This window comes from Chiloscyllium punctatum, chromosome 3 (genome assembly GCF_047496795.1).
Source record: "Chiloscyllium punctatum isolate Juve2018m chromosome 3, sChiPun1.3, whole genome shotgun sequence".
Classification (NCBI taxonomy): domain Eukaryota; kingdom Metazoa; phylum Chordata; class Chondrichthyes; order Orectolobiformes; family Hemiscylliidae; genus Chiloscyllium; species Chiloscyllium punctatum.
This window is the reverse complement of record NC_092741.1, coordinates 130,401,688-130,545,866: the sequence shown is the minus strand read 5'-3', so window position 1 is coordinate 130,545,866 and position 144,179 is coordinate 130,401,688. Positions and strand designations below refer to the sequence as shown.

The 144,179-nt window shown below is 39.8% G+C and overlaps 2 protein-coding genes across 6 annotated transcripts; both read right to left on the bottom strand.

Annotated features, from left to right (window-relative positions):
• Positions 1 to 106: 106 nt before the first annotated feature.
• tmem14a (transmembrane protein 14A) lies at positions 107 to 14,691 on the bottom strand. Of its 3 annotated transcripts, none has more exons than XM_072560669.1 (6): positions 14,423 to 14,691; positions 12,490 to 12,582; positions 11,127 to 11,210; positions 9,631 to 9,732; positions 4,506 to 4,593; positions 107 to 2,076 (listed from the first exon to the last, which is right to left on the bottom strand). In XM_072560669.1, exons 3-6 carry the CDS (start codon positions 11,200 to 11,202, stop codon positions 2,037 to 2,039), a joined length of 306 nt encoding a protein of 101 aa, XP_072416770.1. In that variant the 5' UTR covers positions 11,203 to 11,210; positions 12,490 to 12,582; positions 14,423 to 14,691; the 3' UTR covers positions 107 to 2,036. The 3 variants fall into 3 exon arrangements, with proteins under 3 accessions (XP_072416770.1, XP_072416780.1, XP_072416759.1); XM_072560679.1 differs by lacking the exon at positions 14,423 to 14,691 and adding an exon at positions 14,303 to 14,377; XM_072560658.1 differs by lacking the exon at positions 12,490 to 12,582 and having other exon boundaries at positions 14,423 to 14,690.
• A 25,178-nt stretch (positions 14,692 to 39,869) lies between these two features.
• agpat5 (1-acylglycerol-3-phosphate O-acyltransferase 5 (lysophosphatidic acid acyltransferase, epsilon)) lies at positions 39,870 to 143,451 on the bottom strand. 3 transcript variants are annotated; one of them, XM_072560635.1, is made up of 9 exons: positions 143,113 to 143,271; positions 128,422 to 128,604; positions 114,297 to 114,366; positions 108,996 to 109,111; positions 101,344 to 101,433; positions 99,694 to 99,784; positions 88,164 to 88,325; positions 45,854 to 45,977; positions 39,870 to 41,950 (listed from the first exon to the last, which is right to left on the bottom strand). In XM_072560635.1, the coding sequence occupies exons 2-9, from the start codon at positions 128,467 to 128,469 to the stop codon at positions 41,725 to 41,727; spliced, it is 927 nt and encodes a 308-aa protein (XP_072416736.1). In that variant the 5' UTR covers positions 128,470 to 128,604; positions 143,113 to 143,271; the 3' UTR covers positions 39,870 to 41,724. The 3 variants fall into 3 exon arrangements, with proteins under 3 accessions (XP_072416736.1, XP_072416746.1, XP_072416728.1); XM_072560645.1 differs by lacking the exon at positions 143,113 to 143,271 and adding an exon at positions 129,453 to 129,470; XM_072560627.1 differs by lacking the exon at positions 128,422 to 128,604 and having other exon boundaries at positions 143,113 to 143,451.
• Positions 143,452 to 144,179: the final 728 nt, after the last annotated feature.

Genomic DNA, 144,179 nt, shown 5'->3' with positions numbered 1-144,179 from the left:
AGAATTAAGGCATTAACTTCGACAGATATCAATCTTGGTTGAGGACAAACTTAGCTATCTGTCTGTTTACTACAACTGGTCCATTAATCAAGTAAGATAGCCCAGATAGGAAAAAGCAAAGTATATTTTTATTGAAGAAATAGTAGACTTACTTCTTACAAAGACAATGGTAATTTTAGCATGCTATAAAGCTTTAATTTTCTAGGAGCTAAAAATTAATTGCATTGGAAGGAAAAGTGTTATCAATTGGACCCAGTAGAGGAGGCTGTAAGTTATGTCACGATAAACACAGAATTTATAGACCACCACCAAATCTCTCCTAGGCTTATGGAATTAGAATTGAATTGAATTCTGACTGCCATAGCTAATATAGCAACACCTAAACTGGAGTCAATCATTAGGTCTTACAATGTAGTAATTAGTTATCATAGGTTTATTGAATGCTCAAATGTCCCTTGTGGTGATTGGATATTGTGTTCAAGCTCTTTTCTAAGTACACGGGTGGTCCTGTACTTTTTAACTCAATAACTGGAGCCCCAAGCTTTCTTCATGAACATGTATACATAGCATCAACCACAATTCTTCTTGTGCACTTGCATTAAGGCACTCTCAAGTGGAAATACAATCTTGCTGGTCAGCTTAAGTGGAATTCTCTTGCAAGCCTTGGAAGTACAGATTTTACAACAACAATGTTAGGTCCCTGCATGTGTGAACTCCTACAGAAAGAGTACTACAGAAGCAGGGTCTGACCAAGTCTCAAAAGATGAAACCTGATGCACTTAGCCAAACCATTAATTTTACCTCATTAACTTTGAAGTAGTTAAGAATTTTGTGGTGTAACTTGAGATTGGGAATGCTTTTAGCATTGACTTCTAAAAAGACTGAACTCATTTTCCATCTTTAAATGAATCTCCTCCTTAATAATCAGTCATGATGTAATTATTGTTCTTGTCAAGATATGTTGCCCTGATAAAAGCTCCACTCTTTATTTCATCAGTTAATCTTTTATTTGCTAAGAGTATCCAAGATACTTCACTTCCCAGTGGACAGAATATTTGATCAGGCACATGGTCTCTTCAATGGAAAAAGATAAATCTGTTCTGTTGCCTACTGATGGATTACTGACCAGATGGTGTATGGTTATAAACCCTCCTAAGATTCACCTTAAACTCTGTCACATTGTGTATAGAACTAACCAGTAGGTGCACAGATGTGTTTTAAAATCAAATGTCTCAGAAGAACCAATAAGTTTAGCAAGGTTTAGTTAGGGAGTGTATTACATTCATTCAAAATTTCTAAAAAGGACAAAACATATCAAAGGCCAATTACAGCTGCATGTAAACAGCTTCAAACTTCAGTCTAAAAAGAGAGTTACTTCATCAATAATACCATCTGAAAGAGAGCGTTTTGATGGAATTCATGCCAATTCAAGTTGCATTCAATAGCACACAAAGTGGACAGACAGGCAGGAAACTAGCCACCAGGATACACGAAGACCAACTAGCCACCAAAAGGCAAGACCAAATATCACTAGTATCCATACACACAGCCGAAGAGGAACATCAGTTTGAATGGGACATCCTGAGCAAAGACACGCACGGGGATTCCTAGAGGCCTGGCATTCAAACCAAAACTCCATTAACAAACATATTGATTTGGACCCTATTTACCAACCTCTCAGAAAAAAAAAAGAACCAGAAGTGATATCACCCACCACAGCAGACCAAGACAGATAAATAGCAAGCAAGACAGAACACCAGCGCTTCATCGGAGGCTCACTGATGATATCTGCTAGCATTGTGACAAAACGTCTGAGAATAAATCTAAAGCTCAGTGAGCAAACTTACAACCTGACACAGAAATATACTGTAAACACAAAGAACAATTATTGTTACAATACAGACCCCTACGATTAGAGTGTTACTTGAGAAAAAGTTTGCCTTCTCTTGAATCATTTTGTGGAATAATTACCATCTAAAAGATTATCTTAGTGTAAAGGCATTTATAAAATACATTGCAGTGAGTTGATTGTAGATTTAAAGTATCACAAATACCAATCGTAGAACCATAAAAAGGCTGCAAAGAAGAAGAAAAAACAAATTTTAGAAAGATTTTACCACACAGGTTTACACAACATGGTAATACAGAATAAATATAAAATGCACATTTTTATTCCCCAAGGTCTCTACCATTCCTCCACTTGCAGGGTGGGAACAGGGTAATGCCACATCAGGATCAATAATTCCCAAGCACTGAATCTCTGCTGACGAATTTGAAGAAATTAACTACTGTATCCTGCAGTGTCACTTCTTTCACAAATTCCAGCATTTCCTCTGTGAATTACACTTCCTCCACCACTTTTTGTTCCTTTAAAGTGCATTACCAAATACTTCTCTACATTGAATTTACATTTCCCAACTGCATGACCATTTTCTAGCCTATGTCATCCTGAAGTTAGTTTTATCTTTTACAAACACTCCTGCTTTTTGCTGTAAAATTGGACAATAACCCAGAGTACTGAAGGAGGTAGTTGAGGAAATTGGAGAGGTAATCATTCAGGAGTCACTGAAAGCAGAGAAGATCCCAGAGGACTGGAAAATGGCTAATGTAACACCCTTGTTTATGAAGGCAGGGAGGTTGAAGGTAAGAAATTATAGACCGGTTCAGTTTAACCTTGGTCATTGGTAAGATTTTAAGAGTCCATTATCAAGAGTGAAACTGTGAAGTACTTGGAAGTGCATGTTAAAATAGGGCTCAGTCAGCACAGCTTCATCCAGGGGAGGTCATGCCTGACAAATCTGTCAAACTCTTTATTGAGGTAATTAGCAAGTTAGACAAAGGAGAGCCAATGGACATGATCAGTTTGGATTTCCAGAAGGCCTTTGGCAAAGTGCTGCATAGGAGGATACTAAATAAGATTAGCGTTCATGGTGTTAGGGACAAGTTAATAGCACAGATAGAGAATTTGCTGACTCGCAGCAGGCAGAGTGTGGATAAGGGGTCCTTTCCTGGATGGTAACCCATGACCAGTGGAGTTCTGCAGGGGTTAGTGTTGGCACCACAACTATCCCCATTATATTCTGATGATCTGAATGAAGACACTGAGGGCATTATTTGTAAGTTTCCAGATGACACAAAGATAGTTGAATGGACATGTACGGCTAAATTACAACAGCAGCGATGTACTGCTGAGGCTGTATCAGGCTCTGCTCAGACCGCATTTGGAATATTTTAAGCAGTTCTGGGTCCTACATCCAAGGTAGGATGTGCTAGTCTTGAAGGGGGCCCAGAAGAGGTTTAAAAGAATGATCCTGCGAATGAAGGGCTTGTTACATGAGGAGTGGTTAAGGAGTCTGGGTCTGTATTCAGTGTTTAGAAGGATAAGGGGAGATCATATTGAAATTTACAGAATACTGAGAGGCCTGAATAGAGTGGACGTAAAGATGTTTCCTCTCATAGAAGAGAGTCTGAGGGTACAGCCTCAGAGTAAAAGGCTGACCATTCAGGACTGACACGAGGAGTAATATCTATAGTCAGAACCTGCGGTTCTCATTGCCTCAGAAGGCTGTGGAGGTAAAGTCACTGTGTCTTTCAGGAAGAAACAGATAGTTTATTAATTAGTAAAGGGATTATAGATCATGGGGAGAAAACAGAAGAATAGGGTTGAGGAACAGATTTGCCACAATCAAATAGCAAACAGACTTGATGGGCCAAATAGCCTAATTCTGCTCTTACATCTTATGGTTCAAAACTATGTCATTTTGTTATTTTTGTTAAAATTGTGGACTGAAACAGAGGAATAACTGCTTTAAATCCTGAGATTGCAAGAATTGCTGCATGGTTTGAAAGTAAATAACTTTATACTCATTGTGTCACTATTTGCCTGTGGGTTACAGCAGTGGTTATGAACAAACTGGAGCAGAAAGGTTTTGTACATAAGGAGCTTTGGATCACAATTAGTAGGTTGGTTTATGGTCCATTGATCACCAATACCAACATTCTTCTGCCTGACAACAACGATGTGATTGGTTCTCATGGAGATGATCATCTTGGGGCTGTGAACAAGATACAGAGAAGCCTTCGGGACACCACCAGTTTAGGAGCTCTCCCTCATTCTACATTCTGAAGATAGCCTGGATTTCTTCAGGCTATCTTTTCTTCAGCAGTTGCTGTAAGCTGTGGCCTAATGAAAGGTCTCTGATTAATCAATAAGTGAAGCAGCACGCTGTGCCTCTTACAAATCAGTGGAAGCATCTAGAGAAAGACAACTGAGAAGCTGCATTCTGACCAGCACAAGAATCATGTCTGCAACCCTTGTGAACAGAAACCAATTGCTTTCTCAGTTTTTCCTCTGTCAATAATGTTTTTATTCCCCCTGTTCATGTGTGCTAGAGGGAGTTTATAAAGGAAAGACAGTTTTAGTTAGTAGAGTTTTATACCAAGAAATTCTTGCTTTAGGTAAACTTTAATCTTTTTTAAAATAAACTCTCCTGCACAAATATTACCTGATACCAGCAATGAGACCAGCAGGTATGATCTTTCCAGACCTTTTATAGCGCACTCCCATAATGGTGGTCAAAATTCCTGCAGTTACTGTTATTAAAAGGAAAAAAAGAATATTTAAGCAGCAAGTAATTTGTGCATCAAAAGCTCTATGTAAAGTTGCTAATAATTATAAGACTATTAGAAATCTTCTTGCCGTAACAGGAATCAGCAAACAGACAGCAACAATCTGGTGGCACCCCTTGTCAGAAACACTGTTTACATATTCACTTCAGAGTGTCAATATTCATTGTTTAATTCCATAATTTTTGAGTAGCGTAATCTTGTAGAAGTGCAATAAAACTTTCCTCTCAATCCACTGAAAGTAGGAGTGTGCAATTGTTTTGTACATCTTTCACTGAGCAATGTTATTTGATTTATTTTTGCCAGTTTTACTTGACTTCAGAACATTGTGATGCATTTCCATTCCACAGCCTCAGTGCAAATTAATTGATTAATCTACCTGGAGAACAATGATATATAACTTGATATTCCCGAGAAAGAGAACCCGGTTGAAGAATTTTGACTTGAACTCATCAGGACTGGTGCAAGAATACTAAATTTGAAAGGGACCCTATCCCTTGATTTCCTTAGAGCCAAACAAAGAAATAAACTTATTCAATGTGACACAGTGTGAAGAACTGAAATCATTATACTGGGAAGGAAAAAAACAACCTGAGACAGTTTAATGGGAATAGACCACATTAACTTGGACAAACTGAATTTTTTGCCCTTCAAAAAGAAATAAAAGTTGATAAACATTAAGCAATTCAATTTTCTATTGGCCAACTTTTTGAAATGAATTGGTTCATTAACAAAACCGAGACAAATTGCTTTACTTGAAGTAAAGTCTCAAAATGTTGATCGCTGCAAATTACTTCGCAGGGCTGATAAATCTAATGGGCTCCAAAGTTGCGCCAGCTACTTAAATGTTGCAGCAATAACTGGATTAATGTTGGCTATAATCATGCTATACTCTCAGTAAATCACTGGCCCTAATTGGCACTGCACGAGAAATAAAAATCAAATTTATAATTTTATTTCCCTTAATTTCAGATAAAAAGCTTTTTAAGAGACAGAAAAGTAGGACAAAAACAATATGGAAAATGCAACAATGCTTAGACCTCACTCACTATTTTTAAATTTGGTTTTGTGGAAATATAAATGACCATTCTATACCAAGAACACACAGGCAATTAAAACAGCAGAAACCAGTTTGCTTTTCTCTGAAAAGCATACAAACATGCAAATTAGATAGAGTAGGCCATTTGGTTCCTCATTTCCTGCTACTGTTCACGAAGGTCATCCTTGATCTGATTGCGGCCCCTTTCCTGACTACCTTATACCCTTTGATTCTATTGTTAACTAAAAATTTGTTTATCTCTACCTCAGAAATATTCAATAACTCTACCTCTACCACTTTCTGGGGAAGAGAGTTCTACAGAGTAAGGTTATCTGAGAGAAAAAAAGATTCTCTTTTTCTCCTCTTTAAATGAAAGGCCTCTTATTATTAAATTGTGACTCTATGATTGCAAATTAAAATGATTAAAAAGAAAAGATTATTTCAAAAGGACAAGTGGAAGATGCATGCCCCAGTTGTGTCATAATACCCCCAAAAACAGGAATGTATTTGTCTTAATCCCAGTTTGGTGCCAACGAAGGTGATTTTTACTTCATCCATCTGGGAGAATTCTATTCTAATTCTTAAATATTAGGAGGTGGATTCTTGCTTCTTCTATACCATTCATTGTGGAAAATGAGGAATGAGAGACTGAGAGAGTCTGTGCAAGTCAAGTGAAGCCAGGGTTTGGCACAATTCCTACTTGGTATGTGAATGGTGGCCCCCCTCAGACAAGGTATTAGGCGACAGTAGATAACTGGTGTCACGTTTTGAGTGTTCTCTGACAAAATTCAGGAAAATGGTGGCAATGAGCAATTTTATTGCTTTTAAGTACTCAGCTATTAAACTTCAACTAGGAGAAAGTGAGTATATCAGATACTGGAGACCAAGTCCACACCCAAGGGTCGGTGCACATTTGTTGGGCCAAATGGTCTGTTTGCACACTAGGGATTCTATCATTACCTCAAAGATACAAAGATTATTCTGAAGAAGGGCTTATGCCAGAAACGTCGATTCTCCTGCTCCTTGGATGCAGCCTGGCCTGCTGTGCTTTTCCAGCACCACACTTTTCAACTATTAAACTTCAATTAAAAATTTGCAGAAAATGAGGGCACTAATTACCATGACTTGTCTTAAGTGAAGAGATTTATTATCTAGTACCTTGAGAAAACTTTTAAAAAAAGGGGACAAACACAGGTAAAAGGAAGTGTCTTGTATGGACAGGGAAAGTAAAGTTTATGCAGTTAAATAATCTTTGTATCTTTGAGGTAATGATAGAATCCCTAGTGTGGAAACAGGCCATTTGGCCCAACAAGTCCACACCAACCCTTGGGTGTGGACTTGGGTGAAGAATATTCCACCCAAGCCAATTTCCCTGATGAATGCACCTAACCTACACATCCCTGAACACTATGGGCAATTTAGCATGGCCAATTAACCTAAACTGCACATCTTTGGATTGTGGGTGGAAACCAGAGCCACCTGGAGAAAACCCAAGCAGGCACAGGGAGAATATGCAAACCCCACACAGTCACCTGAGGCTGGAATCGAACCTGGGTCCCTGGCTCTGTGAGGCAGCAGTGCGAACCACTGAGCCACCCTAACCGTATTAGATTTTTAACCTTTGTTATTTAATGATTGATTTGTATCATCAACAGTAGAGGAATATGCAATTATCTCTGAACTATTGTTTATCCAATTTTCTTTCTCGTTGCATATTGTATTCCAAGATGATGAGGGAAATAGGCAGCAAGAGATACAGAGAGAAAAAAAAAGATGCAACTTTATTTTATTCACTCATGGGATGTGGGAATTGATGGCTGGCCTAGCATTTATTGTCCATCCTTAGTTTCCCTTGAGAAGGTGGCTGTGAGCTGGCTTCTTAAGCAGCTGCTGTCCATTTGGTGTAGATATACTCACAATGCCATTAGGGAGGGTGTTCCAGGATTCTGACCCAATGGCAATAGATTTCCAAGTCAGGATGGTGAGTGGTTTGGAAGGGAAATTACACAGGGTGGTGCTTCAATGTATCAGCTGCCCCTATCCTTCAAGATGGCAGTGGTCCTGGGTTTGGAAAATGGATTTGGTCTGAACTTACTGCTCTGTAAGGACACTGGATAAATTCTTCCAGTGCATCTTGTAGATAGGAGACACTGCTGTTACTGAGCTTCATTGGTGGAGTGGATGCTCTTGGATATGGTGCCAATTATGTGGGCTGCTTTGTCCCAGTGTCAAGCATTTTGAGCGTTGTTGGAGCTGCACCCATCCAGGCAAGTGGACAATATTCTACATCACATTCCTAAAATGCACTAGATGGTGGATAGGTTTTGGAACACCAAGTGGTGAGTTACCCAGGGCAGCATTCCCAGCCTCTAACCTACTCTTGGAGCCAATGTATTTATATGGCTACTCCAGTTCAGTTTCTGGTCAATGGTAATCCCCAGGACATTGGTAGTGGAGAAGTCAGTGATGGTAACATCTTTGAATGTCAAGAGGAAATGGTTAGATTGCTCATCACTTGTGCAGTGTGCATGTCACTCGTAACTTGTCAGCACAAGCCTGGACAGTATCTAGGTCTTATTCCATTTGGGCATGGACAGCTTCAATATCTAAGTCGTCACAAATGGCACTGAATGCTGTTCACTGATGATTGCACATAACCAGTTCTGACCTTGTGATGGAGAGAAATTGATGACTGGCCCAATATTCAGCTGCTTCATCAAAGACACTTCCCTGAGGAACTCCTGCAGAAATGTCATGAAGCAGAGATGACTGACCTCCACCAGCCATAACTATCTTTTATTATATCAGGATGACTTCAACCAGCAGAGAGCTTTTCCTGGATTCCCACTGGTTCCAGTTTTGCTTCTTGATGCCACATTGCTGTTGCAAGTTAAATTTTTCCTTCTTGCTTCTCTGCTTGTCAAACACATCAGTGTATTTGCCCGAGTGTCGCTCCATTAGCTTTCAAACTTGTTAATTGTCAGATGGATCTTTTATCTCTCAATATTAGAACAATCATGTATGAATTACTCAGGATATGCAAATTTCTTTGACACTGGCACTGTTGCCCAGTTTGAGTTAATTTAGATAAAAATGGTAATTTCAGGGAAAATGGACTGATTTATTCAACATGGGTCTCATGAAGCTTGCCTGAATCTGTGGCCAGGTGACCACTGCAGTCACTTTGGGTCCATTTTTCTTGCAGTCTAAAAACCATTTTAGTCCAAGAAAAGTCTCAGATATAATTAATTATAAATTTACACTGACTACTATTGTAACAACCTCCACAAAATTAAGACCATCTAAACAATTGCCTAAAAACAAATGCTGTCACTAAGTCAGTTTGTTTTAGAGATATAATTACATTTTTGTTGCATCTCCTGCTCATGTTCTTGAACATAATGTCAATGTTATTGACCTGACTGTTATGGATCCACACTGCCCTGGAACTAAAATTTGGAATCAGGAGTGATGTATCGATTTTTGCTGCCTGTCCCTCGCCCCTCTATTCTGCTCTTAGCTGGGCATCCCACCTGTTCTTGCTTCTCAACTATCATGGAGAATCTGTGCATTTTGGTTACCATAACACCATGTTAATAATGTTATATTTTGTCTCGCTGGATCTGATTGAAATCAGATCACAAAGCACGCTTTAATAGTATTGTTTTTCAAAAGTAGGGCTTGATTGTTCCTCATGCAATAGTTATAGAGTCATTCAGAGTTGTACAGCACAGAAACAGACTCTTCAGTCCAACTTGTCCATGCTGACCAGATATCCTAAAGTAATCTGGTACCATTTGCCAGCATTTGACTCATCATTCTAAAGCCTTCCTATTCATACACCCATTCAGATGATTCTTAAATTGGTAATTGTATCAGCCTCCACCACTTCTTCTGGCAACTCATTCCATACACTGCAAAACATAACGTTGCTTTTTTTGAGAATAGAAAGCTCAGATACTCACACAATGAGATCTTAACATTTTGCGGGTCATTTGAAACTTGATAAGCACCGTATCCTGCTAGAGATCCAAAAAGCAGCCCAGACATCAAAGACATTACACTTCCTGGTTTGAAAAAAAAACAAATTAGTTATTTCACTTTCTTTTCCTCAAAGCCACTGACTCCAAGTATCTTTTGTAGATCAGCAAATGCTGCTCCATAATACTGCATTGTTACATTTATCAGAAATACAGATCTTACTTTGGTGAACTCAGATTACCCAATGCTCAAACTTACACTGCTAATTTCAGAAACACTGAACACAATCAGAATTAAGGTTATGACAAGACAAAATGGTTCAGTGAGTTAAGCAGAATCTTCAGCCTCTGGCATGTGAATGAGTGTGAAGGCAGCCCAAAAGAGAAAATATTTATTTCTGGTTTTAAAAACTCTGGTTTTAAGTAACAGCATGCCTGAAAAAGTTCAGCTTTTGTCTGGGAGTTGGTGCATCAAAATCAAAGTCACTCTAATACAGCAGTAAATATCAATTGATGATAAATTCTTGAGCTTGTAACAATAGCTGACAATAAGCAATTTCAAGATTCAGACCTATGCTTTTTTCAAGTAGAATAAAAATGCAAATAGCACACTCGCTCAGTCCAAAGTAACATGGAACAAATTAAAAAATACAAAGACTAAAGAAACTGGGACTTTTTATTCTTTAAACATTATTGATTAGAAATCAAGGTATTTGAAGATACAAATGGGATGGATAAAATAACTCCTGAATACTAGTTCAAACAGAGAGTCACAACAGAAGGACAAGACATAGTAAAACCAAACCAATCCAGACCATATTTGGACAAAAGAAAATTCTTTGCAACAAGAGGACTCAAGGTAATAAATGCATTTGACTCATTCCCAAGATGAGGGGTTTATCCTATGAGGCATTGGTTGAACAGATTGGACAAAAACTCATTGGATTTTCAAAGAATGAGAAGTAATCTATTGAAACAATTAAAATCTTGAAGGAATTTGATAGCTTGGGTACTGGGAGTGAAACATGATCTCGTGGACACAGTTTAAGAATAAGAGGTCTTTTAAGACAGAGACAAGGATTTGTTTTTCCTCTGAGGTTTATTAGTCTATGAACTTCTTTCCCCCAGAAGTGGGGGGTTATCTCATTAAACTTATTTAATGCTGAGTAAGACAGATAAAGGAGTCAAAAGCTAGGAGGATCGGTCAGGGAATTAGGGTCAAGACTACAACCAGATCAGCCAGGAACTTATTCAATGGTGAAATGAACTCAAAGGATCGAATTGCTCCCAAGTTGTCAGTGTTTCGATGCATTCGAAGCAAAACCTACAATCCTTCAAAAATCTAGAGATGGTCAGAAAGTAGATATTTTTTCAGGGGAACAGGCTGTTGAACTATGACAAAATGTCCTTGCTTATCTGTACTCACCTTGGGAAGTACCTAACACTATAAATTGTTAACCGCATCCACAAAAGTACATTACCTTTCTGAACATATCCTAGAATGCCACCCACCGTCACAATAGTAGCATAGGAATAGCTTATCCAATCGATGGGCATTCTTGATTCTGGCAGGGGAGAGAGAACAAAAAGAAAAATCTTATATTTGATACCAGCTTTTCTCTTCAAAAAAAAATACAAACACAAGATTAAGTGCAGTTGAGAACAACAGCTCTCTGTTTTTACATCCTTTTCTATTTAGGGCTCCCCAGGAGGGCAGCTGGGTGGCCTGTTCCCAAGCCTCAGGCAGTGTCATTCACTCAGTCAGTCACTGGAAATGCACAAACATGATCTGGGGTAAGTTTGCTTCTTTGCCTGTGGGAAAGTACCAGGAATGTTTAATATTTCACCTTTCAACGATCTAAGGACACGCTGTGTTGGAAATCAAAAGATGATATCAGACCTTTTTCACCCTAAGGAATGGCATATTCCTGCTACTTCAATTAGCAATCCAAAAGTAGCTAACTATCCTGATATTGCACTTCTCTGTAAACATAACTAACCAAAATAACACCAAACAAGTTGTTGAGCAGAATTGGCATATGTGGTTAGTCATATTCCCAGAGATTAATTGCATGACCTTCTGCTGGCAACAATCTTGCCCAATCAAACAACAAATATTCACAACTTCTATACTTTGATACTTAATAAAATGAGACAGAATAAATGAAAATGTAAAACAAACATCTTTTTGCTTGGGTTCCTTGTGACAATATTTAAGGATTAATCTTTAGAACATAACTAGAAGCAGGAGTAGGCAATTCAGTCCCTTGAACTTGCTCTCCAATTTAATACAATCATCTTGACCTCAACTCCACTTTCCTGCTTGCTCCCTATAACCCGTTTACCCATTAAAGTTGAAAATCTGTTTGTCTCTTCCTTAAACTTTTTCAATGTCCTGTTCCCCACCACACTCTGGGATAGTGAATTCCACAGATTCATGACCCTGTGAGAGAAGCAATCATTCCTCCCCTCTGTTTTCAATCTGCCACCCCTTGGCCTAAAACTATGACTGCTCGTTCTATATTGCCAACAAGAGGAAACATCACTTCTTCATTTATTTTGTCAGTCTCCTTTGGTATCGTATATACACCTCAAATTAGATATCTTATCTTTCTAAATTATTGTGAGTGTGGGCTTAAACTGCTCAATCTCTCCTCATAGGACAAGCTTTTCATCTCTGGAATGAACCTAGGGGCCAGTCTGAACTCCCTCCACTGCCATTACATCCTTCTTTAAGTAAAGGAAGGAAAAACTATATGCTGTACTTAAGATGAAAAAAAAAACACTTCCCTGCTTTTATAAAGCATTCCTTTAGCAATAAGTGCCAAAGTTCCATTCACCCACCTTATTATCTGCTATATCTGCATTCTGGCTTTATGCAACTCATGCAGAAGAACACCCAGATCCCTCCGCACCAAGGCATTTTGAAGTTTCTATCTATTTTGTAGATAAAAATTGATATTAAAATTTCTTTTTTTATTCTTCTGACCAATATCAATAATATCACAATTATCCAAATAAAATACCATCTGCCAAATTTTGGCTGATTCACTTCACCTATCCATATTCATTTATAAATTTCTTATTTCTTCATTGCAACTTACTTTCCCAACTATTTTATTGCACTTAATTTCTCAGATGCTTCAAACAAATGCTAGAGTGGAATAGCACTTCATAACTTTTTAAAACAAAGACCTTTTCCCAAACAATACCTTTCTCAAATCATCATGTCTAGGGATGTTATTACACATCTCTGCAGCTGTATAAACGGAGTCTGGTCATGCTAGTTTTACAAAAAAACAAAAATCAACTTGTTCAGACCTATTACGACACACAAGGACCAGATGACTGTGATACAAGCCCCATACAATTGTTTTTTACCCAATTCCATGTCATCAACTGTTTGCTCTGTTTGCCTTGGAAGGAATTCGAGAAATGCAGGTACGAAAATCATATGTCCAGCTCAGAACATTAATTAAAAGGGCAAACATGCATTATGTCCCACAGAACTAGGGAACTCAGACTAATTGGAAAAACAAATGATTCCACGGTCCTAAAAAGCATTTTGTGGCAGCATAATTGGAGCCCTATAAAGGGCTGAATTAGTTCATCCTGCCTTCTGCTAGCATCCTTTGCTTTAGTCTATTGGGACACACCAGCATGAGAGGGCAAGCAGCATTCAGCACAAAATACAAGCACGGTCTATATCCCACAATATTGCAAACCACGATGGGATACTCAGAAGCACAAGAATCAGGCAGTCTCCTGACTGCTTTCAGATATGTCCCAAACAGTCACAACACAATTAAGCAATATGTAATTAACTATTCTCAGTGTATTGTAACTGGGTAACCTTATGAGAGGAGCAAATTCAGAGAAGATTAACCTGAAAAATTCTCTTGAGCATCAAAGTCAAACCAAGAACAAAATCAGTGACCACGAGCTCTCAAACCCACAGCCCACCCACCTTTCTTTACACATACCACAGAACTCAACTGCTCATTTTTGAACAAGTGAGGCAACAGTGAGAAAGCATCCCTCTCACTGCCCAGCCTCAGACACTATCTCCAAATTAGCTACAAGATGTTCAGTTCAAAAATTGTTACAAACGAGCTCTGCAATACAACATACAGATACAACGACCTACTATGTCTGAAAACACAACCATTATTAACTAGGTTTATACAGGGGTATCATGTTTGGGAGAACTCGTATTTAAATAACGCTGACGAAATAAAAGGCACTTCATGGAGGTTAGGATAATCACAGTTTCCATCGGGTTTCTGAGGCTGAGTGCCGAAACAAGGTATTTCTGCAATGAACCATATACAAGCACAGATATCACTAAACGTAAAAGAAGGGAAAACAAAAGGTAATGTGGCATGGAATTGTACTTCTCCCAAAATAAAAGCAATACTATAATTGAAAGGAGGCCGAATCGCTCAGACTTAAAACCAATGCACAGGAAACCGTTTGCGGCCTCTGTTGTAACTTTCCTCTGTTTAAAAGCTGGCGAGTTGCAATCGCTAATGGTTAAAACTCCATTTCCTGTTCAAAAAAAAAATGCAGACTCATCCCGAGTCGGCAATAAATTCCTCAATTCAAATTGTACAGGACTGTGTAAACACGCTACACGCAAAAAAGAATCTGTACTGACTGCACAGTATAACTGGGCCAGGAGTGCAACCCCTCCATTTCTCTCTTGGCTACAAATGTTTCCTCCAAATACGACAAATGATTGAAACTTGAGAACCTTTGCTTCTCCATGAAGACCAACCTTTGTTTGGATTGACAGCTCCCTGTCTTGCTGCACTGTTAGATCCCAGTCCGCTCCAGCCGCTCTCTTACCGACCGACAGACAGACTTGTATTTATTTTGTTAATTACATAAACATTTCCAAATATCAGCGCATGTTCGACGCCATATTGACAAAAAAAATGAATGAGTTCGAAAGGGATACTTTCGCACCCGCTGTTAATTTATTTTGGTTATGCTTTCATTTAGCTTTTTTTTGGAAACACTTGTTTTGTTTTCTCTCGTGTTGAATTTAATTAGTGTTTGAAAATTATACCTCTGCATTCATTCTGCCCTCACCGTCTGCCACCAGAGGGCAGATACAACACGAAAAGCGAGCAAAAGCTAACATTCTCCAATAAGCAGCAGGTCGGAAGGCAACGAGAGTGGGGCTAAGGGCAGAGGGGAAAAATGACCTGGGCTGGGATAACAGAGGACTGAGGGCATGAGCACTGGGCTGGGATTAGCGGTTCCGAGGAAGGGTCACTCGACCCCGAAACTTTCACAGATTTCTCTCCGCAGATGCTGCCAGACCTAGAGTCAGAAAGATGTACAACAAAGAAACAGGCCCTTCGATCCAACTCGTCCATGACGACCAGATTTCGTAAATGAATCTAGTCCCATTTGCTAGCACTTGCCCCATATCTTTCTAAACCCTTCCTATTCATATACCCACCTTTTAAATGTTGTTATTGTACCAGTCTCCACCACTTTCTCTAGCAGCTCATTTTCATACGTGCACCACCCTTTGCATGAAAAAGTTGCCCCTTGGGTCCCTTTTAAATCTTTCCCCTCTCACCCTAAACCTATGCCCTCTAGTTCTATACTCCCCGACCCCAGGGAAAGGACCTTGTCTGTTTATCCTATCCATGCGCCTCATGATTTTATAAACCTCTATAAGGTCATCTCTCAGCCTCTGACACTCCAAGGATCTTCCAGCAATTTCTGCTTTTGTTTGTGTTAGAGTGATGTTGCAACCAGGACCACAATGGAGTGAGTATTGGGCTTGATGATCAGATGGGAATGAGGCTAGAAAAATTCTCCTGAACCCACTGCAGGAATTCTTGTCCATCTCTGCACTATACACCAATACCCAATCTGTATGCAGATAATTTAAATTACTCATGATATATGCTATAATTATAGCATTTCTCTCTAATTTCTTTGCAAACTGGTTTTTCTAGTTGTCTAATAATTAATTACACACATACCACATTAAGCAATGTAATTTCGACACTTTTTTTGTTCCTTAGCTCTTGCCAGAGATTGTATTCTTAATCTCCCTAAGAAATTCTCTCTCACCAGCAAAAGCTGTCCTTAATCAATATTGCACACCGCCCACTTTCCCATCTTTCCTGAACACAAGGGATGTTATCCAAGAGTATTTAATACCTAGCTGAGCCTTTTCTGAGCCATGTCTCTGTTACCACCACAGCATTATAATCCCATCTGGCAATCTGCATTTGCAATTCACCAATCTTATTTCCCACACTATATCCATTCGTATACATGCACTGTCACCCTAATTTAGATATGATACTCACTCCTATTGAGCCATCCTACTACTGTTACGATTCCAGCTGATACCTGACAGGTCAGATCTCTGTATGAGACCGAGCAAGGTAGACTATAAGTTTTACTTTTTGTTTCCATTCACCATGAAGGTCAGTCATTGAATATATTCACAAAGACCATAAGACAGAGGAGCAGAAATTAGGCCATTCGGCCCATCAAGTCTGCTCTGTCATTTAATCATGGCTGATAGGTTTTTCAACCCCATTTTCCTGCTTTCTCCCTGTTACATTTGATCCCCTTAGTAATCAAGAGCTTACCTATCTCTGTTTTAAATGTACTCAATGACCTGGCCTCCACAGCCTTCTGTGGCAATGAATTCCACAGATGCACCACTCTCTGGCTAAACAAGTTCCTCCTTATCTCCATTCAAAATGATCTTCCCTTTACTCTAAGGCTGCCCCCTTGGGTTCTTATCCCTTCTGCTAATGGACATATTTTCCCAATGTCTGCACTGTCTAGGCTGTTCAGTACTCTGAAAATTTCAATCAGATACCGCACCCCCCCCAATCCTTCTAAACTTGCAGGGTCCTCAGACATTCCTCAGAAGGGGCCCAGAATTGTTCACAATTTTCTAACTGTGGTGTGACCAGAGCTTGGCAAAGCGTCAGAAGTACATCCCTGTTTTTATATTTTAGTCCACTCAAGATGAGTGACAACATTACATTCGTCTTCCTAATTATCAACTCAACCTGCAAGTTTACCTTAACAGAAACCTGGACTAGGACTCCCAAGTCCCCTTGCACTTCAGATTTTTAAATTTTCTCCCCATTTCAAAAATAATCCATGTCTCTATTCTTCCTGCCAAAGAGCATGACCTCACACCTTCCCACGTGGTATTTCATCCGACACCTCTTTGCCCATTCTCCTAATCTGTGAGAAAGTGAGGACTGCAGATGCTAGAGATCAAAGTTAAAAAGTGTGATGCTGGAAAAGCACAGCCAGTCTGGCGGCATCCAAGGAGCAGGAGAGTCGACGTTTTGAGCATAAGGTCTTTATCAGGAATCACCCTCCTAACCTGTCTAAATCTGCAGCCTCCCTACCTACTCAATATTACCTGCCCATCCACATATCTTTGTATCATCAGCAAATTTAGCCAGAATGTTCTTAGTTCCTTGATGTATAAAGTGAAAAGTTGTGGTCCCAAGTAGGGGTGGCATGGTGGCTCAGTGGTTAGCACTGCTGCCTCACAGTGCCAGGGACCTGGGTTTGATTCTAGCCTCAGGTGAATGTGGAGTTTGCAAGTTCTCCATGTGTCTGCATTGGTTTCCTCTGGGTGCACCGGTTTCTTCCCACAGTCCATAGGTGTGCAGATTAGGTAAATTGGCCGTGCTAAATTGCCCATAGCGTTCAGGGATGTGTAGGTTAGTTGCATTGGTCAGGATAAATGTAAAGTAACAGGGTAGGGGAATGGGTCTGGGTGGGTTACTCTTCAGAGAGTTGGTGAGGACTTGTTGGGCAGAAGGGTCTGTTACTACACTATCGGGATTCTATGTAATTCAACTTCTATATAATTCAACACTGATCCTTGTGGAACACCATGAGTCACCAGCTTCCATCCTGAGAAGGACCCTTTTATCCCCACTCTGTGCCTTCTGCCAGACAGCAAATTTTCTATCCATGCAAGTATCTTGCTTCTAACACCATGAGCTGTTATCTTACTCAGCAGCCTCCTGTGCGGCACCTTATCAAAGGCCATCCAGAAATCCAGATAGATAACAAATATCATTTACCAAATACCTTGCAAGAACTGTAATAAACACTACATTGGACAAACAGGCAGAAAACAAGGCACTAAGATACATGAACATCAACTAACCACAAAAAGACATAACCCACTCTCACTACTATCCTTACATACAGATGAGGAAGGACACCATTTTGACTGGGACATCACATCCATCCTAGGACAAGCCAAACAGAGACACGCATGAGAATTCCTAGAAGCATGACATTCCAACTGGAACTCTATCATCAAACATATCAATTGGGACCCCATTTACCACCCTCTTAGAAAAAGAACAGGAAGTGACATCACCAACACAAGGAAACCTAAACAGAAATAGAAAGCAAGTCACTAACACCAGTGCGACATCAGAGGCTCACTGATGATGTTACCTAGCGTGGTGATGAAACGTTTGAAAACAAACCTTCCATCTCAGCGAGCAAAATTATATCCAGATAACATTCGTTGGCTGTCCTTGGTCTAAACTGCTTGTTACCTACTCAAAGAATTCTACCAGATTTGTCAGACATGACCTCCCCTTGATGAAACCATGCTGACTATTATATCATGCACTACCAAGTATTCAGAAATCTCAGCCTTCACAACAGACTCCAAATCTTATCAACGACTGAGGTCAGGCTAATTGGCCTAACATTTCCCATTTTTTGCCTTACTCCCTTCTTAAACAAGGGGGTTATATTAGCAATTTTCCAGTCATCTGGGACCCTCCCTGATTTCAGTGATTCCTAAAAGATCACTACTAAAGCCTCCACTATGTCTTTGGTTATTTCCCTTAGAAGTCTGGGGTGCAACCCATCTGGTCTAGATGATTTATCCACTTTTAGGCCATTCAGTTTTTCAAGCACCTTCTCCTTGGTGATAGCCATTATACTTATCTGCACCTCCCCCCCCCCCTCCCCACCACACTGCTTACCCCAACCCCAAAGACTCTCTTGAAATTTTTGGATATTACTTGTGTCTTCCATTTTGAAGACTGACGCAAAGTACTTATTCAGTTCCTCAGCCATTTCTTTGTTCCACATTATTGCTTCTCTAGCATTATTTTCCAGTGGCCCAATGTCCACTTTTTCCTCTCTTTTGCCCTTGATTCATCTAAAGAAACTCTTGCAATCTTTTTTAATATTACTGACTAGCTTACACTCATATTTAATCTTCTTCATCCTTATTCCTTTCTTCATTGTTCTCTGTTGGTCTTTGGAGGCTTCCCAATCCTCTGGCATTCCACTGTCCTTCACCACATTATATGTTTTCTGTTTTTCTTTTATGCTGTCCCTGACTTCCCTGGTCAGCATGGTTGCCTCATCCTCTCTTTAGAATGCTTTGTTTTCCACAGGATGAATGTTTGCTGTGTCTCCCAAATTATTCCAGAAACTCCCGCTATTGCTGTTCCAGTCTTTCCTGCTGGGCTGCTCTCCCAGTAAATTCTAGTCAGTTCCTCCCTCATGCCTCTGTCGTTGCCTTTCTTTAACTGTATTACCATGACATCTGATTCCACCTTCTCCCTCTCAAACTGCTGCCAATGTACTTATAACAAGGAATATATACTTTATTACTCAAATTATTTTAATAGTATATTAGACAAAACAAACACAGCTCAGTGGTTAGTACTACTACCTCACAGCACCAGGGACTCAAATTTGATTCCACTCTTAAGCGACTGTGTGTGTGGAGTTTGCACCAAGTCCTCATTTCCTGCCACTGTCCAAAGATTTGTAAGTTAGGTGGTTGGCTATGCTAAATTGCCCATAGTGTTTTGGAATGTGTAGATTAGGTGCGTTAGCCATGGAAATGCAGAGTTACAGGAATAGGGTAGGGGATGGGTCTGGGTAGGATGCTGTTTAGAAGGTCAGTGTGGACTCAGTGGGCTGAATGGCCTGTTTCAACACTGTAGGGACTTTACAGGGAAAAAACCCTCATTCCAAATAGCAGAAAGCAAGTTTTGATACTTTTATCCCAACAATAACCTTACAGATACTCAAACCTCACAGAGGGGTCACCATTCTCTCAATGCTAAAGCTTCAAGCTCAGCTTGACTGCAGTAATCAGTTTCCTTTATGGAGAGTTCTCTGCATTTATTCGATGCTGCTTTTTTCCATGAATATCACTCCCTGAGATAAAAACTGAAGGATATTATTACTTATGGTCAGTTTGGGATTCTGGATTTTGATTTAGTAACTGATGAATTTTCCATATCTGAAATTAATAATTGATTTGTAAGTAATTTTTTAGCTATTGAAAGAATTTGTAACTTTCTTTTAAAATAATTTTTGACACTTAGCTCTAATGGATGTCAAAAGGATGTTTCCTTTTGTGAGATAACCTAGAACTAGGATTTATAGTTTAAAAATAAGGGGTCAGAGATGACAGGGATTTAAGACAGAGACCAGGACTTTTTCTCTCTCTATGGGTTGAGTCTCTTTGGAATTCCGTTTCTGAAAAGGCAGTAGCTGCAGAATTTTAAAATATTTTTAAGACGGGGTAGAGAGATTCTCGATTACCAAGCGGATGAAAGATTATCAGCGATAAGCAGGGATAAAGAGTTCAGTTGAATTCAGATCAGCCATGATCCTATTGATTGGAGGACCAGGCTGGAAGAACTGGGTGGCCTGCTGTTGTTCCTTGATCACATGTTGAGTTGGCATCTCTCAATCCAACAGGCTTTTTTTTCAATACACAATCTGAGTTGTTCAAATGGCTGTGTTTTGAACTGCTTAGTGGTTCAGTTGCTGTGCACGTATGTTAGAAGAGTTACATTACTGTTAAATAACATAATGGCAGTTGTGTGCAATAAAGATGGTGTCTCCCATGTAATTATGCTACATATTGGTGCTGTTTCAAATTGACACCTAAGCAGTAATCCAGGATAGTTAACCTTCACCCTAATAAATGCTGGTTCAGTCAATGATGCCCACATCCCATCGCCGAACAAAAACAATGCCAGTAAATAAGAAGTAGTACATGAACAATGTTAAAAATCACACAACACCAGCTTATAGTCCAACAGATTTAATTGGAAGCACACTAGCTTTCGGAGTGATGCTCCTTGATCAGGTGGCCACCAGATGAAGGAGCATCACTCCGAAAGTTAGTGTGCTTCCAATTAAACCTGTTGGACTATAACCTGGTGTTGTGTGATTTTTAACTTTGCACACCCCAGTCCAACACCGGCATCTCCAAATACACAAACAGTAGGAACACAACCAGTCAAGCTGTGACTGCGTTTTAGACAGAAATATTAGTGCTGGCTTTAACTGTTTCACAGCTGCCTTTCTCATTTCTTAGCATTAGGTTGACAGTGCTTTGTGACTAAGTCACATCCTCCCTACAAATAAAAAAAATGACATAGACAGTGAATCTCACCCTCCTCAACTATACCTTTTTTTGTAAATATTTTTGTTGAAAAAAGATTTTGAACTTTTTATAAAATTACTACAAAATATTATAACAATCTTACGAAATAACAACGATAACAATGCACAAACTACTACTCTACTCCAAAAACAGTTTAAAAGAAAATAGACATTTAAAAAAGCCTACCCATACTACAATTCAATAAATAATTTAAACAAAAAAAAACTAAATTAGATTGGATTGAACCAAGGCAAATTAAAATAAATTAAGTTACAACACTCAGTGCAATCCCACCAAAGCTCCCCATCACTGGGAGCATCAGTTGTATTTGTACCCGTATTTGTTCAAAATTCCTCCTCCCGGGGCCGTCGGCCTGCCAGACACAGCCCCCGCGGCTACACAAAGGCCCTGACCAATATAGCCGACAACTCTGCGTCTCTATAGTTCAAAAAGGGCCGCCACATCCTATAAAAAACTTCTGTTTTCTGCTGCACCATACTTAAAGAAGTCCAGGGGAATGTGCTCTATAACTAACGTTTGCCACAACAAAATTACTGGGAGATTTTCCGACACACAGCTCATCTGAGTGTTCTTCCATGCACAATATGAAAGAATATTAAAAAGTTTCTTCCCATGCAATCCAAAGAGGGGAGATTCGGCAAACCCAAGAGGAAGGACATCGGATCTACCTTGATTTCGGTTCCCACAACTCCTACCTAAACACTCACTATAGGGCCCTGATACCTATGAAGCTTGTGACATGACCACAAGCAATGAGCAAGTGTATCACTATCTGTTTTACATTTGGGACACGTTGGAGATGCTACTGTCTTAAACTTTGCAAGCCGCTCCAGTGCCAAAGAAGCCCTGTGGAGTACCTTCAGTTGCATAGCCTGTGTCCTATTACAAATCAAAATCTTCCTTACGTTTAATGATCACTTTAAAAAGAAACACTAGCTGGAGCTTGAATCCAAGTAATTATCTCCACCTGCATCTATCGATTGTTGGAAAAAGTCAATGTTAATGGCTTACATTGTGAGACAGATACTAATTTTTAACACATATAAAATGGGAGTGCAGTGTGGAGAGAAACTGAGGGCAAGATACATATAGATAAAGCCCAACAGTTTCCCAATTCTAATGGGTTTATGTTTACTTGAAAAATTGAGTTTTGCAAGAGAGAGAGAATGAGGGGCTGACAAAGTAAGCGCAGCCACGGTGACTGAGAAAGAAATCATGCAACTGCTAGACTTCTAGACAGCAAATAAATGTACCTGTAACTGTGATCACCCTGTAGTATTCTTTGCCGACTTTGGGAGCAGCCATTACTCACCAAGAATTGTTTGAATTTCTCCATAACTGAGGTTGCCATTATGACAGGACCTAAGTGGACTTTATTTTACAATTGTTGAGCCATTATGCAGAAAGATTGTACACTCTGCAACTGTGCTGACAGACATTCTGAAATTTGTACCAGTTAAATGGCTCATTAGGTTTTTGAGAAGCATTAAAGGTTCATTATAACAGGTGGATGATGATTGGCTGCTCATTTGTTATTTCTGCCAACAGCATCACATTTTCCACAAGTGTGCATTTCAAGGCTACAAATTGCTGCATGTTTCAAACTAAGATAAAAAATTACCATTTTTCTCTTTTTTGACAAATTTGAACATCTAATGTTACATGTTGACAGGATTTAATCTTTTTCAGGTGAATAAGTCGTTTTTAAAAGGTTAACCATGACTTTTTAAGTTCCAGATTTTAAGTTCCAATATTACTTTGAGAAATATACTCCTCCCCAGTTTCATTACCCACAAAGATAAACCCTTTATCAGTGATCTGCTTTGTAAAAGAAGTCTGACCAAAGTTCCAAGACTGTTTGTGAACAGGCATCCTTTGCCATGGTGGCATGAAGTTTTCCTGTCTGCAGCACATATTTTAAGTGCTTTCTATAAAGCATGAGCAAATTGTTAGCCTTGCAAAGTTTTGATGCAGTGAACTGAGTTCTGTTTTCCCTGGCAGAGTTGCAGTGGGCTGAGACTTTTGTCCACACTTGCTAGTATTCCTTTCCCCTACCCCTACTTCCTTCTCCAAGATATTTTCCTAGCCTAGGAGACACAACAGGTCACAGCTAAATTTCAACTGCCAAAGTTCAACCACAAAAGCCTGCAGCAGGACAAGAATAGTTGGTCACTTAAAAGTGCCAAAGATCCCTGCAGATTAGGAAATCATTTAGATATACAATATGGAAGCAGAGTAGGCCTTTTCGCCCCCTGGGGCCTGCTCCTGCATTCAGTAAGATCATGGCTTTTCTTTTTATGTTTTGAATTCCATGTTCCCCATCTACCCCCAGTAACCATTGATTCCCTTGCCTAACAATGACATTGCTGACTATGGAGGTAACGAAGTATTACTGAAGGTCTCCTCAAATTCTCCAACATTACGGGCATTTAAATGGTCATTGGATAAACATATAGATGATACTGGAATAGTGCAGGTTAGATGGGCTTCAGATTGGTTTCACAGGTCAGCACAACATTGAGGGCCGAAGGGCCTGTACTGCGCTGTAATGTTCTATGTTCTATCCTCCCATGACTCTGACGAGATCTCCACCCCCAGTTCCTGTGTCCAGATCCCACACACCCCTCAATGTCCTTTGAGACACTACCTCTGAGTAAATGGTAGAGGGTACTGATCGAGAGAGTACCTGTGGACTGATATACTCTCCTCTCCTCATCAGACTTATAGGAACTAACCAATAATGTGGTATTTTTCTGTATAAAGTCCCTAATCTGAAAATAACGAAAGAGGTACCTCCTCGATCGTTTATATTTTTGCCTCAGCTATTGGAAAGAAATCATGACTTCCCCCTCAAATAACTCTCCCCAAACAGGAGACTCCTCTAGACTCCCAGAGCCTAAAGCCAGAATCCATCGATCCCGGCCGAAATCCTGGCATTCCTACTATGGGAGTAAAAAGGGAATTTTAATGTAAATTGCCCTCGTTTTGATGCATTGTTCTCTATGCTTTAATTGTGTTAAAGACAATCGGATTTCTGCAATGCTCCATAACAGTCCTCATCTTGTTCATAAACAATGAATTAATGAGAGGCCTCGATGTCCAGCTAAATTGACCTCGGGTCCTGGCAAGCCCAATCAGCCACATAGGATAATAGGGAATTTAGTTGATATTTCTTAAAACCTGGAAAGTCAACACCTCAGCATCCCCTGTGGGAGCTGCAATTTATTAAGCCTAATAAGAGGTGTCCTGTGACACCAATTGAAAGAACCAAGCCAACTGTTAAGCTTCCGTAGCACAAGGCTAGGTAGTATCAAAGGGAGCGTCCGCATGGGATATAATAAACAAGGAAGAACATTCATTTTAACCAGAGTTATTCTACCCAAGCTGAAGGTCCTGTCTTATCTTCTTTAGCAACTGCACAAAATTAGTTTTGCATAATTGATCAAAGGCTGGAGTAATAAAAATGCCGAAGTACAGAAAACCTCCCTGTGACCACTGAAAGGGAATCGATTCCATCTCCAAGATTGGGTACTCTGACAAGACCCCCCCACAGACATGACCTCCCTGTAAAAAAGAACCAAATAGATTAATCACTTGTATTAAATGGAGCATAGATATTGTTGGGTTAGTTCGAAAAAGAAGTCCGTCATCTGCAAAACGGGTGATGCCCCTCGATCCCACCTCAGGAGCATTATATTGGGGTCCTTCCGGATAGCCTCTGCCAACAGCTCAATCACTAATGTAAACAGCAGCAGTGAAAGGGGGCACCCTTATTGGCTACGTCTACCAATATTAAAATTGTCAGACCATATGCCATTGGGGTCACTATACAGCCACCCACCTGGCGAAGACCCCTCCAAGACCAAATCGTTTCAGGACATAAAAGAGGTACGGCCACTCCACCCAGTCAACACTTTCTCTGCAAACAGGGAGACTACCAAAGCTGAAATTGATTCTTGCTGGCTTACCTGGACCATATTCAGTACTCTTCTAATGTTTTTAGAGGACCTGCGACCCCTAATAAAACCTGTCTGCTCCTCCTTTACGATGGAGGACAAGACCGTCTCCAGCCTCAACGGCAGCATTTTCGACAAAATTTTGAAATCTATGTTTAATAGCGATATGGGCCTATTTGAAATACAATCTCTGGAACTTTCCATCTCTTGAAAATAAGGAAGATATTAGCTTCTTTCAGAGAGGACGGGAGGCAGTCCTGACTATACGAATAATTGTACATGTCCCACATTGACCTGACCAACATGCTTATAAACTCCTTATAAAACATGCTATGAAATCCATCTGGGCTGGGTGCTTTACCACCCTGGAGCTGCCTCACCACCTCCTGTATCTCTTGGAATGTCAGAGGGGCATTCATAAGAGAAACCTGGTCTGAAGTTACACCTGAGAGGTCCAAGGTCTTAAAAAAGGACTCCAGCTTTGCCAACCCATCCTCTCAGCCCTCTAACCAGTACAACTCAAAATAGAATTTTCTGAAGGTCACATTAATCTTTTTGGAATCGCAGGTGACAGTACCAGCACACACTCTACAGGACAGCACTGAATCCAAAAAGGTCAGTGGAGCAAAAAACATGTCAATCCTACTGTGGTACTTGTGTGGATTAGAGAAGTTAAAGTCCCTACAGTCAGGGTGAAGACATCTCCACACATCCACCAGCCCCAACTCCCCCCTCAGGTTCACTGGATTGCAGGGACATGCCCGCAAGACCCCTAGGCATCCTATCTATCTCAGGGTTCATAAGACAATTAAAGTCTCCCCGTATAATCATATGACGTGCTCCAAGAGCCATCAACCTAGAAAGTGCATCCATTAGAAATTTGAGAGGGTATGCCAGGGTACAATATGCATTCAAAATCCCGTACTCCTCTCCATGTCATAAAGCTTTAAGGATCACAAACTACCCATATTCATCCTTATAATCATCTAACAGCTGAAATGGGAGATTCTTCTGAATGAGTATAGCTACTCCTCTGCTTTTAGTATTAAAGGACAAGAAAAACACCTGACCACACCCTCCCTGCTGTAACTTTAAATGCTCCTTATTGTCTAGATGTGTTTCTTGCAGTAGGGCTACATAGACCCTTTCTTTTCTAAGATTTGAAAGTATCTTCTTTTTCTTAATCTGTGAATGACTCCCCTTAATATTCCAGGTGCACTATTTAAATGAACTATTAGCCATGGCTGTCTGAGACAGCTCGCGACCCCCCGAGAGGAAGAACCCCTACTCATAATGTGCCAAGTGAAAACAGTAAAAAAAAATTGTATAACTAGAAAATACAACTACAAAAACTACCAATGCCAAACTTCTGACAACTACTTCTACAATGTACCAACACATAAAACAAATAAGAGGAGACTTTTCCCACCCGTACTTTGACCCCAGTCAGTACTGATAAACCCCCCTCCCCAAATCTTCCCCCATCCCAGACCAAGAAAGAGAAAAGAAAGGGGAATAATAGGAAAAAAAGACAATGGGCGGGGGGGGGGGGTGCAGGGGGAAAGAAGGGAAAAGAAAGAAACGTATCCCTACATATTAAAAGAGCAAAACTAGGTAAACTAGGTAAATCACAGAGATAACAAAGTTACCACTATTGTCCATATTACTCAAATCTGCTGTAAGTATTCTAAAGTGTCCAGGAAGTCCTTTGCCTTTTCTGATGAGTCAAAATTAAACATGGACCCTCCGTGGCTGAAACGTAGCACTGCCGGATATCTTACAGAATATTCAAGTCTCTCAGCCTCTTCTTTGCCTCATCAAAAGTCTTCCTTTTGTGGATCACAGCCGCAGAAAAGTCCTGGAAAAACATAATTTTTGATCCCTTGTAGATTAGGGCCTGTGGATTCTACCTCAGTGCTCTGGAAGCTTCCAGCATTATTTGCTTATCTCTGTAGTGCTGGTGTTGCACTAGGACTGGGCAGGGGTGCTGGTCCAATCCAGGCCTGTGCACTGCGACTTGGTGGGCCTGTTCAACCCACACCTGGCCTACCTCTATTTCCAGCCTCAAAACTGCAGGAGCCATTCCTCCAGAAAGCAAATGTCCTTCCGACGGCCTCAATTTTCGAGGTCGTCAACATACTCCACTAAGGCCCGTACCTGCCTTTCCAGGGTCTGAACCCAACCTGCCGAGGATTCTGCCACAGTTTCCGAACCGGTGTTCAATTCCTCTGCCTCCACCATCCGCTGCCCGAAACCCTGGATCTCCTGCTCATGCTTTTGCAGCACGGCAGAGATTGGTTCCAGCCTGGTCCGGGTCTCTGCCATCACTGAATCAATCTTCTCTCGGAGTTTCACGAACTCCGAGGCCAGGCTCTGCTGCACAGGTAGATCTACAGGAACATTTGTGGAGGCCGATGCTGCAGCTGTGGGCACGTCCATTGCTGTAGGGGGGTGCCCTGCTTGTTGCGATCCTCATGGCCCTTTTCCTTTGGTCATCTTCCCTGATCACCAAAACTAATGCACAGCAACTCTGGGGACCTAAGACTGCCAATTTCTGCCACAATAGCTAAAAAAAAGGAGGGTAAATGCACCACCTTGCCTGGGTTATGGTGCAGAGCTCAGCAGGGCTGACCTATCGAATGACAGCCATCTTGGACCTTCTCAAATATACTTTGATAAATACTTTGTAGCTGAATCAGCTCTGATTAAGTCAGCGTTATGAACATCCCATGGAGAGCTTATTTAAGTATATATCTTTGCGAGTGGCATCACCCATACATGAACAGATTCATCCTGGTATTGTGGTGACACTAGCACCTTTGGTGCAGGTAGCAGCAGGGCATCTATCCTTGATGGTCAGTTTAGCATTGGCATCACACAATCTGAACCTGAATTAGATTCAGAGTAAGAAAGTCAGTACAGACATTCCACCTTTCTGTACCAATTTAAGATGAGTCTTTGAACTTAATTCTTCCTGTTATTTTAAAGAATGATCATCGAATTAGGAAATATGCAAAAAATGGACATTTAAATAGGCAAAAAGACACTAGCTTTGATGATATTTAATTATCTAGCTCACTTAGTTATCAAGATGCTTATTCGAGAAAGCATTGAATGCATTCTGGAGTTTTTCCATTCTGAACCTCAAAGTGTCAGCCTTGGCTCGGTCAGTAGTACTCTTGCCTCTGGAAAGATGTTAATGTTCAAGCCATATATTGTATCATAGACGATAAACAGAGGATATGATTCCAGGGATTGTAGCATACACTGACTCCCTCTGTCTCTCCTAATTATTTAACTACCTTCATCTTTTTATTTTCTTAAGACACTCAAACATTGTGTTCTCACTTAGCTTCTTCCCACCATTCAAATCAGCTGATATTTTGATACTTACTGCCCTGGTTACAGCACATCCTCTGTTGTTGTGAGCCACTCACATTAGTAATAATGACTGTGATCACATTCCTGCATTTTCTTTAGTCTAATCCTGGTTTCTTCTTTTCACGTTGTTACATAGAAATGAAGAAAATAGTAACTGGAATAGGCCATTTAGCCCTTTGAACCTGCTCTGTCATTCAATGTTGTGGAGGTGCCAGTGTTGGACTGGGGTAAAGTCAAAAATCTCACACCAGGTTATGGTCCAACAGGTTTATTTGTAAACGTAAGCTTTCGGAGCTCTCGCTCCTTCCTCAGGCAGCTTGAGAGAGAGAATACATTGGACACAGAATTTATACTAAAAGATCAAAAGGTCATACAACTTATGCGAATGTATTGAACAAACCTAAATGGCTATTAAGTATTGAGATTCATGGCTGATCTTCCTACTCATTACCCTGCTTGCACTTGTGCCTAATAATCTTTGATTGTAATCAAAGAACTATATGTATCTCAGAGTCATAGAGATGTACAGCGTGGAAACAGACCCTTCAGTCCAACCCGTCTATGTTGACCGGATATCCCAACCCAATCTAGTCCCACCTCCCAGCACCCGGCCCATATCCCTCCAAACCCTTCCTATTCATATACCCATCCAAATGCCTCTTAAATGTTGCAATTGTACCAGCCTCCACCACATCCTCTGGCAGCTCATTCCATCCACATCCTCTGTGTGAAAACGTTGCCCCTTAGGTCTCTTTTATATCTTTCTCCCCTCAACCTAAACCTATGCCCTCTAGTTCTGGACTCCCCAACCCCAGGGAAAAGACTTTGTCTATTTATCCTATCCATGCCCCTCATAATTTTGTAAACCTCTATAAGGTCACCCCTCAGCCTCCGACGCTCCAGGGAAAACAGTCCCAGCCTGTTCAGCCTCTCCTATAGCTCAGACCCTGGCAACATCCTTATAAATCTTTTCTGAACCCTTTCAAGTTTCACAACATCTTTCCGATAGGAAGGAGACCAGAATTGCACGCAATATTCCAACAGTGGCCTAACCAATGTCCTGTACAGCTGCAACATGACCTCCCAACTCCTGTACTCAATAGTCTGACCAATAAAGGAAAGCATACCAAACGCCTTCTTCACTATCCTATCTACCTGCGACTCCACTTTCAAGGAGCTATGAACCTATACTCCAAGGTCTCTTTGTTCAGCAACTCTCCCTAGGATCTTATGATTAAGTGTATAAGTCCTGCTAAGATTTGCTTTCCCAAAATGCAGCACCTCACATTTATCTGAATTAAACTCCATCTACCACTTCTCAGCCCATTGGCCCATCTGGTCCAGATCTTGTTGTAATCAGAGGTAACCCTCTTCGCTGTCCACTACACCTCCAATTTTGGTGTCATCTGCAAAGTTACTAACTGTACCTCTTATGCTCGCATCCAAATCATTTATGTAAATGACAAAAAATAGAGGGCCCAGCACTGATCCTTGTGGCACTCCACTAGTCACAGGCCTCCAGTCTGAAAAACAACCCTCCCCCACCATCCTCTGTCTTCTACTTTTGAGCCAGTTCTGTATCCAAATGGCTCGTTCTCCCCGTATTCCATGAGATCTAACCTTGCTAATCAGTCTCCCATGGGGAACCTTGTCAAACGCCTTACTGAAGTCCATATAGATCACATCTACTGCTCTGCCCTCATCAATCTTCTTTGTTACTTCTTCAAAAAACTCAATCAAGTTTGTGAGACATGATTTCCCACACACAAAGCCATGTTGACTATCCCGAATCAGCCCTTGCCTTTCCAAATACATGTACATCTTGTCCCTCAGGATTCACTCCAACAACTTGCCCACCACCGAGCTCAGGCTCACTGGTCTATAGTTCCCTGGCTTGTCTTTACCACCCTTCTTAAACAGTGGCACTACATTTGCCAACCTCCAGTCTTCTGGCACCTCACCTGTGACTATCAATGATACAAATATCTCAGCAAGAGACCCAGCAATCACTTCTCTAGCTTCCCACAGAGGTCTCGGGTACACCTGATCAGGTCCTGGGGATTTATCCACCTTTAACCATTTCAAGACATCCAGCACTTCCTCCTCTGTAATCTGAACATTTTGCAAGATGTCACCATCTATTTCCCTATAGTCTATATCTTCCATATCCTTTTCCACAGTAAATACTGATGCAAAATATTCATTTAGTATTTCCCCCATTTTCTGTGGCTCCATGCAAGGGCCACCTTGCTGATCTTTGAGGGGCCCTATTCTCTCCCTAGTTACCCTTTTGTCCTTAATATATTTGTAAAAACCCTTTGGATTATCCTTAATTCTATTTGCCAAAGCTATCTCATGATCCTGTTTTGCCCTCCTGATTTCCCTCTTAAGTATACTCCTCTAAGGATTCACTTGATCTATCCTGTCTATACCTGACATATGCTTCCTTCTTTATCTTAGCCAAACCCTCAATTTCTTTAGTCATCCAGCATTCCCTATACCTACCATCATTCCCTTTCACCCTGACAGGAATATACTTTCTCTGGATTCTTGTTATCTCATTTCTGAAGTCTTCCCATTTTTCAGCCGTCCCTTTACCTGCAAACATCCATCTCCAATCAGCATTCGAAAGTTCTTGCCTAATACCGTCAAAATTGGCCTTTCTCCAATTTAGAACTTCAAGTTTTAGATCTGGTCTATCCTTTTCCATCACTATTTTAAAACAAATAGAATTATGGTTGCTGACCCCAAAGTGCTCCCTCACTGACACGTCAATCACTTGTCCTGCCTGACTTCCCAAGAGTAGTTCAAGTTTTGCACTCTCTCTAGTAGGTACACCCACATACTGAATCAGAAAATTGTTTTGTACACACTTAATAAATTCCTCTCCATCTAAACCTTTAACCCTTGGCAGTCCCAGATGATGTTTGGAAAGTTAAAATCCCCTACTATAACCACCCTATTATTCTTACAGAGAGCGGAGATCTCCTTACAAGTTTGTTTCTCAATTTCCCTCTAACTATTGGGGGGTCTATAATACAATCCCAATAAGGTGATCATCCCTTCTTGTTTCTCAGTTCCACCCAAATAACTTTCCTGGATGTATTTCCGGGAATATCCTCTCTCAGCACAGCTGTAATGCTATCCCTAATCAAAAATGCCACTCCCCCTCCTCTCTCGCCTCCCTTTCTATCCATCTTGGAGCATTTGTATCCTGGAACATTAAGCTGCCAGTCCTGCCCATCCCTGAGCCATGTTTCCATAATTGCTATCATATCCCAGTCCCATGTTCCTAACCATGCCGTGAGTTCATCTGCCTTCCCTGTTAGGTCCCTTGCATTGAAATAAATGCAGTTTAATTTATTAGTCCTACCTTGTCCCCGCCTGCCCTGTTTGACTCACTTCTGTTCTCAGCTGTACCCGTCTCAGATTGATCTCTTTCCTCACTATCTCCCTGGGTCCCACCCCACACCCCCCACCTTACTAGTTTAAATCCTCCCAAGCAGTTCTAGCAAATTTCCCTGCCAGTACATTAGTCCCCTTCCAATTTCGGTGCAATCCGTCCTTCTTGTACAGGTCACTTCTACCCCAAAAGAGATCCAAAAATGTGAATCCTTCTCCCACACACCAGCTCCTCAACCATGCATTCATCTGCTCTATCCTCCTATTCCTGACCCGACTAGCTCGTAGCACTGGGAGTAATCCAGATATTACTACCCTTGAGGACCTCCTTTTTACATTTCTGCCTAACTCTGTAATCTCCCTTCAGAATCTCAACTTTTTCCCTTCCAATGTTGTTGGTTCCAATGTGGACAATGACCTCTGGCTGGCTCCTCCCCCCTGTGAGAACATTCTGCAACCTCTCTGAGACATCCTTGATCCTGGCACCAGGGAAACAACACACCATTCTGCTTTTTCTCTGCTGGCCACAGAAACGTCTGTCTGTACCTCTGACTAGAGAATCCCCTAACAGAATTGATCTCTTGGAAGCCGACGTACCCCTCGTTGCATTAGAGCCAGTCTCAATACCAGAAACTTGGCTGTTCGTGCTACGTTCCCCTGAGAATCCATCACCCCCCACATTTTCCAAAACAGCATACCTGTTTCAAATGGGTATATCCACAAAAGACTCCTGCACTAGCTGCCTACCTCTCTTACCCTTCCTGGAGTTAACCCATCTATGTGACTGTATCTGAGACTCCCCCCCCCCCCCCCCCCTCTTTCCTATAACTGCCATCCATCACATACTGTTGTTGCTGCAAATTCTTCATCGCTTCTGTCTCTCCAACCGATCCACTTGATCTGATAAGATTCACATCCAACAGCATTTATGGCAGATATAATCCGCAGTAACCCTTAAACTCCCACATCTGTCAAGAAGTATATATCACTGCAAAGGCCATTTTTGCTCCGTCACAATCTGCAGACCCAGAAAATATCATCTTATTCCTCTACAAACATTGCCCCAGGTTAAATATAGCTATGGCTTATATTTTAAGTTTAATCAACAGACTTATCTCCAAAAACATATAATCAAGAAAGAATCCACTATACTCATTACTGCAGCCTTTCTCTTGGACAGACTTAAAACAACAATTAACTTATCTGGTTCTGTGTTGTGAACTTCGCCCAACAGTTCCTCCAAGATTAGTTGTGAATTTCACTGTTTGTTAATTTTCCCAGATGCCCTCCGATGTCCAGCGATACACGAATTCAAACAGCAAAGGCAGTAACTGTGCAGGTTCTCTGTCTCTCTCTCTCCTGCATTGTCCTCACCATGTGCTTCCTTTGTCTGCTCTTTTCCCTTTTAAACTGTTGTTTTGAATTTTTTTTTCTCCTTCTTAAAAACATTCAATATTTTGGCCTTAACCATTTTCTGTTGCAGAGAATTCCATAGGATCGCCACTGCCTTCCTCTGTTTTACCCTGTCCAGTCCTGTAGGAATTTTATACATTATGAGATACTCCCATATTCTGCTATGCAATTGGCCTTCTCTATTGTCCACTGCAGTCTCCCTTCTATGGTTTCTTCCTGTCAATCCCCACACCAGCTCAATATCATAGCTGCAGCATGTGGCAGAAGCCTCAGCAACAGACACACTGTATGTGCATCTAACAAATGGCCATATCCCAGAGGCAAAGGGAAGTAATCCTCAGTCTAGATCAGTGGCGTTACGGCCACACAAGAATTCCTGTACTGTCAGTCGAGGATTTTGTTCAATTTCAACCTGGGGTGTGGACATGATCAATTGGCCACTAGGGGCAGTCACAGTCAGGATCCTTTCCTCATAAAAGGACAAGGAAGGGGTTCGTTAGGGCCAACTGCCTGCCCCTCTTCTGCGGTTATGTCAGAGCCCGGGTGTCCCTGGAGAAGGAGCACAGTGTCCAAAAATACCCTTGAGATTTTCAGGGAAAGGTGGGCACCGCAGGGAGTGGAATGGATTATTTCCCCCTCCAACTCTATTTTGATTTAATCCCTGCACTCCCCTTTACTGTTTGATCACACAGCATTGCCCTTAAGAACAGCACTACTTGTCACTGGCCACTCGAGTGTACCCTTTCTTCTTGATGGTGGTACATAAGTAAAGATTTACACATTTGTTGTTGCTCACTAAAAAAAAATTAAAAACTAAAATGACAAGGAACCAAATGTCAGGCACCCCAATAGTCAACTTGGCTCCCTCTCTCTGCTCTGCTTTCTCCTGGAATGAGACAAAGGGAGTGTTTGAGTTTGATAAAAATGGCTGGCACTGCTGCTAGTGCTAGTGCAGGCAGGTGAAAAGTGGTGAAGTGTTCTAAGTGAGAGGGCAGTGCAAATTCCACACAGGGTTAATAATCCCAAGGGGAATTAAATGAATATAGGAAGATGTTGCATGCAGCAGTGGAAGTGCCAGAGCATGAGCTTTGGTTGGACGTGGATGCAATAGCAGAAATAGAACATGTGAGGGAGCTGAGAATATGGTGCCACTTATCCATGCAGAGTCATGACCTTCCTGCAGCAGTGGTCTGCGTTTGCCGAGACTGCACTAATCTGGATGGGAACCTCAGCCCAACCTAGCTGGGTCTTGTGTCGTAGCCTCCTCTGTCAGTCTTGGGGAAATATGACTGTCCTCCTCTACACCACCCAACCTATCTACCAGCACCTCCTCATTGATTATAAGCGTACTTCCAAGGTTGCCTACCTTGAAGAAGTTCTCCTCCTCCCAAGGATCTTAGTGAGTCTTTCGCTCACTCCAGCCCCCAGGTCATTTCCTCAGCTCTGAAGCTCTTCAGACACGTCCTGAAGCAGGCTCGCTACCACAGCCACATCTCTTTCCTCAACATCTGCCGACAGAACCAACTGATCCTGCAGAGACTCTGGACTACATTCAGACCAATACAATTTGGACCTGAACAGGACAACCAGTACCTACAACAAATCCAAAGCCTCCAGGAATGGTTCTCCTTCCAGATCCTCCGCTCCACAATCGCAGCCATGTGCCACCACCTACTCTCCCTGCAGTCAGCCCTGCCACATCTCAAGGTCACACTCTCCCAGACCTGCAAAGGACTTTTGCTGTTCTTCATCCTGAGAAGGATCCACACACTGAACAAATATTTTTGGGATATCAAAGACCATAAGTACAACAAACTTTAATGTACCTACCTCAATACTTGGGATTCCGGCCATTCCAGAAGCTTATCCTGGCCTCCAGAACTGCTCAGGCACCATTAGCCATGGGCCATCCTAACCAGCACAACTGTGGCAAATGATGATGTCACTTCCGTCCCTGCCACCCCAGAGTCTGCAGCCACTGCCAACCATGTAACCTCTGCAATCACTGCTAAGATAACTGCCTCCGAGACCACTGCAAGAATCACCGCTGCTGTGACCCCCACAAGATCCACCGCTGCTGGAAGTGATGCCAAGTCTACCCTGCATGTCACTCATGCACCCCCCCCAATTTGCCGCTGCCATAGCCACTTCCACCCCAAGTGACGTCACTCACCGGAACACCGATGACGACATCACCAATGTCATATCCGCCCCCGCCCCCCCCCCCCCCGCCGACATCACTCACAGGAAGTCAGCCAACTATATAGTTTCTGTCACATGTTACGTCACTGCCATCCCCACAGGTACCACCAAAGTCCACACTTCCATCCCGCATGTCTCCCCCATGGCCAGTGTCACTTCTCTCAGTGACATCAGTCACGATCCTATAACCACACCCACTCCAATGACAGTCTCCGCCCCACTCCCAGTGTAAATTGCAAACAACTGTGCCCCAGCAGATACTTATAGAACACCTCTTCCCAGCTTCTGTCACTAACACTTTACTCCCATTTGCTGCACTCTATCCTGAAATCAACTCATAATCCATCCTGCCATTTGTTCCCGGATTCCACCTTGTTGTATTTAATAATCTACAGTGGGGAACATTGTGAAAGCCTTTTGAAAATCCAGATAAATTTCAATCACTTCATTGCCATTTTCTACTCTTTTGTTGCCTCCTCAAATATTTCATTTTGAAACCCTTACTATTCATTATTATGCATTTAGGCTCTGAATATTCTACTATTCGCTCCATTGACAGGGATTCCATTATTTCCCCTGCCACCTATCAAGTCAAAGTCATACAGAACGGAAATACACCCTTCAACTCAATTTGTCCATGCCGACCAGGTTTCCTAAACCGAACTTGTCCCGTTTGCCTGTATTCGGCCCATATCCCTCTAAATCTTTCCTATTCACGTACCTGTCCAAATATCTTTTAAATATAATCATACTCACCTCTACCACTTCCTCTGGCAGCTCATTCCATACATGCACCATCCTCTGCGTGAAAAAGTTGCCCCTCAGTTCCCTTTTAAATCTTTCCCCTCTCATGTTAAACATGCCCTCTAGTTTTAGACTCCCTTACACTGAGGAAAAGGCCTTGGCTATTCACCTTGCGTATGCCCCTTGTGATTTTATAAATCCCTCAGCACTCCAGGGAAAATTATCCCAGCTTATCCAGTCTCTCATGATAAATCAAACCTTCATTTTGGTAAGATCCTTTTAAATATTTGTTGCACTTTTTCCAGTCGAATAACATTCCTCCTATAACAGGGCAACCAGAGCTATTTGGAGTTCTCCAAATGTGGCCTTAGCAATGCCTTGTACATCTGTAACATGTTGCCCCAACTCCTATACTCAATGCTCTGACCAATGAAGGCAAGTCTGCCAAATGCCTTCTTCACAACCCTGTCTACCTGTGACACTATTTTCATGTTTGTTATCACCAACTGCCCTTGGCTTAAACTAGCAGATATCTTCTTCAGGAGAAGCCAACTTAGTCAGTAAGTGACAATTAGGAAGGCAAAGAGAATAAATTATTGAAGAATATATACCAATAAAATATTTTACACCACAAAAAAGGGCTGTGATGGGAATACAATAATTAAGAAACTGGCAGGAGAGATTACAAAAAGTAATGACATTGTAATGTTTGAATTATTAAATCACTTTTGGTACTTACCCAGGGAGACAGAAGAACTAGACATGACATTAAACGACACTATCAGTAATTAGTTGGTTTAAGATAAAAAAACACAAACTCAAATATAAATCCAGTGTTTCTCTTTGCACAGATGTTGCCTTGCCTGTTGTCAACTTCCAGAAATTTGTTTCTATTTAATTTTCTGGCACAGATAGGTTCATTTGTTTTGAAGAGTGTTGTGGTGTAAATTTGTTTCATAGCACAAGACTGTATTACGAGGAAAGATTTCAAGAAACATTTGATTTTTTAGTCATCAAAAGAAGTGATTGAACAGAAGTGATTGAACAGCCAGGTTGATTGGGTTATTAAGGTGGTAGAAAGGACACACCTTTATCAGTCATAGCATAAATTATAATAACTAGGTGGTTATGCTGGAGTTGTACAAAACTCTGGGAAGGCCACAACTGTGTGCAGTTCTGGTCACTGCACTATAGGAAGGATGTGATTGCACTAGGTGCAGTGCACAGGAGATTCACCAGCATGTAGCCTGGGATGGAGCAGTTTAACTATGAAGAAAATCTGGTTGTTTTTAAGAATAAATAAGGCTGAGGGGAGACTTTATTGAGATGTGTAAGACTGAGGGGCACAGACAGTGTGGATAGAAAGCACCTGTTCCCCTTAGTTGCAGGGCTGACAAATGGGGGGATAATTTTATGGAGAATAGCAGGAGGCTTAGAGAGAATTTAAGGGAAAAACATGTTTTCACCCAGAGATTAGTAGGAATCTGAAACATACTGCCTGGGAGGATAGTTGAATCAGAAAACAACACAACCTTTTAGAGGGGCTTTGAGAATTCAAAATGTCTTAACATTCGAGGCTATGGACCAAGTGGGACAAGTGTAGATTTATAGTGGTTTTTGTCAGAGCAAACTCTGAGTTAAAGGACCTCTTCTACACTGCATTATTCTATAGTTTATTCGAAGTCTTTTCCCTGGGGTCAGGGAGTCCAGAACTAGAGGGCATCGGTTTAGGATGAGAGGGGAAAGATATAAAAGAGACCTAAGGGGCAAATTTTTTCACAGAGGGTGGTACATGTATGGAATAAGCTGCCAGTGGAAGTGGTGGAGGCTGGTACAATTGCAACATTTAAGAGGCACTTGGATGGGTATATGAATAGGAAGGGTTTGGAGGGATATGGGCCGGGTGCTGGCAGGTGGGACTAGATTAGGTTGGGATATCTGGTCAGCATGGACGGGTTGGACCGAACGATCTGTTTCCATGCTGTACATATGACTGCACAAGATAACATTAAATGATTGACTAATGAAGCAGAAACCATAATTAGAAAAAAATTACAACAGTAGAGCCAGTGAACATAAGTTACATAGAATTATGCAGAACGGCAGTATAAAAGCAAGCCATCTGGCTCAACCATGCATGTTGGCATTTATGCGCTTCCTATCTTTTTTTGATCTAATTCTATCAGCAAGCCATCGATTCTTTTCTCCCTCCTATGCTCATCTGACATCCCTTACAATGCATGGTCAAACAAATAAAAGATAAATTAAGTACTTAAGTCAGGAGGTTCTGCACCCAATTGGTAATCAAATAAATGAAAGGAAAATCCTGACAATCGTTTATGAAGCAAATGGATGTCATGATGGGGAAACTAGGCAAATGAAGTAAAACGTGCATAATTTATTTTCTTATTGATTGGTGATCCCTGGTCATCAACAGGATAGTGCTGTAAGCGTAAACATTTCCCATTAACATAACTATTTCAACGCATTTATTAGTTCAAAAATTGCTCACTGTTGTTTGATTTTAATCTGTTGTGCAAATATTCTAGTATAGCCAGTGGTTGCAACACAGATTAACTATTATAACATTGCCTTTTGGGGCCCAGGAACAAAGGTGAATCCAGTTTGGAGTATCACTCCATTAACTCAACAAATTATATTTGTTCACGTTAGGGCCTGACCAAAAACGAAAACAAAAAAGTCTCAAATGCTCTTCTTTCTTGTGCACAAATCTAGTACTGGATTCCATCACTATGATGTGTAATTTTCAGATTCCCTCATACACTTGTACAGATATAAATTTGTTGGAGCCTCAGAATTCACACAATCTAACCCATTATCTGCATGAGTCCATTAGCATTGCTGAATCAGTTCTCTTGGTCACCTACTCTGTATTACACAATGTAACTGAACTTTTGTGAAAACTACAAAGTTGAATAGTTTGAGTAGTAATTGTTTTCAATGCTGTTTCAGTCCCCAGTAGCAGGGTCCATTTGGCTGAAGAAAAATCATACCAAACTTGAAAAGTTAACTTTGTTTCTTTTTCCAAAGATGGCTGTCAGACCTGTTCAGTTTTTCTAGCTTATTTGCTTCTGGATCCAGTTATTTTCATACTTTCAGGGAACTACATAATTTTGCAACAGGTTATCATCACATTTTAACAGGCACGCTTATCTGTACAGTCCATTCACGGAACTTCAACATGTAAAACTGTTTGGTGATAGTATGTAAGACGAGCAAAATTCAAGGGAGTGTTCATATCTACAGTAAAATCTTACAATATGGGGTCCTCCTTTCACACCTTTCCTTGTCGCTTAACATACCTATCCATTTGGATGATACAGAAATAATTTTTTTGACTTGACAGCTAGATGGCAACGTTTTTCTACATTTAAATATATGCACATTACACTTAAGAATTTAAAAATCTACTGCCTTACTGCATATCTGTAAACAGATAATGAAGCAAAATTAAATCTTTGAGATTCCAGATGGTAAGTAATTTACAACACAAGTTTGAGAGTATCCTTAATAACTCTGTTATAATTTCAGATATTTAAATTATAAATAGAAGTAGACAGGGCAATTTGAACATTTATTCATTCTGGACAGAGTAAAGAACAAAAACAGATAAGCCAATATATTTTAGTCATTGAAAATTTATTTAAGCAACATGTGTACACAAATTATAAGGCTTAAAAATGCTGTAAAAGAAAACATTAGAACCAATATGCATGCAAGTTGATGGTATATGATAAACGTTGTAAACATACTGTCTATTAAAACAAATGTGCTTTTAAAAATTGAACATCAGAATAAACCAACCTGCATTAAAGATGATTTTTGTTTTAATTACTTAAGAAACTATGATTAATCACACTGGCATTGCACCATTTGAATTATCCTGAAAATGTGTAAAAACATTGATAATACTTTCCATTAGCTCACTGTTGTGCTCTTGGGGAAAGAAATTCAGGATATGTAATCATGCCAGTGATAACACCTAAAAATTAATATAAATATTTTACTTCATCTGAATTGTGTTTGAGGTAAGTAAAATTAAGAGCGGGTTTAACTATTCAGCATTCATAAGCACTATTCCAATAGCAGGTGCACCCAAATTGTACACTTAAGAATTATAAATTTTGAGCAAGATTAAAAACTTTGGATTTGTACACTTGAATTGAATGGGTTTTACTGTACATACTGCACGTAGGAAAACAAAACAGTTTGAGAAATCACAGGGGAAATTTTATTCTAGCTCTCTTGATCCACTAGAGGGAATACCAGCTTTTCCACAAGCAAATCCAGTTGCAAGTTACAATTGTGATGCATTTCTATTATGCCTGTATTAAGACTGTCATCAATAAGAGTCTTGAGAATGAACCAGTCAGTTACAGGCAAAAGGCACATGCTGTCTGTAAATACAGTAAACGGCACATCAAGGCATCACAGTTAAGAAAACAGTTCACAATCACGAAGCAACTCAATTACTAAATGAGCAAGCAGTATATTCTTAACCATTTATCCACACAAAAGTCAACATGTACTGTAACCCACTTCATATTCCACTGCTTCATCTTCGTGGTTTTGCATGTTAGATGATGGTATTCAAAGTGATATATAAATACAATTAATGACAGTTTCAGTCCAACAACTTGACCATTTATGTACATTTAGTACATATGCACACCAGCTGAAATGCTGCAGTAATTATGTTTTTTTAAAAAAAAAATCACCATCAGTTCACAAAACTAAGCATCAGCAACTAAATTTAGGCATTTTACCCATCTTTCATAGCCATACTTTTAATTGCATTGTTTTTCTCCACATAGATAAACTATGCCTCTCAGCAATTTCATTGGACTGGAACGGTTCTTGAAAATATGATTGTTAAGGATACTACACTGAGCTAGAGCAGTACAAAGAATTATGAACCACTGATTTAACTCTTTCAGTATTTGAAACATTAAAGCTATACGCTCGCTCTAAAAATATCTTTAAATTCAGACTGAAATGCAATGAAATCTTCTGAAAACAATTAGAAGTTGTTTCATTTAACAGACTTTATGTAAACAAGTGTGGTAATAAATCAGTTCATGCCCCCCCCCCCGGCAAAAAAAATTACAGCCCGTAGCTATATGTAGCATCAAATCAAGCACGTTTCCAGTTCTCAATAGAATTTAATCCCACACCATTTGAATTCTTTAAACAGCCTACAATAATTTGTTCTTTAACTGCACAGAAACACATCAGGGCTCTAAAACTACACTGAGCAGGTAAACTATTGCCACTAAATCACAGCCATACTGAACAGATACGTTACTGGAATATGTTCATTTCAGTCATTAAGGCAAATGTTTTTCATTAGAGTATAAAATTTCTTCAATTGCAATTTTGAAATCCCATTTTACAGGTAACTTCCAAAAAATGTTATACAAGCAATTACATTAGAATTATTCTAAATAATTAGAACTTGCATCAAAGGATGGAAATTTAGGGTCTAATGTTAACCCATAACCAGCCGACTAATGTTCCATAAATCCATGTCTTCATATAAATTTTCCTTCCAGATTCTGTCAGCAACATGGGGACTGTCAGACCACCAAGGAATATCAGGGATGGAAGAGTCCTCATAAGGCTCAACTGTGATTTGTGGCCTTCTCCAGGAAATTTGTATCGTTTCTGCTCATCTTTCGACTCATAAAATTCTGTTAACAACCTGTCAAGAGGATTGGAAAAAAAGGAACCTTCAGGTCATGTAAAAACGTAGGTGATTAGATATTAGCTTAAAAGGTCTTGCAGCCCTACCTCAATTCTTAGTGAAAGTTCCAGCTAAAAGTTTGAATTTGGAATTCAGAAATATATCAAGTGAAAGGTTTAAGCTCTATTCCCATTGTGAACTGGAGTGGATAAGTCAGTCATTGAGATTAGTCCGGAGAGCAAAGTCAACTTATCAGAGAGTTAGAATCTGGGTCACTGTTCAGTTATTAATTTTCATTTTTCCTGTAGAGCAAAACTCTAGCAAAATTAATTTCAAATAGTAAATGATGACAAAGTTAAAACTTATTGGCTACCTATCTACATTGGTATAATTGCACCATCATGTTTCACTGAATGCCTTCAACTTCAATTATGCTCAAAATTAAGTAATACAGGGGAGTCCCCAATTTACAAACACTTTTACTTAAATGAATGTGATCTCACACAGGTGTATTATTTTAAAGACCTAAAATACAAATATTTCCTTAATTTATGAATTGCTGCTTTATATTGTCCTGCCTGGTGTTTCAACTGGTGTACAAATTGACTTGAGAACGGACTCCAGAATGGAACCCATTCGCAACCCGGGAACTGCCTGTATATTGCCAGTCTATTATTGTAAGGAGGTTTTTGACAGTTCAATGCACAGACGATGTTGCCTGCTGTAAGGGAAACTAGGGTTCAATGCCTCTTCAGTGTCAAATGTGCAAATCTCCTTTTGGGGAGTTGGGATACAATAAAATAGCTCTCTTTGAGTTCTGTAAATTGTTAAAGACTGGTAAGGATGGTGTAATATTTAATGGGAAACATCTAAAATGGAGTCCAACAGAAGCAATCAAGTTACTGAGGAACTTAAAACAAAATGGTAGAATATCTTAACGCCACATCAATTAAAAAATGAAAAGTGGTCATGGAAGTAAGGCCATTGAAGAATAGACAGAATAACACAACTGTCAACAATAAAGGCACGGTAGAAATGGTAAATAATTAATTTGCTTTATTATTTGAGAGCGAGCACAGGCAGGAATAATATTGAATGATGAGATGAGCAGTGAGAGGTTAAAACAAATTAGTGGATCCTCTGAATAAACTAAATAAAATTGAAGAGGATAATGCCCGTGGTCAAGGTGGATTGATCCATATATTTTAGAATAAACTACAGAATAGATAACAAAGGTATTATTACATATATTTAAAAAAACCTTTGTTTGACTAACTTTATTGGATTTGTTGAGGTAACAGAAAATAGAAAATGGTAATGTAGTAGATGTAATTTATTTGGACTGTCTTCAACAAAATGCCTCATCATATGCTCTTTAAAGTGATCAACTAATGTGAAGTCATATGGGAACTGGTGTTTCAAAAGGAGCAGTGCTGTTCAAAACTTACATTCACAATTTGGAATCAAACACAACTTCAGAATATGCAAGTGACACATTCCGGTCTAGGTGGGCATGGATTAGGATAGTCAATCCCATGGAAGGCTGCAACAAGGACATGAATAAACTTGCAGCATGTGGAAATCACATTCAACGTGGTGAAAACGTGTACATTGGTGGGAAGAATAGGGGACTCACATCACTTAGAAAAGGCAAGTCTAGGTGGGGTGAGGAAACAAAAATTTCAGAACAGAAGCACATCAATTTCAAATTTGAGGTTAGGACGAGCATAAAAATATAAAACAAGCACGAAGAATTATTTCTGGAAGGACAGAATTAAAACCTATGCAAATTATGGTAAAACTGCATTAAAATATTTATCAGAGTTTATTTCTGGTTACCAGATTATAAAAGGCTACAGAGACATTAGAAGGCTAATATGACACAGTGGCAGTATCCCCATTTTTAAGCCAAACGCCTAGATTTAAATCTCACCTGCTCCAGAGATGATGTGTCTTACATATGAACAGGTTGATCAAAAATGTATAGAATTGCAATTGTTCACCTGTTCCAAAGATGTATCATAGCATGTCTGAATAGGTTGTTCAAAATAATTTTACAGTATAGTTATACTGGACAGATAATATTTAGAAGGATAGAGTCCTTTTTCTCTTGTGAAAAATGATGGTTGAGCAGTGACCTAATAGATGACTGTCAAAGTATGAAGGAACTATGCTGTGGTTTAGAACTCAATGCCCCACACAGACTTTTTTCAACATCCTGTATTTCATTACTGTCTGCTTTTTATTCGGATTTCCATTATTTGCCATAATTATCAAACGTTGTATTGAATTTCTTAAATGTATAAAAAGCTTATTGTTGCCTACTCTCATCATCTGAGACTTATACAATTGCAATCTCAGTTTCTAAACACAAAGTGAGTATAATAGTATTCGACCTCCTCCCCACACCCACCCCCCTTGAACGAGAAGGTCTGGGTTCAAGCCTTACCTACTCCAGATGTGCGTCATAACAAGTAATTTGGTCAGAACAGCTAATTTGAAAATATCTAAAATCATACAGCATAAGAGACCACCATTCAGTTAGACGTGTTCTTGCCGACTTTCTGAGGGGGGAATTCGGGTAGTTCCACTCCCTAATCTTTTCTCCATAACCCAGCAGACAATTATCCAGCTCCCTTTTGAAAGCCATGCTTGACTCTGCTTCCACCATACTCAAAGGTCCTAACCATTTAATACAATTTTTCTTCCCTTCATGTTGCTTTTGGTTCCTTTAATCATTCATCTGAAACCTCTGTCCTCTGGTTCTTGGTTTTTCGGTCATTGGGAATAGTTGTTCTCTATTTACTTTGTCAGGGGTCCTCATTATTTTGCGCATCTCTATCAAACCCCCTCTCAACCTTGTCTAAAGAAAGCTTAGTTTTTCTAATCAATCCACATAATTGAAGATCTTCATTCTTGGAAGTATTTTGCAAAAGTTTTCAGGGGCACGTTATGCCTTTAAATCCTTTCTAAAATGTGGTGCCCATAATTGGAGACAATATTCCAATGATACCAAGAAAAGTTAATTCAATGCAAAAACACAATCATGGAAAAAAGACAAGGTATTTAGCCCCCCCCCACCCATTATGAACAAAGGAGGATGCAGAAAATTGAATTAATATTTGTCTACATACAAGATGATGCCTTCAAAAAAAAAGTGATACAACATCTTCCACCATGACTGTATTTCACTGTGATAGTTAAAATAGATTTTCAACACTTTAATCTCAATTCATTAGTAAAAGGTTATTACGTTATCTGGTCCATGCCCTTGAACATTTTTTTCTTTCTTTGCTCCCTTTCTCCCATGGACTGGTGACGTGTACTTTGTGCGCGCAGCAGCCACAGGTGGACATGACGACGGTTGACAGCAGAGATAACATCTGGGGGATCTAGTGGGTGGACAGTGCTTGGATTCTGATATTAAATCCAGGAAATGTGCTTGACTACTTCTCTCAAAGAAGCAACCCCTTTTATGACCGAACTTGCAATAACAAGATGGCCAAAATGCAACGTCTCAGCTTGGAACATTTGCACAACATGAATGGCTTGGAATACATTCTACTACATGATTAGAAGCCCATACTATATATTACTTGTAAGCAGCATAGATATTCTCCAAGTCAAGTTACTCCTTTGGCTGGCTATTATATCATTGCTGGAGTGGTGTATTAAGCACCTGATTTGGGATCAGTAATAAACTCACTGCCCTCTGCCTGTCTTAGCTTTGTCATTTGGAGAAAGTTAAATTCATTTCATTCACTAGCGACATTTAGCATATTCACTACCAAAGGATTTTAAAATCTCAAAATATTTGATGAAAGTCAAAATAATTTTGGTGGCGAAGTAAATTATCTGTGGATTTGCTAAGTAATAATTAAATGAACTGGAACGACTTAAAAAAAAAATGTTGTTACTGACTTGTCCTTGATTTCAAAGCGTTCGTGTAACCATCTCTTCAGGAAAATAGCTTCCTCTGGAACTTCTTTCACATCCACACGCTCAAAGAAAATGTGTATCCTCGGACACTCTCTGCATAAGAATTCTGTGAATCCAAGACACAATTAACTGTAAATAGAAAATAAGTGCACAAACACAGCTATTTATGCCAGTTGCATAAAATATAATTTTGCAAAATAATCTTGGCCAAGATTAGAAGTTCAAATGGTTGAGAAAGTACGTGAAAGGAATATTTTGTGTTAATTTCTAACTTGATATTTTACAGGGGATTTCTTATTGGAGCTCATTCTTCACATATGTTCCAAAGAATAAAACAAAAGGAAAATGAGACAAAGCAATCTCCACTATTTTCATCAGTTTGAATTATGATGGACAAATCAAGAATGTTTCAACTTCATGACACTTCAAATCCAAACAGATTGAAAGAAATAAGAAAAGAATGTGTTCATCATCAATTGCATTAGGTATGTATTGTGTATTATTACTTGACACAAGAACCAGGAACAGACGAGACATATGGGAGTGAAGGGTCTCTGTCTTACACTTCTAGATCTGAAACAAATACAAAACACATAAGACATAAAAGCAGAAGTAGACCAGCCAGTGAATCTGCTCCATCATTCAGTGAGATCATGGCTAAAACTCCACTTTCCTGCCATGTCCCCAAAACCCTCTCGACCTCATAATATAAAAACTATACCTAACAATACAATACCTATTCAGAAACTCCACTCTTTGCAATGGCATTAAATACTATAACCTTAAAAATGCAGGTAATTATAACCCCATAGTTAGTTTCCCATGCGATCTTGCTTTATAAGAAAATCATGCAATCCCAGCACCATTTAAACTAATAGGGCTCGAATCGTGTTATAACCAATACAGGGAAGGTAAGTTTGTGTTCTACAAATATCAGTCTAAATTCCACAGTGCGTTATAGCTGATTTGTATCGTAGAAACACGTGTACACTGAATGAAAATACTGCACAAACATTTCATTTCAGTTCAATGAAATCTCCTTGCTTTTCATGGGTTTATTCCATTTTGAATCACAGATAGAATCATAGAATTATATAGTATAGAAAAGACCTTTTGGCCCATCAAGTCTGTACTGCCAAAGCTACACTTGACCCGCCATCCAGCACTAGGCCAATAGCCTCAAATGGTGTGACATTTCAAGTGCTCATTTAGTACTTTTTAAAGGCTGAGAGGTTACCCGCCTCAACTACTCTCCCCAGCAATACATTCCAGACTCCTACCACCCTATGGGCAAAACCATTTTGCTTCAAATCCCCTATAAACCTTCTGACATTCAACTTACGTCCTTTGTTACTGACCCTTTGACTAAGAGTTACTATGTTACCATGACTTAAGGTATGACTCAAACAATATATTTTACATATATTTGGGACAGTCCAGTTATATTCAGTCAAAACACACGTCTATGGAAATTTATTCACAACATTAAGCCTCTACCCAGTCTGATGGCATACAAAGAAATAATGACTAGGTACATAAGTGGCACTGGCAGCATTCAACAGGATTAGGAAAGGCAATGCCTTGAAATGGACAACAGATGTTAGTTGCCTATGCATGCAATATGGAACTCTCATATTATGCTTGTGCCACGTGACTGTGTATTTATTATAACTGCCATCTTTAAGTATTAATCTGACAAACGTCCAGACAGTTAAGGGTACACAGGAAACCAAAGTAATTTATCATTTCTGTTAACAGAATGTAACAATGTAGTGAGAAATTGAGGGGCAAAATCTGCCTGGATGAGTGCAGCTCCAACAGTCAAGCAGCTCACACTAAAGACAAGGCAGCCCACTTGACTGCCACCATCTGAACATTCACTCCTTCCATCACTTATGCTCAGCAACAGCAGTGTGTAGTACGATCAATAGGATTCAGTGCAGAAATTCTCGAAGACTCTTGAGACAGTACCTTCCAAATCCACAATTATTGTCATCCAGGTGGGCATGGGCAACAGATACAATGGAACATCACTCCCTCCAAGTCGCACCAAATTGGACTTGGAAATATATTGCCATTCTTTTAGTATTGCAGGGTCAAAGTCCTGGATCCCTTCTGATGGCATTGTGGGCTTACCGACACCAAATGAACTTAGTGGCTCCAGAAAGTAGCTCACCACCACTGACTGAAAGGCAACTTGGGATAGGCAATAAAAGTTGGCACAGCCAACACCCACATCCCACAAATGAATTCCCAAAAAAGAAATATGCAGGCAACATGTCAAGCTTCAAGGATTCATGAACACGAACTAAACCAACATACATTGCTTTCATTTGATTACAGCTGACAGGACTGGCTACATCCCCTGACCACTTTGTGGCTGTAATGATAAGGACTTGCTAAGAAATATTAACAACTCTCCGTAAGAATTTATACAGAATTAGAGTTCTTGCAACCACAAAGGATCCTGTCAGCAACACAATTATTTAGCCATTAAATAGATCTCCCTGAAAGCTGTACACCAAACACTCTAGAAGCCATAGTTCTGAACAAGTGGTTAATAAAATTGCTAATCTGAGAGTTTCATAGAATCTGAGAAATGTTAATTTCAGAAGGTCCTTAATTTTTATGCCTGTGCTGGCTCTGTGAAAAAGCAGTGTTGTTTTGTGCCACGTTTCAGCACTTTACCCTTTACCCTGCAAGTTCCTTACACATGCACACCTGCCCATTTCCTTTTCAAATTATTTCTCATCTCCCATCCACATCTATGACCTCTGGTGATTGATCTATTTGCTACAGGGTAGTTTATCTACATCTACTGCATCAAAACTTTAATCTTCAAAACCTTTAACGAATGTCATGCTGTGGTCAGCGTATGTTGTAGGTTCCATTGCCATTCCATGATGTGAGCACAAAGATTAAGGCTGGAACTTCAGTGCAGGACTGAAGGAGTACAGCACTGTTAGAGATGTTGTTTTTTGACGAGACATTCTATTGAGGTCCCGTTTGCTACTCAGGTGTAAAAAAAAACTGGTGCTATTTCAAGGTGGAGGGAAATTATTGCCTGTGAATTAGCCAAAATTTATTCCTAAATTTTCACAAAACCAAATTCTACCTTTTTCAGCATATTATTGTCCGTCAATGCAAGCTGGCTGCCTATGTTACAACGGTGACTGAACTTCAAAAATACTTCACTGGCAGCAAGTACTTTGAGATAGACTCTTCGTCAAAGGCAGGATATAAATTCAAGGCTTTAACACCTTTAACTCTTAATTTCCTTTCTTCCAAGGAAAATTATCAAAACATTTCCAATCTCATCTTATTAAGAAACTTCTCTTATCCTTGGTTACTTCCTGAGAGCATCCTCTGTACCTTAAGGTGGTTACACCTTTCCTGAAGTGAGGTACCCAGAATTGCGCATGATAGTTCAGCTTTGGCTGAATGAGTGATTAGCAAAATTCTAACATGAATTCCTTGTCTTTATACTCTTTATATCTATTCATAAAACCAAGCAATCTACATGCTTTTAAAATTCCTTATCAACTTGTTGTGTCACATTTAAGAGTGTGTGTATGCTTGGACACCAACGTCACTTTGCTAATCTACATTTTCCAAAGTCACACTCTACATAACATGCTATCCTGGTGTTCTATTTAGTAACGGTCTTTATTCTTTGGTCAGGAGAATAGGATGGTGTTGTTGTTAAGTGTCTGGGAGACAGGAGAACCTAAGCCCCTCAGTTAACATTGATACCATTAGAGTGCAAATATTTCACGAGAAAATTATTCAGAGGAAGTTTATGGTTTATAGGTAAAGATTTTGGAATTGATCATTCTCAGCAATTCTTTTTTCCTACTTCATTTTTAAAACACAAAACAACTTTCAATGAATTTTGTCCAAGTTGGGTTGGTGCGGAGAGTGGTGCACCAAATGATGAGCGCAACAAAGAGCAGCCATAAAATATTCCAAAAGGGATATTGTAAACAAAACACAATTATGCAGGAGAGGCTGAAGATCAGATATATTTTTGCACCTAGTTGGAAAAACAAACTGACAAAAAATGAACAAATTACTTACTTAAAAATCAGATTCCTCAAGAATAATAGTGTAGTTCCATATTTTTAAAAAATTGCTTTGAAGGATAGTTGGACTCTTGTGGGAGAAATAATCAGGATGTTCTCAAGTCTGATGGCTGGTCTTTGTGGACTTTAGTTAGCTGGTGATGAGGATATATAATTTACCTCAGTCCTTGAGCATCATGTTGTCCCCCAAATTCCAGCCCCTCTTTCCTGGAACTTGAACATCTCTAATCAAGTTCCCCTTCCTGTTGTAACAAAAAAAATGCAACTGTGACCTTGGAACAATAGTCTAATTCTTCTTGATCATTTGCAGCCATGATTTGGTTTACTGTAATTTCTCCAACATCTCTCATGGTTGAGCTGAGCAGGACTTCCCTATTCAGAAACATCCTAAAGAATCTCCTATTGAAGCTTTTTTGCTCATGCACCACTACTTCCTTTGCCCCTTCTTTTACATCTCATTTACATGCTGCCCTAAAGCAAGATGACTCAGTACATGCACTCCATTTTTATGTTCATGATACTCAGTTTTAATCACAGCTATTGTTCTTCCGTTACCCTAGTTCCAGCTTGAACTGGGTGACTCACAACCTAGCATCTTATTTATTTCTGAGCTCAGATTTAGGGCTTTTTAACCTCTTCTGAAAACCTGTACACTTGCTTCTCTGGAATACTTTTCATCTTGATTTCTGTCACATTTATTGATGAGATCCTTATCCATACATCTGTTACTTGCAGATCAACTACTAGAACACTTGCCTAGCCTGCCTCTCATCTTCCACCCTCCATAACCGAAAATCATGCAAAACCCTGTTGTCTGCATTCGAACTTACATCACTTTCCATTCACCCTCTGGCTTGTGGCTTATAAATGACTCAATTTTTAAAAATTCTCATGTTTGATTCATTTTGAGACTTTACTCAGACTCAACTGTGCAACCTCTGACAGTCTTACAATCTTTTGAGAATTCTGCATTCCTTCAACTCTGGCCATTGTTGGATCCCTGACATCCTTTCCTGCATCATGAGTGGCTGTGTCTTCAGTTATTTAGGTTCTAAGCATCTTCACTGCTCTTTTCTTCTTTAAGACATTCTTTAAAATATAATTCCATAACCTGTCCCAATTCTATCTTCTTTCGCTTCATTAGCTTTTGTCCTATTATGCTTCTGCAAAATTTTGAAATACATTAATGCTATGATATAACTGCAATTTGGTTTTAATATCTCTCCGAAAGAAGATGTCAGGAGAGGTGGTGATGATTTGTGGCAGAATAAACTGTCTGTAACTCTAATATTTGCTGGTTACCTTTGCCACAAAGCCAATGAGTTATCTACAAAAAATAGAACTAGTCTCAGCTATCGTGTTGATGATGAGATAGCATGCTGATAACCACTGCTTAGGAAATCCTTTATAGGCTGCCACTGGACCAATAACATGCTGGAAAAATCGTCAGAGTCACGCTGAACTAAGGAACTGAGGTAATGGGGAGGATGGGAGAAAACAGGGAGCTGAGATTAGGCAAACTGCAACTACATAAAAACTTTAGCATTTCTTCTGAACTGAGAGTGGACCAGAAATCAAATGCAGCGGAAACCCCATATTGCAAGTCATATAATGGAACTGCATTAGCTGGCAACATTTGCAGCTTTCTAGTGCACTCTTTCCTATGTATTTTGCTTAATTCTAAACAATGTCACAATCTACTGATTACAGCACATATATTTTCAAAATGATCGCACGGATTATTCATACTATTGTTGGTAGATTGGACAAAATCTGAAATGTAATGTTAACAAATGAATAACCATGATCTTGAAAGCACAGTACAAATTAGAGCCAAATTTTTTCTGTTCTACGTGAGTTGAAACAGCTGTGTTTTATCAGAGATGTCACAAGGGAACATTGGCAATCCCAAGAACACTTTATTTCACATCAGTTGAACTTCCTCAATAGCTTTCTAAAACTAACTTCACTACAAAATAACTAATCCCTCAGCATTTGAGACGGATTGCAGTTAAGCAGCAGATGCATTTCACCATTTGAATTAAATAAATCCCAATTCTTACACTTTTGTTGCTTCAAAAGTTAATATACAAAATTGAAAAGATAATTAAAAAAACACACACACACATCCAAGGGTCTATTTTTTAAATGCTACCAAACATTATAAGGAGAATATTAGTTAAAGTGATCAACAGTGAGATATTAGATATCAAGAGAAGCTTTAAAAAATTTTGTTCATGGACTGGAGAAAGTTAGGAGTTGTCCAGATCAAGATTGCGTGGGAATAAGGTTAAATAGCAGTAGACTACTTCCACTGCTCAATAAGTAAACAGAGAAGGCCTGCATCAAAGATAATTACAAAAACAAAGGGAAACTTTAAAAATACTCTTCACACAAAAGATGTGCAATTCTCTGCAAGAAACTGGTGTTGAAGCACGCTGCAAATTTATTAGTAGCTAAATTAAATGGTTGCTGGGAAAGGCAATTGATGAAAGCTCCTAAAAGGGGTGAATGGATTTGGACCAGAAAAGTGGCACAGACTCAAAATGTTCTTTTTCTGGATTGCAACATTGTAGAATTTTACAGCTCAAGTTTAAGAAATGAAGATCTCCTTATCAAAGTCTTTATTTATTTCACAATTAGACAGTAAGGCCATGATACCTAAAATGTCCCATTCTAGGGAAACTATAATCAATTTTATTATTACTTCATGGGATGCTGGCACCTCCAACTACGCCAGTATTTATTGTCTGTATAAGTTGCCCTTCAAGATGTGGTGGTTCAAGACCATTTTGTGGCAGCATGGTGGCTTAGTGATTAGCACTGCTGCCTCAACAGTGCCAGGGACCTGGGTTCAGTTCCAGCCTCAGGCGACTGTGTGGAGTTTGCACATTCTCCCCTTGTCTGCATGGGTTTCCTATGGATGGTCCGGTTTCCTCCCACAGTTCAAAGATGTGCAGATTAGGTGGACTGGCCATGTTAAGTTGCCCATTGTGTCGAGGGATATGTAGGTTGGGCAGATTATCCATTGAAAATGCAGGATTACAAGGATAGGGTATGGATTTGAGTGTAGGAGGGATGCTCTTCAGAGAATTGATGTGGACTTGTCAGGTCAATTGGCCTGTTTCCACACTGTAGAGATTTTATGATTCTACGAACCACTTCAGTTATTTGGTGTTTTGACCCATATTACAATATTGGAAGGAGTTTCAAAATATTGACTCAGTGACACTGAAGAAACAGTGATATATTCCCAAATCAGGATGGAGAGTAGCTAGGAAGGAAACTTGCATATGGTGATGCTCCCATACATCTGCTGCCCTTGTCCTTCTAGTGGGTAGTGGTCATAGGTTCCTACAGTGTGGAAACAAGTCCACACCAAAGCTCCATAGAGCATCCAACCCGGCGTCACCTCCCTCCACCCCCCCACCCCCCATCCCGCCCAACGTCCCTGCATTTCCCATGGCTTAGCTTACCTACCTAACTTATACCTCCCTGAACAGTATGGGCAACTTGGCATGACCAATCCTCGGAAGGAGCCTTGGTGAACTTCATAGATATCTGGTAAAGTTATCTTTTTTTTAAAGTAGGTGAGCCTCAGAAAATATTAACTCTCAGTTTCTATTTTCCATATCGTTCTCTTTTTCCAAACTCTATTCAAATCCAAGAAAAAAAAATTACCAAATAATTTGGTAATGCAATGGGACATCCAACCAGCACCTCCAGTCCTATATCGAATACAACTGATTTAAAAATAGCAGACATAAACTGATTAAAGCTATTATTCCTCACTGAAATGGCATTGTTTTATGATAGAATACCACTATTTCAGAGCCTAACATTAATGGCATACTCCAACATTTTTATTTCACATTTGTGTATCTTGCTTTCCGGGGTAGCATTGCTTTCCTTTTCTTTTGTGATTCTGTTCTTTATGATCAATCTGGTCTAACATTTCGACCAAGAATGTTTCGACTCACAATACCTCCTCCAGTCAATTAACTAGAAGTGCAATGTCTACTGCCATGTGAATGGATTCACTGTCACACTTTGAAAATAATTCTTAATAATCATGCTTGGCACTCTCTCTTTTCTTCTCTTCCCTTTGGCGGGGTAAATGTATCTCACCCAAATCACTACCTTGTATGTATGAATCTGGACACTAGTCACTGGTCACTCAATCTTTTTGAATATAAAAGGTAATACAGCTAAATATATATTATCCCAAACTGTACATTATGCCAACTCAATTAGTATATTTGCCTGGTTGAAGCAAATGTCAATGGGAGTAGGAACCACACCAGACTTGCACTTTCCAAGTTCTACAACTGCGAGGGGAGTTGCAGCTATTCAACCGTGGCACTGTTTGAAGATCAGCTCATGTTACAGAATGAGTGATAGAGTCATGCAGTCCATGTTCCCAAACTAAACCAGACCCATCTGCCTGTGCTTGGCCTATATCCCTCCAAATCTTTCCTGTTCATGAACTTACCCAAAATGTACCTGCATCCACCACTTTCTCTGGCAGTTCATTCCATACATGTACCACTCTGTTTCAAAATGTTGCCCCTCGTATTCTTTTTAACTCCTTCTCCTCTCTCCTTGAAAATATGCTCCCTAGTTTTGAACTCCCCCCAACTCCAGGGAAAATCTATGCCCCTCATAATTTTATAAACCTCACTAAGGTCACCACTCAACCTCGGACAATGAAAAATGTCCCAGTCTTTCCACTCTATTTTTGTATCTCAAAAACACCATTCCCAACAACATCCTTGCAAATCTTTACTGAACACTTTCCAGTTTAATAATATCCTTCCTACAACAGGGTGATGAGAACTGCACACAGTACTCCACAAGAAGCCAAACCAATGGACTATACAACCTCATCATAACCTAACTCCTCCGGTCAAATGTCTGAGCAATGAATGCAAGCATGCTAAACACATTCTTAACCACTCTGTCTACCTGTGATGCAAATTTCAAAGGATTATGCATCTAAACCTATAGATCTCTCTGTGCCACAACATTATCCCAGGCCTAGCCATTAATTGTGCAAGTCCTGTACTCATTCGGATTAACAAAACACAATATGGTTATAAGTTTGCAGATGACACCAAAATTGGTGGTATAGTGGACAGTGGAGGTTATCTTGGATTACAAGAGATCTTGATCAGTTGGGTCAATGGGCCAAGGGTGACAGAGTTTAGTTCGGATAAATATGAAGTATTGTGTTTTGGTAATCTGAATGAGTACAGGACTTACACAATTAATGGTCGGGCCCTGGGTAATGTTGTGGAACGGAGAGATCTAGGGGTTTAGATACATAATCCTTTGAAATTTGCAGCACAGGTAGACAGAGTAGTTAAGAATGTGCTTAGCATGCTTACATTCATTGCTCAGACCTTTGAGTTAGGAGGAGTTAGGAGGTCATGTTGAAGTTGTATCGTCCATTGGTCAGACCTCTTCTGAAGTACTGTGTGCAGTTCTCATTACCCTTTTATAGGAAGGATATTATTAAACTAGAAAGGGTGGAATCTATTTGGATTATCTTTAACCATATCTGCAAGGCTGTCTTATATTCTCTCTTTGCCTTCCTGATTTCCTTAAGTATGCCCTGTCCCACTCTATGCTCAAGAGATTCAGTTGGTCCCAGTTGTCTATATCTAATATGATTCTTTTTCATTCTTGACTAGAACTTCAATATCTTTATTCATCCATTGTTTCCTAATCTTACCAGCCTTGCCTTTCACTCTAACACAAACATAGTATTCCTGAAGTCATGTTTTGAAGGCTTTCCATTCGTCAGTCGTCCCTCTACCTGTGAAGAGTCCACTCCAATCAACTTTTGAAAGCTCGTTTTAAATCTTTAAAATCTGCCTTTCTCCAATTAAGAATTTTAACTTTTATCAAAGATTTATCCTTTTCCATGACTATTTTAAAATGAATAGCATTATGATCACTAATCCCAAAGTAAAAACTGAAACAACTGCAGATACTGTAAATGAGAAACTGAAATTATTGGAAAAGCTCAGTAGGTCCAGCACTAATCCCAAAGTGTTTCCCTACTAACAGGTTAGTCACTTGCCCTGTCTTATTTACCAAGAGAATCAAATCTGGGGGCTTTGGGATTTGCATGGTTTCACACTTAATATATCTGGTAACGCTTTTACGTAATAGCCATTAGGGACCACTATGAAACATTTCACTTAATGTTATAGTTATTTAAACAGATGCATTATCTCCACGCAGTGAAATTGCACGTCATTAATTCTGCAGCTCAGGATCTACAACAAACTACTGTGCTAAAGCAGCACTGGGAAGTAGCTGTCACTTACCAATGAAATATTTCCATTTTGCGTACATATTCTAAAAACATACTGATAACTGCGACAGTTCTTTCGTTATGTTGAAATTTAAGCAATTGTCTGAAAGCTATTAGATTAAGACAGAAACAAAAAACATTGAAAATGTCATTATCCAGATGTTCTCAGGACAAAGTTGGCAAAGCCAGGACATTATTCAGTTGCTCAGCACTTGGTTTCTTTATATTGGAAGAAAATGAGTTCCCCCGACATGCCACTTCAACTTACTTTTCCCAGGCTATAAAAATTTGAGAAATAAAACTGGCAACATTCAAAATGATCAGTTGTTGGATTAAGGCCAGCATTAAACTAAATAACAGTGAATAATATTTGCCAAGGAATACTTAGCTGGGTTAGCACACGATTTTGCATCCATCAGACGCATCCAATGTCTCTCACTGAATTCACATGACAAATGCATTGAACAAGATGACATGTGACTGATGAATTCACTTTCAAAGACAATAGGAATATAGACATGAAGTAGAAATTGCGGAGGCTGTTCAATCCAACTTGTGTCTCCTTTCGGAGAATGTATTTTGCCCCTCAACCAAGAAACAGGCCGTGAAATAAACCCAGAATTTTGTCTTGAATTATCACACCTAGAAAACAGTTCCAGGTTTTAATCACTCTGGGTAAAGTTTCAAGATATTTTCACAGTGCATATCTATTGTCACCCATAGTACAGTCTATCTTTTAAATGGTCATAAAACATTTACATATAGGGCATTCTGCTTTAACGTGCATTTCGTCAACACAAATTCACTGTATTGCAATTGACGAATTGAGCATGTTGCTTCTACATCATGAATGTTTAAAATGTGCTAACTGTAACCTGATTACAGCGCAACACTAAGCATTGTTTCTAAAGTGCGGTTTTTCTATAAATGCAGCCATCATGTTGAAGAACTGACTGTATTGCCTTTAACATCGTAAAATATTTCAAATGAGAATACTCAAGAGCTCACAAGAGATGAGAGTTTCAACATCAGGTAAGTTCAACCAAGATGGAAGCAATATTAATGTTACATACAGGTGGAAGTAGGCATTGTATTAATACTGTGGTTATGTGGTCAGAAACGCATTTTGGAGTCAAGCTCAACAGCAAGGCTGCAAATATCTTGCACACCTTAAGGTATTTGGCAGAAACCTGTGACAATGGTTTCAGACTTCCTAATGTTTAGGTGTACCAGATTTCTGCTCGGTGGTGACAATGGTCAAACTGTATGAGAAATTAGAGGTGGTGGAGGAATCCAATGAAACAGCGCTGAGATGGAGTAAAGCGTCATCAATGTAAATAAGTAACCTGTTGTATTTTTGGATGATATTACTGAGGGTAGCATGTAGATCAGAAACATAAAAGTGAGGTAAGGGAAACTTCAGAGCTAAAAATGCAAAGATGGTAAGATGATTCTCTGACGATGAGCACACAAAGGATGAAAGCATGCTGGGATATTTCAACCCAAATTCACTCAGTCACTGAACAAGAATGGCCTGGCCAGCTGTGTGGACAGTTATAGATAAGTTAAGAAGAGGGTGCAGTGACATTTCGTTGCAGCCACAAATCCACAATGACAATTGTCATTCACCTCTACCAATGCACATTAATTGCCATTTTAGTACTCTGGCCAAGCTTGACATCCAATTAATTGGGAATCAAAATTGGAATTGGGGGCATAAGGACTAACATGGATTTCAGAAATGACAACACATTTAAGTACTTGGTAGTCTGCAGGTACAGATTTCATGACAAACTGTGGAAAAGTAAAGGGTTGCTGGTTTACTCTGAAATGCTTTCTTACATTTGCAGTCTATTCGGCATTATAAACTTCAATGAAGTCGCCCTTCATTAAGCTCCTTTCAAGATTAAATTTAGGGAAGAAATAGGAACTGGAGTAGGCTGTCAGCCCCTCAAGCCTGCTCCACCATTCAATCGGGTCATGGCTGAAAAATGTTCATGTACACGTGTTGCTGTTTCCCCATAACCCTGTATTCTCTTACTGATCAAGAAACTATCTCAGCCTTAACTGTATACAAAGACTCTGCCACCACTGCTCTCTGTGGCAAGTTGTTCCCAAGGCTCTCAAACCTTCTGAGAGAAGAAATTCCTCTTCACTACAGTCTTAAATGGGAGCCCCTTTATTCTGAGACTACAGGCCTTGACTCTCCCATAAGGGGAAACATCCTCTCGGCTGTAAGAATCCTATGTTTCGATGCAATCACTTCTAATTGAACTTTGTTGCTTAAATCAGTCTTTAGACCTCTCTCTGCACTGCTTGAAGGGTGAATGCTTCTTCGTGTCTCCATGATCAGAACTGATTGCGGTTATCAACTCCACTTGAACCACTGAATTACATGTTTCCAATGTTAGGTTCTTTTATTCCTGAGGTTATTACAAACTTGATGCAACTGCAACACCAACTTCTGTGAACAAGCAACCAAATTTAATATAGTACAGTACAGGCTTTCTGGAGGAACCTTTAACACATCTCACAGAGCTAACAGGGTCGTGGCAAAGGCTCTCTCTGAACAAAGGAAACAGTCTTTCCTTTATACAAAACTCTTAACATCACAGTTAGTCCTGCCCACAAGACAACCCTCAACCATCTCCTCAGTCACATGCCACTCAAGATACAATGCAGTGACCACCCCACCTCCAGAAACAATGTAATGCAAATCATCCCATAAAGGTCAAATCTGTTGCAAATAGTTGTTTGTAACTATAGGAGAGTAGTCAAATTCCAACTGTAATCATCCCTGAATGGCAAGGAAATGGCCACGTAAACAACCCACATTCCATCTATAAGACAAAGACACACCACCTTACACCAGGGATTCGATTTCTTGCAGTTCAGTATAGCAAATTAACTCTTGAATGTCTCACCAGCACAATGGCATCAGACTTGCAAACCAGTGCTTCAGTTCCGAATTTTGCATGCCTCTTCAGGTGTGGCAAGTCCACTACACATCTCGATCTTATGGTTGTTTGCTAACTGCTTCTGCATTATTCATACAAAGTTTTTTTGGTAGCACCAATCAGTAACAGCTCACCTCAAAAGTTAGAAGTTACAGGTTCAAGCTTTACTTCGAAAGTCAAGATCTTGTTGTAGGTCGACACTTTAGCACAATACAGGATTGTTCTGCTCTATTTTCATTAAGGTAGTAAAGGCATTAAACCAAGACTCAATTTGCTCTCAGATGTATTTAAAAGGTCCCAGAGAACTCTTTCCAAAAAAAAAGTTCTGATGTGGAACCAAAACTCAATAGCACAGAAACACATTGCTTTAAGTTACTTGTTGTCTAGGGGGTCTTGTTTACCTACAAAGTGACAGTAATTAGCTTGTTGTGAAAAGCTTTCGGAGGTGCCCTGAGGAGCTTAAAATACTTTAATCATGAGACTTTGCTTGCTCAATCTTGCAACAAGCAACATTGTACTGAACAGCATTGAGTTTTAAAGCTATATTGTTCAGACCAGCAATTTTTGTCCACATCCTTGTTACATTCCTTATCTGCTTTAGAAGGTTCAATTATCCCAGTAAACCATTAAATCCAGCCGACTTCCAACCAGCGAGGCTGAACCCCAGAACTCCATTTAAGAAGTACCAGTGAACAGCCCGAACTGAGGCTTTTGACATCACTTCCTCTCAATCACCAAGGCCACCTCCATAAAACCAACTACTGCCTGCCCAGCTCAGCCCAGCTACTCAAATTCTCAACCATGCCTTTGTCATCTCCATTTCTGATTATTCCTAGAGTGGCCTCATATACACATATTTCATTGCATTAGCTCAACCAAAACTGTTACCTGTATCCTACACTGCTTGAATTCCAGCTTGCACCTCAATGATTTAGATTAGAGTGGTGCTGGAAAAGCACAGCAGTTGAGGCAGTATCCGAGGAGCAGTAAAATCGACGTTTCAGGCAAAAGCCCTCCATCAGGAATAAGGGCTTTTGCCCGAAACGTCTATTTTACTGCTACTCGAATGCTGCCTCAACTGCTGTGCTTTTCCAGCACCACTCTAATCTAGACTCTGGTTTCCAGCATCTGCGGTCATTGTTTTTACCTAGTTGTTTTTACCTTAATGATTTAGTTGGGCTACCAGTTTTCCTGCAGCTTACCACATATACTTGCATATAGATCAAATCTCATGTATAAGTCAACCCCTTATTTTGGCCAAACAATCTTTTATGTTCGATATATCGCATGTATAAGCTGAAACTAGTTCTTCAGTTACAGATCAACATTTATGAGTCAGTGTGACTGCCTGTTGTGCTCCACTCCGGCTTTCCAGTCTGCTGGCCATACCAATCCATTCTGGATCTTGCAGTCCACCTACTGTCATGCTCTGCTCTAGGTTTTCAGAATTACTGTAATGGTACAACTGTACATGGCAACTGCTGTATCCGCAGAATCGCTTTCTGTTTACCGTGTGCCAACATATTGGGAACGTTCCAGAACCAGGGGGTTGCCGGGAAGGTAAATTTTCCCATTTTATCTATTTTGTAGATTGATATTCATCCCCTCGAAAACAACACCATGTGTATAAGTCAACCCTCTAATTTCAGATTTAGAAACAGTCTTCAAATTTCAACCTGTACATGAGTATATATGGTAATGTAAAACTGGCACCCCGGTGTTTAAAAATTTCTATGATTTCACTCCTTATCTCTCAAGTTCATCCAGTGCCACAATGGTACAAAATTGTGACAGCTACTAAATCATAATTGAGGGAGTTTAGTTTATGTCATGGTCCGTGCTTGCGCAGTTGACTTGTGATTCTTCTGAAACACCTTTCCCTTAAAAAGAAATACTGACATTAAAATAATGACAAATAAAGTTTCCAAGAATGTGAAGTGAGGAATATTATGTGGGTCATGAAATCTATTCTTGATGAGAGTACAGCCTAATTCCTCAAGTCATACATCTAGATCAATTTTCAAAATACTATTATTTTGTTGGTACAGCAGGCTGCACAAATAGATAAAATAAGAAAATCCAAGAGAAAACAAATAAATGTATGATATGTTACACAAATTGGAAACTGCCACTACCAAATCCGGATGGATGGTGATATAAGACAACCAACTTGGAAGCACATTCTCCTTTTCTGTTCCATGTTATTTGTAAAGTAAGACGATATAATTACCATGATCAAACTAATGAACATTCTGACGATTACACTGTCACACTATTTAATTAGATATTTATGGTAGCTAACTAACTTCAGCATCCTATCTGTAAATACTGTATCCAGTTTAATACTCAAATAAAGCAAATACTGTAAATGCTGCATCTGTGAAATAAGACACTCAGCAGGTCTGGCAGCATCTGTGAAGATACAAATAGAGACAACATTTCAAGTCTAGTATAACTCTTCTTTGGAACTGAAAGGAGTTGGAATTTTGTTTCATATGTGCTCTTGACAGGGGGAGGTGGTGAAAGTGGAACAGATGGCGAGGTTACTGTGAGAGTAGGAGCAGAAAAATCAAGGCTATTGATGCCAAGGTGGTAGCTCTTGATAAAGAGATCAAATGCAGGTAAATGGCCAGAAGGGGAAGCACTGGAGAGAGGTGACAGTCCATGGAGTCGGGGGGGGGGGGAAGGATTCTTGTCCAGAGAGATGGACACAGAGGTAAATGTGACTGAAAAAACCATGTCATGCTTGAAATTAATCAACTTGAGGCATTAAGGTATAAAACTAAGTCAGGATATGGTTTGACAAACAATTGCTAAGTACCTGCCTTCAGACAGAGTACTCAAGAAGAAAGATTGTTTGTATGGATATGTACACAACAGTGCATGCAGGCAGGGAACTCTGTAGCGTAGATATCAAGAACTAGTGCAGTTTACAGAGCTAAACTTGCTAGAAATTATCACTGGCAAGACTGAAGTCACCCAGCATCACCAATGTCACCACAAGTCATGGATTCTGATTTCATAAAACGCGTTGGCCATGCCCTTATCTAAATCTTGATGATACTTAAATTTAACATGGTACTTGGCTGTAACACAATTTACAAGATTTAAGATTTTTCATAGCTATAATGTCACCTACTTCTGACATGGAACTGATTGCTAAGAACATTATAGATACCTTCACCATAGTACTCCAGTTCTCCAAAGTTCTCTTTACTATTTTTCAGCTCAAGGTCAAATGTGAATCTGTTTGCCTTATTATGATCCCAGCTGATGGCACCATTGGACAAGTCATGCCCAAGAACGAAACCTGGCTTGATTAGATTAAATTTTGTAATTGGTTAGTCAGCAAAATATGTTACATTAGATTACTTACAGTGTGGAAACAGGCCCTTTGGCCCAACAAGTCCACACCGACCCGCCGAAGCGCAACCCACCCAGACCAACTCCCCTACATTTACCCCCTCACCTAACACTATGGGCAATTTAGTGTGGCCAATCCACCTAACCTGCACATTTTTGGATTATGGGAGGAAACCGGAGCACCCGGGGAGTCACGGGGAGAATGTGCAAACTCCACACACAGAGTTGCCTGAGGCAGGAATTGAACCCAGGTCTCTGGCGCTGTGAGGCAGCAGTGCTAACCATTGCGCCACTGTGCCGCCCATATTCATCCAAAACTATGTTGAAAAAAAAATTAAACAAATCAAGCTTGGTTATTTATAAGTAAACAATTAAGATCATAACAGAAACAAAGTTTCAACCGGTTTCCTAACCTGTCCTTTTCCAGATGTTCAATCCCACTCCTGAATTCCAATTCTTGAATTTCTTACTTAACTGACTCTTTAATTCTCTCCATCAGTGGGTGAGTTTTAAGATTTCCATATCTGCTTGCAAGAACCTTGTTCAATTTTAATGGTCTAAATTTCTTTTCAGTTCCAAAAACCTAGAAACTCTTCTGCCACAAAGAAACTCTTCTCCTAAACCTCTCAACTGATTCTCCTGCAAGAAGGAAGCTGTTCTCCCTTCTGAACTGAACTTTGGATTTTTCTGAAATGAAGTCAAAAACTAAACAAATAACTTCTGAGCTGCTGTAAACTTAGCAGTATAACCATTCCATTCATTAACACCATATATTCCACTAGACACTTGTCTGGATCATATCCCCTCTTGGAAATGACCTTTTTAAGTCATTGTTCCATGTGATTTTTCTGACCTCATTAAAACAAAAATACATTCAAAATAATTAAGTTTTAAAAAGTTTAAATTCCAAAGATTATAACGTATTATAAACATTTATCACGGCCTGCATTCTATCCTTAAATTGCATTATGTTGTGAAACTTGAAAGAGTTCAGAAAAGATTTACAAGGATGTTGCCAGGGTGGAGGATGAGAGCTATAGAGAGAGACTGAATAGACTGGAGCTGTTTTCCCTGGAGCATCAGAGACTGAGAGGTGACCTTACAGAGGTTTATAAAATCATGAGGAGCATGGATCGGGTAAATAGACAATGACTTTTCCCTGGGGTGGGGGAGTCTAGAACTCGAGGGCATGAGTTTAGAATTAGAGGGGAAGAATTTAAAAGGGACCCAAAGGGCAATTTCTTCTCGCAGAGGGTGGTGCATGTATGGAATGAGCTGCCAGAGAAAGTTGAAGAGGCTGGTACAATTACAACACTTGAAAGGCATCCGGATGGGTATATGAATAGAAGGGTTTAGTGGGATCTGGGCCAAGTCCTGATAATAGAACTAGATTAGGTCAGGATATCTGGTTGGTATGGGTGGGTTGGACTGAAGGGTCTGTTTCCATGCTACACATATCAATGACTCTAAACTGAAACAAATCTGGGCTAACACTTCAATGAAGGATAGAGGGAGCTTACTGTGTTGCCAAATATGTCAAATTTTCAGATGATGCATTAAACTGAAGCTCCATCTGCTGCTCAGACAAATGCAAAAGATCCAACTGCATTATTCAAAGTAGTAAAGTGGCTGCTTCTTGCCCAGTTTTCCTTAATCAACTATCACTGTCACAACTAGATCAGCCTGTTTTCATTAATTTTATCAAAAGAAAAATGAAGCAGACCAGACAGCATTTGCAGAAAAAAAACTTTTAAAGTTGATGTCCTAACATCTAGATACTGTTCTGATAAAAAGCTGTTCCCCTACAATGTTCGTTGGTTTGTTCTTTTTGAATTCTTTCGTTTAATAATTGGCTGCACCACCAATTATAACATTACCAAAACAAACTAATTGGTTGTAAGGTGTTTTCCAATGTTCTAAGGACACAAGAAATATAAGATTAGATTAGATTACATTACAGTGGGGAAACAGGCCCTTCGGCCCAACAAGTCCACACCGACCCGCCGTAGCGCAACCCACCCATACTCCTACATTTACCCCTTACCTAACACTATGGACAACTTAGCATGGCCAATTCACCTGACCTGCACATCTTTGGAGGAAACCAGAGCACCCAGAGGAAACCCACGCAGACACGGGGAGAACGTGCAAACTCCACACAGTCAGTCACCCGAGGTGGGAATTGAACCCGGGTCTCTGGCGCTGTGAGGCAGCAGTGCTAACCACTGTGCCATCGTGCCGCCCATAAAGAGGTGTGTTTCAGGTTCAGCTATTTTTGCTGAGTGTAAATTTAACTGAGTACCAACTATAATGCTCAGTAGTTAAGCTCCACTCAGGAAACATTGCACTTTGAACAATAAATGAAGGAAGTTTCTTTCTTCACACAAATGGGACCTTTCCCTCAAAAAAAATGGCCAACTGATTTGGCATTTGTTACTTTCTGTATCACAAAAGGTCCGATCACATAAAAGTTTAAGTAGTAGCCTAGATGTCTGGGATAATCTTTTCCAAGGATAAGTTATCCACAGATTTCCCTCTTGTGAAGGATAGGTAAAGACCAGTTTCATTCCATAGACAAGAAAGAACTGCCAGCGCAGGGCCCACGTAACTTAATACACAGTTGTTCTGACTATATTATCCCCTCAATAAGAGCTCCTCTGCCTTAAATCCAAGGCATGTAATTGAAACACAATGAAATTTCAAATCAACTTGCTTTTATTCTTGCAAGCATAATGGCACCAGATAGAAAGATATTGTGAAACAGATTTGAAAATATATGCTGAAATGCACAGAAAATCAGCTTTCAAAATAAACATTAGTTCACCAGTATGTTACTTTATTCACACATATAATAAATAAAAATAAATTAACCTGACAATCAAAACTTTATAATGATACTCAATTAATCCACAGGTCGGGTCACCATTCAAAAAGGATGAGCAAAAAATACAATAACCAGTTTTTTAAAAAAAACAAGCTGTGGGGTTTGAAAACATCCGTGTTGTCCATCAGTCAAGTCCTAAAGTGCTGCCTTTTTTTACACACCTTAAATCATAGCCTGCAGCTATTTGACTTAGTATCCTACATTTCACTCTAGTGAGCCTGGGTATTGCTCCTGCAGCTTATGTCTTCACATCCTATCACGCAGTGTGGGCCATCATCATCATATTGGTCCATTTTTCTTCTCAGTTAAGAATCTTCAGAAAATAAGCACGGTTTGGAAAGACAGCAATTCTTTCTAGTTGAGATAGCACAAAACAAAAGATATGTACAACTACACAAGATTCTTTCAATCGCAGATTAGAGAGTTCTATAAAATACCAACATTGCTGAATGCTAAGTCTCAACATGTTTCAATGCACTACTGAAAGGTTTTCCCATGAACAAGAATGAACTCATTAAATAAAACATTAGGTTTTAATTAAATCAAATCAAGTCTAAACTAGCTCTCGTACAACTTGTGTTGATTGATTAAAATCTGTTCACCCATGAGAAAGGGTTTCTATGGAGATTAGCAAAAGTAACCACAGTACATTCTATTCTCACAAACCCTTTGGCGCTTCAACTACATATCATGTTTGAAACTTCTGACTTCAGATCTTGATTGGCAATGAAATAGATTAATGTAGCAGCAGATTTTAAATTCTGCAGCTCACATCTGGTAGTCAATAATAGTGATACTCAGCACCCTCATTAAAAGTATTTAAAGCTATCTACAAAACTTGTTGATTTTATCAATCTAGCATCAACAAAACTAATGACTACATTTTTCTTTTCAAAAACAAAACAATGTCAGCATCTTATGTTGCAATTAATGTAGATAGCTTGGCACAGACCTGATGGGCCTCTTCTGCGCTGTTTGACTCTGATGGATATACAGGACAGCAAATTGAATAGGTTGATGGATGGGAAAACTTCACAATGACTTCTTCAGTCATCAGCAAGTGCGCACAATGAGAAACAGATTCTGGTACAATTGCCACATGTGAACTTGTCAGGTTTCACTGCTTTTGACACTGGCTTCTGTTGCCAAGCCGCTGTACACACCAATAGTCATAACGGCATTTATGAACTATGTTACCATTTTCTTCAACCTTCAGGTTGGTGTCGCCCTGATGGATGAAAATGTCTGGAATCTTGATATTATGCTTGCAAGCATGCTTGAAGCAGAGTTTTGCATAGAGTTTTGGTCACTTGGGTACCAGTTACCTCATCATTTGACACAGTCTTCCAGCCTGTGAGTATGCCTGAGCCAACTAAATTGTCTCTGTTTGAGAAGTGACAACATATTTGCAAAGTTTGCCTTGGTGAGAACAGCTTTAACTGCAATTTTGACCTTCCATAAGATGCCCATAATGTGCTACCAACAGTGAGCTTCATTTCTTGATAATTAGAAATATTTCGTATTTCACAGTTACATTAGTGAGTTTTGAGAAGATTTGTAGTTCATATACTAAAACAGCAACTAATGAACTTAAAAGAACCTATCAGACAACAAGCAAAATGAATGTCATTTACAAAATACCTTGCAAGGACTGTAACAAAGACTACATTGGACAGACAGAAAACTAGCCACCAGGATAAATGAAAGTCAACTAGCCACAAACGGTCATGACCCACTATCACTAGAATCCTTACACCACTTTGACAGGGACAACATATCCATCCTGGATCAAGCCAAACAGAGACTCGCATGCGAATTCAGAGAAGCATGGCATTCCAACATTACCAACAAACACATTGATGTGGACCCCATCTACCACCCTCTGAGAAAAAGAACAGGAAATGACGTCATCAACCCAAGGAAACCTAAACACAAATACAAAGGAGAGCATTACACTAGTGCTTCACTGGAGGCTCTTTGATGATGTTACCTACTTTAGTGACAAAACGTCTGAAGAGCAAACTTACATCCAGACATTCACAGCTATATATCAAGGAGTTGAAACACAGGTTTCAACCAATATTTTGGTCCTAAGAGTCAGGCTGATATTATTCCATGCCTGCTTAATGAGTCTGCTAAAGATGGAAAGTCACGTTACCTGTGAGTAGAGTCATAGAGATGACTTTCACCCTCAACCTATGCCCTCTAGTTCTGGACTCTAGAACTTGTCTATTTATCCTATCCATGCCCCACATGATTTTATAAACCTCTATAAGATCATCCCTCAGCCTCCAATGCTCCAGGGAAAACACCCCTAGCCTTTGCAATACCTCCCCCTATAGCCTCACACCCTCCAATCCTGACAATATCCTTGTAAATCTTTTCTGAACCCTTTCAAGTTTCACAACATCCTTCCGATAGGAAGGTGACCAGAACTGCACACAATATTCTGAAAATGGCCCAATCAATGTCCTGTACAGCTGCAACATATATCAAATTCTGACACGAGAGAGATTACTTCTCACCACTTTCCCAAGGTAGCAGAATTGAGAAATGAATTTTGGTCATACTACTCAGGGAGTCACAAAATATAACCATACACAGTAAATGAACACAGATTACACCACACTAAGAGTTAAGCCTTTGGGCTTTACTCTAATATTATTCTCTCATGCTGAAAATGAAGAATCACAGCTTTAAGCTATTCCAAAGAAACTGAAGTTGGACCATACGTCAATGCCTCTAACATACACAAAATACAAATATCCCAGTATTAACATATTGCTGAAATCTTAGACAGAATATTTCTCCAATACTTAAGTTCCAGAACAGGATGCAATGCCCACATCAACTACTAAACTTTAAATATCGAAAAAAAATAAACAAGTCAAATGGTTGCTTAAAAAATTAATTATGAAGCTGAAAAGGGCAATAATTTTAACAAAACACATTGTTGGTAACCTCTTCAGAATCTCTAAGTTAGACTATCAGTATTTGATTTATAGTGGTCCTTGAAGTTCTGAGAGACTACTTCTTCACACGACATATACGGAGGGATGTTGGTCCTTGGGGTTGGCACTTGCCAACCCCAAGGTTGGCAAGGATAAGGCAATTAGGAAGGATGTTTGAGGCCTTTTGTACCCCATCTCTTTCTTCGTAAACCATCTTCCATTAGACTCTTGAACTACTTGAGCCAGAACAGCTTTGTTAATTTTTCATGCTGTCTTCAATATTTATTTGACCTTTGGTTCTTCCCATTCTTTCTTGGAAAAACATTTAGACTCATCTGAAGACACTTTTTTAAAATGTAGATTTTGCGAAGAATAGACGTTACAACTACTTATAAATAATCAGGGATTGTTAGCATTTAAAGAAGAACTTAACCCAGTAATTAAATAACAGTACTATGCCATAAAATTTTATCATTTTAACAAAATCAAATTTTGTTGTATATCAAGAAGAATTAAACAACGCATGCACTATTAATATGACAGCTTACAAAGATATGTTATCAACTCAATTTTCAATTACACCTACTATCCACAAAGAGTTCCCTTATCTTACAAAGTCTTCAAATTTGATTAATTTTTCCTGGTACCAACTGAAAAGGTGTATCACAGGTCTCCAGAATTCACTCTCATTTCAGCACTGCAGTATTCCAAATTAAACATTTTCTATGGGGGAGCCTACCAATAGCTTTTGACCAAGTGATCCTTCAATTCCTTTACCAAAATCTCAATTCTGGATTCCTCAGCCCTAGCATTAAACCATAAGATGTATGAGCAGAAGTAGGCCATTCAGCCCTTTGAGTCAGTTCAACCATTTAAATGAAATCCTAGATGATCGCCTAAACCTCAACTCCACCCTCCTGCCTGATGCGCATCACTCTTGATTCCCTTACCGATTAAAAATCTATCTCAGCCTTGAACATCCTTAATGACTCAGCCAGGACAACCTTAAGGAACTCCACATGTTCTTAATAACTTCGGCTTGGAGTGAGATTCCTTACATACTTTCAAAATACTTGACTCCATATGAATATATGGCCGCGCGGTGGTTCAGTGGTTAGCACTGCTGCCTCACAGTGCAAGGGACCCGGTTGAACTCCAGCCTTGGGTGATTCTCTGCTTGGAGTTTGCACATACATCCTGTGTCAGTGTAGATTTCCTCCAGGTGCTATGGTTTCCTCCCACAATCCAAAGATATGCAGGTTAGGTGATCTGGCCACACTAAATTGCCCATAATGTTCAGGGATATGTAAATTAGGTGTATTGGTCAGGGGGAAAATATGGGATAATAGGGGAGGGGAATGGGTCCGGGTGGGTTATACTTCAGAGGGTTGATGTGGAGTTGTTGGGCCAAATGGCCGGTTTCCACACTGTAGGAATTCTATGACAGTTTCGCAGGAGCTGCAGCTAGGTGCACTTCCTGCAGCTGTCGTCATCAGGGACGATGGAAGTCTCTCTGAACTCTCACATTCTACAGGAGGAAGATGCGACTGCCCCAACTACCATCTGAACTGCATTGGGCGGTACGGTAGCTCAGTGGTTAGCACTGTTGCCTCATAGCATCAGGGAACTGGGTTCGATTCCTGCCTCGGGCAAATGTCTATGTGGAGTTTGCACATTTTCCCACTGTCTGCATGGGTGTCCTTCAGGTGCTCCGATTTCCTCCCACAATCCAAAGACGTGCATGTCAGTTGAATTGGCCATGCTAAAATTCACATAGTGTTAGGTGCATTAGTCGGGGTAAATATTGGGTAGGGGAACGGGTCTGGGTTAGTTAATCTTCGGAGAGTCGGTGTGGACTTGTTGGACTGTAGTGCCTGTTTCCGTACTGTAGGGAATCTATTCTGTCTGTTTCGGTCATCACTCCAAAGATTATGACACCGTATCATTCCATATGAATATGAATAAGTAAAAATGTTCTCCAAATTAACAGACAAATGCATTGGTGTGGGAGAAAAGCAAATCACTTTGCCTGCCCACCACTTGCTCACAGAAACCATGTCTGTTTTTAGTCAAAGAGAGCCCACCCATAATGCCACTGGCACCTCAACTTGATCACAATCAGCTCAGGAACTAACAGTGAAACGACGCATTACCTAAGCAGTTTCCCAACTGAAGGGGTACATTACCTAGACGATCTACTAACTGGTTTTCTTACCTCACAACAGTTTCACTGCTCCTGAAGCCCTGTCTCCCCAGGTACTCAATCCCCACAAAGCCCATGTGGACCTGGTGGCACCAAGATACCTGACATGAATGAACACTCAGCAAAAGTTAAGGACTGCAGGTGCTGGAGATGAGAGTCAAATGTGCGGTGTCGGAAAAGTACAGCAGGTCAGGCAGCATCGAAAGTGCAGGAGAATTGACATTTCAGGCAAAAGCCCTTCATCAGGAATAAAGCTGAGAGCCGAAGAGGGTGGAGAGATAAATGGGAGGGGGGGGGGGTGAAGCTGGGGGAAGGTAGTTGAGAATGTGAGAGGTAGATGGAGGTGGGGGTAATCGTGATAGGTTGGAGAGGAGGGTGGAGCGGATATGTGGGAAGGAAGATGGACAGGTGGGACAGGTCAGGCCAAGTTGGAAGACTGGAACTGGGATAAGGTGGGGGAGGGAAAATGAGGAAACTGGTGAATTCCACATTGATGTCGTGGGGTTAGAAGGTCCCGAGGCAGAAGATGAGATGTTCTTCCTCCAGACGTCGGGTGGTTAGGGAGTTGCAATGGAGGCAGCCCAGGACTTGCATGTGCTTGGAAGAGAGGGAGGGAGAGTTGAAGTGTTTAGCCCCAGGGTGGTGGGGTTGAGGTTGGTGCGGGTATCCTGGTGATATTCTCTGAAGCGCTCTGTGAGTAGGCGCCCTGTCTCCCCAGTGTAGAGGAGACTGCATCGGGAGCAACGGATACAGTAAATGATGTATGGAAGTCCACGTAAAACTCTGATGGATGTGGAAGGCTCTTTTGGGGCCTTGGACAAAGGTAAGGGGGGGGGGGGGGGGGGGGGAGAAGAAGAAAGAGGGTGTGGGCAAAGGTCTTGCATTTCCTGCGGTGGCAGGGGAAGGCAGCGAGTGGGGTGGGTGGATTGGTTGGGGGCGCAGGGGAGGGGGGTGCGTAGACCTGACAAGGTAGTCCAGGAGGAAATGGTCTTCACAGAAAACGGATAGGGATGAGGAGAGAAATATATCTTCGGTGGTGAGGTCAGTTTATAAGTGGCAGAGGATGATGCGATGTATACGGAGGTTGGTGAGGTAGAAGGTGATGAACGGGGGATGTGTCCTTGTTGCAGTTGGAGGGGTGGGGTTCAAGGGCGGACGTGCAGGAAGTAGATGAGATGCACTGGTGGGCATTATTGACCACGTGGGAGGTGAAATTGCAGTCTTTAAAGGAGGCGGCTATTTGGTGTGTTGTGTGGTGGAATTTGCCCTCCTGGGAGCAGATGCAGCGGAGGCATTGGGAATAAGGGAAAGCGTTTTTACAGGAGGCAGGGTGGGAAGTGGTGTAGTCCAGGTAGCTGTGGGGGTCAGCGGGTTTGTAGAAGATGTCAGTGTTGAGTTGGTCACTGTTGATGGAGGTGGAGAGATCCAGAAAGGGGAGTGAAGTGTCTGAGATGATTCAGGTGTACTTAAGGTCAAGGTGGAATATGTTGGTGAAGTTGATGAACTGTTCAACCTCCTCGTGGGAGGACAAGGTGGCACCGATACAGTCATTAATGTAGCTGAGGAAGTGGGGGGGAATGGTGCTGGTGCAACTGTGGAAGATGGACTATTCCACCTTACCCTATCAAGAACTCGACCCTAGGGACCTATTGAAGCCAGGATACTAGCCATTAGCACCAGTTTTTGCAGATTAGCTAAACCTCCTGTTACAATTGTTAACTGACAGATACTGCCGGACAAGTAACTGTTTTCTATTAACTGCAATTGAAACGGCATTGTCTTGTAATTAATGGTGCACTGCTGTAACTCTATAAAACTGACCGTACCTACTGCTCGGGGAGGAGAATCCTTGATTTAACTGTGCAAAGTGTCTGTTTTGTATCAGTCCAGTCAATTTCTCTTCCCACAACATCGTGAGAAATAAATCAGTGTTCAGTAATTTCACAAGATCAGTGTGTAGCCTCTATTTGTAATTGGACAATTCTTCGTCAGTTGGTTGTACAAAAACATTAGTTTTCTACCCCAGTCCTAACTCTTCAATCAGAATGATTCTGGTTGAATGAGAGTTATACCAAAACTCCAAATCCTACATCTCACTGGAATCAGCACTCGCACTGACAATGAGAGATGTTAAGTTTTTCAGGCAATATTAGAAATCTCCTGATAAACAAACATTCTTTTCATACTTTGTAATCAAATATTTGAACTTTTAGCAAGTTAGAAGGTTCTACCTCCTAAAGAACAACAGGATGTTTTGAGATTGTCTCTCATTATGAAATTGTGTCTGCAATTCAGGAAGAATGGATAATCAAGCAAAGCATGCAGTTCAAAAATTGCTTTCACATAAGCTGTTAATAAAACAACAGCCAAATACCTTTATCAAATAAAGCCTTAAATCATCAAACCATTAAAGAAAGGAAGTCTCGATACATATAATCAGTAGATGTAGGAGTCACGACATTTCTTCTTTCCCACATTAAGAGCACAGTAAATAGATTAGCGTCTTTTGGCCACTATGTTCTTAATCTTCAAACATTAATTTGACAAATCTTTATGAAAATATACTAATTTTCAATAGTGTTGTAAATGTAGCACCCACTGTAGTAACAAATCAAGAAAGCCTCAGATTTAATCCCAGGTCAGTAATTAGGTTGGAGCAGGGACATGAGTAAGGCACTAAAGTTGTCCTCAGCATGACAGATATAGGCAAAGAAATGTCAGGATTCCTGATCATCATCCACTCACTGATTAGTTGCAGACAACTAGCAAGGACAGCTGTGACATTTTGCTTCCTAATTCCATTTTATCTCACATAAGAAAGTAGTCACTTGGATGAGCTGTTCAAAAATGATTATTGCCTCCTGAAACATGTCCTGGCACAATTTTGGCTCCTCAGTAGATGACAGAAAGGAGAAATGTAAGGGACTAGGTGTTCTAGCAGGTTAGGCAATAGATTTTCTGCAACAAATTCAAAACCAGTAGACGTTAGCCAAGTAAATCTATCCTTTCAAAGCTGAGCTTTTGAATTTAGGAAATCTCAATCAGTTTGAAGTGACAATAAGTGATAATCTCAGCCAAAGGAGCGGTTGCAGGAGAAATTAACAAATTGCACAAATGTTAAAGAAATCGCAATTTGGAGATTGATGTAATTTAATGGCTAATTATGCTGTGCTTGGGGTTGCTTGATGTTGAAGCTGGATAATTAATTAAGGGGAGAAAATACAGAAGTTCCCAAGCAGTGACATCCTTTAGAATTTAAAACAGATGGAGGAAATGCATAGCTTTTGAAAAATAAGTTGCTGGCATTAATGTGACCCTTGAGCAGGAATGATCAGAATCACCTCAATGGAAAAAGGCAGACTTCTACAGTTGCTTTGAGGAGTTAATAACTAAAGAGGCATTTTTGGTGAAATATGGGAACAAACAGCAAAATAGAAAAACATATCTTGACCTCAGTTTGTCAAACAAAATGATACTCAGTAACTAAGTTATACAAATGGCAGAGATCATAAATCTTGAGATGTGCAGGAATAAATGAATTATGCTAGACTTTCTTACCAAGCAATGAAGTCATAAGGTATCAGTGTTTCAATATTCTTTCCTCAAATTACATTTCACTAGATTTATGGTGGAGACCAATAAGTGATAATTACTATTGGTTACCATACTTGAGAGCTGCACTATTGCTGGCACTCAAACAAAACACAAATTTTTTTGCTGCAGTATTTTATTTCTTTATTTTTAAATGCTTTCCCATGATATGTTGACCCAAAGGGTAATCATATTTTCTCAAAATGGTCAATGACTTTACTCACTAAAGAGACATAATCTGAAACTCCAATTTTAAATTTGACTTTTAAAAATAGTAACAGATAATTAAAACCAGCTCTGCATGTCAAGGTCAACAATATTGTGTAGACACATCACCCAAACATTCTTTCAAATGTTCTTTCATTTTTCAGAAGCCTGTCGATCATTATTCTCAAACACGCATGTTACAAATGTTATACAGCTTGAACACTAAGTATGAGAGTCAAATAATAAGCCTTCCTGAATAGACATCTGCAGAAATTAGATTTTAAAAAATTAAATGTTAAAGTTGTACTTCAGATACATTTGAAATCAGTATAACATGCTCATGCATTAATTTGTGATATGAGATACTGAGTTTAGTAGTTTCAATGCGAAGTGGGAAACACAGTCAAAAGATATTTCCTACAGCAGTACTATTACTTTTTTAAGACTAACTGTCAAGAACTCCAGTGAAGTTATCAAATCATGAACAGTCCTCTCTGCTATTCACCAGGACCATGAATGATCTATATTCGTCCCTAATGCACTTTGCCAACAAAATTTGATTTATATGGAATTTAAATTTTGATATAAAATTGCTAATTGGGTTACAGTTTTTATTTTAAAATGTGTTCCATATTTCCACTGCACCATTTATGACAAAAAATTTCACAAATTCTCCCCTGAAGGGCATGGCTTTATTTTAAGGTTGTGCCACTTGTCTTATGTTTTCTCACCATTGAAATAAAGCTTCTTTCCACTGTTGAAACAAATTTCTTCCAAAATTAGAAGAAACCTCCCTTAGATCGCTAATTTGTCTTCAATTCAAATCTCAGAAATCGAAATTTCACCACATAACTTGTGGAAACCCATATTAACTGTATCTATACACATGCTTATCTACAACTCTGGTTACTTTCCTAAAAAAAATCACCTAAAGCACTCAGTTAAATCTATAATTGATGGTAAAGTGACTATGTTCCTCATCATAGATGTCAGACTAATAGTCGTATGGTTTCCTGGCTTTGCTCTGCATCTCCGTCATATGCACCTCTCTCTTAATTGAGTTACGTTTGCAAGTTTTCGATTAAACAGGGATGATTCCCAAATATGGATAAACTACCTGCAATTTCCTTATCTATTTTGTTTTGAACCACTGAGTAGAAACCATCTAACTCAACAGGAATTTGGACATTTTTAGTGCTATAATATTTTTTCTTGCTTACTTTTAAATTTAGTGAGATCTGGTCCTTTGCTTATTATTCCTTTCATTGCAAAATCATGTATATTACCTTCTTCCCACAGCATGGAGCTAGAAACAAAGTAATCATTCAACAAATCTTCCACTTGCATATAATAGGTATTTATTTTCAAATTATTTTCAACCATTCCTTTTCTTTTTATACGAAACAGTGAACCCTTGTGCTAATTTTGACCTCTTTTCAGTATAGTTTCTTGTAGCATTTAATATATCTTATTGTCCAATTGCTGTTCTTTGTAGCTCTCTGTTTCCATGCTTTTTTTTTGCATTATTTGGAGCTCATGCTTCATTTTATGTTATCTTTCACCTCTTTTCTGACCCAGTTTGTCTGGTTTGCTGTGTGAAGCTCTTATCCTCTCGAGGCCCATTCTGGTTCGGTGTTAAGTTTAAAAGAAAAGTTTTGAAGACCACCCATTGTTTATGGATCAAAATCTGAACAATGAGCCTGTGTCACATTTCATTAAAGTAACCCTGATCAAAATCATCAGTAATTTTGTTACATTACTCCTTTTCAGTAGAATTCAACCATTTTATGATGTGGTACATAAGAAAAAAAAAGACATTCTTAACAAGCAAGACAGCCTCACTGCTCGCTACTCTTTCCAATATAACCTGCACTTTTTTAAGATCCAGAACTATCTGGAAAGGAATCAAGAAACTCTTGAGCACTCAGAGCAGCTACGCTGTACGTCCCAATTGAAATCCCCATCTCATTAAAAACTCAGTCTTTCCTTCAAGCTAGCAAATTTTAGAATGAATAAACAGTCTATTCACTGACTTTATCAAAAAACTTCTGATTAGCTCTAAGTATGGCCTGGAACAGGTGGTTCAGAAATGCAAAACACCAGCACCCGAGAGAAAGAGGGTCCTGAGCTCACTGTCACAAACTGTGGAATTTTTGTCCTGGTCAATAGTTAGAACAAACTGTCCGGATTGACGTAGACAGGATGAGAGTCACAGCCCTTGACATCAATGCCGCATTCGATTGAGTGTGGCATCAAGGAGCCTGAGCAATACTTGAATCAATGGAAATGGGGTGGGGGAGGGAGGATGCTCCACTGGTTGGAGTCATACCTGGCACAAAAGAAGAGGGTTGTAGTTTTGGAGGTCAGTCATGACATTGCTACACTACTCTGATGGTAGCCTTTTATGGCCAATCACCTTTAGCTGCTTCATCAATGACCTTTTCTCCACCATTAGATCAAAAGTGGAGATGCTCGCTGATGACTATACAATGTTCAGTACCATTTGCAACTCCTCAGATACTGAAGCAGTCTATGTTCAAATGCAATATCATGTGGACACTATCCATCAGACCAACAGACAAAGCTGGGGTGGGGTTACAGTGGTAGTTTGGCACACTGGCCACTACATCGCTGAAGCCAGGCACCAACTCGAAGACACCTCCTCCTACTGCCCCCTTGACCGTGACCTCACCTCCCACCAAAACATCATCTCCCAGACTGTAAACAACTTCAGGGGATCGCTCATCCACAGCTTCCAACCTCATAATTCGGGAACCCCGCCCCAATTCTACCAAAGATTCACGAACCTGACTGCCCTAGCCAATGCATTGTCTCAGCCTGCTCCTGCCCCACCGAACTCATCTCCACGTCCCTTGATACTGTCCTATCCTCCAATCCAGGAACACCCCACATACGTTCGGGACACCACCCATACCCTCCACCTCCCCAAAGACTTTTGTTTCCCTGGTCCCTAATGCCTCATCTTCACCACAGACATCCAGTCCCTCCATTCGCCATGATGAGGGCCTCCAAGTTCTCAGTTTCTTCCTCTCCTCTACATTGGGGATACAGGACGCCTACTCGCAGAGTGCTTCACAGAACATCTCAGGACACCTGCACCAACCAACCCCACTGCCCTGCAGCTGAACACTTCAACTCCCCCTCCCACTCCACCAAGGACATGCAGGTCCTGGGTCTCCTTCATCATGATTCCCTAACTACCTGGCATCTGGAGGAAGAATGCGTGATCTTCTGCCTTAGGACCCTCCAACCACATGGCATTAATGTAGATTTCACCAGTTTCCTCACTTTCCACACCCCCCCCCCTTTAACCTTCCAACTCAGCACCGCTCTCATGATCTGTCCTTCCTGGCCATTTTCCTTCCCACCTAAACGCTCCACCCTCCTCTCCAACCTATCACCATTACTCCAAACTCCATCTACCTATCGCACTCTCAGCTACCTTCCCCCCAGCCCTGTCCCCTCCCATTTATCTCACCACCCCCTCAACTCAAAGCCTCATTCCTGATGAAGGGCTTTGGCCTGGATCATCGATTCTCCAGCTCTTTGGATGCTGCCTGACCTGCTGTGCCTTTCTAGCACCACACTCTTGACTCTAATATCCAGGCTTAGACGGACAAGAGCATGTAACATTTGCATCACACAAATGCCAGGCAATTATCATCTCCAATAAGAGACAATGTAACCGCTGCCCTTCACAATCAATGGTGTACCATCACTGAATCTATCACAATCAATATATTGAGGGTGACCACTGACTACAAACTCAACTGAATTCATCACATAAACACAGGGCTACAAAAGCATGGTCAGAGACTAGAAATATTGTGAGTAACTCATCTCCTGACTTCCCAAAGCCTGTCCCACCAACTACAAGGCACAAAGCAGAGGTGCGATGGAATATTCCCCACTTGCCTGGATGGGTGCAGCTCCAAAAGCGCTCAAGGAGCTTGACATCATTCAGGACGAAGCAGCCAACTTGATCGACACCACATCCACCATGCTGAATTTAAAAGACACACTGCTGAAATTTAGCAAAAATCCTTACCATCCAAACCCACAACCACTCCATCTCAAAGGACAAGGACAGGAGATACATGGACACACCACACATGCAAGTTCCCTTTCAAGCTACTCACCCTCTTGACGTGAGAATATATCACCAATCCTTCTCTTTGCTGGGTTAAAATCCTGAAATTCCCTACCTAAAAGGATTGTGGGTCTACCTACAGCATATGGACTACGAGGGTTCAAGAAGGCAGTACACCACCACCTTGAAAAGGACAACTACGAACAGGCAATAAGTGCTGTCCAGCCAGTGATGCCCACCACCCATGAGTGAATTAAAATAAAATCTACAGTACGCTCTGGTCATTCACCTCTGCTGCTCTGTCTGAAAGATACTTGGGTGAATTGCTTGTGAAAGAATGGTGTTTGTATTTAAAATGTCAGTTTTATCTCTTGGAAAGGCATGGTACTAATTATTTTAGTATTAAATTATGGAAGAATGAAAGTGTGAAATGAGTTCTGACAAAACATCTCTCAGCTCACCTTTAGTCTCTGCAATAATTTCCCTTAACGGAATGAAAGATGACTGTGATAATGTAAAAATTGGGGTATAAGATATGTTTATGCATTATTGATATTTCCATTCTTTTCAGCAGCACTGTCAGCAGCAGGATTACCAGGACTTATCATACAAGGAAATCCTATTGCATTTTATGGAAGAATTAGCACTCACTTGGACATAAAGCTTGCATTTTTGACAAAAATCTGGAGAATTTTATTTTGTCAAAATAAATGCCAGAACCCCTAAATTTCTAACTTTTGTCTTAGACCTGTTATAGACCAGGCTCGACCCCTTAAAACATTTTTAAGCAAGTAGCCCAGGCCGTAAATTTGCTATTTGTTTTAGGTAAGTATATAGTGGATACTCGTGAATTAGCTGATTTGACTGTCAAGTTTTAAACAAACATGATTTATTTACAATATTACGGAATGAAACACAAAGAACAGAAAATAGAATACCGGATAATTTATCCTATCCAAAACTCGACAGACTATCCTGATTAAATGATGCTGTTCCAAAGATACTCGCAACAGTCCCAATAAACACATCCCTTAACACAAAGAGTAATAATGAAACAAACCAGGCTTACAGGGTTACCTAGTCAGAAGGACAGAAGGAGGGAGAGAATCAGCAGCCTTTCTTAACAGACACTGCTGCTGAACTGAATCAAAAATTCTGATCTAAATGAAGGCTAGCTACACAGCTAGCTGGCCACACCCCTTTGATTATAACAGGTTTTTTTTAAGACATGAAAGGCTTAGGCCAAAGGCATTATCTGTTAGGGGTAAACAAAAAGGGCCCCAATAAACCTTTCAAACCCAGTCTAGTTGGAGCCTGGCCAATTACCCCCTCTCTGGAAAAGAACTCAAGGGCATGGTAACCTTGTAAAAAGGCCAACATTGTGACAGATCATAAGACCATAAGACAAAGGGGCAGAAATTAAGCCATTCACCCCATCGAGCCTGCTCCACCATTCAATCATGGTTGATAAGTTTCTCAACCCCATTCTCTGACTTTCTCTTTGTGACCCTTGATTCCCTTGACAATCAAGAATCTATCTATCTCCATCTTAAATATACTCAATGACCTGGTCTCCACAGCCTTTTCTGGCAGTGAATTCCACAGATTTGCCACTCTCTGGCTGAAGAAATGTCTCCTTATCCCATTCTAAAAGGTCTTTTCTTTACTCTTCGGCTCTATCCTCGGACCTAGTTTCTCCTGTCGACGGAAACATCATCCCAACATCCACTCTGTACAAGCCATTCTATACGTTGCGATTAGATTTCCCCTCATCCTTCTAAACTCTGTCAAGCATAGACCCAGAGTCCTCAAACATTCCTCATATGTTAAGTTTTTCATTCCTGTCAAATTCCATGCTTACCACTGGGACAAATCAGAGGGCGAACCTACTCTGAATTTAGATTGTTGAGCACTCAATCTCCTGTTGGTACGCAGCATTCTGATCTAATAGCTGAAATAACATTGTATGCAATGATAGAAAATATGCCCATTTAACAATGCATCTGTTTCAAATGTTTGATTGAATCGGGACACACACTCTTGTACTGTCTAGGACAATGAAATAAATTTCTGGGACTTGCAACAATGAAAAGTGCATTGCTTCATATATTGCAGAATAAATACAAAATAGACCAATTCAGTGAACTACAGTTTATGAATTATGAACATGATGGATAAAATTAGAGTGGACTTATATAATGAGGATCAATAGACCTTCTCGAATCAAATCACTCCATTGGTCTAGAAAACTTTATATTATCTAAATGTTTAATATTCTGGAAGGATTCCACCTTGTTAGTGAAACACAGCATAGCATTTACTTAGTTGTGGGAGGGCGACAGAGATAGAGGAGAGAGGCCAATCCCAAGAAAAGCTGGAACAAATCAGACAAGTGGGTGGAGAGACAATGGAGGAGAAATAGAGCTGGTCTGTAGAAGGAGTCAATCCTTCAGAAATCAATACCCTTCAGGTTATGGAATATCTGATCCAATATTCACAAGTAGCATTCTTCTTCTGAGAGCTTTGACCATCATCAGATTAAGAGGATGCTCCCCTGATTTTCAGCTAGCAAGCAATGTCTTTGCTACACTTCTACAGATAGGTGATCTCATGCCTATATTAAAGGTTCCAAGAGGTGACATAAACCCACACCAGAAGGGAAATGATTAGACCATTCGTCCTTCTATCATACCTGGAGTCTGCAATGCTCTAAGTAGTGAGGTTTGATTTTAAGCATACAAACTGCATAACGTAGCTATCTGTCTCTTAATACATTATGCTCTTGGCTCAAGAGTTTAACGATTTTTGCCCTGCCCCCTAACATTAGCTGAAAAAGTGGAATAAATTTGAACATTAAAATAACATCATTCCTGGAATTTTGGATTTAGTCAAAATGGGCACCTGGCAAATAGAGATCTCACCTCTTCTCACTTCTGACAGTACAGCCGAAACCCAGCAGTTTTGGATGCTATGTTACTAAGTTCTAATCAATGAGGCAGAGAAGGTTTAAGGAGAGTGCACAGTTTATCAGAAGTTGAGAACAGATCAAGCTGCTACAGCATAGCTCACACAGGTTGAACTAAAGTTGACTTTAGACTTCAATGATTGGTTGGGCGTAGCTCACGCTGAGATGAGCAAGAATCCAGTGCATTACTGTTATAACATGGGCATAAATATGTTCGGTAAACTACTGATCTCATCCAAGGTAGTGACTGCAAGTGAAATTAAAACACCCAGGAACCACTACAGATAGACACTGCATGGACTGTGCAGTATGTAAAGAGACAGGAGAGAAAGCTAGATTGGAATTGATGTGGTGTTCAAGAAGGTTCCCAAATGGAAGCAAAAATGCAACATGGTGACCAAGCCCTGGACGCCAATCCTAGGGTCTTCCATCGCCCTTATCTTTTGGTCCTACTGGACATGGGAGACTGAGCATTGCAAAGACTGCGGAGTGGGCCCCCAAACGGATTTCCTGAGCTGGTTGGGAAAAGGTAATCACAGTACAATGAAAGGATTATATATCCTCAGCAACAATTCCTTCCTTCCAACCCCTTCTTCAGCTGGCAGTAGGGAATGGTTCTGCTTTGATGGATTCGCACTTGCCTTCAGCTAAGTGACTCAAACCATCAGCAACATGGCAGGATTGGTGGGCACAGAATTGCCTCAATAACTGTTCCTGTCTGAACAGAGGGGAGAGAACTAAAGCACCAACAAGTGACTGGGACTGTCTTCTTTTCAAGAATGAAACAATACAAACTGCAGCATGGAGACAGTCTTCCTTGTCTATAGAGGATGGGTAATCCACATATATAAGATAAAACCAGAAAAGTTTTCTTGCAATCTAGGATTATTTCAACAATGTCAAAAGCAATATTTCTGAAACTAAAAATTGTTATGATGAAAGAAATGTCAACTTTCTTTCCAGAGATGCTGCTTGACCTGATTCTCACCTAGTTCTTTTTTATTTCCAGAATCTGTAGTTTATGAATTTACTATTATTGTGTAATGCAATGGACAGAATATACTCATGAGGCAGTCAGAAAAATTAGCATCAGTGGTGTTTAATAGTCACGGTAATATCACCTATTGGATGCACACAAACTAACGCTGCAGTAGATCATTGCTACACTTGAAATTAATTTATCACTGCTGCATTTACTGCACAATATTTGTAACCAGACACCAATAATCAGTCTCAGCAGAAGCAAAATACTGTGAATGCTGGAGATATGAAGTAAAACAATAAAGTGCTAAAAAAAACTCAGCAGGTCTAGCAGCATGAGCGGACAGAAACTAAGTTTCAGAAATCCATAACAGGTGCTCTTGCTTTAGCAGATGCTTTTGTGCTTGGTGAACCTTGAAAAGGGGGTGAAAATATAAAATGTATAATTGAAGAGGAGAGTTTTCAGAGGAGCAGCAACCCTAAAACAAAAACAAAATTTGAGGGCAACAGATTTCTCTCCTTAGCCCTTGCTTTCTGCTATTCCTCTATTGTAACTGCAGAATTTCCAAAGATTGCTTGCTCTTACATAGATTGGGTCTGGTAACATAATGGTTATGTTACAGGGAAAGTAACCAGGGACTTCGATGTGGAGACTCAAGTTCAAATTCCAGAATGCCAGCTTCAGAATTCAAATTCCAATCTTTGTGGCCCAGAGATAGGGACACCATCATTGCCTCCTATGAAAAGATTTAACAATAGTTGTGGGAGTTTTACAATCTACAAGACTACGTTAGACCAATATCGTTTTTAATTGTGACCTCAATTTCAGGCACATTGCAGCACTTGAAAAAATCAAGGTTAAGGTTTCCATCACAACAGTGATGACATGCACAGCATAAACAGAAGTGGTCAAACTACCTTATATAATGGTGGCAATAGAACCAGGACCCCAATCCAGACAGTCAGGAACATGGACAACAACTTGGTGTACAGTAATATTAGCAAAGTAAGCCTTTCTCCCTGTCAAATCCTCTCTCAAAAGAGCAGTCATATTGGATGTAAAATGTTAAATGTTTCTCGCTCAACAGATGCTACCAACCTGCTCAGTTTCCACAACACTGTTTTTATTTCAAATTTCCAGCAATTAGCTTTTTAGAAAAAAATCTTTAGTAGGGTCTTACAAAAGTGAGCTGGTGTACCAATCATTAAGAAAGATTATGACTTTGTTCTGCAGAACAGCACACTGACCTTGAATGTGATGTTCTGGAAACAAAGGATGAGAATGAGCGGAGACAAAGAAAAGTCCAAAAATCTTTAGCAACAGGAAATTAAATATACATTGTGGTACAAAGGAGCAAATACATTACACTACGTCAGAATATTTTAGCACTTTTTTTATGATCTGTGGCAACATGCAAGTGTTTCTGGTCACTTCAAATGGATGGAATTGTACAAGTATACAGAAATGTACCTACAGACTCTAAATCCAACAGGCACTTCACCTGGTAGCTCACTTACTTACTTACCATTTTATCAAAGGTACAAGGAGGGAGGAAGGAAACAAGGGAAATAATAGAGGGACAGCAAGGAAGGGTGGACAGGTTTTTATTGAGGGTTGTTAAATTGAGAGCCGTTTAAATATGATGGTTAGGATCACCAACCCCTGTAGGTATTCTGATTTTAATGATGGCTTTATAAAAGTTGGCAACCAGCACTCTAACCTGGTCAGCCCCACAAACTACCCTAGTGTCATCTTCATGCTTGTTCAACACAGTGCAACAGAAGTGCTGTCATCCCAAGTCTGCACAAGGTAATATTTGAAAGCCAAGTCCAAGTCGTCGTCCTAAGGTATGCCACTCCTTTCAACCTCCATTGTCCATCACAACCCTAATGCCAAGGTATGGCTCTTGTCTGTTTACCTACATGACACTGCTCAATAGTAATGAATCCCATAGTGACAATTGGCTGTGTGAAAATGCCTTACGTTCATAATCTCCGTATGTTAAAACCATGAAGATTTTTTGTTTCAAAAGTCCATTCACTGCAGTCTAATTACATGCAGGATTTTAAATATCTAGACCTTTAAACTTTCAATATTTGATGCCCGAATGCAAGTTGAAACCATTTAATCTGTGCAAACACAAGTTGAGCAAGGGGCAAAAGAATCACAGCTGTCAATCAAATTGGAGCTCAGATGTTTCAAAAGAGCAATAGTTGCCTAGACAAATCTTGTTATGTATTTGCTGCCTCTTTAATGGCTTTTAGAAAAGGTATTCTGCTTGTCTCAATCATCTGGCTCACATTTGGCTCCAGAGCGAGAGTAGTGTAGCTGCTGTCTCATAGTAGCTCTCTGAAGCAGTCTTAAAAGCCTCTCGGCTACTTTAAAACTGGCAGCTCACCATCATCTCAAGAGCAATTAGGAATGGACAATAAAACACTGGCCAAGACAGCAATGCTCACACCTGTGAATCTATAAGCAGTTAAAGAAATATGCTATATTTGATGTGACAGAATCATGCTTTATTTTCATAAGAGCTTTGAAAGTACAAGAGAAATGTGATCATCCAAAGTAGACAAAAGGAAAATAAAATATAATGTCCAATGCTTAAGTCTGCCATGTATGTCCTGCCCAGATCAGAAATCGACAACAACAATTCTAACACATTGATTGCATGTATCAAATGATAGAAATAGATTCAAAAGTACTAAAAGTCTCAGCAAAAAGTACAGATATTGTGTTTGCCCTTCTAAAATCCCTACACTTGCAAGCAAGGGTCAGTGCTATTTATACATCATTTGCAAACATTTCATTTGTGTGCACATAAAAAAGTGAAATCCTCAAGAACATGAAGAGAAATTACATTCAAAAAGAACGTAACCTTATTCAAGGTTTAGCACAACAAACATATACAAGCATTTGTCCAAAGCACTGCCAAAACTCTCAAGAATTTAATTTTTCTTGTCATCTATTTTCTCTCTATACACAAAATGTTGAGCTAGTTGTGTTTACTCTTGACCTTAAGAGCATCCAAATATCCAAACTAGCTCCAAGGAAACCTTACATTCTTAGGAAGTTGGAAAATAAAGGACCTTACCTAGTCGGTAGTGAAGCATGATTTGGTCTATCAGTATTCAGGTGGTAAATTTCTTCTCAACATAGAAAGTGGCCTCCATTATTTACTGCTTGCTATTGAAAACACAGGAAACGTGCGGCTCACAATAAAAAACCTGGTTAATTTGTCATAAATCAGAGAACAACTGGCCTTACCCTTTTTTTGATTAAAAGTTTCACTGATATTTACTCCAAAACAATAACTAGGATATTGACTTTTCTATTCTTTTTACTCCATAAAATGACCTAGTGGATTAAAATAACCTGAAATGGTACCTTTGATGGAATTCCATAAAACAGGCCATTATTGTTGTACATTATGCAAAATAAAAGAAGCTCATGACCTTAAATCAACTGGATTTACATATTATCAATTGTCAGTAGGTGGAGTTAGAAGGTTGCGAGATAATTTTGCACTCCAAAAACTTGAGCACAAAAATATAAATTCACACTTCAATTCAGTACTGAGGGGCTATTGTAATGCTGACATCTTGCAGATGAGACATTACATTAGAACATTGCACTGACTTAAAAGAAACATTAAAAAAAACAGGTACATCCTCTCCAATATACTGGTCAATATTTATGATCATTCCATCAACATTTTCGGAAAATGATCATTATCTATTCATGATCCCATTATCGATTTGGGGCACTTGCTTATAATAGCAACTAAAAATCAGAAATACTTAACCGGCTGTTAGAGGCTTTGGAACAAACAGAGTGCTGGAGAAACTCAGCAGGTCTGACAGCACCTGTGGTTATAAAAACAGAGTTAACGTTATGAGCTCAGGAGGACCCTTCTGTGGGACTGAATTTTCCAGCATCCACAAGTTTTGTCATATTCGAAAGGCATAAGAGACATCATAAATGCAAGACTTTCTCTTGCACTGAGTTGATACTGACTTTCATAAAAACCTTGCCAGCTCCATCCCAAGCAGCTAAACACATCAAGACCATGACTGCTTAGGCCTAAAAACATTCAAGATCCTTGTCAGTATTAACTGTCTGAATAGTATAAGTGCTTATATTCTAGATTTCCAACAACCACAGTTAATCAACTTTACTTCATTGACTAAGTGCTCTTCAACTCACTTGAATACTTCTGAATAATGGAAGGAGAAGAGACATTTTCCAGGAATTTTATATTTGATCTGCAAGCAAAACTCCTATGTATGTATGGATGGCATCAAACCACTTGTCAAACAGCCTGCAAAAATTTATAATCAAAGCTTACACAGTACTTGTGATTACTTGTGTGAGATACTTGAAACCATGCCCCAATGAACATCTTTAAAAGGGAGGAGAAAAAAAAATCAAGCTGCCGCTATATACTACATTACTCAGTTTTGAAAAAAGTAGAAAATTTCTCCACTAATTCAAGGTCATCTAACAAGTGCTCACTTACTGAAAAGCTACTTCCCGCTTTAATGAATTTGACATGAACTAATGGCTTCTCACTGTTATCTTCATGCTTAATGCTTATGCATTGGTCTCTAAAATTTATCCATTAACTAGAGGGGGGAGAATTTCAAAATCATCCTTCTGAATGTTTTTACAAGGATAACTGCCAAAAATATTTGCTGATTTGTTAAAATAATATTTTGAGCACAATTACTGAAAATTACTTAATATGCCTATTCAGCAAAAATAAACACTGTAAACCTGGCTTTTCACAGTGACTACCATAATTTGAATACAAATTGAGAATTTCACCACAATATAATTATTACTAATGCAGGATCAACTGTGAATTTTGATAATTCATTTGATATATGAACAAATGAACAAGGAGCAGGACTAGGCCATTCACTTCAAGCCTGCTGACCCATTTAAGAGAAGCATGGCTGATCTAACCAACCTCAAATTCACTTTCCGGCCTAACTGACAGGCTCTCCTCTTATTTAAGGAGAATTAATTTATTTCTATCTTATTTTTATTCAAAGACAGCTTTCGAGACTCTCAACTTGCTGAGAAACATTTTGCCTTATCTGTGTTTTAAAAGGTAACCCCCTTGTTAGATACTGCCTCCCTGTTCTAGATTCTCTCTTTCAGAGGAAACATACTCTTCTCATCAACCTTGTCAAGACCCTCAATCATATCAAAGTGGTTTCACCACCAATTACTTTCATGGACAATTTATATGGAAATGAAGTCTTTGTTCTGATGTCTAACCTTTTCAGAATACATGCATATCACATTGTGGAAGGTAAGGCATTATTATTTTTCAAAGGAGATTGTGTACACTGGTCCATGCAGTGTAATATTGTGTTGCTTCAAAAGATGACTACGAACCACCCATTAGAACCATCTTGGCCATATTCATACAATAGCACCTTAAATTTAAATTGCTGATCAAATTCAGCTGAGAGTCCTTTCATGTGAGATTCAAGGTCAAAAACGTCTTATCTTTCATTCAGTGAGATATAATGTGCTGTGTGTACTCTCAATTTTATTGTGTCAATTCTACCGGTATGCCAAGAACATTTTGGATTTTCTGGTTATTTTGACAAGGAATTCAAACTCATAAATTACATGCTTCAGAAAACACAGAAATACTCACCAGGCATAGATGGAGCTGTTGCCCGGCACCCATTGTTATTTACCGTTCCCTCATATCCAACAGTTACATCATATACGGCATCTAGGTGGCCTCTCATGGTGTTAATGGCTACTCGTGTTGCCTTCACACGTGGTGACATGGCATGTTTTAGTTCCGGCAGCCCTGGAATGCAGTGGGAAAAATACTTACAACTGTACAGACAATGCTAAAACATTTTTTAAAAAGTACAATACAAGGAAGGCTGATATTAAATGACAAAGAAACCCTGTTGTGCGATTACATCTGCGGATGATTTTATGCCTAATATCAGATCCTACTCTATTTCTAGGATAATGGGATTGATATGAAATATTATCTTCGGAAGTGTGCAAGAGTGAAATGTAAAAGGATAGCACAACGGTTGATACAGTTTCAAGTTGGGTAAAAGTTTTGTTTGACAAATGAAATTGCCAAATATTATTGGCAAAACAGAGGATTTCAATTGTTATTCATGGTCATTTTCAAAGCATAATGCCATGTTCAATTTCATTTTCTGAGTACATACATGCTTTAACACACTAATTAAACAGTAAGCTTAGAGCTAATTTTAGATAGTCTTATGGAATAAAAGATGACTTGCTTCTACTTCGGCTTGAGGCTCTGAGATGATTGATAACTCCAAAATGTGATCAGCAAACTACCTGAAAGGTCTGGTAGGTAAGATGTTTGGAGGTTTGTGTGCTTAGGTGCTTTAACTTCACCCTCTGTGCATTCCTGATGAAGTCTCTCAAGATGCCTCCCCGAATAAACGTTATCCACTTTGGCTGACACAAAAGTGCGGACTCCCAACAACCAGCAATGATCTTTCATGGAAATGCCTTAGCCATTTCAGTTGTCCTCTGGGAATCACCGGTGAAAACCAAGTTTGGAGTAGAACTGTTGTTTTGTGACCTTACTCATGTAATATCAATCCAATCACACAGATGCATCCCAATTTCTCTAAGGCATGAGCTACTGAATCCATATTCTAGTTATCAAAATTCCAAAAAATATCTTTATACTTTATCAATTACATTTGGAGATATTTATATCAATTCTCAAGCCAAATTACAAAACTTAAAATAAATTCACCAAAACATTTCAAGTTTCCGTTAATTGGTGTGAACCTCCTTATTCTATTGCTAAATCCTTCCATAAATGATAATATTTCAAATCAGACTGATGATCCCAGCAATATAGCTATATGTAGATTATGTAGCAGCATCTAAAATCTATAACATGAAAACAGAGTAGACTTAAATATGCTAAAGTTCTAAAGGATACAACTTATGCCAAAAACCAGTTGCAATAATGGATATGGTATGATAATGTTTTCCCTTCACATTTTTGTAAGAATGCATTATAATGCTACATTTCTACTTCAAAGCTCTTTCAGTTTTAACTTAACTAAGAACTCTTTCCCATTGCAATTGAGCACAAGCATATATAATCAAGGAAATTGCTTATTTAAAACTAGTCAGGTTATAATCATACTCTTTGCCACAATAAAACAAGTAGTATTAATTAAAACATGGCAAGTTTGCATGGATGAGCCAATACCTTTTTCACGCAGAGGGTGGTGCGTGTATGGAATGAGCTGCCAGAGGAAGTGGTGGATACTGGTGCAATTGCAACATTTAAGAGGCATTTGGATGGGTTTGGAGGGATATGGGCCAGGTGCTGGCAGGTGGGATTAGATTGGATTAGGATATCTGGTCGGCATGGACGGGTTGGACCGAAGGGACTATTTCCATGCTGTACATCTCTATGACTAGTATTTTATTCAGTTGCACCTGAGAAATACTGCGTAATTGTATTACAGTGCTCACTTCCAGCACAAAGGAACTGAGCACGTAATTAGGATATAGTGAGTTACACTCATATTCACTGAATATTTTCTGATCATTCAAAGAGACCTTCATTTAAAACCCTCTACTGCTCACTTATTTTTTATTCGTTCATTCAGTAGCCATCACTGTAAACACCCATGCAAAATTGTCTTGGAGAATATGGTGAGCTGCATTCTAGAACCATTACAGGTCCTTAGAGTCTAGGTACATAACAATACTGTTAGGAAGGGAGGTCCTAGCACTGATAGATATGCTGGCATTGGAGGTAGCCTCAAGAAGGTTCATGAGATTGACATCAGGAGATTTTGTCTTACAAGGTGACATTGATGAGTTTGGGCCTGTATTCATTTGGGCAGGTGAAGTTATTGAAAATATACAAGATTCTTCAAGGACTGGGCAGGGTAGATGCAGGAGAGAGTCTAGGACCAGAGGGCATAATCTCAGATAGAGGGGTTGCACATTTAAGATAGAGATGAGGAGGAATTTCTCTTGGAGGGTTGTGAATCTACAGAATTCATCACTGCAGAGGGCTGTCAAGGCTGAGTGATGAAGTATAATCAATGCTGACGCAGAGTTTTTGCCAGTAAGATAAACAAGTGTTTAGGGAAAAGGCAGGAAAACAGAGTTAAAGGTTATCAGATCAGCCACAAACTCAGTTAATGGTGGAACAGACTCAAGGGGCTGAATGGCTGACTTCTACTCCCACATTTTATTGTTACTGTCATTTCCCTGCAAGTTTAGAGAGGTTACAAGCTTGCAACCAACATATCTGGCTCAAAGCTTTCCTTTGGATCTATACTCGATATTAGCAAATTCAGCCTTAGAACTTACAACATAAAAATCGATTTTAAAATGTTTGGAATCCAGGGTTTTAACTATGCTATGCAGAAATAGTTTCTTCATTTAATTTCCATTTTTGGTTCATTTCTTATTGTAGTATTTTGAATATACATTAACCAATGGCTTGCATTTGATTTTGGTTCATTCACAAAACTGAAATCTGTAATGAATTAAACAGATTTAGAGCCAAGAAAATCCAAAAGTGTCACAAAGTGATCAATGAAACTGTTCAATGCTCAACAAATCGAAAGCAGAGCCTGTGTAAACATCTATTAGCAACAGGACAACTGGCAGTGTTACAAAAATTACTCAATACATGTCCAAGGTTCAGAAGCTAGTAAAAGCAAATGAAACCTTGCAATTTAAGTATAAATCCACAGAAACCCGATAAAAGTTGCAGATGACTTTAAGTCAACAGATGGTTCAGAATCAAGTTGCCATCGACAGGATTTATACGAACAGAAAAGGGCAGGAAGGTAGTGGATGTTACCCAATGATTCTATCAGAAAATGAACAGCTAACCTGGAAAATGTGAAATTGTACTAACACCACAATGTGGTCTGTGAGGTGCCAGTACTGCATTGTGGTGTCCAGAGGAGATGATAACATGGTGATAATGTGGCTAGATGATGTGGAGACACCAGTGTTGGACTGGGGTGTACAAAGTTAAAAATCACACAACACCAAGTTATAGTCCAACAGGTTTATTTGGAAGCACTGATTTTCAGAGTGCTGCTTCTTCATCAGGTTGTTGTGGAGAATAAGATTGTAAGACCCAGAATTTATAGCAAAAGTTTACAGTGTGACGTAACTGAAATTATATATTGAAAAAGACCTAGATTGTTTAGTATGTCTCTCATCTTTTAGAATGACCCTGCTGGTTTCAGTTCTTTCATATGTAAATCACAAAACTTGTTTTTAAAAGGTTACATTCTCAAGTGAACTTTAACAATTGGTTTCATGTCAGCCCAGATAATGTATTGAAGGTGTGAGCTTTATGTGAGGCTGTCTGTGCCACAATGGTCAGACTGATTCTAATCTAAAAAAAACGGATTTACAGAATCTTACATGGAATCATGCAGTTTTTGAGCAAAGTAAAATGTAATTCTGCAAGTATAAATTCACCTCACAAACTTGTGTGTACGTGCACACAGCGGGGTGAGGGTCAGGGAGGATTGAGTGTTTGTGAGAGAGTGTGTTTATGTGAGTATAAAGAGGTATGTATCTGTGAGAGGGTGTGAGCGTATGAGAGAGAGAGAGAGTGAGAGTGTGTGTGTGTGTGTGTGTGTGTGTGTGTGTGTGTGTGTGTGTGTGTGTGTGTGCGGTGCAACTATAGTGTGACATGAACCCAAGGTTCCAGTTGACGCCATCCTCATGGGTACTGAACTTGGCTATCAGCCTCTGCTCGGCCACTTTTCATTGTTGCCTGTCCCAAAGTCTGCCTTGGAGGACGGTCACCTGAAGGTCCAAGGTCATGAAGTATTCTCCGACTGGGAGACAACGCTGTCGTCTGTTGATTGTTGCGCAGTGTCCATTCATCCGTTGCCGTAGCCTCTGTTGTGTTCCACAAGGATTACTGCCACCATCTTCTCTTTGCTATTTCACACTCTCAGTGCTATCGTTCTCTCCAAGTCTGTTTTTACATACGCATCTCACCAAGGTTCATGAACTACAACTCTCACTATTACAATATGTCCATTCAATAGCTTCTACCCACATCATCCAACAAATTACTAAACTGTCCTACTCTGTATGTTTCCTACTTATTTACTGGGGACATCTTATTACTTCTCTGGCTTCATCACTGTGCACATTCCCTTTCTTTGTCTCCATGGAGGAAAAATTGCAACTGGGCCAAGATCGCAGAATCTGGCAAGGCAGGAGCCATTAGGGAACTTCGAATCAACCAGAGATGAGCATACCCGTATGCATAGGAACTCAGGAAGCTTCATCCTGCCATACAGTGCTGTTTTTCATAGTTAACAGTACTAATTTATTCTTAATCTAGACTAACTTTCACCTCTTTTGCACAAGTCAGTACCCTCACTGCGCAAGCAATAGTGGCGCCTGGCAAGCCTTTGCTTGGAGGAGACGAACAGTGCTGATGCTCAGCTCTCTCTCTTAAGGTGAAACCACTAAACCCACAAGCTTTGCTGGTGCATCCTGAATAAGCTTAAAAGGTTTCACTTCGATGGGTACTCCATTTGGATAAGACTTGAGAGAATAAATTGGTAAGCGTATCACTGGCATGTCTCCACAGCTTGTGAAAACTAAGGGCTTCCAAAGACCTTAGCACTTACTGCACCCCAGATGGAAGGCGATCCCATTGTTTCTCATTCAGATTAGCCAGTGGACACAAAGCCTGATTGTCATGCGATTTTGGGCCACAAGCTATAAAGTCTACATTTTTGTTACTGATTCCACTCCATGAGCACAATGTACAGCACAGGATGAACTAAATACAACCAACTTCAACATCTCATGTGACTCTGAGTTCAGCTTCCAACTCTGCATGTGCTCCATCTGAAAAATTTGCCTCCTAATACCTCTGCCTGGCATGCATCATGGTTCATCTACTAATGATCAACCCAATAAAAAGCAGGTATTCTATTGCTTTTCTAACTGCCCTCGAAATGTCCATAAACACTAACTCACCAAAACTCTCTTGCTCACACTGAATCATTCACTACCACAGTTTACCTATTACCCCTAACCACCATTAGCTTATCATCCTTCAAAATCTTAAAATTTTGGTAACTCATGCTTCTGTTCCAATGCTATTTCTATGAAGCAGGAAAGTCTTTTTAATAAAAGTGTGTGTTATGGACCATGGTAGACCCCTTCGAAACAATTCAAGAAAGTATCTCAGAACCTAACTTTGCTAGTTCTTTTAAGCAGGTGTAAAGCAGATATCCTAGGGCTGATGCAGCTGGTCAAACCAATTAGTTTTAAACAAAACAGAATTTATTTACAAGATTACTGAATGAAACACAAACAAAAGAGAACAAATACAGAATTACTTAACCTATCCGAAAACCCAACGGTTCATCTCAACTTAATTATGCTGTTCCCAATACTTGCAACAATCCTCATGAACACCACTTGGCACAAAAGGTAAAGCCAAACCCAAGCTCTCACAGGAGGGAAGTCAGAGAGAGAGGAGGATCAGCCTGGACCTGTTTCTTTGTATTCAGCAGCTTTTAAAACTGCCTGAAGTGCTTTCAGTGAATAATCAGAGAAAATCTGAGCTGGGCGAACTGGCCACTCCCTTACATTGTACAAGTGCATTTTTTTATAAGCTTGAAAGCTTTTTTTCCTGAGGCAGCATCTGTTAGCTATCATCAAATTGGCCATGAAACCCTTCAACTTAGACTTATCAGAGTCTGTGGCTTTTACGACCTCGCTGAAAAAAACCCCAAAGAACAAGATAACCTTGTTAAAGGAGCAGCATCGTCACACAGAAACAACCATCTGCACACCCTCAAATGAAGCTGCATCAGGACATTATTTCAACAAGCTACAACATGTTGCAACACCCAGGAACTGTCACTTGAAAACTTCAAATATACATTAGACACAAGAGCAATTTGCTTTCTCACTTACAAAAAAGCCACAGTATCATTTAACAAATAACGTATTAAACTTCCATCATAAACAAACCAAAAATGTTTCCTCCATTCACTCAACATGTACAGCACCAAGATAAAACTAAGGGGAAACTTTGAAACTGAAAGATCCAAAGAAAATAGAACAGAGTTAAAATTCCAAGAACTCTGTAGCCCTCTATTCACTATCACACAAGTACTTTGATCAGGATTCACCTTGTGTCCTTCATTCAACAAAATAAATCTCCAATAGAAAATAGTGAGTACCACTTATCAATACAAACGTAGAACAAAGCAATATTTTTTGGTTTTGTATTCCATATGTATCACAGATTTGTACAATATTGTCCACCGTGTGACCCTCTCATTTAGTTTTTCGGAAAGGTTCTATTTTTGATCTGGCTACAGCACACTAATAAACTCATTCTTAACCCTCACAAATAATAGGGCTTGCAGCGAAAATCAGGTAGTAGAATCATAGAACCCTACAGTGTGCAAGCAGGCCATTTGGCCCAACAAGTCCACACTGACCACAAAGAGCATCCCACACAGATCTGTCCCACAACCCTATCCCCAAAACCCTGCATTTCCCATGGCCAATCTATCTAACCTGCGCATCCTTGGACTGTAGGAGGAGCATCCACGTAAGCACGAAAATCGTTGTATTCTTACCCTTCTGTCCCTGACCACGGACCAAACCCATGGCACTTTTGTTTTTGAAAGGGTGTGACTGCCTGCTGGATCAAAGCATCCAGTTAACTTTTCTTCATAAACTCCAACATGCTGTATTTGAGGCAGACTACACCTGGTTCCATACCTTTGTTAATGCAACCAAAGCTAATGTATTCAATCAGCCTGGCTATTTTTTGGCGCATTTTAAAGTTGTGAATTAGTCAAGTTTAAGTTATACATAACTTAATTTAGGCATTTGCCTGTGAACATATCTCTGGCACCCTCAGTGAGCTGAGACATCTCTTAGCAATTTTTTTTTGCAGTACAGCACACAGAGAACTCTTTCAATGCTTGACTCTTGGCTTTGCCTCTCTGCATTTGGTCTCATTTTGATAATTAGAAAACTGTGGAAAGAAGAGTGTGCACATTTCATGGAAGAAAGCGTATTTTAACAACCCTTCCGAATGGATGCAATTGTGTCAAATTAGTGACTCATTATTTAAATTTGGGATTGTGGCCAGTTTTATAGGCAGGGCTCATGTCCAATTCAAATGTTTTTGAAGTCAGTATATAGAAAAGAAAAATCAAAAACTCAATATACGTGTAACTAACCTTGAACTTAAAAGATATCTCCTTAATGCTGTGCAGAATGTGGTGTCCTGTTCAAAGACTGGAGGTAAAACCAGGGAGCAGGCTCCTCTGGATTTGGTATTGTGTGATTAGGAGAGCTTAATTGATGACATCATAGTTAAGGATCCTATGGAGTATTGTGACCATAGCATGACAGAATTCAAAATTCAGTTTAGGGGTGAGAAAGTGGAGTCCCACAGCAGTATTCTGGAATGAAACAAAATAAATTATAGAGGCATGAGGACAGATTTGGCCCGAGTGGAATGAGCAGGAAGGCTAAATGGTAAGACAGCAGATAAACAGTGGCAGATGTTTAAGCAGCTACTCAATTCCTCACAATTAAAGTATATCCCAGTGAGAAATAAAGATAGTAAGGGGGGGTGAGGGGGGTTTAAAAAAACATGCATGGCTAAATGAAGAGGTCAAGGACACTATAAAGTCAAGAACTAAAGTACACATATTGCAAAGGCCAGTGGCAGGATGGAAGATTGGGAAACTATCAGACATAAAGAAAGGCATACAAAAGATTAATAAGAGCTAAGGTAAATTATGAAAGAAAACTAGCACAAAATATCAAAAAGGACAGCAAAAGCTTCTATAGGTATATAAAAGAAAAGAGAATCACTAATGGTAACGTTGGTCCCTTGGAAGATGAAACCAGAAAGTTAATAGTGGGGAACACTAAGATGGCAGAGATGCCGAATCAATACTTTGCCTCAGTTTTCATGGTGGTGGACAACATTCCTGTTGGAATGGGCAAGTCAGAGGCAATAGGTACTGTAGAACTTAGGACAATCAACATTGAAATGAAAAAGGCACTAAGCAAACTATTTAGCATTGAGGACAGACAAGGCCCCCGGGCCTGCTGGCCTACATCCTCGGGTATTAAAGAAAGTGGCAGCCAAGATAGTACATTCATTCATTAAAATATTCCAAAATTCCCTGGACGTGGGAAAGGTTCCAGAGAATTGGAAAATGGCTAATTAAACACACTCGTTCAAAAAGGGTGGGAGGCAAAATATGGGAAATTAGAGATCAATTAGTTTAACATCTGTTGTTGGGAAAGTGTTAGAATCAAAGAAACAATATCAGGATATTTGGAAAGTCAAAATGTTATCCATTAAAGTCAGCATGGTATTATGAAGAGCAAATCATGCTTGACTAATTTGCCAGAGTTCTTCGAAAAAGTAACAAGCAAAGTGGATAATGGGATGTTCTAGATGTAATTTATCTGGACTTCTGGATGGCATTTGATAAAGTGTCACAGAAAAGGTTAATTCACATGGTTGGATCATATGGGATTAGGAGCAAATTATTAGCCTGGATAGAGGACTGGCTGATGGATAGAAGACAGAGTCAAGGGAAATGGGTATTTTTCTGAATGGCAAGGTAAAACTAGTGGGGTGCCAGATGGTTCAGTCTTTGAACCATAGGTATTTACCATCTACATTAACAACTTGGATACAGTGATAGAAGGCTCTATAGCCAAATTTGCACAAAAATAGACAGGATGGTAAATGGCAATGAATAAATAAGAACCTTAAAAAAGGATATAGGTAGGTTAGGAATGTGGGCCAAAATGTGACAGAGGGTTTAATATGGATATGTGCAAAGTCATGCACTTGGATCCAAAAAAAGGGAAGGCAACCTATTATCTTAATGGGGAGTCACTTCAGCTGCTCCATTGCAGAGAGATCTAGGTGCATTTGTTCATGAGTCACAGAAAACTAGCATGCAGGTACAGCAGATAATATAGAAAGAGACTGGAATGTTAGCAGCTGGAGAAACAGAATATAAAGGTGAGGAAGCATTGTTGCAATTATCCAAGGTATCGGTGAGAACACACCTGGAATATTGCACACAGTTTTGATCCCCTCGAGGGGGGGACATAGTGGCACTGGAGGCATTTCAGTGGTTCACTAGATTGATCCCAAAGATGAGGGGTTGATCATATGAAGAGAGATTGAACAGTTTGGGCCTATACTCTCTCAAATTTAGAAGAATGAGGGGAGATCAAATTGAGGTATTCAAGATGATAAAAAGATATGGATAAAATAGATGTGGAGCGGATGCTTTCTCTTGTGGGGCATTTTAGGACAAGAGGTCATAGTCTTAGGATAAAGGATAGCAAGTTTAAAACCGAGTTGAGGAGAAGCTACTTCTCCTAAAGGGTTGTGAATCTGTGGAATTTGCTACCCCAAAGTGCGGTGGATGCTGGGATATAGTAAATTTGAGGAGTTAGACAGATTTTTAATTGGTAATGGGTTGAAAGGATACAGACAGAAGGCAGGAAAATGGGGTGAGGAGCATATCAGCCTTGAGCATACGGCTGCACAGACGTGATGAGGCAAATGGCCCAATTCTGTTCCTATATCTTATGGACTTATGAATGTATGAAAACACAAAGCAGTCTTTATGTTCTGTCCACAAAAATGATCCTGACCTTATAGTTGCCTGCTACTTTAAGACACCTATGTACTCCCTGGACAAAATGGGTGTCTCAGGCCTGTTGAAGTGTTCCTGTGAGGCTCAGCACAAACTTGAAGGGGAGCATCTCATTTCCTGCTTGAGGACTGTGCAGCTGTCAGGACCTAATATTAAGTTCAATAATTTAGAACCTGAGCATCTTCTTCCAGACCCTTTACCCATCCCCACACCTTGTCATCACATGGGCTGCTTTTATCATAGCCATCCCATTTTCACCCAGTTATGGTTCCCATTAGCATTCAACTTAAAGCTGGTTTCCTGCTTTCAAATGAATAATGGAAACCCTATGTCCATATATTTATCTTAAGAACACGTACTTACCTTGGGATCATCTCCCAACAAAATAATTTATTTAGTCTCTTCATTTAATGCCTCAGTCGAGTGACATAAAGCAAACTTTTTATTAACCAGCATCAATAGGACCAGGATTGCACTGGTTAATCAAGAAGTCCACATAATCAATATAAAAATGCACACCAAGTAATAGAAACATTATGCAGGGTGTATCAGTATCACTATTATATTTAAATAATAATGCAACTTCGCTTTAAATAAAACTTACAGCAGAGAGCCTTCTCAATCGCACCCTTAGCTGATTGCTCGGATATCGTTGAGATCAAGATAATACAGTAAATTTTCCTTATTTCACGTGTATAATTTTGCCAGTTTATCAGAAGTACCGATTTGTAAGGTTGTAAGGTTAGTTTTCTGTAGCTTGACTAGATATCCCCTTCAGGTATGTCTGCAAATTTGTATTGTATCTTTCTAATTCTCTTTTTTACATTAAAAGTATTGGAAATATAGTTACTTGTTACAAACCCTTTTCTTTGTATCCAGACTATCTCAATGGGACCTTCAAGTTTCAATTTTTGATATTTTTTGCATATCTCTATCCATTTTTAAGGATTTATGCACTTTCATATCCTGATTCTTTGCAGTCACAACCCAGAACTCCAAAGATTGTGTTGCCCAACTAGATGCAAGGACATCACCTTTTCGCCACAGAAACACTTAGAATGGAAGCAGAAGGATCCAGTTGCTGGAAAAGCGCAGCAGGTCAGGCAGCATCCAAGGAACAGGAGAATTGACGTTTCGGGCATTCCTGAAGAAGGGCTTATGCCCGAAACGTCGATTCTCCTGTTCCTTGGATGCTGCCTGACCTGCTGCGCTTTTCCAGCAACACATTTTCAGCTCTGATCTCCAGCATCTGCAGTCCTCACTTTCTCCTCGAAGGATCGAGTTGTCAAGGTCAAGTCATTGCTGCAACTAGCAATGAGTTTATCATGAGAAATTTTGAGAAGCATTACAAAAGATCAGCGGAGTGTGCTATCATTCCTCTGGACTAAATCTGAATACAAATCCAAGAGATAACAGCACTATGCTGCTTCATTTTTGTCGTTTTTTTTAAAAGAAACAATGCAATCTCACCTTCTTTACGAGCATATGCCTGACTTGCTGCAATCACTTCTGGATTATCGGGGTTGTAACGGGTTCCTTCTGGGAAAATCACAAGATATGCCTTAAGAGGAAAAACAAAACTATTAAAATTGGCTCATTTAAAAAAGTGACTTATGTAGGTTGTTTTCACATGCAGCTTTGAAACATACTGCCAGCATACTGCAATCAATTACTGGTTAAACAAAGTAACTTGTCTAATCTCACATTTGAAATTATGCAATAAATTTGGAGCAGGCCCATACAGGTAAAGTGACTTGAGATTGAGAACCTTCCAATCAAGTCACACAAAGCTGGTTAGCCTCACTAGTCAAAAAGACTGGTTTTGAAACATGGGTCCCAAGATTTTAAGGAGTCCAGAAAGGCTAACAGAGGGATAGATTCTGCTTTTTTTTCCCCTCAACTCACCAGCATATTACTGATGTTACTACATAGTAATAAAATAAATATTTTCTGCAAAATGGTGCTATTTTCCCTTAGAACTAGATCTCATTTTCAGGAAATATGACATACTTCAGGCAATCAAAACAGTCTTTTGGTCTTGTTGGGGAAGGGTTAGACTGTGAGAAGCACAAGATTTGGAAGGATGGAGTAAGAAAAGGATTGGATGCAGAGTTTGGAAAGTCACTACAGCTCCCCCTCAGAGTGTTATAACTGGCAGCAACTGTAATTAAACAGGATCTTCAAAGCAACTTGACCCAGCGTGGGAACTGAACTCATGCTTTGCAGTTGCTCTTCCTATTATCAACTACTCACCCAACCAACTGAGCTAGGATTGCATTGTTCTGAAAATGTCAACGATCGCCAATAAGGACTGCAATTCCAACAATTCTGTACCTCAAAATGTGATGGACACCTGAAAAGGGCATGTGAGAATGACAAGATACCTAAATGCTAATATATATGTATTCCAGCAGCCAATGGACTAACTTCAGATCATTTACCATGTGCATATTTTGCTACCTCCAGGTCCAATAATCCCCCCAAAACCTCTATTTGCTCCATAGAATACAATATTGGAACTAAGTAATATCAAAGCAATGGTGTCCATCTAGGAGATTTCACCTCCCTCCACTAATTGCTGTTCTCCAGGTAAAATGGGAAATTTACACAGGCATTGGCAACACACCATGTTTAAAATAACTAAAGTATTACATCTCCAGCACCACACTGAATCCACTAATGAGGAGAATTTCATGATATAATGATCCCAAACACAAACAATTCTGGTCAAATTCCTTTCTTTTCTTGCTTTAATATCTCAAACAGGGGTGGAACAATAATTGCATTTGATCCTCAAAAACATTACAACTCACAGGACTTCCGATTCTTGGAAACTACACCCATGTGACAGAATTAAATTTTCCCTTGTCCTGCTATGTTACATACTGCAAATACAGACAATGTATTTTAGTTCACCAAAAAATAGTCTAAGCAACTGGTTAAAAAGTTTGGAAGTTCTGAGATCAGGTCATAAACCAACGGTGCAACCATTTCAAAGATAAAATGTCATTCAAGATCAATTACCATTAGAGCATAGTTTACAAAAATAGAAAAACAAAATTAAACTTTAAGCAATATTTATCTAATATTGCCAAACATAAACCATATTGAAATACTTACTGGAGTGCCCACTATTATCTGTTGCTCAAGTTTATCAGCCATTGCTTTTTCGTTGAATTTGGCACTTCGCTTGACATATATTCCTCCGTGCTAAAATATAGATATTATGAATGACATCTTACTGCAAAGTTCACTGGGTTTCATCAGAGAAGTTTTAAAATTACAATGTAAACAGCACAACTGATAACATTATTATTGATGGCTTTCAAAGTGATAACTGTTGATGGATAAACTTTACCAGTCCTGTATATCCACAATGGACAAATCTATAGTCCTTTATATTATATCAAAAGTGCACAAAATGCATTAAATATGGCGTACAGGTCTCCATAGTCAAAAATCACACAACACCATCAGTTGAAGAAGCAGTGATTTGAAAGCTAGTGCCTCCAAATGAACCTGTTGGATTATATACCTGGTGTTATGTGATTTTTAACCTTGCCCACGCCAGTCCAACACCAGTTCCTCCAAATTACAGATCTCCAGTTCAACGTTAAACTTAAGAGTTCGCTTTAGAAGCTATAATCAAAAAGTCACTTTTTGCTATGCAAATATGAAACAATTAATGTTAAATAAGTTATTACTCTCAGTGACAAACCTTAAATACTTCCCACTTCAACATAATTGGTTGAGCTGTTATCAAGATCCCAATTAATAGCGCTGAAAACAGAAAACTAAAAACTTCCATCATTTTACTCAAACTGTGACTGCAGCTGCTAGTCTCACTTCTACTTTTATTGGTATAAATTAAAGGACTGGCTGCTTTCCAGTATTTTGTCAAATGGAACCACGCTGCAAAATCAGTACATTGTAGGTCTACTATGTATACCATGCTGCAATTATTACTTTTTTCCAGTGTGGCCTTTTCAAAAATCTTACACAATACATTGTTCAACTGAATTAATCTTTCAAATACACAAATGAAATTTGCTTCAAACACTGCAGCCTTAAAATCCTATAAGTTGCTGACTTGTGATCAAATTGCTTAATGGCCTCCACCTTCAGGATTTTTAATTTATCAAATGGCTACTTCCTGAGTTTACTGCACAAGAGCATAATCCATAGGAATCGATATGCTTGCTTTGGAAAATAATTTGACATATAGGGAAAAGGCCTGAGAGTGGAACAAGGTGAATTGTTCTTTCAGAGGACTAGCATGAACAGTACAGACGAAACAGCCTCTTTCTATGCTGTAACCCATCCCTGATTCTATGGCATTGTAACTGGGGAAAAAAAAACCTTGTTCAGTTTGTTATCTGTAAGAGTGAACATGGGGGTCTTCAATAGTGACTACCATGTTGGATATGTACAAAAAGTTTTTTTTTGTTTACAGATTTTAAATAATGAAAAAACTGTCTTTCTTAAAAAATACTGTCTACAATTCATGGAACACCAAGGTTTGCTAGTCTGGATTACAGTTTAGATACTCATGCAGAAGATAATGAAATAACGGAATTACATTCGGTTATGATCACTTCTCAGAAAGCATTCATCATCATTGAAAAGGATAGCAGGCTAAAAGGCTTAAAATGCATTGAATAGACTTGTATTTCCTTCACTGTAGAAGATTGAAGGATGATTTATTTGAATTATTGATCTGATCCTAATTAATAAGTCTGAACACAGGAGACAGATGACCAGAACAAGGGGATATAACATGAAAATTAAAGCAAGCCATTCAGGGCTTATGTTAAGAACTTCAATGATCAAAGGGAAGTGGAAGTTTGGAAAAGGTACCCCATAAAGTTGGGTCAATTAAAAATTTTGAAATTAGTGTTCATAAGATTTGAACAGAAAATTTATCTAACTAGCTTGATGTCACCACAAACCCCAGGAACCCCATCCAAGAGAAACATATAAATAGAAAGCAGGAGACAACAGCTTTGCTTCACTTGGAGTTCGCCACTGATGATGTTACCTAGCCAGGTAATGAAACGCCTGGATATCAAACCTACAGCTCAGCGAGCAAACCTACACCCTAAACCTCAACCTGAGCTACAAACCTTCACAAACCTTGCAGGAATCAACAATACAGGGACATAAAGGGTTGGAGTTCTACAGATAAAGTGTAACTATCTAGAGAGAAAGTTAAGAGTAGGATATCAAATTGTAGCCATTATTTCTAGTGTCACATGATTGGAACAGTAATACATATGAAGTTAATATGTAGCTGGAGACATGACACAGGTGGAAAGGCTTCAGATTCCTGAGGCATTGATTCCCATCCTGGAAAAGATTAGCCCTGTACCAAACATACAGGTTGCATCACAACAGGGTTGGGCTACTGGTCTTACACTGAGATCAACTGGTGCTGTGGAGGGTGGATTAAATAAACTGGAGAAGGGAAGTCCAGATGAAGCAGTAAAGAGGAAAATAGAATGGTACATTGAATAAAGAGTAGCTCATCAATAGATGGGATATGGTAAGCATATGCAAGGCAGATGATAATGGATTTTAAGCATGTGTACAAAAACTCCAGAGGAAGGCAAACTTTGAGAGCTCCAGGCATGTCGTACAGGTGGAATATAGTATCATGGTGTTTGTGTTCCTGTGCTAGTGATCCAGAGACTCTGATGATTGATCAAAAGAAAATGTAATTTGATAAATCTGGAATAAAGAGCCACCAGTCAGTGACCATGAAACCAGGGATTGTCATAAAAACTCACTGGGTTCACTGATTCCCTTTAGAGAAGGAAATGTGTCATCCTTAAATTGATCTGAGAACCAGTAACACAAATCTGCTGATTCCTAACTGGCTTCTAAAATGGCTTATTGAGCCACTCAGTTGGACTGAACTATTGCAGAGTACACAATTAAACCTAGGTACATCACTTGAATCAACAAACACACCCAGCCCAATTGACCATCCTCATCTAAGGACTTGGCAGATTTCAGAGAACTGTCCCACAGTCAATTCAAACGAAAGATTGACACAATCTGACTCTTTAAGATAGACATTTTAGCAAATGTCTCACCCCTCTCCACCATTTCTAGGGGTGCACTGTAAAGAGATCATAAAATGCTGCATAGTTGTTTGTAAATCGACAGCGAATCTGAGTCAGCGAAGGAAGCAGTTTTTGTTCATAATAAAAAAGCACAGAGTGGCTCAGAGGATACAGAAAATAATCTGGATGAAAGACTTCAATGAGTAGTTGGCTAGCAACCAAGTTGTCATCTCCTGAAGGCGGTATCTATTAGACTGAGACTGTGGCTAGTGGTGATATAAGAAACACAAACATAAGTCAAGTTATCACAAATGTTCTGCTCATGACAGTATGAGAAGTGGCACACTGCACTGATGAACAAACCTGTCAATTATAGGGCAATCAGTCTGGTGGTGAGCAAATTTGGGGAAACATTAATCCAAGATGGAAATTTTCAAGGTAATCAGGGCTGGTGATGCCACTGGCTAGAGTCAAACCTGGCACAAAGGAAGATGGCAAGGGTTATTGGGGTGTCAACCACCTCAGTCATGCATCGTCACTTCAAGATTTCTTTAGGGTAGCGGTCTGCGCAAGGTGTTTCATCATAAGATCAGAAGTTGGGATGTTCACTGATGATTTCATCATGTTCAGCACCATTTATGACTCCTTAGATTCTGAAGCAGTCAGTGTCCAAATGCAAGACCCGGTCAATATTCAAGTTTGGGCTGATAAACAGCAAGTAACATTCACATCATACATGTGCCAAGCAAAAACAACCTCCAAGAAAGGAGTATTCAACCACCAACGCTTGACACTGGCATTAATGGACCATTAATTAATGAATTGATCAATGACATTACCATTACTGAATGTCCAAATATCTACATCTTGTGTGGTACCACTAACCAGAAACTGAACCTTACCATGTATTTAAATATGGAGGCTGTCAGAGCAGGTCAATGGTTAGGAGTTCTATGGGACATAGTTCACCTCTTGGCTGCTCATTGCCTATTCACCAACTACTCAGCACTAGTCAAAAAAGTGTGATGGAACTCTCCACTGGCCTGGCTGCCGGCACTCAAGAGATTTGACACCATCCAGGAAAACAAAATCTGTTCTGTCATCATTACATCTAACACTTCCAACACTTACCCCATCCACCAGTGTGTGTACTATCTACAAGATGCACTGCAACACCTCACCAAGGGTTCTAAAAATTACCCTGAAACATGTAACCTCTCCCACTATGACAGACAAATGCAGCTAAGAGAGGGCATGAAAAATCCTTGGCGGATAGGATCAAGGATAACCCCAAGGCATTCTATGCGTATGTGAGAAACCTGAGAATGACGAGAACGAGGGTAGGTCCGATCAAGGACAGTAGTGGGAGACTGTGTATTGAGTCGGAAGAGATAGGAGAGGTCTTGAATAAGTACTTCTCTTCAGTATTTACGAACGAGAGGGACCGTATTGTTGAAGAGGAGTGTGAGAAACAGACTGATAAGCTAGAAGAGATACCTGTTAGGAAGGAAGATGTGTTGGACATTTTGAAAAACTTGAGGATAGACAAGTCCCCCGGGCCTGACGGGATATATCCTAGGATTATGTGGGAAGCAAGAGAGGAAATTGCAGTACCGTTGGCAATGATCTTCTCGTCTTCACTGTCAACGGGGGTGATACCAGGGGACTGGAGAGTAGCGAATGTTGTGCCCCTGTTCAAAAAAGGGAATAGGGATAACCCCAGGAATTACAGGCCAGTTAGTCTTACTTCTGTGGTAGGCAAAGTAATGGAAAGGGTACTGAGGGATAGGATTTACGAGTATCTGGAAAGACACTGCTTGATTAGGGACAGCCAGCACGGATTTGTGAAGGGTAGGTCTTGCCTTACAAGTCTTATTGAATTCTTCGAGGAGGTGACCAAGCATGTGGATGAGGGTAGAGCAGTGGATGTAGTGTACATGGATTTTAGTAAGGCATTTGATAAGGTTCCCCATGGTAGGCTTATGTGGAAAGTCAGGAGGCATGGGATAGAGGGAAATTTGGCCAATTGGATAGAAAACTGGCTAACTAGTCGAAGGCAGAGAGTGGTGGTAGATGGTAAATATTCAGCCTGGAGCCCAGTTACAAGTGGAGTTCCGCAGGGTTCAGTTCTGGGTCCTCTGCTGTTTGTAATTTTTATTAATGACTTAGATGAGGGAGTCGAAGGGTGGGTCAGTAAATTTGCAGATGATACGAAGATAGGTGGAGTTGTGGACAGTGAGGAGGGCTGTTGTTGGCTGCAGAGGGACTTAGATATGATGCAGAGCTGGGCTGAGGAGTGGCAGATGGAGTTCAACCCTGCCAAGTGTGAGGTTGTCCATTTTGGAAGAACAAATAAGAATGCGGAATACAGGGTTAATGGTAGGGTTCTTAGTCAGGTGGAGGAACAGAGGGATCTTGGGGTCTATGTACATAGATCTTTGAAGGTTGCCACTCAGGTGGATAGAGTTTGTAAGAAGGCCTATGGAGTATTATCGTTCATTAGCAGAGGGATTGAATTCAAGAGTCGTGAAGTGATGTTGCAGCTGTACAGGACTTTGGTTAGGCCACAGTTGGAGTACTGTGTGCAGTTCTGGTCGCCTCACTTTAGGAAAGATGTGGAAGCTTTGGAGAGGGTGCAGAGAAGATTTACCAGGATGTTGCCTGGAACGGAGAGTAAGTCGTACGAGGATAGGTTGAGAGTTCTCGGCCTTTTCTCGTTGGAACGGCGAAGGATGAGGGGTGACTTGATAGAGGTTTATAAGATGATCAGAGGAATAGATAGAGTAGACAGTCAGAAACTTTTTCCCCGGGTACAACAGAGTGTTACAAGGGGACATAAATTTAAGGTGAAGGGTGGAAGGTATAGGGGAGATGTCAGGGGTGGGTTCTTTACCCAGAGAGAGTGGTGGGGGCATGGAATGCGCTGCCTGTGGGAGTGGTAGAGTCAGAATCATTGGCGACCTTTAAGCGGCATTTGGATAGGTACATGGATGGGTGCTCAATCTAGGATAGAAGTTCGGCACAACATCGTGGGCCGAAGGGCCTGTTCTGTGCTGTATTGTTCTATGTTCTATGTTCTATATACACTGAAACACCACCACCTGCAAGTTCTTCTCCAAGCCATATTTCATCCTGACTTAGAGCTAAACCAGTATTCCTTCACTGTTATTGGATCAAAACTGAAACTCCCTCCTGAACAGCACCATGAAAAGGCTTAAACCATGTGGCTACAACATCTCAAGAAGGTAGTTCACCATCACCTTGGGGACAATTAGGGTTCAGGACTAGAGACTGGCTTAGCCAGTGACATTGGCATCCTAATAAAAAAGACAATCAATTGGCACATAGAAAATTATGACTCAACAAATTAGGTCAGCATGGATTTGTTAAAGGCTACTCATGCTTTGACTTGTTTACTCAAATTATTTGAAACAATGGCAATTGATTAAGGTATTGCAAATTATATAATGTATATGACTTTCAAAAGTGTTTGATAAAGTAACATATAATAGACTGTTACTTGTCGCTTGCAAATACTGTTAGTTAAGCAATAGAAATCAGTGAGTAGTGACCATTTGTGTCAGGCTGATGGAAGTTTGCAGTAGTGTTCTCCAAGGATCAATATTAGAAGCATCACCTTCTTTAACATATATTCATGACCTAGATATGAACGTATATATGGCAGATTTTCAAAGTTTGCATCTGACAACTGGACTGTAGTAAACAGTGAAAAAGCATAGCTTTCATTATTTTTTCATAGGATGTGAGGCTTACTAGTTAAACTAGCATTTACTGTCCATCTTCAATTGCTCGAGAAGCAGAAGGACATGGGAAATCCATTGCAAACCTTACAGCCTTAACAAATGAAAGTACAACGGCCAACAAAAGAACAAATAAATTTAAAATATTCAAGATGCCTGAACTGAAGGTCTGTAGCTATCATACAGGATTGTAGAGCTGGAGGTGATTGTAGAAATAGAAAAGGATGAAATCTTGAAGGGCTTTTAGGACAAAGTTTGGAGTTTTTGAATGCAAGAACTGCTCAATTATGAGCTAATGTAGGTCAAAAAGTGCAGAGATGATGGTGATCCAGTCTTGACATGTCAGGACATGAACAGTAGAATTTGTGACGGCTTCAGACTGAGAGTTTTTTTTATTCTTTACCTTGAATGTAATAAGTTCAAAGCAGTTATTCAATAACAGGACAATTCAAAGTTTGTGAGAAGATTTGTAGCTTGGGTGCTCGTTGTTGTGGTTCTGTTCGCCGAGCTGGGAATTTTTGTTGCAGACGTTTCATCCCCTATCTAGGTGACATCCTCAGTGCTTGGGAGCCTCTTGTGGTCTATAAATGCCGGAGGAAACATCACAGAAGTGCTTCACAGGAGGCTCCCAAGCACTGAGGATGTCACCTAGACAGGGGACGAAACGTCTGCAACACAAATTCCCAGCTCGGCAAACAGAACCACAACAACAGGACAATTATTCAAAATGGCATGTTAAATAGCTGACGTGCTTTTACATTAAAAGGAATCGTGCAAAATGAGGTTGGTGTTCAATTGAAGGTCTGTTTTCATAAGCAGAAAGGCATGGCAGAAACTGGTTGACCAGAAAATGTCTGAGTAAACCAATTACATAATTCTTTGAATTCAAATTGCTTCCAATGCAAATTGTTTGCCTTCCGCACAAAATTTAAACAAGGTACCATACCTGAGAGAAATACCATCCATACAAGGGGAGCCACTTCAACCCATCCTTTAGAACGTAACGCACATGGCCAAGTGCATTTTGCCGGATTGCTAACATATCAGCAATAATCCAGTCAACTGAACAAGAAAAATACATTGCTCAGAATTTTATAGACATTTATATATATGTATATACTTTTAATATACAGAACATGTTGAAGATTTGTTTTATGTTTGAGAAAGGTCTGTTTTTGAACCAGCCTATTCAAGAGTTCAAAAGCTGTAACATTTTTATTTGTCTGTGGAATAGATTTATATGCAGGGAATGCAATACTATACAAATGCTCAAAGATTCACGGAAATAGAAGCTCCTAATCATTTAAGAAGTGGCTCCAAACCTAAAAATAAGTCCAATCCATTTATGAGATCACTTAGATGTCACAATTATCAAATGAAATCTTTGGAAAGCCCTTGCGCTTTTACAAATAAATAATACTTGTCCCCTGTGACTAAGTACTCACGACATCAGATTAAGCAAGAGAAAATAAACATTCAGAAGACCTGCAACCTCAATTTACACTGAAACAGAACACCTATAAAAATGGCATACGAGCCTTATTAGAACATGATGCAACTCAATTCTTTTTTTTTTGAATTTGACTTTATAAAAAGCCCATCAGATGACATTGCTTGATTTCTGTTTAGTAGTAAACTTACTTTTTATGTCAATTATTTGACTGCAATTGAAGAGAGTATCATACAGAAAATGGTGAATTCAAAAACAATAGCAAAATGGGCCTTTTTAAAAGTAAAATCTTGGTTCTGTAACTTCATTAGGTTATTAAATTTAAGACAGATGACGTGTGCTAAGTTGTGGGTACCCCCATTTCACATTTGTTAGATCACTTTCCTGTGGCTATTCAATATACATTTCTTGTTCAGAACCTCACAAGCCTAGTCTTCTGTCTCTTCCATGTGACCTTCCTTTTCTCCCATCACTGATAGTTTTGAATAGGGATGGAGCAGCGCACTATCACTTAAATTGCAACAAAGTTGCCAAACTGCCCATTGGTATTTTCCAAAGGATTCACTGAGACCAGCTGAAGCCTCAATGAAGGAAAGAACTGATTTTTGCACAGGCAAGTTTGCAGATAACAATATATTACAACTATGCTTCTTCTACTATCAAATTACATGACTGCAGAAGATTAAAAAGAATTAAATGAGTAAAGATAGCTGAGAAGTGGTGGTCAGTATGGGGAAAATTAATTCACCACTATTGAATTCAAGGAAGGCAAAACAAAACATTGTGTTTGTGTGACAGACTAGCAGCTGCAAGTGAGCAAAAGGATGTGCGTACTCACATGTCTCATTTATTACATATCTATCAAAAGTTAAATGAAACACTGACCTTTATCTTAAGGGAGAGGAAGTGACATTTCTTTTCTACAGAACCTTGAATAAGCTTTCCTGGAGTATCATGTATAGCTTTAGGCAACAAATAGAGTCATAGAGATGTACAGCATGGAAACAGATCCTTCGATCCAACTAGTCCATGCTGACCAGATATCCCAACCCAATCTAGTCCCACCTGCCAGCACCCGGCCCATATCCCTCCAAACCCTTCCTATTCATATACCCATCCAAATGCCTCTTAAATGCTGCAATTGTACCAGCCTCCACCACTTCCTCTGGCAGCTCAGTCCATACACTTACCACCCTCTGCATGAAAAAGTTGTCCCATTGGTCTCTTTTATATCTTTCCCCTCTCACCCTAAACCTATACCCTCTTGTTCTGGACTCCACCACCCCAGGGAAAAGAATTTGCCTATTTATCCTATCCATGCCCCTCACAATTTTGTAAACCTCTATAAGGTCACCCCTCAGCTTCTGACACTCCAGTGAAAACAGCTCCAGTCTGTTCAGCCTCTCCCTATAGCTCAAATCCTCCAAACCTGGCAACATCCTTTTAAATCTTTTCTGTACCCTTTCAAGTTTCACAACTTCCTTCTGATAATAAGGAGACCAGAATTGCACACAATATTCCAACAGTGGCCTACCCAATGTCCTGTACAGCCACAACATGACCTCCCAACTCCTGTACTCAATACTCTGACCAATAAAGGAAAGCATGCCAAACGTCTTCATCACTATCCTATCTACCTGCGACTCCACTTTCAAGGAGCTATGAACTTGCACTCCAAGGTCTCTTTGGTCAGCAACACTCTCTTGGACCTTACCATTAAGTGTATAAATCCTGCCAAGATTTGCTTTCCCAAAAGGCAGCACCTCGCATTTATCTGAATTAAATTCCATCTACCACTTCTCAGCCCATTGGCCCATCTGGTCCAGATCCTGTTGTAATCCGAGGTAACCCTCTTTGCTGTCCACTACACCTCCAATTTTGGTGTCTTCTGTGAACTCACTAACTATACCTCTTATGCTCGCATCCAAATCATTTATGTAAATGACAAAAAGTAGAGGACCCAGCACCGATCCTTGTGGCACTCCACTGGTCACAGGCCTCCAGTCTGAAAAACAACCCTCCACCACCACCCTCTGTATTCTACTTTTGAGCCAGTTCTGTATCCAAATGGCTAGTTCTCCCTGTATTCCGTGAGATCTAACCTTGCCAATCAGTCTCCCATGAGGAACCTTGTCGAATGCCTTACTGAAGTCCATATAGACCACATCTACCACTCTGCCCTCATCAATCCTCTTTATTACTTCCTCAATAAAAGTGAATCAAGTTTGTGAGACATAATTTCCCACGCACAATACCATGTTGACTATCCCTAATCTGTCCTTGCCTTTCCAAATATATGTACATCCTGTCCCTCAGGATTCCCTCCAACAACTTGCTTACCACCAACATCAGGCTCACTGGTCTATAGTTCCCTGGCTTGTCCTTACCACCCTTCTTAAACAGTGGCACCACGTTAGCCAACCTTCAGTCTTCTGGCACCTCACTTGTGATCAATGATACAAATATCTCAGCAAGAGGCCCAAGCAAACACTTCTCTAGCTTCCCACAGAGTTCTAGGTACACCTGATCACGTCCTGGGGATTTATCCATTTTATGTGTTTCAAGACATCCAGCACTTCCTCCTCTGTAATATGGACATTTTGCAAGATGTCACCATCTATTTCTCTACAGTCTATATCTTCCATGTCCTTTTCCACAGTAAATACTGATGCAAAATACTCATTTAGTATCGCCCCCATTTTCTGCGGCTCCGCACAAAGGCCGCCTTGCTGATCTTTGCAGGGCCCTATTCTCTCCCTAGTTACCCTTTTGTCCTTAATGTATTCTCAAAAATGATTTTTCTTGTAGACAAGACAGCACAAATTCCCCAGAATTATAGAAGGCTTAATGGAGTTTCATCACAATGGCAGACTTCACGTTTATTTGAAATTAGATAGATGAAGGATGACTACCTTCTTTCAAATGATATGGGATTTGTTCACAGTAAATAAAGATAATATATCTAAATATTCAAGAGAAAAATCCAGGAAGCATTTCTTCACAAAAGGTAACGAGCATCCTGAATGTTACTCCTTAACTCCACTATCTGCCCCAAAACCTGCCAAGAATCAGTCAATTATCAAGAATTTTTTAAATTCAAGAATATTATAGGTAGCCACCGCTATCTGAAACTAGAGCATTCCCAGGAACCTTTCCTAAGTCGGAAATGGTGTAAAGTGAAGGCGCACAATTTATATGGGAAAAAGTACCACCGTTTTTCGTAAAAACAAAAATCCTCTGGATTCGCATCAACAGGTACTAATGCAAGTCTTTCGTAAAAGTGAAATTACGTAAAGCGAATGTTCAAAAAGTACGGGATACCTGTAAACGCTTTGTTGGATTACGGTAAGATATACATCATCCATTATCAAAGGTAAATGATGGAATGTATTTGTCGGATTAAATGGTTCACTCTTCTTTCTATCTCCAGTATTTGTCTCTTCCAAATTAAGGCAAAGGCAAAATCTGATCTTGGTATTTTCTACTCCTCCTGCACCTTCTCGTCCTTTGGAGTACCTCATTTTGCAAGAGTCCATCATTCCTCCTTTCAAAATTTGACTGCAATTACTGTTACATGCAAGTCTCAACCAAGATATCAGTCAGTCATTTCTGTCAGCATGGTAAATTACCCCTCTTGATCCTTCATGACCAGCCAGCAACTTTAAACACAGCTGGTCACTTACCCTTCTTCAATTGCCAGGTGGTTACAATTAAACTCATCTGGATCTGTTCCTATTTATCCAAACATAGTCAGAGAACTTCAAAGACCACTCTTCCTACTCATACATTGTTACCATCTGGAGGTGCACACACACCAAACTCTGGCCTTCTCCAAAATTTCATTTGCAGGGTGATCTTTGACAACATCACCTAAAAGCATATGAAGTCCAAATATCAAGCTCATAACACTCAGCTCTATTGCTGTATCAATTCTTGAACTTGCTACAGTTTCTGATATGTCACACTGCTTGGCCAAATGTCCATATTTGGTAGGATTAGAAATTTTCTCCAAAAATAAACTGAGAAGACCAGAGTTATTGGCTTTGCTTCCCACCACAAGCTCGGTTCTTCAACATATATTCGAACTTTTTCCCAGACACAAAACAGAACCAGTCCACTTGCAGCATATGATGTGTGTTTTACCCTGACAAGATTCTTCTGTCCACATATTGACTCTGTTATCAAGATTACCCACTATTACCTTTCAACATGACTTGACCACATCCCTGCATAACTGCTAATGGAACCCTGACTCATATGACTCCTGAAGTTGAATATATTCCAGCTGCTTTTCATTACTAATTCCATGTAAACATACATATCCAGAACCACTGCTCCCATCTTAAATTGCACCAAGTTCTCGTCTCTCCAATAACCGGTGCTTCCTTATATATATATATATATATTATATATATGCTCCTGTCCCAGTAAAACCTCAATTTAAAGTTCCCATATAAAAGCATAATACTATGGATACTGGAAACTTGAAATAAAAACTGAAAATGCTGGAATTGCTCAGCAGAGGCAGGATTCTTGCACTTAACTGCCAAAATACTGATAACCCTTTAACTTTGATAAAGTGCTGAAACTTCATAGAATTATAATAGGTCATTCCAATTTAAACCTAGGCATACAATTAATCATAGGAAACAATAAGCCAAAACCATATTAAAATTAGCTTTTTAATTCTTTCAATTGTAATCGTAAACGCAACAATAGAATAGAAAACAATTTAAGATTCAGAACAGAAAACAGTATATTTAAGTAAATCTTCAACATGAAAATAAGCTCCCTTACCTGTGCACTGATGGTTAGATAAATAAACTATGTTTTCCTTTTTCTCTGGCAGGTTTCCATATATAACAACCTGTAAAAAGTTTTACAGTTCATTATAATGCATTTACAATGACTCAATATTATGAACACCATAGTATTGATCAGGTTGTCCCCACCCAACACAAATCTTACGAGTCTATCAATTTACCATGCACTTTGCAGACCATGCAAAGTTGTCAAAACAAAAGTATGGTAAAGCCAGAATATTTACTTATCAAAATCTTGAACAAAATTCCAAACAATGTATATTGCTTTAAATTCTTAGCAACTTTGTTTTCAAAAATAACAGCTGTGCTATTTTAAGCATACTCAAGATTGTTTCTTGCCATAGAAAGGGTTTGTTTATTGCAGATGATTCAGTTTTTTTTAAAAAGGGTACCGGCTTCACAGGAACACCTAGCAAACATTTAAGCTAAAAAACACACTTCAACTATTTAACTCATACACTGTGCCACTTGGCTAGTGATATTTTGATTAAAAAACAAGGTCAACAATTCCTCAGAAAATTCTTCCTCTCCAGTTTCATGAAGATGTCACTCTCTTAATGCAATAACAAGTTGTCTGATATTTGTAATCTCTTGTTTCCAAAACAGTCTAAATGCTGCAATTTTTCCCCATTAAATACCAATTTGCCAACAGGACTGATGTAAGTCTGAGAAATAAGAGGCCTCATTTTACATGCCTTGTTTCTTGCTTTATGGAAACGATTGATCAGTCACTGAAGCAAAGGCATGCTCAGGGGGATGATCATATATGCTCAAAGAAAATCTCCAGAACCCCATCAGTCTCCTTGTCAATCAAACTGATTTACTTTTACATTACCTTTTTATTCAAAAACAAAGAATAAATAAGCATACTTTGTGGAAACAGGTTTCTAACATTATCTCACTTTCCTTGGAATTGGCAGGAGTAGTGAAGGAAGACAGAGTTTTGAAAACATTTTAAGAGAACTCAACCCGAAGGTGTGACACAATCAGTTGGAATTTAAATTCCTATTAAAACCAATCAGCCAATTGTTAGTGCAAGAATTGTCCCAAACACTTTGCTGTCGCTCTTAACAGATTCAATAACTCAGCTTTTAAGGCTATGCAGCAGTGGCAGGAGTTTCAGTTTAATGATACTAGGTATAAGCTTGGACCCATTAACACTCCTACAAAAGATCTGGAGTAGAGTTGAAGGTCTTTCAAAGATGGCTGCACTGCGATATTCCTTAAGTTCACATTCCTGCTCTTTCTCCACAATCCTTGGTAACCATAATCATTAAGAATCTATCTCAGCCTTTTAATGTATGCAAGGATTCTGCCCCACTTCACCAGCCCTCTGTGGCAAGAAGTTCCAAAGACACTGAACACACAGAATACATTTCTTTTTATAACAGTCTTAAATTAGCAGTCCTTAGTTCATAGACAATACAGTCTGGCCCAAGACTTTCCCATGAGGGGAAACATCCTCTTAGCATTTATCCTGTCAAGCCCCTTAAGAATCCTAGATGTCTCAATGAGATCACCTCTCATTCTTCAATGAGTAGTCTCAAACGGTTTCGCCTTTGCTCAGAAAACAATCCTTTCATACCAGGGATCATCCTAGTGAACCTTTTCTAAACTGCCTCCAATTAAATAATATATTTTCTTTAAAAAGAGAACCAAAGCTGCTCAGGGATATAGGTAGATTAGACAAGTGGGGGAAAAAAATTGGCTGATGGAGTAGTGTAGGGGAAGAGAGATTTTCCACTCTGGCAAGAAAAGCAAAGCAATATACTATTTATATAGAAAGATGATGCAGAAGTGGTGTGGAACAAATACAATCTGTGTCACTTTGTTCAAGATATACAAAACTTGAGTGTGTATGCACAGCAAATAATTAAGATGATAAACAGAATATTGGCCTTTACAATAAGGGAGCTGGAGTACATAAGTCAGCAAAGCCTCAAATATAATTTGGTGTACATTTTTGTCTTGCTTACTTCAGGAGGGATATTCTTGTACTGGAAACAGTTACTTACATATAACTCAATGGATTTGCTAAATGTACATCAACATGCGCCACATATCACAGGTAAAGTTTAACTGACTTTTCCCACTACTTAGCATCTCAAATTTCTAAAGCCAGAGTCTGGATTGAAGATCTATCTTCAAATGAGGAAACAATGCAGAGAATCTATTGCCTAGAAGTCAAAAAGGTAAAAGCAGCAGACTAATAAATTTAAACTTCAGAGCTGAAAAACAAACTTTGCAAGCTGCAGATGGTTCAACACAAGCAAAGTTGTGTGCAAAGATACATCTGACTTGAAGCAATGCATGTGATCCTACAAAATCAAAAAGATATATTTACTAGTGTTGAATCAGATTGGAATTCAAGACACATAATAGCAAGAAAACACAAAACAGAAAGACCTAACTTAGTAATTAGAGGTGATGAAAATTGGGAATCATGCAATAAGCATAGCTGATCTCATTCACATAGAGAATATCAGAATATCAAATTGGAAGAAGCAAATGATGAATTAAGTAAAGCCCTGTCTGTTACATTATTCTGATTCACCTAACATGGGTTAGTACTGTGAATAATAAAATTCAAATAACTCTCCACTAGTGAAGCTAAGAATCAGAAGCAATAGAGAAATGTATACACAGAGCAGGGTTGATTTATTTTTCACTCAACAGGTAAGAAAGATTGCGAAAATTCCGAATACTTGCACACCACTCCCCTCTTACTGTTTTTATTTACTAATACCAAGTATAAATATAGTTAAATTAACAAGGTTTTGGCATCCTGGAGGAAATCAGTAATTCTTGTTCTCATTTACTTCCTCAGGAACTATGTGAAAAATATGTGCTGCACGAGAAGGATTTTCTCCATTCATCTTCTGATTATGAATATATTTGTAAATACAATTTCTGTACCCAAACAGGATGTTACAAATAAGGCATAGAACCTAAGTATGTTGCAAATATGTGCCGACATTGCAAACTGTGATCCAAAGAATGCATTGTAGCAAACCCAGTGCACGCAACTAGCCAGTTATACAAACAATAATGAATTTCAAAGATGAAGTCAATATACTACAAATCTTTCTTTTAACATTTAACACTCCCAACGAATGTGCATTCTCTGTATATCAGCTGAAAACATCTCACGGAAACATTGTATATATTTTTCAAGCTCCTCGTCAGTAGGTAGAAGTGTGATGACAAACATATGATGTGGAGGCGCCAGTGTTGGACTGGGGTGGACAAAGTTAAAAATCACAAAACACCAGGTCACAGTCCAACAGGTTTATAAGGAAGCACTAGCTTTCAGAGCGCTGCTCCTTCATCAGATAGTTGCGATTTAAAATGTTAACATTCACTACATCTCTACGTGTAGCAAACTTGAGCAATCAGACAAGCATACAGAAATGAACTCTCTTTTTAAGAGTGCTCTCTTTACTGAGCAGCCATTTGGAAAATACATGACTGGACGGAGTCAAGTTGTTACTGCAGAAAGCAAGTATGGATATGATGGGCTGAATGAATACTTTCTTTACTCTAACAATTCTGTGCACCATTTTTGCTAATTACGAAAGATTTAACTATAAAGAGAGGAGTAGAATGGCACAGTTTATTGAAATAGCAATGCAGATGGAATTAATAGATTCTATTCCCATCAAGGAGAGGTCAGAAGCAAATTATTCACTTTAGTGAAAGACTTTAACAGGAGACTTATGTTAAGTGAGGAGTAAATGGAAAAGTAGGACTTGTTTTTTCAAAGCAAAACAATGAATAAGCAGATTTTGAAATTCAAAGGAGACCATTGATGTCACCATTCATGTCTTTTTTTTATACTGATAAAAGCTCAAGTTGTCTCAGGACTGTGACTTGATAGTAGTTCTGGGATTTACATATTAATCAATCAATACTTGCATCCTCATTCTAAGTGATTTAAGACTTAACTGCAATGTGTTTTTTTCAATATATCACATCAGTTGTATGACATTTTGACCTTTTATTATAAATTCTATGCCCTATGATCCTGCTCCACTAGTTACCTGACAAAGGAGCAGCATTCCAAAAACCTGTACTTTCAAATAAACCTGTTGGACCTGGTGTTGAGATATTTAACTAAAGTTAAAATGAGTAACACTCTGAGGCACGAGTAGAGCTTTCTCAAACTTAGATTTTCTCTCAAGCTTTTCTATTTCTAAAAGGTGTCACTTTTCACCACATACCATTGGTTCTGCTTTAACGCACATTCCCTTAACGCAAATTGGCTATAATGCGATTGAAGAATCTAGATCATTATGTGTAGAATGTAAGCTTTCTTTACCTGTATTTGCTATAACGTGATTCTGGTCCTATTGGTTTAACTGGTTTCTGCTATTATGTAATTTTCTTCGAATGAGGGATCGCACAGGGACTAAACTATCACATTATATTAGAATAGACTGTATTTGGGTTTTTCCTTGTTTGAGAAGGGAGTTCTTGAATGTTACACTATGTAATAGTTTTCTACTAAGCAACTTGTACGTCATAGCTTGGATATGCTTCCCTTCTGTGTCATTTTGGGATCTTGATCAGATAAACCAATGGGCCGAGAAGTGGCAGATAACAGTGTTTTTTGGAATACTGTGCGCAATAAAACTTGAAAGGGTTCAGAAAAGATTTACAAGAATGTTGCCAAAGTTGGAGTGTTTGAGTGAGAGGGAGAGGCTGAATAGGCTGGTGCTATTTTCCCTGGAGTGTCAGAGATTGAGGGGGGACCTTATGGAGGTTTATAAAATCACGAGGGGCATGGAAAGGGTAAACAGGCAAGGTCTTTTCCCTGGGTTGGGGAGTCCAGAACTAGAGGGCATAGGTAAAGGGTGGGAGGGGAACGATTTAAAAGGGTTGCCAGAGGAAGTGGTGGAGGCTGATCTGATTACATCATTTAAAAGGCAACTGGATGGGTACAAGAATAGGAAGGGTTTACAGGGTTATGGGCCAAGTGCTGGCAAATGGGACTAGATTAATTTAGGATATCTGGTCAACAAGGATGAGTTGGAACAAAGAGTCTGTTTCCATGCTGTACATCTAAGACTCTATTTACTTACAGATTCCATGTTTTTCCTTCAAATTTCCAATCTTAAGACAAATCTTGAGTTTGGGATGCGTAAATAAAAATACAGGAAATTATTGGCAAGCAATGTCCTTACTTATTAGGAATATATATTTGCATAATTAATCCAGGTTGCATCTTGCCTCTACTTTGATGAATTTTAATTCAAATTTCCTCTGAATACATTAGATTGTTTAGACTTAACATTTTTGTGCTTGTCCTTTAGACATTCTCTACATTGTGGTAAACTGAAGACATTCTGTAGGGAAGTTGCACCAGTGCTAGAAACACGATTCCTTAAGTGTTTCAGGGCAACGCCGATGAAAATAAAATCTCCAAATTTGTAAAATGCGCAATCAGTAATGTTAGCAGTTAATTTTTTATAGATATGTAAATATCGTAACTTGCATTTTTAAGCTCACTGTTGACCTTGAATATTGTCACACACAAAGATCTAGCGATCGTCAAGGTGGAAATTTTACCTTTTCCAGTGGCAATTCAAGTCTGGCACAAAATCCAAGAGAAACTACTGGTATGCAGCAAAAGTGATGACATCTGATAGGCAAGCAAATTGAAATGTTCATACTCAGCAAATCAAGAAGTTAAAATAAATTAAAATCCTATGATTTCAATTTAAACTTCCACTTCGAAAAATAAATGTATGACTGCATTAAGATAGAAGATGAAATGACTACTCACAAGTAAGGACAACAAAACTTTTAAAAATGCAAAACTTATTGTTGTAGAGAATAACATCCCAGTAAGGTCAGAGTAATTATAAATTTTTAGACCATTAGAAATGTAGCTATACTAATTCAACAAGGTGCATCCTTTTCAATTTTTATCATTCTAACACTGTTAGTCTTACTGCAAGTTCACAGCAGGAACTCAGAGAAATGTACCAAGTGGAGGAATTCAGATTCACTGACAATGTAGTTGGTGGTTGGTGGTATTTTGCACGTCCAGACTTGGCAAGTTGCTGTCAGTTTCGACAGGGGAATGATAGTGAATGCTAGCAGTTCCAGAGAAAGATCCAGACGACGCTGCGTTATGCTCTGACAGCAGGTTTTCTTCTTTACTTTCCCTCTTTTTTTAGAAACACCCTGCTACTTCCCATCTTAGCTTTGCAAGTTTCTCTCAGTCCAGGAGATAGTTACACCATAACAAAAAAAAAAGAGCTGTTGGCAAGGAGGATTTGAGCTGCAAACTACAAATCCTGTCACTAAACGCTGAGATGTGAAGTCATACTTTAAACAATAGCTTGCATTGTAACAAACAGGAGTTGCTTCAATTCTGAGACAGCTTTACCAAAATAAGAAAAACTGGTCTGAAGTACACAAGTAAAAGATTTCAGTGGATTTTCAGCAGAGCTTGATCATGATTGCAAAGAAGCTCATAGCTAAAAGCAATATTTAATCGATTCAGATTTACTTCTTTTATTGCATTCCACTTGGGTCCCCCATCAGTAAAACACATCTTCATTGAATCATAGAATCCCTGCAGTGTGGAAACAGGCCCTTTAGCCCAATAAGTCCAAACCAACCCTCCCAAAGAGTAAGAGAAAGTGAGGACTACAGATGCTGGAGTACCAGAGTTGAAAAATGTGGTGCTGGAAAAACACAGCAGGCCAGGCAGCATCCGAGGAGCAGGAGAATCGACGCTTCGGGCATAAGCCCTTCTTCAGGAATGAGGCTGGTGTGCCAAGCGGGCTGAGATAAAAGGTAGGGGGGAGGAAATTTGGAGGAGGGGCGCTGGGAATATGATAGGTGGAAGGAGGTGATGGGGAGGGTGATAGGCCAGAGAGGGGGTGGGGGCGGAGAGGTCGGTGCTGAATCCGAGGGTTGGGACTGAGATAAGGTGGGGGGAGGGGAAATGAGGAAGCTGGAGAAATCTTCACTCATCCCGTGTGGTTGGAGGATTCCTAGGCAGAAGATGAGGCGCTCTTCCTCTAGGCGTCGTGGGGACAGTGTCTGGCGATGGAGGCGGCCAAGGACCTGTATGTCATTGGCAGAGTGGGAGGGGGAGCTAAAGTGTTCAGCCACGGGGCGGTTGGGTTGGTTGGTGCGGATGTCCCAGAGGTGTTCCCTGAAACGCTCCGCAAGTATTCCAGAGGTTGGTGGGGTGGAAGGTGAGGACCAGTGGGGTTCTGTCCTGGTGGTGATTGGAGGGGGCGGGGTTCAAGGGCGGAGGTGCGGGAAGTGGAGGAGATGTGGTGGAGAGCGTTTCAGACTCCTCCCTTCCCCTTCCTAGACCTCTCTATTTCTATCTCAGGCGACCGACTCAAAACAGACATTTACTACAAACCGACCCATAGCTACCTAGATTACACCTCCTCCCATCCTACCCCCTGTAAAAACACCATCTCATATTCCCAATTCCTTCGCCTCCGCCGCATCTGCTCCCAGGAGGACCAATTCCACTACCGAACAACTCAAATGGCCTCCTTCTTCAAAGACTGCAATTTCCTCTCTGACGTGGTCGACGACGCTCTCTACCGCATCTCCTCCACTTCCTGCACCTCCGCCCTTGAACCCCACCCTTCCAATCGCCACCAGGACAGAACCCCATTGGTCCTCACCTTCCACCCCACCAACCTCCGGATACATCGTATCATCCTCCGTCATTTCCGCCACTCCAGACAGACCCCACCACCAGGGGTATATTTCCCTCTCCACCCCTATCAGCATTCAGGAGAGACCACTCCCTCCGTGACTCCCTCGTCAGGTCCACACCCCCCACCAACCCAACCTCCACTCCCGGCACCTTCCCCTGCAACCGTAAGAAGTGCAAAACTTGCACCCACACTTCCCCCTCACCTCCCTCCAAAGCCCCAATGGATCCTTCTATATCCGTCGCAAATTCACCTGCACCTCCACACACATCATTTATTGTATCTGCTGCACCCGATGTGGTCTCTACATTGGGGAGACAGGCCGCCTACTTGTGGAACGTTTCAGGGAACACCTCTGGGACACCCGCACCAACCAAACCAACCGCCCTGTGGCTGAACACTTTAGCTCCCCCTCCCACTCCGCCAAGGACATACAGGTCCTTGGCCTCCTCCATCACCAGACCCAGGCCACACGACACCTGGAGGAAGAGCGCCTCATCTTCCGCCTAGGAACCCTCCAACCACACTGGATGAATGCAAATTTCTCTAGCTTCCTCATTTCCCCTCCCCTCACCTTATCTCAGTCCCAACCCTCGGATTCAGCACCGCCCTCTTGACCTGCAATCTTCTTCCTGGCACACCAGCCTCATTCCTGAAGAAGGGCTTATGCCCAAAACATCGATTCTCCTGCTCCTCTGATGCTGCCTGGCCTGCTGTGTTTTTCCAGCACCACATTTTTCAACTCCCAAAGAGTATCCCACCTAGGCCTATTCCCCTATTATTCTACATTTACCCCTGACTAATGCCGGAACACAATGGGCAATTTAGCATGGCTAATTCACCTAAAATGCACATCTTTGGACTGTGGAAGGAAACCGGAGCACCCGGAAGAAACGCACGCAGACACGGGGAGAACGTGCAAACTCCACACAGATGGTTGCCGGAGGCTGGAATTGAACCCAGGTCTCTGGCACTATGAGGCAGCAGTGCTAACCACCAAGCCACCACACTGCCCTTGTTTCAAAAGGTGTCACTGGATTGACACACTGTCAAGTTGAACTACCTGTTCAGATCCACATTTTTAAGAAACAAAGAGACATTGAAAACGGCATTCTACAGAATCTCAAAGACCTGGCAATGCATTGTCCCAATGGGGCAGATGACTAAGAAGCAGATGTGAGTAATGAAATAATGGAATCTCATAAGTCAATACATGCTGTCCAGACCAATGCCTCTTCAATATTTTCAGTTTGGCAAACAGTCAGCAACAATGAGAAACTCTTTATCTCAAGTGGTTATTGATCCTTATTGAAATGTAATTTAAGAAGCTGCAAAAGAATAATGCTTTTTCTGGACAAACTAACAACAGGTACTGAAGGAGACTTGTTTCAGGCAGAAAATTTAAAATAAATTGGAAAATCAGTAACACATCAAGTTTTATATTCTCTTTGTAGAAATCAATTCATTCATTGTTCGATATTATAGCTGGCAAAAGTTAAAAGCATTTTGCTTTCTGTCATATTCTTTTAGGCACCCAGTTCATAACCTTGCAGCACGACAACTGTGGTCTGGATGCACACCACCAAATACAGCAAAAACTCTTCCTTACAACTTAACTAACATTCCATTCTTTCCATGCTGCTAGAGAATTACAGCACCTATGCTGAGAAAGGATTTGCACTTTCAATCGTTCCAAACTAGATTAATATAATGTTGCCCATCCTTTCAGGTGATGACTACCATTTTCATCACCTGGTGTATTTAGTAAGGTTCCAACAAATAAGTAGGTGATTTGTCAAAGCTAATCTGTAGCCAAAAGACTCTAGAATTGAATTTTGGACAGATTACTAGTTTGGCTTTCTCTCCTTTGGTGTTTTCTATCTGTTAAGTGCTTACTTTCAAATGAGGCTGTACAATGATCCTGGATGAGCTTCTCTCAGGACTCAAAGTCCTTAAAACTCCCAAGGGGAGCCTCGAGACTCTACTCATAGTCCCTTCTTTAACCACTGTGAGTGTGTCAGGAGTGCTGGCTGCATGGCCTGTGTTACGCTCAGACCCAGATGTGACTCCCCAATAGTTAGTGTACCAGATGGGATACACAAAACTGTCGAGGACCCAGGTTAAGAGGGATGTATTGGCTCCCCTTCTTTATTCATCCATTTCACTCAACTGGTTTTAACAAGGGTAATTTAGAAAGGTTCTCTTTCCTTGCGGATACATGTCACCCAGACCAAAATGGACTTGTGCTAAAAGGAATGAATTTAGCTCAACTTTTTTGAATGAACACAAAGTTCATTACTACGAGTGAGAGGAAACACTGATGCAACACCTGTACCCAGGGAACAAAATATTGTAGATGCTGAGCTGACAGTAAAACGAAGAATTGGGGAAAATTAGCATGTCTGACAGTATCTATGGAGGAAAAAACAATGTTAACACTTCAAGTCCGACAGTTATGTATGTGAATGAGTCTCTGAATTGTTTGTGTAGAGCAAATGAGACAATTTTACTGCCATTATTGGGTTTCACCAGTTGGGTACTTTCTGCTTTTGTAGGTCAACGGAAGTTTCTTTGATTTTCTTTTTTTAAAACTCAGTAAGAGGGGGTGCTCTTTTACCTGCAATATGGAGAAACTAGAGGATATTTTGTTGACGGTGACATTCACAACACAAAAACACTTGAACCTGGGCTGGTCCACACACATACATTCAGTACCACTAGTCCTGTCTGGTAGAGATGAAATTGACTTAACCTCTGACCTTCTGTATTCCTGATAGGCAAACCAGACAAGTCAGCGACAGCTGGCTTCCTGCCTAGAGGTAAGAGTTGGACAGCCCCCTTATTATGTTTTGTAACTTTCTCCCCGGCAACTTACATGTGACATTCTATTTGCTTCGTCCAAGACTTTATCAGACAGTGACAGAATTAAAATTTTCACTTTTTCCTCAGCAGTCCTCATTTTAAAATTAACACATTTTGGAATTACAAGTTTAAAAGTATCCATAAATACTTTGTAACACTAGTCCAACTCACTTTCAATATGGTGTGTGCATTTGGTGTGCCAGCTCAGGTAAGCACCTCAGTATCTGGCATTTTGACCTGCCACCTGATTTTGAAAAGCATGTGAAGGCAGCTTAAGTCAAATGGTTGCGCTCCTTGGTATGATGTTGGAGCACAGTCCAAATCTCACATACATGCATCAGGGTGGCCAGGACAGATCTTCAGACTTACTCTTTGTATCCAGACTGATGTATAAAGCATGCAAAAGGCTACGTATGTCCTTTCATTTTTTATATGTGCTCCATTTTAGTAATGGACTGCTTGAGAGTGTGTGCGCAGCTGAAATAAATGCTCACACTGTGGACAAGTTCTGGTTACAAACTTTGGTTTGAGGTAGGACTTTGCTGGAGCAGCCTAACAAATTATTTAAGTCTTCTCTGTGTCAAATATATGGTCAAAGCCAATATTTGCATGAGTACAACAGTGCATGCACACTTCTGAACAGGCAGCCCATACAGAGCGATGGGCGAACAGTAAGTTATGTCTGTTGATACCCTGTTTATCGACTGCAGTCATCTCAGATAGATTGTTGCAGCTTATCCATGCAATATCGGATTTGAAAGCCAGGATCACTATGAGAAGACTGGAAGGCCTGGTTGAAAAGAATGCTGGAAATACTGAACTCTATTTGTGACTGTGAACATGTGAGGAGACATACCATCATCCAGAAGATATGTAAGCATGACGTCTTGTAACTGTCTATCTGTCGTGATGAATTCCTCAGGGCAGGTAAAGTTCTCCATTTTCTTCCAAAGGCCCTCATGATTGAATGAATCAGAGGCCTTGATCAGGACAACCTACATTACGTACAGATTTATGTTCTGTCCTTGGCATTTCTGCAAGTTGAGTGACTGCAATCAGTGTATCTGGTTTTATGGTCGAGCTTAGCTGAGATATTAAATTAAGTGTTTCAAAACAATTCTGGCAAAGATTTTTGCCAGTTATCAGTGAGGCTTCCTTGTTTTGGAGATGCCGGTGTTGGACTGGGTGTACAAAGTTAAAAATCACACATCAGGTTACAGTCCAACAGGTTTAATTGGAAGCACTAGCTTTTGGAGTGCTGCTCCTTCATCAGGTGGTTGTCTGGGAGCAGCTCTGACCTTCAGTGTTGGGCAGACTACATCTGGGACAGCATCAACCTCTGGAGATTTGTCATTAGTCAGAAGTTTGATTGTGTTTGGCATTTCTAACAGTGTGCAATCATTATTAAGAGGAGTAATCTGTGGCACCTTGTAATCTGCTTCTTCAAATGATAGATGACAACAAATTAAGGATGCAAAGAAAGTACTCTGCCTAACTTTCTAGAATTTCTGCTTTTTCTGTTATCAGTGTTGAACCATCAGCACTGATAAAATGGGATAAACCAACATAACAGATCTTTAGACAAATTTCAGAACATTATATAATATTTTCCAAGCTTTATGATATTCATAAAATTGAAGTTTATCGATGTTTTGATTTAGCCTTGTCTTGCATCTTTGGATAGTTCTGCAGACCTTTTGTTATGCATAGTGCTTGGATTATGATGATTCAGCACTGAAATAAATCCTGCAGAGGCAGTGTTGTTCCTTTGGTAATTTCTTGATTACATCGCTGTTTCAATTAAAACAATCTTGAAGCTTATCAGAAATAGCATCAACAACCTCTGGAGTGATGGACTACATTCTATGCCAGAAACTCACCCAGTCACTACTGATGCAATCCATTTATCAACTTTGCAGCATAAAGACAAATGTTTGAAAGAGATTCCTTCATGACTGCTTGTTTTACTCTTGACTTTCAAGGCTTTCATGCTCTGGATACTTGAAGGATTGGATCTTGATGTTTAGTTTTGAAATGGTAAGAGCAGTCAATGCCACACACACATCCTGCCTGTGCCTCTGCCTGTTGATGGAGAGTGCATCCAATACATCTTGCTATGATTAGGCAGATGGAAAACTGTGTTGGTGATTAAGTGCTCATGCCAAGGGCACATCCTCAGTGAGAGAACAGTGCTGTTTCAACTGTCAACCCTTGTTTACCAATGACTCCTTTTCATGCCTGGGCATGCACATATAATATGCATCTTCATCAAAAGCCTTTAAACATTCTTCTGTTATGCATTGTTTATAGTGAGCTTTGGTTATAAGGACTTGTTGTTCTTTCACTATTCATTCAAACGTACACAAAATCCAGTTTTTGAAATGTCCACAACAAATAAAGCAGAACTCATATACTTCCAGAATCAATATCAACACACTATATGCTTCAATATGGTCTGAATTGTAATGTTCACAGATACCATACTGTCTGCTTAATGCATTTAAACCTCAATTACCTTCCAGCCAGTTTTTTTTATTATTGCAATGAATTAACTCAAGTGAAAACAGACAATTAAAATTTTAAAATGCTGCTTTATCAAATTCATTATATTCACTCTCAGTCAAATAACCACACAACATATTTTGCACTTAATTTGGTAGAAACGCAATGAAAACTAATTAAATTTGACAAAACATGATGCTTTAAACAATGATTCTTTAAATAACAACTTCTCAGAAGTGACTAAGTAGGGAATATATATTGTCACTAAATTTCACTATGAAAGAAGAATTAAATTTTATGCTCATCACTCAACAATGTTATTGTTGCAGACTCATTTTTTTCCACTCAAAAAACCAACATGGGTTTCTAATAAAAATCATAAAGCTTCATCCAGAGGCTCACTGAAGATGTACCTAGTATGGTGACAAAACATCTGAAAATGAATCTTCTAGCTCAGCAAACAAACCTATATCCAAAAATCATAAATCAATATGTTCACACCTTAATATAGTACTTGGTTTCCAAATGCCATTTGTTTCTTCCCCTGGTGATATTAAACCTCGAGGAGAAGTGCATTAGTTTAAAAATAACTGCAGTTTTGGTCCAGAATTTGCAGACTACCTCCTAGCATACTCTGATTTACACATTTTCCCTTATCCATCAACTCCAAAAAATTCTGAAGTTGCTGAAGATGAGAGCTGATAACAGCGCAGTGAAGGAAATAGGTCATCAACGACTTGTGAGACGACCTTAACCAATGAGATCCAAAGATTCAGGTAAAAAATTGAACTGGGAAAGAAAGAGTATTCTAAATTGTTTCATATTTCTGCCACATGTGAAATGGAGAGATAAATGAAGAGAAAAAAAACGGAAATAAAAAATTCAACCACAATTCACTGTTAGAACAGAATTGCATTTACTAAATAGTTTACTTTCTGGGTCAGAGAGAGTACATGTTGATGGAGACACATAACAGCAGCTCTTGCCTTGCAGGAGAATAATTTTTGCCATAGTGGTCAACTACATGCTAAGCATCACCTGTCGTGGTTCAGGAGCTCCACATTGGTACAAGAATCTCTGCCACATTAACTACGAAGACGGTAGACCAAGAAGGTGCACGATTTTCTAGTGTGTTTAATCTGGGGCCTCTTCTCAGCCACCTTTTGTTTTCTGATCATCTCTTCCAAAGCTCGTCCAAACAGTCATCTGTACAGGTTATGGCTGTAAGGAACAATATTCACCATCTTAACATCTTGTAGAGGTATATAACAGAAGGTTTGAACCAGTAGCCAGTTCACAGTACTGAAGGTATTTGAGTAGATGACCATCATGCATCTGATGAACATGCCTGAGCCTGTGTAGACATTTTTCATTTAGCAAAGTTTGTAGTTATTTTTAAGTTTTTATGTTTGGACATGCTGAGACACATCTCTGGTCAGATGGATCATCTGGCTCAGGGGTACAGGATCCACTCTCACGTTAACTTGGGTAGTTCACATTACCACTCAACCACCATATGCCTGATGGAATTTGCACATTAACCTCTTTCTACAATAAGTGCTTTACACTTACACAAGACTAAATTTGTGCAGTAATTGTACTTGGCAATTAATGTGCATATGCAATAGTTTTGTGAAATTCACAGGAAAGCTGACAAGAACCTGCACTTTTCATGAAGCTATCAGCAGAGCTTTCGAAATCCTACATCAAGCAGTGGAGAATTAACAATCCGCTAGCTGTCCTTTCCATAAACTGCTCAAAATCAAAATGCAACTTCTAAGCTTGCAGTAACTTCAGCAGTTAAATCTGAGTTGCTACTTTTCTTCCTCTTTTGCCCCTCCCATGATTGAGTACATTAATTAAATTTGTTGTGCACAGGACATTAAAAAAGGAACAAATCTTAAGGGAATCATCAAAATAGTCATCTGGTATTATAGAACAGCATAGTACAGGTAAAGACCCTTTGGCTCACCATGTCCATATTAACCATGATTTTAAATTAATCACATCTGCCTGCTTTTGGTCTGTACCTCTCAATTTCCTACCTTCTCATGTGTCTGTTTAAATACCTCTTAAATGTTGCCATCGTATCTGCTTCTATCACCTTTCTTGGTGTTGTGGTAGCCATCGTATCTGCTTCTACCACCTTCCCTGGCGTTGCACTCCATACATTTACTACCCTATGTGTAAAAAACTTGCTTCAACACATCTCCTTTAAACTGTCTCTCCCCTCCCCCCACCCCCACTCCCTGGGGGGAAAATTCCAAAGCTTTTTGACTTGCACTCATCATGGATATTTCTTATGAATTGTCAAGGAAAGGGAAAACAATTTAATAAAACTCTCAAACAGGTTAAAAACATTTAAATTTATATTTCTTGAGTACTGCTGATAAAAAGAAAGCAAATTGCATCAAACAAAGCATGACTAGAACGAAAGGTCAACTGAGTAGAAAGGGACAGAAAAAAAACAGGGTTTCAGATGAAGATGATGCAGGTAATAGTGTATTACCAAGAAACCTTTCCTGGCATCCATTTCGTTTCTATTAATAAAACAATTCAAACGACAGAACTGTGATTTCAACAAATTAGAAAAAGAGAATAGAGAAATAGGATGAACAACATTCTTCAAAAAGAAAATACCTTAAAATGGTAATATCCATAACAGAGTAACAAAATGATTCAAGGGCGCAGAGGTGGAAGGATGTAGATGAATAAATTAGTATCAAAAATCATTTAAGAGAAGTCTTTGTTTTACATAATTATGGATCCAGATGGAGAACATCTGGTTAGTAAATAAAAATTTGTCCCAATGAGGATTTTCATATTGTAGGCAGGAGTAGGCTTGCTTTTCATACAATGAAAATTCAACAGGAAGACAATATGTAGAATATGCAAGTGCTATTTGGTCAGACTGCTTTACTTATTTAGTTCACAAATAGTGAAATGCGCTGGATTTTACAAATGTATTCATGCTTTTTCTACTAATATTGGCTTACAAAACTGAAGTAATGTAATAGTCAAAAAATCTGATTGGAAAGCATGCAAAGAAGACCTATTAAAATAGAAACATACCATTGTAATTATAATTTTGTTTTGAAAAAAAGTCTTCTTCTGCTACAAGAGCACAGCAATATTTGAAAAGGTAAGTAATGAAAGATTCTTTGCACTAATTGGTGAACGAGAAGTGCTTGAGAAGCAATGGCCCAGATTTGGCTGGATGGCTCGCAGATAGTCATTCAGACTTCTGCTCTCACTCTTCAGCTTGAAGGATTTTGTCCTGCAAGTTGTTGAAAGTGTGAGCTGACATTGACACATTTGGGACTTCAATGCATGACTGACCAACAGTCTACCAGCTTAAAGAGTGAGATTTAAGGATTGAGGAAGAAATAGAGAATTACTTTGGGCACTTCTGAGTGACATCAGGTACAGAAAGAGCAACTTAAAGTTTTAAATGTACAATTTTAAAAATCTCACATTTTACTTCAATTAGGAATAAGGTTTCAGGGTTTTAAACTGTTCTCTTTCTGAGTCCTATAAGTTGCATGATATGACAGGAAAATAAATTTCATCACACCAACACTGGAGATGTATTGGACAGTGAAGCAGGTTACCTCAGATTACAATGGGATCGTGATCAGATGGGTCAATGGGCTGAGGAGTGGCAGATGGAGTTTAATTCAAATAAATGTGAGGTGCTGCATTTTGGGAAAGCAAATCTTAGCAGGACTTATGCACTTAATGGTAAGGTTCGAGGGAGTGTTGCTGAACAAAGAGACCTTGGAGTATAGGTTCATAGCTCCTTGAAAGTGGAGTCGCAGATAGATAGGATAGTCAAGAAGGCGTTTGGTATGCTTTCCTTTATTGGCCAGAGTCTTGAGTAAAGGAGTTGGGAAGTCGCATTGCGGCTATACAGGGCATTCGTTAGGCCACTGTTGGAATGTTGCGTGCAATTCTGGTCTCCTTCCTGTCACAAAGTTGTGAAACTTAAAAGGGTTCAGAAAAGATTTACAAGGATGCTGCCAGGTTTGGAGGGTTTGAGGTATAAAGAAAGGCCGAATAGGCTGGGGCTATTTTCCCTGGAGCGTCGGAAACTGAGGGGTGACCTTATGGAGGTTTACAAAATCATGAGGGGCATGGATAGGATAAATAGACAAAGTCTTTGCCCTGAAGTGGGGGAGCCCAGAACTAGAGGGCATAGGTTTAGGGTGAGAAGGGAAAGATATAAGAGAGACCTAAGGGGCAACTTTTTCACACAGAGGGTGGTATGTGTATGGGATGAGCTGCCAGAAGAGTGGTGAAGGCTGGTACAATTGCAACATTTAAAAAGCATGTGGATGGGTATATGAATAGGAAGCGTTCGGAGGGATATGAGCTGGGTGCTGGCAGGTGGGACTAGATTGGATTGGGATAACTGGACGGCATGGACAGGTTGGACTGAAGGGTCTGTTTATGTGCTGTACATCTCTATGACTCTATTAAAAAGGACACTATATTGTTCAGCGCTGGCTCTAATTACCTACAGGAGGAACATATTTGAGTGCGTGCCTTTCAATCACAGGTTCCCTTCCTCCCATTTTGATGTTCCTCAACAGATAGGAGCTATGATTAAGCATGGAGAAGAGCAATGAAGAAGCATGCCTGCAACTGGAAGGTACAACAAAGAAATAAGAGCAAGGATAGCCATGAGAAGGGCCATATTTAGCAAAAGAAGTTGCAAACCAGAAAGCTGAATAAACACAAAAAGCAGCTTGAAAAGAATGGAACAGACACAAATTCCAGGCACAGCATATTTTACGATTTCACAGATTTGTGAAGAAATTAGACAGATTTCAAGGGATTAAAAAAAAGGAGATGGAAGGGGAGAATATGAAAACCCATTTCAGACCTTTCTAAAAACAAAGAAGTAAGTTAAATACAATGTTGGAAATTATTGCAAGTTGGAATCAACTGAAGGAATTTTCAGGCAATTTGGATGACTGACAAGAGAGATATGAAAAAACTGTGCGCCAAGGACCTGCCCTCTAATAAAGTGCATATGACGATGACATGATTTCCCAACTTTAACTTGTTAAAAAATCTTTACTTTTTAGTTTAGAAACGGTCTTCCAGTACCTTGCTTCAAGATTTACAAACAATTCAAATATCACTAACTAAACAAAGCTAGAAAAGGAAAAATTCTAAATTCTTTCCATTGGCTCTTTCCTCTTTTGTATCAATCAGTTCTCTGGTGAGTAAAACCTAGAGAGATCTTGAATACAAAATCAGGTGGGCAAAATCCAGCTTTCTGTGTTGTTTTAAAATGTTGATGTGTAGAAAAAGTTGGGATTCGAATTGATCCAAAAGAGCTAGCCTTCCAGGCTTTGAGATTGCTCGACTGAAAGTGACTGGAGGATGGCAAGTTGTTTTCTTGCAGGGAGAGGTAGGGCAGATGATGAAAACTATTTAATTACTGTTGAACTTTTGGCCATCTGCCCAGTGCAAAATTTCTCATTGCTTCAGTATTCTTTAACGAAGGTGTGGAGCAAGTTTGTAAATCGTGGCTTTAAGTAAATCTTTATTTAGATAAACTCTACCTTCAAAGGAAACCCTGAAAATCAAGTAGTAGCTCTTTAAAAGAAACCTCTACCACAGAAGCAAAATACTGTGAATACCATTAGTTTTATACAAACATTTTAGATGGTGCCAGACTGTAGCTTATTTCCAGAATGTTCTAATTGTATTATTGCCTTTACCAAATCTTTGTTGGCTTACATTTACTGACCCATACTTTCAAATTCCAATCAACAAATCCCAAATTATTTATTCCAAGTCTCCTCACTGCTGGCATAAAACAAATTGGACTATTGTCAGGTTAATTTTTTGCACTTTTTCAATCATGATAACTATATTTGAAGAGGTTTTAACATAAGAAAATCCATTTCAGACCTTTCTAAAAACAAAAAGAAGAAAATTAAGTACAATATTGGAAATTATTGCAAATTGGAATTAACCATGTTTCTCAGCTATTAACAAGCCTGCCTTCATCAGAATTTAGCAAAATTGACCATTTCACTCCACATCAGAGCAAAATTGCTGTATTTTAATCACTGTTCTCTGGAAACGTATTTCAAACAATTTCACATTCATTCAATGGCATAGTAGGTCCAAGGCAAATGTCATCCACAAATCAAGATAATTACTAAAATGGCAAGTTAATGACAAATGCCATTTAAAAACAAAATGCATAACTTAAAGCTGAAGCAAAGGATAAGGTTGCAACATTAATGGTTAGCTCGATTACACAATAAAGGGTACATCAGATTTCAACAAATTGAATAGTGAATATTGGCAATGTCGCACTGTAGTCAAACAAAATAGCTAGCCAAACAGATCAGCAGAAAAGGCACAAGAATCAATTTCAAAGGAGTTGAAGCTAACTTTAGAAGTCACCAATGGGACCAGACCATGTCATGTTGTGTATTAATTAAGAGATTGGTGGCATTGCCAATCGAAACAAAATGAATAAATGTTCTGGAACTATTTCAAAACTATTGGATAAACTGTCAATTTGACAAGAAGAGTAAGAAAGCAAGTTTCCAGAGGACAGGCATAAAACTTACATAAACAGTTCCTGGACAAATACAGAAACGAAAATAAAATTGAAGTATGCGCGTTCATTTTGGACTTTGAGGTAAAGCATTATCAAGCATGCAGTTTAGTGTTCATGATTCAAAGCTTCACATAAACAGGAAGAAAAATTGGCACATTTGCCAAATGATGGATCAAGACCTTTCAACACCTGAAGAGCAGATTCTACCTTATGCATCATGAGCATAGTAAATTTGGTCCTAAAAAGTGCTGGAAAGCAGCCCACTAAAATAATATCAGGGACGTGGTATGAAAGCAACAGCACTATGTCCCAATGTTAACCTAAGCTGTAGGAAATTGATAGTAAATACACAGACTAGACCTTACATCTTTAAATATTTGTTCATAGAATATGATGAGTGCCTATAAGTAAAATTACATCCAGTGGAATTGATTTTCAGTATTACAAGATTTCATGCTCCTTCAATTTGTATTAGGAAGCAGCTCAAAATAAATAATTTTCAAACAGGGAGCAATTGTAAGCAATTAAAAGTTAGTATCCAAATCCTGCACAAAGGTCAGCACTAAGATTTTCAGCTGAAATTTTAATTCGTTCACATTCAATACACTACAAATGCAGATCCTAAGAATTCACTGTGAAGCTGCCTTATCACACAAAAAGAGCTTTAAGATTGTGGACTTCTGTAGGGTTTGGAATTATCAAGTGAACTGAAAATATCTTCACACTACTAAGGAGATTTTTTTTCAAAATGTTGGCAACTGTATTAGATTTTCAGGCAAATTATGAGAAGCATCTCCAATCAATGTGAACATGACAAATAACAAGATTTAAGGTGACAGTCATCAATTCAGCTAATTTAAGGGAATTGTCAAAATTAATATAACAACCTTAAACTATTTTGGGAGGAAAAAGCTCCTGCATGAACGGTAAATTTAAACAAAGAGTCTCACTCTTTTACCTCGTAAGGGAGTTGCCAATTTTACAAAGACCTGTACGGTCCCATCCCTTCACACAAGTCTCTCAGCTTCCAACATCCTTTGGATAAATCAATTTTCTACAAACCCCAAAGCACCAGCCATTGTGAAGACCTTTTTCCATCATAATCTATGTCTGACTCTCAATGTTAAATAGCCCTCTGAATAAATTCAGATGAACTATAAAGCCACATTCAAGTCTTTAGCATTTTGCCTGCAGCCCACACCTGACGTTCAGGAAGGTCTCTGAAACCAACAATATAAAAAAATGATAAGTGGAGTTGGCAGTTAAATTTACTTTCTCCTCTGGAAAGAGGAAATAAAAGCATCTAATGAAATGGTAATTTCAGATACCAAATGTAGCATGTTGTTTAACATTTATAGTGGTCATCTGCTTAATATCTGAAAAACAAATTGTAGCCAAACTAAATTGCTGGAAGTTGAGGCTAAGTCAATAAATGTGCACATGCAAGCATATTTGTGATGTGAATGGTTGCCATATTTAATTGAAACTTAGAGTCTATAAATGCTATAGTTTCTTGCTCCCATGATTGTGGATGAGATTTCTGCCAACATATTCACCTAGAGTCCCTGATTCATTTGAGTGAATTATTTGATCATGTTTACAGTGTGGAGAGCTGATGATTGCAATAAGGCTAACTGGACCTGAATTCCTTTTTACGATTGATTCATTCAACTTCAGAGTCATGCAGTTTGTCAAAATTCAAAGTTCACAACTCTACAACTAGCTGCTATGCAAAGAAAAATCAGCAGGTTACACACTCTTGGATTCCAGATAAGTTTGAGGAAAATGTTAACTCTTAAATGGAAACAACAATCAATCCATCATATTACAGACATGGCAAAACTAGATTCTTGGAGGTTCACCTTTTCCCACTTCAACCTAATTAGCTCCTTGGAGAAAAGGGCAAAAAAGGTATTGCTGAAAAAATAAAATACTGTTACTTTATATCTTATTAAATGCTACTTGCTTTCCAAAATAAAAACAGAAAATGCTGGAAGTATTCAACAGTATCTATGGAGAGAGAAACGGAGTTGATATTTCAGGTCTGTGAATTCTCATCAGAATACATGCCACAGATCTGCAAAGTGAACTGTTTCTCTTTGCATAGATGCTGCTAGGCCTGCTGAGTACTTCCAATGTTTTCTGTTCTTATTTCAGGTTTCCAGTCAGATCCAGATTATTTTGCTTTTTATAGGCACTTTTACCATATATGGCTGGCATTCTCTCACTGTAAATGCTGTTCTCGATAGTTTGAATATCTGTATACTTAATAGAGAAACTATTCACAACATTGACACAGCTGTTACAGAAATAACCGGACTATGTTAAAAGGAATGTTTGGGATATAATCACTTAGCACTGTGGAAAGACAACATAAATTTTAAAAATGTGGGCTTTAACTTCACACTTACTTGCTAAATTATTCATCTCTGCTGATCTCCATTGGGCCTGGAAGTCATTTTGTTTATTGCTACTGCATATAGCATTAGATCAACTTTGTGTGACTTGCTAAATGAGCAGAGATAATTCAATGCATCCAACTCTCAGTCTTGCTGTGTGACTTGTAACATCCAAATTGCTTACTACTTATGACATTACAAGTCCAGCCCAGCCTGAACACACACACAAATTCACATCGGCATTATGTTATTATTCTTGGCTCATACTGTCAACTCATGCTATGCACATCAATGTGATAACTGTAGGCAACTTCATAAGTAATACACTTCAACAAAAAGTTGTTTGAATAAAGAAACCGAGCAAATACTATAAATGGAGCACAAATATAAATATTTTGATATCATTTGCCACACCTCCATGGCAAAGTAAAAGAGCTAGAAGCATTCAAATCAATACAATTCATTAGGACACAGATCAATACATTCAGACATTTCCAGATGATCAATATTTGCATCTATTTGTGCTGTCAATGTTTTTTCATTTATAGTTATGAATGATGAGAAAAATATTGCGAGTTTGATTGTCCTACAAATACCACAGCAAAACTAGGTGAGAAATGATTTTCTGAAGAGAAAGGGTAATGACAAAAGGACACAAACTCAACAAAACATTATGATTCCCCGTGACAGTTAACAAAGATGCAAGATTTATCAGGGCATGGGGCACATTTTATGAAGGAGGGAGGGTGGAGAGGGTGGGAGAGGTGTGTAGTGTAGTGGAGTCACTTGTAGTGTGACATAAACCCAAGGTCTCAGTTGAGGCCATTCCCATGAGTACTGAACTTGGCTATCAGCTTCTGCTTGGCCACTCTGTGTTGGTGCACATCCCAAAGTCCGCCTTGGAGGATGGTCACCTGAAGATCCAAGGCCAAAAGTCTCTGACTGCTGAAGTGTCCCCCAACTGGGAGATAACACCCCTGGCTGGCGATTGTTGCATGGTCTCCATTTATCAGCTGTTGTTGTGTCTGCCTAGTGATACCAATGTACCATACCTCAGGACATCCTTGCCTGCGAGGATAGGCACCTCACTACCTCAATATACTGCAAACCCATGGATAACCTCATGATGCTGCACTTCTCTAGCTTCCACCCTAAACATATCAATACAGCCATCCCCTACAGACAAGCCCTACACATACAAAGGATCGGTTCAGATAAGGAGGAACATGACAGATACCTGAAGGTGCTCAAGGATGCCCTCATAAGAACAGGGTACAATGCTTAACTCATCGATCACCAGTTCTGACGTGCCACAGCAATAAACGGTAATGTCCTCCTGAGGAGACAGACACAGGATGCAACCAATAGGGTACCCTTCATTGTCCAGTACTTCCCAGGAGTGGAGAAGCTATGCCATGTTCTTTGCAACCTGCAACACATTATCGATGAGGATGAGCACCTCGCCAAAACCTTCCCTACACCTCTACTTCTTGCCTTTAAACACCCACCAAACCTTAAACAGACTATTGCTTGGAGCAAACTGCCCAGCCTTCAGGACGTCAACCACAACACCGTACAACCCTGTCATGGCAACCACTGCAAGACATGTCAGAGTATCCACATGGATACCACCATTACACTTTGGGATACCACCCATCACATACACAGCAGGTACTCATGTCACTCGACCAACATTGTCTATCCCATACGCTGCTGGCAACGCTGCTCTGAGGCATGGTACATTGGCGAGACAGAGCAGACGCTATGACAAAGGAACAAAGGACATCACGCAACAATTATCAGCCAGGGGTGTTCCCTCCCAGTCAGGGAATACTGCAGTGGTCAGGGACATTGAGCCTCGGATCTTCAGCTGACCATCCTCCAAGGTGGACTTTGGGATATGCCACAAAGCAGAGTGGCCGAGCAGAGGCTGCTAGCCAGCTTTGGTACCCATGAGGATGACCTCAACCAGGACCTTGGGTTCATATTACATTACAGGTGACCCCACTCCACTATACACTCTCTCTCTCTCTCTCTCTCTCTCACATACAGACACCTCGCGCACACACACTCTCACAGGCTTATACCCCATCTCTCTCTCCCACGCAGACCCCCTCTCTCACACACGGCCTCTCACATACAGAGACCTCACATACACATACTCTCACAGGCTTATACTCCATCTCTCTCTCACACACACACTTTACCAAGCATGCATACACGCAAACACACACACGCACTCAAACTTACACTCATATGCACACACGCACACTTCTTTCTTTCTTTCTCTCTCTCTCTCTCTCATGCAGGCATACATACATATTAAGTCTATGCGGTGAATTTGCATTTGCAGAATTGTATTTGCAGACACATTGTGTGCTTTTTGAGCAAAATACAATCTGCAGGCAGTCAATCCACACAATATTTTATAAATTCCTACTTTGGAAATAGAACCAGCCTGACTCAAGATTGGGATACAGAAAGACTCTAACCTCACGCCTTTAATCCACTCTGAGCTGAGATGTCAACTTTACTTATAAAACCTTAAGTCATCTCAAGAATGTGACTTAAAAGTAGTTCTGGGATTTACAAAATAATGAACTGAAACATGCAATCCATTCTAAAAGATCAAAGACTTAACAGCAATCTAGGTTTGTTCAATATATCATTTTAATTGCATGACACTGTAATCTTCTGCTTTAAATTCTGAGTCTTATGGCCCTTCTCCACAGCTACCTGCTGAAGGGGCAGCGCTCCGAAAGCTAGTGCTTCCAAATAAACCTGTTGGACTATACCCTAGCCTGCTCCACATCATGTATTTGTTATGGTAGTAAAGTGAGCAAGAGGAAAACTAGCCAGTTTTACCTCTCATGACTCCTATCAACTAACAGTTGTAATCTACGAGCACGAGGTAAGGTCTTGTTTGTAAGGTTATGAGTATGTACGAGTAGCCGACTTGAAATTCACTGATCAGATTCATAAAGAATGGCCACATGGGTGAAGCCCTAGAGAATCCTGTGGAAAAACACTCCAGCGAGAAACCAATGGATCAGGAGAAAAGGTTCAACAGCAAAAAAAAGGTGTAAAAGATAAAAGTCTCTGGGAGACAGCAATGTGGTATTGAGCAAGTCTCATTTTACATTGTACTATATCACCTACTCAACTTCACATGTGGAAGAACAGATGTTATAAAATTATATACATGAAAAATACAGACAATGGACACAAAACAGTTAAGAGCAACGTTAAATACAAAAATGAACTCATCACAATTACAAAGTTAACTATTCTCTGAGGAAAAAGTAAAACAAGAAGTTGCTTCGCCTACATGAATATCTCGGACAAAATCAATTCTTCTGGGACACAATGCATCACATCTTACAAGTCTGATCAATGCCCATATTCCTTACTCCTGACACTTTTACAGCAAATGAGCAGTAAACAACAAACTGAGTAAGAAAAGACATCCAAGCAAAAAAAGTCTTAATAATGAGGAATTATTCTTCAGTATTGTTGAAGTTATATTTTATGCAATGGACATAATGTGTTTTTCCTGCAACTTAAGAAAGCAGCAAAAATTTGGATTATAAATCAAGTCTAACATTGTAAAAACCACCATTGCACTTCTAGTTGCATTGGATGTCAACATGTGTCACTGAGCCACAAAGATATTCAAAAAAGGGACCAAAACAGGCAAATCTAAAGAGGAACTTCAAGGAGAGAATTAAATAAACTGGAAGCAAATTCCAGAACTCAAATTTTCTTGGTAGAGGAAGGCATGGTTAGAGTGAGAGAGGTGGATGATAAAGAGTCCAGAATTCGATGGACAAACAGAAGAAGAATTTGTGTGAACGAGAGCAAAGGTATTAAAGTTTTGGATGAGCTAATGTTTATACAGGGTGGATTATTGACTGGGAAACTACTGGAATAGTTGAGACGAGAAAAGCATGAGTCAAAAAGTGTGGCGCTGAAAAAGCACAGGTCAGGCAGCATCCAAGGAGCAGGTGAGTTGACGTTTTGTGCATGAGGTCTTCATCAGGAATGTGGCGGGGTTGGTGGACGAAGAGATAAATGAGGGGGTGGCAGTGGGGCTGCGGAAAGGCAACAGGTGGATGCAGGTAAGAGGTAATTGTGATAGGTCGATGGAAAGGGTGGAGTGGATAGGTGAGAAGGAAGATGGACAGGTCAAGATAGTGGTTCGATTAGAAGGCTGGCTTTGGGATGGGGGGGGGGGGGGGGGGGGGGGGAGATAGAGGGAGATTTGGAAACTGGTGAAGTCGATGTTGATGCCGTGTCATTGGAGGATCAGAAGCGGAAGATGAGACGTTTCTTCCTCCAGTTGGTGGGTGGGTTTGGTTTGGCGGTGGAGGTGGCCCAGGACTTGCATGCCCTTGGGGGAGTGGGAGGGGGAGTTGAAGTGGTTGGTCACAGGGCGGTGGGGTTGTTAGGTGCATGTATCCCAGAGATGTTCCCTGAGCCACTCTGCAAGTTGCCATCCTGTCTGCCCAACGTAAAGGAGACCACAATGAGAGCAATGGATGCAGGAGATGAGGTAGGTGAATGTGCAGGAAAGCCTTCGTCAGATTTGAAATGATCCTTTAAGGCATTGGACGGAAGTGAAGGGGAGGTGTGGGCAGAGGTTTTACACCTCATGCAGTGGCAAGGGAAGGTGCCGGTGTAGAGGGTGTGAACCTAATGAGGGAGTTGCGGAGGAAATGCTCTCCTTGGAACGCAGAGGGACCCAACTGTAGATGGCAGAAATGGCAGAGGATAATGCGCTGCATTTAGAAATTCGTAGTGTTGAAGGTGAGGAGTGGGGTTCTTTCCTTGTTGCGGTCAGATGGGTGGAGTTAGAGAGTGGAGGTGCAGAAGGTGGAGATGATGTGCTGGAGGGCATTGTTGATCATATAGAACGGGAAAGTGCGGTCCTTGAAATGGGAGGCCATCTGGGATGAGTCAGTTACCGGTGACAGAGATATCCAGGAAGAGGAGGGAGGTGTCGGGATGGTTCATGTGAACTTGAGGTCAGGGTGCAAGGTGTTGAAGTTAATGAACTGTTCAACCTCCTTGTGGGAGCACAAGGTGGCAACAATACAGTCGTCAATATAGCAGAGGAAAAGGATGGAGGAGTGTCTCAGCAGCAAATGGGATATTTCAGATGCAAAAATAGGCAGCTTTGATGTTATCCCTGAATTGGAATGATGAACTAATTTGGACCATGAAAACAATAACTCTAATATAGGGTTGAAAAAGTTCATCCAAACAGATAAGGTTGTCAACAGTCTCCTTCGGCATCAATGTGAATCAGTGATGCTAACAGAGTACAGTATTCAACTGAGACACAGAACTTCTAGCAGAACCAAAGGCAATAATTTTGATCCTTTAATCGTTTGTTCAAGAAAATTTCTGCCCACCTAACAGGGAATGTTGGAAGAACAGTGAAAAATCACAAGCAGAAAATGGATTGAGAGAGATGATATTAAAGTTAAGTGCAGTGTTGCCATCTGCTAAATATTTAAAGTGACTTCCTGACTCTTCTGCAAATAAATTGCCTGTCATTTTACAAGCATAACCAAAACCTCATCCACGTTACAAGAAAATAAGAGTTCTGAAATTCAAAGTTCATTTTTTTAAAAAAAATACCCAAATTGTCACAATACAATTAATTTCTGCCACAAATGAGCTGATTATGAAAAGCTAAGGCAGGCAAATATATACTATTTGCTTCTGAAATAATTAATGCAAGACCATTTTTCTTTGGTACATAAATTACTTATGTTCTAAGATAATTTCTGGAATATGACAGATAATTATGCATAACTTGTGAAATCACAAATGAACCTCATCTGAGAATTCAAAACTTAGGATATTTCATTATTTTGCCATCCATAGCTCAATAAATATGATAGCTGCAGTGAAAGTATCGACTGTACCTTCAGAAAAGTAGCCTTTCTGATGGGTCTTTACTTTTTGGATTGGAACAGTGTGGAATGCTGCACAGTGAAAAATAGAACAGGGTGTTTGCCTTGACACAACATAGCTATTCTTTAATACAGCACATAGGTTACATTCCCCCATACGATTGAGAGCTTGGACTGTTGGCAGCAAACTCCCAGGTAAATAGTCCGTACATCTGCACTAAAATTGGAATGAGATCAAAACCCAACTCAAACTTCATAATTCAAAATGAAAGATCCTTTTGTGAGCTCTTTAAACTCCAGGGATATGTCTACACTATGGCACAGACCGAAGACAAAAAGGTGCCATGTTTGCTGTGATAGACCTCAGTATTCTGGACTAGTTGAACTCAGATTGAATTTTGATACCTGACAGCTATCCAGTGAGGATGTGTGGATGTCAGCAGAGGCAGGCATATTTGCCTAATACCTGACAATATCTTACCCTCCCAAAGTTCACTCTGGGAAGATTTCATTGACTACTGTCAAACTATAATTCAGCAGAAATGTGAAATTATTCAAAAAGAATACGTGAGGGTATCCAGTTGATCTTGAACAACTCGATTATACAGCCTTGCGTTGTGTTAAATGTCAGACTGCAGACTTGTTACTACAAACGTTTGCAGGCTGGCAATGGGAAGAGGGGGTGGTCGAGGAAGGTGGGGGAGGGAGGTACTGGTGTCAGTATTGGGAGTATTTAGGAAAGCTAGAGGTTATAACTGGGGCTGGAGCAGGTGGGTCACCTCCCATCCATGTCAGTCTGTGGGTTAAAAAGCTCTCTCACCTCCACCCCGGTGTAGCTCTCGAAGAAGAAGAGGACGACACTCTGGTAGATGGTGTAGAGCCGGTCGTCCATGATGTGGTAGAGGCGGGCGGGCAGCAGCATGGAGAGGAGGCGCCAGGCCGCCCAGGTGAGGAGGTAAACCGGGGCCGTGCCCATCATCACCGCGGCCGGCAGCCAGTAGCGGAGCGAGTGAGTGTGGACAACCAGGGACAGCAGCATCGTGGCCGAGGAGGGAGAGCAGAAGGTGGGAGCCGGGGGAAGGAGGACAGTGGAGAGGAGGGGGGTGGTGGGGAGTAAAAGGTGGGCAGAATCCTTCCTGGGCAACGGCAGCGATCTCACGGCCTCACGCTTCCACCATGTTGAGAGAGAGAGCGAACGGCGCCTCCTTCCTCCCTCCACCCCCCAACATCGCGCCCGCTCATTGGCGCTGGCGCCCCCTCCCCTAGCAACGGGGGAGGCGGGGTCTTGAGTCAGTCCCTGGAGAAAGAATCAGTGCAAGGTAATCATGTGGCTCAGAAATCAATCCCTTTACACAGGCTTCATCAAGAAGTGCACACTTCTGCTTTTCAATCTTGTTGTTGCTGCTGTCAGTGATCTCAGCACTTGCTCACTCCTGCCTGGACCCGATTTAGAGTTTAACAGGTCAAAAGGAGTTCCATTCAAACTCCTGGTGCTGGTCAACAAAAAGAGAGAAGCACTTGTAAGGGATACACAGCAGTAACTCCTGAGGAGAGTGTAAAGGCAGTAGGAGTATACTTAAGACGGGAATCAGGAGGACAAAAAGGGGTCGTGAGATAGCTTTGGCAAATAGGGTTAAAGAAAATCAAAGGGATTTTATAATACATTAAGGACAAAAGGGTAACTAGGGAGAGAATAGGGCCCCTGAAAGATCAACAACACAGCCTATGTGTGGAACCGCAGGAGATGTGGGAGAGACTAAATGAGTATTTTGCATCAGTGTTCCATGTGGAGAAGGACATGGAAGATATAGAATGTGGGGAAATAGACAGTGACATCTTGAAAAATGCACATTTACAGAGGAGGGGGTTCTGAATGTCTTCAATTGC

Coding starts and splice junctions, on each gene's coding strand:
- tmem14a (XM_072560669.1), bottom strand. CDS start 11,202: ATGCCCATCGATTGGATAAGCTATTCCTATGCTACTATTGTGACGGTG. Junction 9,733..11,126: donor TCTAGGATATGTTCAGAAAG/GTAATGTACTTT, acceptor TTTTCAAACCAG/GAAGTGTAATGTCTTTGATG. Junction 2,077..4,505: donor GGTCTCATTGCTGGTATCAG/GTAATATTTGTG, acceptor TCTTCTTTGCAG/CCTTTTTATGGTTCTACGAT.
- agpat5 (XM_072560627.1), bottom strand. CDS start 143,331: ATGCTGCTGTCCCTGGTTGTCCACACTCACTCGCTCCGCTACTGGCTG. Junction 109,112..114,296: donor ATCTAACCATCAGTGCACAG/GTAAGGGAGCTT, acceptor TTTCTTGTTCAG/TTGACTGGATTATTGCTGAT. Junction 45,978..88,163: donor AACAGCTCCATCTATGCCTG/GTGAGTATTTCT, acceptor TTGGATTCACAG/AATTCTTATGCAGAGAGTGT.